Source organism: Panthera uncia (genome assembly GCF_023721935.1).
Source record: "Panthera uncia isolate 11264 chromosome B2 unlocalized genomic scaffold, Puncia_PCG_1.0 HiC_scaffold_25, whole genome shotgun sequence".
Taxonomy (NCBI): Eukaryota; Metazoa; Chordata; class Mammalia; order Carnivora; family Felidae; genus Panthera; species Panthera uncia.
Genome location: NW_026057581.1, coordinates 20,696,004 through 20,830,592, shown reverse-complemented (window position 1 = coordinate 20,830,592; position 134,589 = coordinate 20,696,004). Strand labels below are relative to the sequence as shown.

The 134,589-nt window shown below is 41.6% G+C and overlaps 1 protein-coding gene and 1 long non-coding RNA gene across 3 annotated transcripts; one reads left to right on the top strand and one right to left on the bottom strand.

Moving 5' to 3' along the window:
- Positions 1-35,798: 35,798 nt before the first annotated feature.
- On the top strand, positions 35,799-96,713 carry LY86 (lymphocyte antigen 86). 2 transcript variants are annotated; one of them, XR_007463055.1, is made up of 6 exons: positions 35,799-36,051; positions 69,355-69,441; positions 70,967-71,095; positions 91,820-91,872; positions 95,099-95,233; positions 96,313-96,402. XR_007463055.1 is itself a non-coding variant. In XM_049654894.1 (5 exons), exons 1-5 carry the CDS (start codon positions 35,925-35,927, stop codon positions 96,394-96,396), a joined length of 480 nt encoding a protein of 159 aa, XP_049510851.1. In that variant the 5' UTR covers positions 35,822-35,924; the 3' UTR covers positions 96,397-96,713. The 2 variants fall into 2 exon arrangements, 1 of the variants encoding a protein (XP_049510851.1); XM_049654894.1 differs by lacking the exon at positions 95,099-95,233 and having other exon boundaries at positions 35,822-36,051; positions 96,313-96,713.
- Positions 58,742-71,036, bottom strand: LOC125939449 (uncharacterized). Its single transcript, XR_007463060.1, has 3 exons — positions 70,960-71,036; positions 60,565-60,758; positions 58,742-58,881 (listed from the first exon to the last, which is right to left on the bottom strand). It is a non-coding gene; the product is annotated as an uncharacterized LOC125939449 (long non-coding RNA).
- Positions 96,714-134,589: the final 37,876 nt, after the last annotated feature.

Below are 134,589 nucleotides of genomic sequence, written 5' to 3'. Positions count from 1 at the left end.
TACAAGATGGTGACAGCATCTTGAGTTACTGAGTCACGATGTAGAGGATGGTTGCTCTAAGAGTCACCCATCATTCAGTGGAAGTTGTGTGGTTGAAAAGTAAACCCTTACCGTTTTAAACCTCTGAGATTTTTGGCATATGTGTTAATGAGACATAACCCAACCTATCCTGACACCATGTTCTCTTGTATTGTCTTACTCACTATATAATTTTAAAATGTGCTATTTATAGACATCACTTACTAATCCATCATCATAAATCCATCACAAGATGTATTCAAACCATACATCTAATAGGAGCAATGGACTTATGCTGACTCTCATACACTCCCTTACACAAGGTTTCTAAGATGACTTTCTTTATAGCGATTGTTGGAAAAGGGAAGCACACCAGGTGGGCACATAACAGACCTTTTCTCTGTGTGAAGTTAACTCACCTTTGAGGGAACTGAAGTCACAACTGAAGGGCCATCATGTTCTAGCTAACTGAGGACTCACTAAGAAAACAGAACAAAAGGGGTTAGACTGTAGACTGAGTCAAATGTTTCAATCAATCAGTCAATAACACTAATTCAAAGCCTGCTGAGTTAACTGTGTTGAACCAAGTATAACATGAGACTAAAAATTAATGGGAGACATATTTATTTCCTCAACACAGGAAAGAAAAAACACCATGGGAAAGCAATGTTAAACACTTATATAAAATGGCATCTCAACAAATGCACAATAATATACTTCAAATTGCATGCTCGTGCTGTGGCCAAGGAATAAGGAGATGGGAGAAATCAATCAATGGAGGATGGTGTTTCCAGCTGGGCTTCATAGGAAACAAAGACAAGGATTAGTAGAAAAGTGAAAAGAATATACACCAGATGAAAATATTGGCACATGAGGAAGTGTAGGAAAGAGCAAGGAATGTGCAGAAGACAAGAAGATCAGTGTGGACAGAGGGAGCGTTCCCCTAAAGGGATAAGAAAATGATACGTGGTAAGGAGACATTAGTGAGGGACTTTGAAAGCCAGTGGTGTAAAGCATTAAAAATAATTGTTTGGGGGCTTTATATTAAATGATCTGGAAAAGAGAAACACTATACACTGAGGAGAGAAGACCTGTTAGAATGTAATGCAATGAGTCAACTATGAAATTATGAATTAATGGTTTGGGGTTTGGAAAGAATAGAAAAAATCCCCCCCCCCCCAAAAAAAAAAAACTCAGAAGGATTTGAAGATTAGATGTGAAAGTTAGAGAAACAGGGGCAATATGACTAATCCAAGGTTTCAGGTTTGGGGAAACGGAAGGGTGTCTGCTTTGGGGCAAATAAGGAGCCTCCAAATTCTACACTAGTATTTTCGTATAATCTCAGGGAGAAAAATTAGATCCAAGGGATAGATGGAGAAGAGCAGGTGGGGAGGAAGTGGACCCCAATCTGTTAGCTTTTTGGGGTCAATGATCATGTTTTCTTAGGATCTTCTTTGTGTATTTATTACAAAGGCCAGCACCTGGAACCAAATAAAGACTAGTTATTGAGTGAAAGAATAGATTGGTTTAAAATGATTTAGCTTATCTGTATACCAGACATGTCAGCATGATCTCTAACCTTTCACTACACACTGCAGTGTTGAGGTCTCTATTCAGGAGTTACCAAAGGATTTCTTATGAGAAACTAACTCTCAGTGGGAAATAAGCCAGGTTTACCAAGACTGAGCTCATAACAAAACCTGAGTCATTAAAGGGAAGTTATGATTCAGGGTAGATGGTTAAATTGTTTCTGTACAATTAACTGAGCACAACTCTGAATCCTCCTCAACTTTGAGTTGAGTAGTTTGAGTAGTTGATAAATAAACTCTTACTGTTTCAAACCCATGAGATTTTTGGCAAATGTGTTATTGAAACATAACCCAACTCATCCTGACACGATGTTCTCTTGTATTGTTTCACTTACTATATAATTTTGATATGTGCTATTTATAAAAAATCACTTACTAGGGTCCTGGGTGCCTCGGTTAAGTTCTGACTCCTGATTTTTGTTCAAGTTATGATCTGATAGTTTGTGAGATCGAGCCCTGCATCAGGCCCTGCAATGACAGTGCAAAGCCTGCTTGAGATTTTCTCTATCTTTCTCTCTCTGCCCCTCCCCTACTCATGAGGGCATGCACACTCTCTCTCTTCCAATATAAATAAACATTAAAAAAAATCACTTATTAATCTACCATCATAAATCCATCACCAGACATATAGACTGAAAGGGGCTGTAAGAATGAAAGGGCTGCTTCCCCCCCGCCACAATAGAGCATAAGTACAGCTGTGTGTCCTGGGTTGGCTATCATGAAAGCATGAGAAACTACAGTACCTAGAAGGGCAGCGATGAGTGAAAACATGCTGGTCACTTGGGAGAGCAACATGGAAACCGTGGGAGGATTCATAAGTTCATCTTAAAATTCTCCTGACACCTCCCAGAAGTACTTGAAGAAGTGGGAGATATTGCAGGGAACAGAGGCGCAAGTATCAGTAAACTGAGGCCATATTGACAAAGTCAGGACATAATCAGAGCCTTTGGCCAAAGTTCTTGAGACCGTAAAGGTGTGCAGTGGAAACACTTGAAGGTACATTCCAGACAAGAGGGGCCCCTTCTGACCTGGAAAAGGAGAAGGGACAATCAATAACCACGCGAAGCTTCTGATCGATAAAATGTACCCCGTATGTTACACACCAATCTCTTGCCATAATGAAAGGAAATGTATGAAGAATTGGAAAACAATGGACTGCACCACACAGAAACCATTGTACAGACTTTTACTCCACTCCAGTGTTAACATCGCAACATGTCTTGCCCTTTTCTACCTGTGTCTGCCCACCATCCAGTCTCTGCATCTTCTTTACCAATAGAGCTTCTGGGTGATAGTGTGCACAGCTAGTGCTTCCAGCTTGTGTGGGTGGGTAAGACCACATGAACACATTTCTGGGAGGATGCAGAGGTCTCTGGGTAATGTTTCCTTAGCAGCTTCATGAAAGGGGGCAGACTCCACTGGGACGCGCCTCTGCACTGCACCCTTTCTTGCACTGAATGTAGGTACCCAAGCTGAGCTGGAGTTACCCACCTTGAGACTAATTATATAAGAAAATTAATACTCCAATCAGATTAAGCCACGTGCTGGGTTTCTGCCACACACGGCCAACACCACAGTTCCTAACTGATCACTGCCTTTGCCTCTTTGCTCAAGCGGTTACTCTCTGTACTGCTCTATTTCTTCTTCTTAACTGATGACTCCTTTATATCCCTCCACAAACCCACCTCCCTCCCTGGCCTTCTGTGAAGGAATGATCCCTACCTCATCTCCCTGTGTACCTGTTTGCTGGTTATGGCATATGTGGAGCATTTCCACTTCCCTGTATTTCTAGTTAACTTTTCTTGTGTATGTGATGCATCTTCCCAACTGCATTATAACATTTTGATGACAGAGATTATGTCTTACCCATCGTTTCTTCAGGATATTTTTGGACTTCCACTTTTTGGATTTTTTTTAGACTTTTTTTTTGAACTTTGCACTTAGTAGAACTTGGTTCCTACTGAGTGTTTCCCTTTTTATGAAATTCTGGGTTAGAAAGGCAACTTTATCCTTGTTTAAGCAGTGTGGAGGGTGAGGGCAGGAGTGGGAAGCTTGTTTAAAATCTTGTAAAAATGTAATCCCAGAGGACTTTTGCATTATAGTTCATGGGCTATTTGGTCTCAACTTTAATTTATAGTACACTAATTATGATTCATTCAGCATAATAATGCCAGACACTGGCCCACACACACAGCACTAGACAGCACTACTACCAAAGCTGCTCAAAACACCATCTCGGGGGGGGGGGGGTTCCTTTATTTGAGCACTTCTAACTATTTCTGAGGAAGTGTTAAGTGACTCATCCGCTGCCTTCCAACACCTCCACCTCTCCATCCTGTGCCAGACCCATCTGGCTTCCTACGGTCAAAATAGCATCCTGGGATGAATGCACCAAAATGGGTGGATAGACAGAATGGTGAAGGCTCTTCAGAGGCACTTGGGTGACTTCCTGGAACAGAATCTTTTGTTTGACACCGTGTCCTAAAGTTTCCCTACTGCCCCCGCCATGTCCTTTCCACTTCATTATTTTCCAGTAACAGTAAACTCTATCCAATGTGCACTAAATGTATTGGTCAAGAACTTCAATTTGTCTCTTCAGATGTTCCTCTCTGAGGTTGAATGGATTGCCACAGTGCAGCTTGGTGAAGGTATTAGATACCTCCGCTTGCCTAGGCTACAACACAATTTCATCAATTCTAATTTCCACATGTTGCCTGATTGAGGAAAATTATACTAGAGCCCAGGGTCTGAAAGTGCCAGCCCTGACATGCCACAGCAGCTCCCACTGACCCAGATGCAGAACAGAGCAAGCTCCTGCCTCACAACATCAGCTAAGCCAAGCCAGCCAAACATGCCTCTTGGTTCACCCTGGTTGCCCCACACTACTACATTAAATTTGGACTCAAGTAGGGCCTCCATTAAAAAAAGTCTCTAAATTATTCATTATGTGGCCCTCCAGATATTGGAGTTGCTGCACTTCCAGGAGCCTTGTGAGAAACTGCAGACCAGCCAGATAGCCACTAGGGGGTTCCCGACTAGCATTTGCCAGAGCCAGAGGGCTTGGTCCCCTAGAGTTTTCTGGTATATTAGGCATGATTTATCAAACTGCTATTCTCTTCTTCCATTAAGATTTAGAAAGCAATAATAATGTGCAGATGCCAAGTGGAGAGGAACTTCAATTGTTTTACTTTCATTTGCTTTTGGAAAAAAAAAACCTGAATTTAACTTTGGCCAGCAGTATTAAGCAAGAAAGCCACCAGAATGGCCCTCTAATTGTAGAAGTGTAGGGTACAGGAAATTCTCTGTCTTTGAAGACACAGGGATCTTGTTAGAGCTACCCAAACACAATATTTTAGTAGGGAAGGCTATGTATTCTTTTTTTTTTAATTGAAATTTTTATTGGGATGATTGTAGATTCACATGCAGTTGTGACTTCATGTGTGTTAAGAGACTTAATGCATGTTTTACTCAGTTTCCCCCCCATGACAACATTTTTCAAAACTGTAGTATAATACAACAACCAGTATACTGACATTGATAGAACCCACTGATCTTATTTACATTTCTCCAATTTTACTTGCACTCCTGTGAGTGTGTGTGAATGTGCATGTCAGTGGGATAGCATGTGTTTAATTCCATGCAATTTATCACCTGTAGGTTCATCCATCCACCACCCTAGTCAAGACACTGAGCATTTCCACCACCTCAAGGTTCCCTATTGTTGCCCTTTTATGACCACACCCACATCTCTCCAAGCCCCTGACAACCACTAATCTGCCTCTATTTCTAAAAATTTGTCATTTCAAAAATATTATATGAATGGAATAATACAGTTTGTGATTTTTCAGGATGGATTTTCTTTTTTACCCAGAATAATTCCCTTGGAGATTCATCCAAGCCAGAGTTTGTAAGTACTCCAGGAAGCTTAACCATTCACCTGTTGAAGTGTATCTGGGCTGATCCAAGATTTGGCTGTTAAGTAAAGCTGCTATGAACATTAGTGTTTTTAGCAGAGCATGCTAGCTAATGGTATTGAACATTCTTACTTTTTAAATGCATATCTTCTGCATATCCTTTTCAGTGAAATATCTCTTCATGTCCTAGGACTAATTGGATTGTTCTTTTTCTTACTGTCAGGTTTTGAGAGTTCTTTGTATATATTCTAGATACTAATCATTTGCCAGATATGTTGTTTGCAAATATTTTCTCTCCATCTGTAGTTTGTATTTTCATCCTCTTTATAGAAAATTTTCCATAACAAAAGGTTATTAAGCTCCATAAGGCCCAATTTATCAATATGTCCATGATTTATCAATATGTTCATGATTTGGGCTTTTGACCTCAAGCCTAAAAATTATTTGCCTAGCCCTAGATCCTGAACATTTTATCCAATTTTCTCTACAGGTTTTATCTTTTTTTACCTTTATTTTTTTAATGTTTATTTATTTTGAGAGAGAGTGAACGAACGCACATGGGAGGGGCAGAGGGAGAGGAAGGCAGAGGACTGGAAGCAGGCTCTGCACTTACAGTGACTCAGGGCTTGAACTTTGGTCTGAGCCAAAGTCTGACACTTAACTAACTGAGCCACCTGGTGCCCCGTGGTTATTTTTACCTTTAAATCCATGATCCATTTTGGTTATTTTTTATGATACCAGATTTAGGTCAGTCTGTGTGTGTATTCCTGACTATTGATGTCCGTTTGTTCAATACCACTTGTTGGAAAGCTATCCTTCCTCCATCGAATGGCCATTGTACCTTTTCTAAGACCACTCGGGAGTATTTCTGTGGGTCTGTTTCCAGGCTCTGTACTCTTTTCCTTTGATCTATATGTTTAACTCCCACCCATTCCTCACAAGTCTTGATTAGCATAGCTAGAGAGTAGGACTTACTATCAGAAAGATTGATTCCCGCCTCCCCTCTCTATTCTTTGTCAGGATTGTTTTACCTAGTTTTCTAAGGTCTGTGCCTTTCCATATAAATTTTAGAGTAAACTTCTTTATTTCTATAAAAAATTACATTGTCAGGACCTCTGGGTGTCTCAGTTGGTTAAGCATCTAACTCGATTTTGGCTGTCGGTGCAGAGCCTGCTTGTGATTCTCCTTTCTCCCTCACTCTCTCTGCCCCTCCCTGTATGCACGCATTCCCTCCACCTCTCTCTCTCTCTCTCTCTCTCTCTCTCTCTCTCTCTCTCTCTCTCTCTCAAAATAAATAAATAATTTTTTTAGAGTTGCCTTGCTGATTTTGATAGATATTCTCTTAAAACCATAGGTCAGTTTAGGTAGAATTAACATCTTTGCTATGTTGAGTCTTCCAGTTTATGAACTTCTTCACTTCCTTTTATCAGCATTTAAAAATTTTTCAGTCTACAGGGGCACCTGGGTGGCTCAGCAGTTAAGTATCAGACTTCAGCTCAGGTCATGATCTCATGGTTTGTGAGTTCAAGCCCCGTGTCAGGCTCTGTGCTGACAGCTCAGAGCCTGGAGCCTCTTCAGATTCTGTGTCTCCCTCTCTCTCTACCCCTCCTCCACTTGCAGTCTCTCTCTCTCTCTCAAAAATAAATAAAACATTTAAAAATCTTTTTCAGCCTACAGACTGTATATGTAATTTTTACACTTATTGTTAAGCATTTCATCTTCTTCCAAATGATTGTAAATGATACTATGTTTCTAAGTTCAGTTTATACATGACTCTCTGGGATTTCTTACAGAGACAATTAGGTCATCTGCAAATAGCTTCTTTTTTTCAATCTTTACTCCTCTCCCTTTTTTTCTTGCCTAATTCCAGAGGCTAGAACTCCCAGTACTGTGCTGAATAAGCATAGTAAGAGCAGACATCTTTGCCTTATTTCTGATCTTGGAGGGAGAGCACCCAGTGTTTTACCATTAAGTATGTTTCAGGCCATACGTTTTTTGTAGATGCTCTTTATTAAGTTGCTATAATTCACCTTCATTTTTTATCTTGCTAAAAGGTTTTATCATAAAAGGGGTTTTTTTTTCCTACATCAGTTGATATGATCATATGATTTTTGATTATGGTATGATAGACTCCTTCATTGATTTTCAAATGTTGAACCAGCCTTTGCATAGCTGTACTAAATCCCACTTGGTCCTGATATACAATTACTTTTATACATTATTGGATTCAGTTTGCTAATATTTTGTTGAGGATTTTGTATCTAAGTTCATGAGAAATACTGTTCTATATAGTTTTCTTTCTTTTGTACTATGTCCCTGGTTTTGGTATCAAGATAATACTGGCCTCAAAAAATGAACCAGGAAGTGTTCCCTTCTCTTGTATTTTCTGGAAGAGATGGTGTAAAGTTGGTTTTAATTTTCCTTTAGTTGTTTTTTGGAATTCTCCAGTGTGCAGAAAATAGTTAACATTGCAGACCTAAGGCTGTGATCCTTGTAAGACCTGCTTGCAAGGTTGACCCTTGGCTGGTGTCTGGAAATCTGGGTGGTAAATAGTTTCCCAAAGTTATGTACCCCTTTCCCTAACTGCTAAGAGCACTCCCTAAACAGTGTGGTGTGGTTTGTGTTAAACTACTACTTTCCTTCCAGGCATCTGGAATTTTAGTGACTATGGTCAGTCACACAGGCACTATGTACCTAGATGAGCAACTCTGATAAAAAAAATCCTGGCCATCTAGGCTCAGGTGAACTTCACATGTGGTATCATAACTCTTTGCTGGAAGAATTAAGAACTGTTTGACTCCACTGGGAAGTGACTATTGGAAGCCTATACTTGGTTTCCTTAGAATTCACCCCAACTACTTGTCCCTTTGTTGATTTTACTCTGTATCCTTTTGCTGTAATAAATCTTAACCATGAGTACAATATGCTGGCTCCCATGAGTCCCACTCGTTATCCTCGGTGTGGTCTTGAGGACCCTAAATACATCTGAGCCTAAGGATTTATTTTTCAGGATGCTTTTAATAGCTTTCTTTAAAAGTGAGAGGTATATTCAAATTAGCTGTTTTACCTTAGTTGAATTTTGGTAGTTTGTTATTTTCAAGGAAAGGACATTTATGGAAGGTTTTCAATTTATGAGCACAAAGTGTTCATAGCATTCCCTTGTTATCTTTACCATGGCTGCAGGATTTGTAGTGATGTCTCCCATTTCATTCTTGATATTGGTAATTGATATCTTCACACTTTTTATTTTCATCAATCTTGCTAGAGATTTTTTAAATATTATTGATTTTTTCCAAAGAATCAGTTTTTTATTTCATAGATTTTCTCTATTATTTTCCTATTTTTCATTTCATTGATACCTGTTTTTTATTATTTCCTACACTTTGTTTGTTTTGGCTTTATCTTGCTATTCTTCTAGTTTTTTTATAGTAGGGATGTAGATTATTTTTTCAAGACCTCTTCTCATTTCTTTCTCTTTTTTCTTTGTTTTTAACTTTTTTAATATTTAGCTATTTTTTGAGAGACAGAGAGAGACAGAGCATGAGTGGGGAAGGGACAGAGATAGAGGAAGACACAGAATCTGAAGCAGGCTCCAGACTCTGAGCTGTCAGCACAGAGCTGGACATGGGGATCTAACTCACAAACCATGAGATCATGACCTGAGCCAAAGCCAGTCGCTTAACTGACTGAGCCACCCAGGCACCCCTCTCCTCATTTCTAATGAAAACTTTTAGTGCTATAATTTCCCTCACAGTACTGCTTTAACTGCATTTCACATTTTTTTTTTGTATTTTGTATTTTGTATTTTCATTTCCATTCAATTTTGTGTCTTTAAATTTTTCCTTTGAGACATCTTCTTTGATCTATGGATTATTTAAAAGCATTTTGTTTAATTTCCATTTTCCAATTTTAAGGATTTTCCTGCTGTCGTTATGTTATTGATTTCTAGTTTGATTCCATTATGGTCAGAGAACTGTATAGTTTCTTTTAAATTTGCTGAGTTTTATTTCACGGCCCAGTTTTATGATATATCTTAGTAAATATTCTATGAGAGTTAAAAAAATGTGTATTTTCTATTTGTTGGATGGAATGTTCTATATATGGCAACTAGATTCTGTAGATTAGATAGTGTGGTCCAGATATTTTATATCCATACTGATTTTCTGTCCACTAGTTCTGTCAGTTGCTGAGAAGGTAATGTTGAGGTCTGCAACTATGAATTTTCTATGTCTCTTGTCAGTTTTATCAGTTTTGATTCATGTATTTTGAGACTTTGATTTTGGTGCATATATATTTACTATCATTATGCCTTCTTGGTAGATTATTTTGTAATGTCTTCTTCTCTGGTAATTTTTTTTGCTCTGAAGTCCACTTTATCAAACAGTAATGTAGCCACTCCTGATTTCTATATTAATGTTTTAATGAAATATATTTTTCTGATCCTTTTATTTTCAACTTATGTCATTGAATTTGAAGTGAGTTTCTTGGAATCAACATATAAATTGGTCATTATTTTTTTTTTCGTTAATCTACTCTGCCAATCTCTGTCTTTTAACTGATATATTTAGACCGTTTGTACTTAAAGTAAATGCAGGGACACCTGGGTGGCTCAGTCGGTTGGGCATCCGACTTCAGCTCAGGTCATGATCTTATGGTTTGTGAGTTTGAGCCCTGTGTCAAGCTCTGTGCTGATGGCTCAGAGCCTGGAGCCTGCTTTGGACGCTGTGTCTCCCTCTCTCTCTGTCCCTCCCCTGCTCATGTTCTGTCTCTATCAAAAAAATATACTTAAAGTAAATGCTTATATGTTAGTGTTTAAGTTTGCCATTTAATTATTTGCTTATTTTCTTTGTTTCTCTTTTTTGTTTTGCTTGTTTTCCTATTTCTCTTTTACCTTCTTCCTGTGGGCTACATGGACACTTGTTAGGGTTACATCTTTATTTCTGATGTCTTTGAGTGTATCTCTTTATCTTGTTTTTATAGTGGTGTTTCTCTGAGTGTCATACATATGTGGCTTATAGCAGTCGATTGCTAGTAATATAGACACTTTGAGTGAGATTTAGAAACCTGAGCACTATTTATGCCTCTCTGCCTTCCTCATTTTTAAATATTATTATCTTGAGTATAAGATGGTGTTATAATTTTTGTGTCAATCCTCTACTATGATTTGTGCAGCCAGGAGTCCCCAACTTCTGACACTGACTCCAGATTTGCCGGTTCCTGAGACCACATTTCCTTATTACACTAACTGCTAGTTTGGGCACTTCCAAGACTGTGGGAGACCTGATATTTTGCTAGAAAGACTCACAGAACATACTAAAGACTATTATACTCACAGTTAGTGTTTATTGAAGCAAAATGATACAAATTAAATTCAACCAAGAAAAGAGGTACTTGGGGTGGAGTCCAGGTGTGTCCAGGTGAGTGTGGGATCCAGTTGTTATCTCCCAGTGAAGTCATGGAGAACTCTAACTTCTCCTAGTAATGATGTATGTCAATATTCACAGAGTATTGTCAATCAGGAAGGCTCATCTGAGTTTTAGGGCCCAGAGATTTTATTGAGACTTGGTTATGTAAGCTGGATGGCTGACCTTAGTCTCCAGCTCCTGCAGAAGTTGAGCTGATACCAAGTTCCCAAGGCCCCCTGCCATAAATCACCTTTAGCATAGGCTGTCTGATGTGACCCAAGGTCCCAGGTAAACAAAAGCACTCTTGTCAGGTAGGACATTCCAAAGACTTAGAGATTACCTCCAGGGGCCAAGTACAAAGGCCAGACTTCTCTTTAGGTAAGGTAAAATCTTTACTACACAATTTGCAAAACTCCTGAAGAGAAGAATAATCTATTTCATGTACCTATATTTCTACTTTTTCCTTTGTTTCCTCTTCTGGTGATCCATAATTTTTTTTAAATCATTTCTACATGAAGAATTTCCTTCAACCAGTCTTTAGGGGTGGGTCCAGTAACAACACATTCCTTCAGTCCTCTTTTGTCTCAGAATGTCTTTATTTCTTCTTTATTCCTGAAGGATATTTTTACCAGATAAAGAATTTGTGATTGACATCTTTTCATTTCAGTACTTTAAAAATATTATGCCACTTCCTTCTGGCCTCCAAGGTCTCTGAAGAGAAGTCCACTCTCATTTGAATTGGTGTTCACATACAGATAATGTGTTGCTTGATGTGCTTTCAAGATATTTTCTTTGTCTTTAGTTTTCAAAGGTTTAATTATGGCATGTTGACATGGCTTTCTTTTGGCTTATCCTGTTTGGGGTTTTCTCATCTTCATGGATCTGTTCCTTTGTGCCCTTTGCCCAGTTTGGGAAGTTTTCAGCCATTTTTTCTTCAAATCCTCTTCCAGCCTACTGTCTCAGACTTCTCAGACTCTGATGGTACAAGTGTTGAATCTTTTTTAGAGTCTCATACTCCCTGGTGCTCCGTTCATTTATGCCAGGCTATTTTTCTCTCTGTTGTTCATATTGAGTGAATTGTATTGTTCTGTCTCCAAGTTCATAGATTCTATTCTCTGTCAAGGAAGAATATTTTGCCTGTCTGCTTATTGTTTGTGGGATACCCAATGGCTAGTGGTATTGAGCACACTGAAGGTAGTCAGAGGGACTCCTCTTTAATGTGGGGGAGGAATCAGCTTCCTGGGGCTGCTTTCCATTGGTAGGATGGGAGATGGAAAATGCCAAGTCTGGATGGCTTTCTTTTGTTGGCTGGGGAACTTAAGATACCCTGCCTCTATGTTGTTCCTCCAGTCCTGGGATCCCTAACAAATTCATCTTTTTCTCTCATTCAAAGTTTTTCTTTGGATATCTCTTGCATTATTTCCAGAGCTTGTAATTGTGCTTCAATGAGGAGGAGCAGATAAAAGGGATTCAACCATCTTTGACACCCCCCTTAGAAACCTAAGAAGGGCTAAGCAGGAATGCCCAGAGACCAGATTGAGGGCCTGTTGGTCAGAAGAGTCATTATAATTGTGTTTGTGTACAAAATCATGTCCACACTTGGAAAAAATCTGATTGGGTAGAAAGACAAATTAGATGTGAACCAATAGCCAAATAGCATAGCACGACCTATGGGTTACTGGGATATATTTGTGCATAAAGAGAACAGTGGGGGAAACTTAGTTTAATGAGATAGTAGGGGTATGATATTTTGAGTTAGAAACTTTAAAAGCTATTATTACACTACTTCAACATTTATAACTAGTGAAACTAAGGCTCAGAGAGGTCAGTTAATACCTTCTAAAGAGGCAGAGCTGGGCTTTGAAGCCAGGTCCACCTGTCCCTAAAATGTGTATTCTTCCAATACACCTTCCCACCTCCTATGAATGGGTCTAGACCTCTGTCTTTGGGGTCAGAATTCACTTCCTAGAAATGGAGCTACATGACACTTGGTTCTTACTTCATTATTCTGTCCCTGTTCACACTTGGCAGCAGTGAAACATCTGAGTGAAAACCAGGGAAGGTGTTGACCAAGGACTCCAAGCACAAGAAAACCAATTCTGAATACTTTAGATATTTTCCAATTTTCTTAATTTTCTTATATACTATAAGTAAAAATGTATTAAAATAAGAAAAATATTCATATAAAAAAAGAAGAAAATCCTAAACTTTCTTTTAAAGAGCAGGGCTGAAGTGACCCACCTGAGCAGTAATGGCCAGGGGTCCCCCCCTCTCAGCCAATGCATCCTCCTCTCTTTAGAGCACATGCTGGGTCCAGTCTGGAATTGCATGGGATTCTCTTCCCTCCCCCACTGCCAATCTTCCTTACCCTGATGAGGATGCCTCACCTTTGGTGCAAGCAAATATAGACAACCACAGCTAGAATTGTCAAAATGGTGGATGGGCTGAGGTTTCTGTGAAGAAATGGCTAGATTGGCATGAATACAACCTCGTGGGGAGGAAGGAGGTGACTGATTCTATAGGATCATTTGTTTTATTTATTACAGTTAGGATCTGAAAAAGGCTGAGTGCACTGAAACAAATTCTTCTCTGTTCTCATCTCCACTAAGCCCAAATTGAGATGGGTATTAGAACTGAATTTTTAAAAATTTTGCATCTGTTTCATCCTAGATAGAAATAATCATGTGTAGCTGGTGTGCCCTGTAATAATAGTTATAATTAATCTGTTGAAGGTCTGTGCAATTCAAAAAGCAATAGATGGGAGTGATAGCTGCTCCTTGGTTTTGTAGCCTTTGGCTTCAGAACAAAGACTGCAGGTTTGAGAGGAGATGATACAGCATAAAACCCAAGAGCCACCTTCCATCAGCTCCTCTGCTACATCTTCATCTACAATGTCCTGTGGATGTCAATTGTGGGGGGAAATGTTATGTTTTAAAAATCAACTCTCCCGAGTTTGACTATAAATCTCTTATGGAAATTAAAGATGAAAAACACATTTCTTTTTCACTGGTCTCATTTGTCTAATAAATGCCTTAGGGACTCACAGCTCAATCAATGTTTCCAATCTCCTGAAATTAAATTATCTTCCTTTCGTGAGCTAGATAAAAATGATTTAAGTAGGTGGAATAATTTGGCTCTTATCTTAGTGTTATTGACTGAATGGCAGTATTATCAATGTTTTTCCCATCCTGTGTTATTTATTTCAAGAACAGCCTGGGATTTCTGGGGGGAAAAAAAGAAGATTATTTCACTGAAGAGTGTGTCTCCAAATTAGTCAGACTCAGCAAATAAAGGACATTCCCATTTACCCTTCGAGTAAAAGTGTAAACTTAAGGCCAGTGCCCTTTCTCAAATGAAAGTAGATTTAGTCCTCTCCAAATCAAAGTACTCATAATAAATTTAGAGCTTTCTCATGTAAAATAAGATAGACACACAAATTAGAATTACAGAAGAAACATAGAAAAATGTCTCCATCCTTCCAGAAGAATAGTTTATCTTGGTATATTTCACTTATTTGTTTATTATAAAAACATTTGTTTCGCAATCAGTATGTACTAGACTCCAGGCCAGGCTCTGTGGACATAAAGATGAATAATGCAGAGGCCTGGAACTCACTCACTTTACAGATGGAGAAGTACACACATAAATAAATAATGCTGATACAGTGTGTAAATGCTACAGTTGAGATATACAATGTGCCCTATGTGGGTGGGAGTCAGGATATGAGCAAACCTACATGACGTATAATTTAAAGCAGCACTGTTCAATAGAAGCTTCTGTGATGATGGAAATGTTTGATTTCAGCACTGTCCAATAGTGCTATAAATTTTTAGTTTTATTTAGTTTTTACTGATTTTAATAGCCACATACCTACCATATTAGATATGGCTACCATATCTACCATGGTAATATGGCTACCATATTAGATAGCATAATTCTAAAGCAATGGTTCTCAAGCTTTTAGCCTGCAGCAGAACCACCCAAAGACGTCAATTCTAATTCGGTAGGCCTAGGGTGGAGTGCAAGAATTTGCATTCCTAGAGGCCCAAGTGACTCTGATATTTCTGGTCCATGGATCTCAATCTGAGAAGCACTGTTGTAAAGGACTCAAGTTCCTGGAAGTCAGCAGAGGGCAACACCTATCCTTTGCCAAATAGACTTATCATGAAGTCAGTGAAATGGGCTCTAGGACCCTCACTTTCATGGTCCCTTCCAACACCTAAGAGGGGCTTCCACAGTGTGTGTTGCAGGTAATAATTTGTAAAATTTATCAGCCTGGGATTGGTTAAAACCACTCTGACCAACTCTCCATTACACTTACTTTCCTGATGGGTCATGTGAAGGGGTCAAAGGCATTTGGGGAATGGTGCTAAGGGGAGATTAAATTGAGCATCTATTTTGTTTTTTGTTTTGTTTTTTTTTTTGGCCACGAGCAGGATATTTTTGTGGTTTCCAGTCATGTGCACGTATGGAGTTACTATGGATGGCCCTGGAGTAGGAACTGCATCAAGAATGCTCTCACCACCCACTCTATTGACCTGCTGGCACTGAGTAGAAGGTTCAGGCCTACAGGATGGTGCCTTATGCAGTCTCCCCAGCACCAAATAGAAGTATGTGAGTCATGGGAGAGAAACAAGGTTTGAAATGGAATCTGTGGAAAATGTTTCCAATCATCAGACATTTAAAACTGTGAGTGAAGGGTTCAATTCTTATAGGCACCTAGTCAAAATGGAAGCTCTCTTGGACAGATATATACTGGAGGATTAGACAAATACAATTATAAACAAATCAGTCTCTTTTGTTTTCTTTTTGAAAAGAAAACAATGTTTTGATAAAGCTTGAAGACACTGTTTTACTTGCAAAGTGGCAAGAGGTTTTAAAATATATCAATGAAACAAGTGAAAAACCAAAGTCCAAATTTGGATATAGAAAAGGGATATTTATTTTGGTAATTATTAAATTTATATATTAAAATGTTAAGAGAAAAATCCAACCAAAAATGAATGAAATATGAAAGTTATAAAAATGAGCAATGTATTTAGTGAGGTTTCTTATAATATTGAGAAGCAAGCTGTAGCAAAAAAAAAAAAAATTCTTTATATTAAACCCAAAGTAGTAATTCATTAAGAGAAAGAAATACACTGTGAGTGAAAGTAAGGAATGGGCTCTTTGGGTTGTTTGATATTCCAGTTAAGGAAGAGGAATAAGTCCCATAGAAAAATTGAAAAAGAATGAACTCTTACTGATTTGGCACAAATCATGGATATGACCAACTATAACCTAAAACTTATAAGAAGTCACTGAATGAGAACCGTGGTGACAAAATAGTTTATGAGTGTTGCTAAGTCACAGATATTTTTAGAGATTAATCAGTATATTAAAAACATTGAAAAGTCCTTGAATCTTACAGTATTATATGAAAAAAACTCAGTAGATGCTTTTCCAAATATGACACTAATTCTAAAAATCAGCCAAAAAACAAACTTGGAAACTAATCTTTTCTTTGGTAAACTATCAATAATTAAAAAAAACAAAAAACAAAAAACAACCAACAACGCTAAAGGAAAGACTGAATCATCCTCCTCATCTCTTTATAGGAAAATATTACAAAAGTGCCATCTGAGGAGACTGAAACCAAAAAACTCTAGGAGAAACAAGTACTTAAAGGAGAGTCAGAGAGCTAATTAATTAAAATGTTATTTTTAGGGGCGCCTGGGTGGCGCAGTCGGTTAAGCGTCCGACTTCAGCCAGGTCACGATCTCGCGGTCCGTGAGTTCGAGCCCCGCGTCCGGCTCTGGGCTGATGGCTCAGAGCCTGGAGCCTGTTTCCGATTCTGTGTCTCCCTCTCTCTGCCCCTCCCCCGTTCATGCTCTGTCTGTCTCTCTCTGTCCCAAAAATAAATAAAAAACGTTGAAAAAAAAATTAAAAAAAAATGTTATTTTTATTTTTGCCATGTTTGTGATACTTGTCAACATTTTAATTTAATGATTTTAAATTTAATAATATATTATTTCTTTTATCATTTTAAATCTTTAATTTAAACATGCATTTGTATTTGCAATTTTTTATTACTTCTTCTTCAAGAGGATCCAAAGATGGTAAGGGCTTTTGGCTCTACAAAACTTGAATTTACCCCTGCCCTTCCCCAAATTCTTAAGAAGTGAGTTGAAATCAGGCTTCTATAAGCAAACAGACTTAGGAAAAGCTTTCTTCACAATTGTACCTCCAGTGCTTACCATGGTGCCTAACACTTAGTAGATGCTTAATAAAATAAAAATTTTAAAGAATAAATTAATATTAAAGCTCATGCTCAAATAATGTGAGCAATTATTCAAGACAGAAATACATGAATGGAAAGGGGGCTAAGGGCAGGGGGATCAGGGGAACCTTCTTTCTGTACATCCTATTTTGATGTTCTTCAGAAATTCAGATTTATTGGTCTTGTGAAGAGCACTCTTCTAGATTTCAAAGGTCTAATGTTATATTTGACAGTTCCTCAAGGAGCTCTAAGTCCAGATGAGGAGACAGACCCTATGTAAAATAGAACACACTCTTCAGTAAATGTCATTGGGATGGTGAGATAGTGCAACAGACATCAGAGGAGAGACATCACCCAACACCCAGGTAGTTGAGACAAGTTCATGGAGAAGTATCTTTGAAATAGAGAAAAGGAGATGAAGTCAAAGACTGGGAAGGACAAGGGGTGGAGGTGGGAACCTACGTGGTCTACATGGAAGGGGACAGAAGACAAATGGTTGGCATGAATAGGGAGGTTAGACAGGAAAGTGGAGAAAGGAAAAGTTGGAGCTACTTTGGGAAAATTAACTATAAGAGCCAATAATATTAGACCAATAAACTTGGTACCATCCTGAGGATAGAAAAGGACACACAAAAGTTTCTGTGCATAAGAAGACAAATGTCTAGTGGGGTTCAGAACTCCTTGTCTCCATGACACAGAAGAGGGCTTGGAAAAAGAGACTGTAGGCAGGGACACCAGGTGGGAAGCTATCCCACTATCTCAGGTGGGAGGGGACACAGGCCCCTGGCTAAGGAGTGAGCATAGTAAAGGAGGGATGAGGCTGAGAAATGATGCGAAAAGGGTGAGGGGAGGCTTGGGTTTCTGATTTGGGGTTTTTTTGTTCACACTTACTCAATGTCCAATTTACAGCAGAAGCTTTTTCATGGACTACTTCATTTAATCACCAACACTACAGGAAATAAAAGCCATCATCCCCATGACACATGTGAGGACACTGAGGCTCAGTGAGGTGAAGATACCACAAGGCAGGCAGATCAGGCTGTGTATGCCACGACATGTCCTTTCCAAGCTCATGCTCTTTCCCCATACCACACAGCCAAAGGAGGAAAGAGAGAGATAAGAGTCAAGCACAGGTTCTAAGGGTGCAGCATGAAAACTGGGATGAGTGGAAATAAAGAGGCATAAAGAAGCTCTCCACCGGAGAGTTGGTAGGGTTGGTGGGGAGGAGAGGAATGGCTGGCTTTAAAGGGAATCTTTTGTAGGCAACAATTTTTATGATTTCTATTTGAACAGCTGGAGGACAGTTTCTTTCTCCTTGTTCTCCAGGCCTGACAAGTATTTTGAGCCCTGGGACTTTGAGAGAATCACTCCACAGCTGTCCCTGACATTTGAAAATCTGTTCCCACTTTGAATTAAATGGAGTCTTTAGTCTCAGATATAAAAACTAGTGCAAAAAAAGGCAGTAGAGAGCAGTTTGTTTGAGCTTCTCTTCCTTGTTCCAACTGACCCTCTAAATAAAAATACAGAATACAAACAGGCCTCTCTGTCTCCAGGGAGGGAAAGTCTAGGAGGTAAGATCCAGAGCCAACCAAATTTCAGTAGTTCCGTATCTGTGCCTTTCTTCCTAAAGGGCCACGCCATGGTCACACTTGAGGTTAAGCTAATAAAGTATGAATGTTGCTTCCATGTATGAGTTCTTCCTTTTCTCTGTCTGAAGCTCTGTCCTTGAGGAAAATTCAAATGCTAAGGTATGCTCATGAGAGTTGTATTTCTTCTGTTCAACAGAGGAGTAGATATTTATGTATTTCCACAATTTACATTTTAACAAAGACATGGTGACTTATTCATTTCCTGACAGGTCAGTTTTAACATCTTATGTTCATCTTCCAAAGACAACTCACTATAGAGGCAAAACATCCCCCTCTTAACAAAAATCAAAAGAGATGATCACTTTAGAAGTTCCTCTCGCTACTGAAAGTGTCAAAATCAGAGAAACCCAAAACTGGCGCTCCTACAACAGGAAGCAGACTTTGAAGCCCCTGTAGATATTCTTACAGGTTGAGGAAATGATATTAAAAGTGAAAGTTAACAATCTCAACTTGCACTGACTAGTTGAACACTGTTTTCAAATGTTCTTTTTAAATTGCACCAGTGCTATGGGGCTCACCATAAAACACACAAATGGTATAGAAATATACCTCTTGAATATCCTTCCTTCACTGCCTATCACAGCTGATTACAGTATTGTGAAAATCACATATAAACATTTAAGCATAAAATGTGTATAGTATATATTCCAGGAATAATGTAAAGAATTCAGGTGTTGTACAGGATCACTCTGGCTCTATGCCACTATAAAATCACCCTGGTGTTGTCAACTCAGCTCAAAAACCCTTTTGGAGGTGATGGGCAATGATGCTGATATACCTACCCACAGGCATGAGGAAGTACAAGAAACATTTTTTTTCTAGGCCCAAGCAGAATAAGAATAATGTCAAGTCAGTGTGAGGTCACCAACTGTCTTGATTGTAAAGAACTCTTGTTTTAATCTGAGAATGTGCCTTTCTTTCTTTCTTTCTTTCTTTCTTTCTTTCTTTCTTTTTGGTATTAAAATGTCCTTTCTGTAAAAATAATTTATAGCAAGAATGGATAATTTGAGGTTTTTTTCTTTTTAAAAAAATTTTTTAAATATTTATTTTTGAGAGAGAGAGACAGAGCGCAAATGGGGGAGGGGCAGAGAGAGAGGGAGAAACAGAATCTGAAGCAGGTTCTAGGCTCTGAGCTATCAGTACAGAGCCCAATGCAGGGCTTGAACCCACAAACTATGAGGTCATGACCTGAGCCAAAGTCGGATGCTTAACAGACTGAGCCACCCAGGTGCCTGGGGTTTTTTTCTAATGTCATTTATCACAAAATAAAAACCTATCAACACTAGTTTTTTAAAACCATTTACATCTTTAAGTGTACAATTAAGTGGCATCAAGTACATTTACAATGTTATGCAACCATAACCACTATTCCAGAATTTTTCAGCCCTCCAAACAGACATTCTGTACCCATTAAACAGTAGGTTCCCATTTCTCCCTCCCCAGACCACTGGGAACCTCTGTTCTATGTTCAGTCTCTATGAATTTACCTATCCAGGAGATCCATGTAAGTTAAATCATATATTTGTCCTTTTGTGTCTGGCTTATTTCACTCAGCATGTTTTCAAGGTTCATCCATGTTGTAGCTTGTGTCAGAATTTCCTTTATTTTTAAGGCTGAATCACATTCTATTCCATGTATATGCCTGTTTGTCTAGCTATTCTTTTGTTAATAGACATGTGGGTTGCTTCCACCTTTCCGCTATTGTGAATAATGCTGCTATAAACATTGATATACAACTATTTGTTTCAATCCCTGCCTTCAATTCACTTGGCTGTATACCTATGAGTGGCTTCACTGGATCATATGGTAACTCTATGTTTAACTTTTTGAAGAACTACCAAACTGTTTTCCACAGCAGCTGCATTGTGTTACATTCCCACCAGCATGCATAAGGGTCCAAATTTCTGAATATCTTCACCAACACTTGTTATTTTCCATTGTATCACTTTTTTTTATATATATATAATAGTCATCCTAACATGTGTGAAGTGGTATCTCACTGTAGTTTTGACCTAAATTTTCCTGATGACTAACGATGACGAGCATCTTCTCATGTAGCATAGATCTTCTTTGGAGAAACACCAATTCAAGTCCTTTGTCCTTGTTTAAATTGGTGTGTTTGTTTTGTGTTGAGTTTTTGGAGTTCTTTATATATTTTAGATATTAATCCCTTACCAGATATATGATTTGAAAATATTTTCTCCCATTCTGTGTTGTCTTTTCATTCTATTGTTATTGTACTTTGATACACAATGTTTTTAATTTTGATGAATTCTATTTTTCTAACGTTAATTTTCTTACCCATGTTTTTGGTGGCATATCCAATAAACCATTGCCAAATCCTATGTCATGAAGATTCTCCTCATGTTTTCTTCTAAGAGCTTTATAGTTTCTGTTCTTACATTTAAGTCTTTGATCCACTTTTACTTGATTTTTCTATAGGTTGTAAGGTAAGTGTCCACCTTCATTCTTTTGCATGTAGATATCTGTTTTTTTCCAGCACCACAGGTTGAAAACCCTGCCATTTCCCTATGACCAATCTGGGCACTCCTGTCAAAATTCACTATGTATGAGGTGTTATTTCTGTGCTCTCTATCCTATTCCATTGGTCTATATGTCTGTCTTTATGCTAGTATCACATTGCTTTGATTACTGTAGCTTCAAAGTAAATTTTAAAACCAGAAAATATGACTCCTTTAGCTTTGTTCTTCCTTTTCAAGATTGTTTGGGCTATTTAGATCTCTTGAGATTCCATATGAATTTTAGGATGGGCCTTCTATTTCTGCCAAACGTGTCATTGGGATTTTTATAGGGATTGCATGAAATCTGTAACTCCCTTTGGGTTGTACTGGCATTTTAGCAATATTAAGTCTTTTAATACATGAACATAAGATGTCTTTCCATTTATTTAATTTCTTTCCATTTTCTTTAATTTCTTTTGAAAATGTTATGAAGTTTTCCGCATACAAGTCTTTCATTTCCTTGGTCAAATTTATTCCTAAGTATTTCATTCTTTTTATACTGCTGTAAATGCAATTAATTTTTAATTTACTTTTCAGATCATTTACTGTTAGTGTCTAGAAATGCAACTGATATTTGTGTGTTGATTTGTATCCTGTAACTTTGCTGAATTCATTTATTAGCTGTATCAATTTGAAGGGGATATTTTTGTGTGGAATTTTTAGAGTTTTATAGATATAAGAATATCACCTGTGAACAGAGATAATTTTACTCCAACCTTTTGAATTTAAATGACTTTTATCATTTAGCCTAATTACTATAGCTAGAAGTTCTGGTACTTGGTTGAATAGAAGTGTTTAAAAGTGGGAATCCATGTCTTGTTCCTCATCTTCAGTAAAAAGCTGTCTTCCACCTCTGAGTATGATGTTACCTGTGGAATTTTCATATATTGGCCCCTGGTTTTTAAAAATTTACTAAGATATGGAACCTACCATCCTGGAGCTACTATATAGGGGAAAGTGCAACAGCTTGGATGTCAGGTAGACTCAGATATAAATAAACCAACCTTCCAAAGTTTCTAGGGACTTTTTGCATGGAGGGAATAATAAGCATAAAATTTACCCACTTCCCTAAACAACTGTAAAGCTAGATAAAATATATGAAACAATTATCTTCAGGAATAGGACAGTAGGCACCATGAGGTTATGGTGCTTGAAACAAGGGAAACACAGATATGATCCCATTGCCTTAGTTTTCTGTTGGGGAGGAAGCAGAGTACTTTCTAAACTGTGGCACAAGACAGCAATACTCAGAACAGCAGAAATCAGGGGATGCTGAGGTAACTAGATTTTCATGGGGTCCTCTTAACTTTTTGCCCGAATGCTATTGTACACATACAGGGCAAAATTTTACAAAGCCTGACAAAGAAAAACTAAGAAGAGTTTGAGAACTGATAGAGATTCTGGAGGTCTCAGTGTGTTGGGAAATAATAGAGTTTCACCTGCCAGCATGGAGATACTATTGGAATCCAACTGAAATCCTAAAAGAAGACACGTACCAGAGATAGAACCTCTCTAGCCACCCAAGCCCACCCTAAAAAAGTCTAAAATCAGATTTTGACTTGATCAAGCTGAGCTTCAGTGGGTTACTTGCTCAATAATTTTTTGTTAGCAGCTTCAATATTATTTGAAGGAAGTCAATGTAATTCAAACTCTCAACATATAGTATCTACAATGTCCAGCATAGATTGGAAAGTAACTTAAAACTGTAAAGGAGCAGGAAAATGTAACTCATTATCAGTTAACAGAAACACTTAGAAATGACTCCTATACTAAAAGTAGCTCAGAAGGACTTAAAAACAGCTATTATAAATATAATTAAGGACTTTAAGGAGAAGATTAACATAATGAGAGTAACAAGGTAGTCTCAGCTGAGAAATGGAACTGAGAAGCCACATGGAAATTTTAGAACTGGAAAATATATTATTGAAAATAAAAAATAGTAGATTTTGAACTTCAAGTAGAAACTTTCTTAACTGAAACAGAGATAAATAAGATGGAAAAAATGAATAGAGCCTCACTGATCTGTGTGATAATACCAAACGGTCTAACATGTAAGTGATCAAAGTCCCAAAAAGACAGGAGAGAAGAAAACAAATTTAAAGAACTAATGCCCTAACTTTTTCCAAATTTTAAGTAATCTAACTTGAAGCTCCAAGAGGCTCAAAGAACTCCAACCAGGATAAACATAGATAAAACCATAACAAGTCAAATTGGTGAGAATCAAAGATAGGAAACCTTAAGTGCATTCAGAGTAAAAGAAACATTACAGGGGCATCTGGATGGCTCAGTTGGTAGAGAATACAACTCTTGGTCTCGGGGTTGTGGGTTTGAGCCCCATGTTGTATGCAGAGATTACTTAAAAATAAAATCTTAAAAGAAAAAGGATGAAATAAAGACATTTACAGATAAATAAAAGCTGAGAGAATTCATTACCAGAAAAGATCTGCATTTCAGGAAATACTAAAAGTTCTTCAGTTTGAAAGGAAATAATAATAGATGGAATGTAGGATTTTCACAAAAGAAAGAACAACTAAAATGTCAAATATGTGGATAAATAGGAAAGATTTGTTTTCTCATTTCTTCATTTCTTTCAAAGACAATTGACTGTTATTGGAAGAGGCAATCTGTGGTAGGCTGTGAGAGTCTGTGAAAGTTCCTGCTGCATATACCAGATTTCAAGGCTTATCTGTCTAATAATATCTAATAATACCTAATATCTAATATCTAATAAGGAATAACTAATGTTGCTAAGCAAAACAGCCAGTAAGTAGGTCACGGCTATAGCCATGGATACTGGAGAACTGCTCATTTACCAGCAGTAGGAAGACTGGCTTTTGTTTTCTGTTTTTTATGTTTTTTAGAATGTTTACCTCTTGTCCCAAAAGTTCCAGGCCCTTGACCATGGGTTCCCTGGCTGCATCACAAACCCTTTATATGTATTGCATCCATCTCGGCCCACCACACTGCCCATGTGAGACTTGGGAGTGGGAGGAATCAATGTAAATATGCTGATTTTCATACTGCTCATTATACTGTGAGTAATAAAGCCCTGTATCTCTGACCCAGAAGTTTCATGTCTTCTGCCAGCTTTCATGAAATAATAACAGGTTAATTTATTAGCTTGCAAGGAGGGTGATATCTCTGAAACTTCACAGGTCTTAATATATGTTTAAGCAAAAAATTATGACAATGTATTATGAGGTTTATAACATATGTAGATTTTAAATGCATATTGTAGAATAAAGAATGGAAGGGATTAAATGGACATGTACTAGTGCAAGCTTCTTACAGATGCATGCTATAATCCCTAGAGCAGCATACTGTCTAATAGAAACAGAATACAAACAAGCACAAGACACCTATGTCATTTTAAATTTTCAGGAAGCCACATTAAAACCATATGATAAATAGAATGTTTATTTTGATATTTTATTTAAGTCAATATCTTCAAAATACTATCATTTCAACATGTAGTCACATAAAAATTATTAGTGAGATATTTTACATCCTTTGCTTATACTAATTTTTGAGAAGTTAGTGTGTATTTTATTTTTTAATGTTTATTTATTTTTGAGAGAGACAGAGAGACAGAGAGAGAGGAAGGGGCAGAGAGAAAAGGAAAGAGAATCACAAGCAGGCTCCATGGCTGTCAGCTCAGAGCCTTATGTGGAACTCAAGCCCACATACCACAAGATCATGACCTGAGCCAAAATCAAGAATTGGACACTCAACTGACTGAACCATGCAGGCACCCCATAGTGTATATTTTAAACAATGAGCACATCTCAGTTATTGTAGCCACATTTCAGGTGCTAATGGAGCTAATGGCTAGCCTGTTGGATGACACACCTCTAGAGCAACCACTAACAACATAAAAAAGAAGGGATAGCTGAAAAGCCAACAGAGGAGATAAAATGGAATACCAAAGAAATACTGTTTTAAGCCAGAAAAAGGCATAAAATAAAAAAAAGTCAAAGAATAGGTAGAACAAAAATGATTTCTAGGTATGGCAGTTCAGTCTGTCCTCACCACCAGACAGAATAGAGCACAGGAAAGGTAGGCAAGAAAGCTCAAGTAGTCCTAACATATTTAGTCCCAAACCCACCCATAAAAAGCTCTGTGAATTTATTCCTTTATTATAGAGCTTTTTTATCTGTTTGCTGGAGCAGTAGAGTGCTGTAGTTAAGAAGATGGATTTGGATATTAGCCCTAGATTTGAGTTTTGGCTCTGCCATTACGTGAACCTTGGACAAATTCCCTCATTGCTCCAAGCTTCAGTTTCTTTATCTGCATAACTGATATTATAACTACCTTAAATCCATGTCAAAAGTGCCTGCCATCTTGGAAACCCTCAAAAATATTACTTGTTTATTATTATCATTATCCAGCCATCTAACTCTAAGGACCATGAACGATGGGCTAGACACCATTCAAGGCAGCAAAGACTCAAGGGTGAATGGCAAAATTCTTTTATTCGATACAGAAGTGTGACACATAATATCTGACTGTCTACTTACATGGCCATCATTAGGTGGAAGTAAGAGGTAGAGAGAAGCAGTAGAGTAAATATATAAACGTTACTATGTCAGTGTTCACAGGAGGATGTGTAATCTGTTTTCCTTGACAAAACTCAGTAACCAAGGAGCCTGGAAAAACCATGAGTATCATGAGTATAGCTCTGTTCCAATCATTCTTTCCAAAAATTAGCAAGATCTATTCTACTAGTGAATGGAAAATAAATTATTCACGTTTAAGTTAAAAGAAGAGTTTCTATTTGTTCACCAAAAAGTTTGAATCTTTTTAATCTTAGTACTGTTAGGAACCAATTAGTATTTTATTGATAGTCTTCTCCATTAGCTTCTTTTTGCAAAAGTATTGTGTTTGTTGGCATATATAACCCAACCCAACCCCTAATTCACAGAGAGTTATTCTTTAATGAGGACTACCAGGTTTTTTAATGCCAAATGTATAACAAGCACTTTCCATACATATTTAATCTAGTTTTGTGTCCAAGCCTGAAACATGGCATCAGAAAGCTTCTTTTGACAGATGAGAGTCTGTGATCTGCCAGGGTCATATAGTGGTCAGTGCTGAGGCCAGAATGCAGAAGATCAATCTGACTCCACCCACATCATGCAAACCCTCCCTTATATAGTTTCCTCTTCCGGTGGGTACTTAGGAGAGAGCAATTGCTAAGCAACGGTATTTCCAATCTGTTCATAGTGTAAGGAATTGGTCACACCTCTTCCATTTTCACACAACATTCAGAGGCTCTCCAGAGAGACCATATACTTCAAGCAGGAGTGCCGACCTGGAGTCACACATTCACTGTCAAGAGTGGCAGCCAAGCAAGGTAGCTGAGAATTCCCCTTTTCCCACACGACTTCTAAGTTAATCATCCACAAATATAAAGAAATTATCTGAGCTAATATAATGTCTTATATCAAAACTCCTCTTTATTTGTATTTCTGTATTATAAGCACTGTATATTTTATTGATAATCTGCCTCATCCTCTGAGTAAATTTAAGTCTCAAACAAATCTCATGGCAGGATCTTCTTTACTGGTACCATCTCCTGACACAGTTTATCCAAGAATAAAGAGCACCATGCAAAAAGGTGACGATAAATGTTTGTTGATTGGATTTTCATGAAGGTCTAAATTCGGCCATCGCTCACTTTCAATTTCTTCTATTTAAATTTGAAATCATGATAGAAAAATAGGCAATAGTCATTTGCAGGCATTAACAAAAGAAGAAATACAAATTACCAATAATAATAAAATACATAATAAATGAAATACATAATAAAATAATACATAATGAAATACAAATACATAATAAAATAAAATAAATAATAAAATAAAATACAAATGACCAATAATAATAATGTGAAATATAAATGACCAAAAAAATAGCTCAACTGTATGAACTATAAGAAAGAAATATAAATAAAGACAAGGAGAAACCAATATTTATCTACTCAGTTGACGGAAACAATTTTGAAATAATAATGCCTAGCTGCTGTTATATTGTTCAAAGTATCTGGAAAACAATATGGTAGCATGTACCAAAAGCCTTAAAAATTTGGTAATTCTTTTCACCAAGCATTTCACTTTTAGGAATTTATGTTAGGGAAATAATTATGGATGCACAAAAATATAACAATAAGGAAATTCACTAAGGAAATAGCATTATCTCCTATTATTTAGTGATTAATAGTCTAAATGTCTAAAGCTTAAATTGACTAAATAAATCATGGTCAATCCATATGACCATGGATTAGAAAATGATACAGTTATTAAGGATTATGTCTTAGAAGAATTCTAAATGACCAGTGTAAATACTGTAGTATGTTACAGTATGTATGGTTTGTACAATATGACCATGTATGTGTGCATGTGTGTGTGTGTGTGTGTGTTTGTGGACTCAAAGAAGATTTCACAAAATTTCAGGAGGGGTTATCTCTGGGTATTGAGATTATGGATGATTATTTTTCCTTTCTCCCTAGCTTCCCTGCCCTACCTCCCTACAACAGAGGGTTATTCTAAATATCTCCAAATCCTTCAATTAGAATATATTCCTTTAAGAATGAGAAGCAAAAAGAGAGAAAAGGAAATTGTGATATACTTTTGGAAAAAGATGACATCACACTTTGCTAACTTCTTTGAGCATCATAGACTCTCAGAGGAGGGACAAATCTCCTTTGTTTTACTTGTAAGGGCCCATGAAATACAGAAGCCCAGTCACCAAGGCCAAAAAGACAAGCTTTCTGGGTCATCTTCATTCTCTGTGTCATCCATTAAGTCTAAAATATTTTACTGAGTACCAATTATGTGCTAGGCACTGGGCATATTAGAGTCAGGGGGAAACAGAGAAAAAAAAATAGAAGGAAGGATGGGAAGGAGGGAAGAAGGAAGAAAGCTTTCCTGATACATTATGAGGGAATCTGATCTCAATCGAATGATGGCTTATGAGCAGTGCTGTGAAGAGGTGAGGTCCACCGGCTGCATAAGCCTACTTAGGGGACTTGCCAGGGTCAGAGCAGCTTTCTCCAGGAAGCCAACATTAAGCTAAGCTCTGAAGGAAACATAGGCATTAAGACAAGGAAGGGGATAACAGAATTCCAGGGCAAAGTAATAGCGTGTGCTGGAGATGCTGGGCAGGAAAGAGCCGGGTTGCTATAGGAACTGAGGGCTGGCAGGGATTGGAGTAGGGAAAACCAAATCAGACAAGGTCTTGTGGACACACACAAGGGGCACCACTGAAGGGCCTTGGTCAGGGTGGGGAGGGTCCTTCACAGATTTGCATCTCAGCAGGAAGACTGGGTGCCAATTGGAGCGTGGATTTCAGAGAGGCCTGGGGTGGATCCTGGGAGACCATGAGGAACCTGTCTAGGGTGGCAGCAGTAGGGACAGACAGACACAGATGGGATGAAAGACTCTCATGCAATCAAATGGAAAGCCCTTGGTGACGGACAGACTATTTTTAAGTGACTTCATCTTTGACTCCCTGATGGGGAGTCTCCAATCTTATAGTTCAAAAGCTTGAGCAAAGGAAAGATCAGCTTTTTGAACAAAAAGTGACAACTCAGGGCCATGACTTTTTAACACAATTAAATTCCAGGTGAGCAGAGGCCACAGCCATGGAAAGCACTGTTTTGCCTGAAAAGTACAAAGTGCCTTTTCCCTTGCTTTATTCATCAATAAACTTACAATTGGAGCTGACATATCCAGGCTTCAAAGAAATAGAAAAGACCTCAATTTCTGAATATTAAGCAGCTTGCCATGAAATTGTCTGACCCTTTGTTTCAACAGTGTCCAGTGGAGATAGGAGACGTGCCATTCATTAGACTCCTGTAGGGGCTCGCCATTTTACTGGCTGCCTTCCATGGCCTCTCTCTTCTGGACTTTGAAGGTCCTGTTCTTCTATTGTCACTTCACATTTCTAACGGGAAGATATTCTTCTAATAAGATATTTATGTCCCACATAGGTCCATCCATTTTGTCACTGGCCTTGTTGTATAGGCCTGGCTTTGGCTGAAGAGCAAAGTCTACAAGCAATTTCCAAGTAGTGGGGTCATTTGCTTTGACATCACTGAGGGGAAGATAAGGAAGCATAAAGGCACCGTAATAAAGACACCTTTTTCTCAGGAGTCAAGAACTTGGGTCTGAAGCCTAACTGTCTGCTTTTCAACTTGGCCCTACCACCTGTGATTTTGAACTTGTTACTAACTATGCCTCAGTTTCTTCTTTAGAGAACAAGGACCATCATAGAACAAGCCCAGAATCTCTAAACTAAAATCTTTGAGTACAGATGTATTTAAAAATTTTTAAGTTTATTTATTTTGAGAGAGAGAGAGAGAGAGAGAGAGAGACAGAGTGAGCAGGGGAAGGGCAGAAAGAGAGGGAGAGAGAGAATCCCAAGCAGTCTCCATACTGTCACCGCAGAGCCTGATGTAGGGCTCGAACTCATGAATCATGAGATCATGACCTGAGCCAAAACCAAGAGTTAGATGCTCAACCAACTGAGCCACCCAGGCGTCCCAGTACAGATGTATTTTAAAATTCAGAATTTCTTGGGGTGCCTGGGTGGCTCAGTTGGTTGAGTGTCCAACTCTTGATTTCAGGGCAGGTCATGATCCCAGGGTCATGGGATCAAGCCCTGTGTCAGGCTCTGCACTGAGCATGGAACCTGTTGAAGATTCTCCCTCTCTCTCCCTCTGCCCCTCTCCCCCACTGGTTCTCTGTCTCTCAAACAACAACAACAAAAATTAATAATAAAATAAATAAATTGTTCAAATTTCTTGACTTTAGAAAAATAATAAGTTTTATATTTTATAACCACTTTCAGTGGGGTCTGGTGCAAGACCCATTACCCACTAATCAATCGCATTAATATTTCTGCAATGAAACCTAGGTGGGTTAAATTAAGACTATATAATAGACTAAACAGACTATTAAACTGAGTAGACTATGAACTCTCAGTTTAGATCAGACTTTTTTTTACTAAAAGAGTTTCAAAAAAAAGTCTTCCTTTTTCAAGACTTTGGTATTTCCACATTGTAGATGGGGGATCATGGAGATACAGCTACCCCATAAAGCTGTTATAAGGATGAAATAAGTGAGGGAATATATATCGAGGTGCTTAGAAGAGTATCTGGCACATAGTAGGTATCCACTTGGCTATTTTTTTTATTGCAGAGGAGAAAAAAAGATCTCAAAGATCATTATTTGTGATTATTTATTTATATGTTGACGTTACTGCTGAGGAAGCTTACTACATCAGGGACTAGAAAGCTCTCCATGATAACCTCTCCAGAAGAATTATAGGTGTATTCAGCAACCACTGCCAGGAGAAAGAAGAAAATCTCCAGGGATCTGATGCAAAGACAGACACATTTTTTTTTATTCCAGCTGCCACCTGCCAGTCCATCAAAATGGGCTCTCAAAGAATTTGGCTTGAATGTGATGAGTGCAAATCCCATAATGGCCAGCAGAAAGTTCAGGAACCAACCACAGTTGGATGTACCTATGGAAGCCTGAGCCTAGGGCTTTGCTCATGATAGGAGCAAATCAGGTAAAAGAACTCTCTTCATTCTTCACCCCACTTTTGGTTTCCTCTCTAATGCTTTTCCTTCAGTCTATTAAAATCACTTCAATCTTAGGGGCGCCTGAGTGGCTCAGTTGGTTAAGCGTCTGACTTCAGCTCAGGTCATGATGTCATGGTTTGTGAGCTTGAGCCCCGCGTTGGGCTCTGGGCTGACAGCTCAGAGGCTGGAGCCTGCTTCAGATTCTTTGTCTCCCTCTGTCTGCCCCTCCACTGCCTGCACTCTGTCTCTCGCATTGTCTCAAAAATAAATAAACATTTAAAAAATTCTTAAAAATCACTTCAATCTTAGTCAGATGAAGTCTTGAGAGCATTCTCAATTTGAGGAGAGTTATAGCTACAAGTTGGTCATTGATACCATGCTATAGAGAATTTTGCGGCGATGTGCATCAGTGATTTCAGACTAGACCTGCATCTTGGACCACGATATTCTGCCTTAATCAGAAAATGCCATTTGTTGCCCTTTCATTATTGGAAATTGATCAGATTGACCTGGAGAACCCACGTCTTCCCAGGCCAAGGTACAGATTCCTCAGACAAATAAAAACCATTTCTGTTTGTACTTTGTCATAGAACTTACAGACCCATTTATTTTTTTTATTTTTTTTTAAGAAGGCTTTTTTTTTTAACGTTTATTTATTTTTGAGACAGGGAGAGACAGAGCATGAACAGGGGAGGGTCAGAGAGAGGGAGACACAGAATATGAAGCAGGCTCCAGGCTCTGAGCTGTCAGCACAGAGCCCGACGCGGGGCTAGAACTCACGGACCGCAAGATCATGACCTGAGCCGAAGTCGGCCGCCCAACCGACTGAGCCACCCAGGCGCCCCCAGACCCATTTAGAAACCAAGTACTTTGCATATTAAGCCCCCCAGAATAATGATAATGAATATTAATATGATACTACATGAGGCAATAATAAGGAAATGGGGGGTAAGAGTGTTAGGGTTTTTTTCAGATAGTCCTGCTACAGTTTATCTGTTGAAACAAACAGTTATTGGAAAGCCCTGATGAGCTGCCTCATTTGTCTGGGGCGAGTAAAACAAAGTTTAGTATACATATGTAATAGTCAGTTGAAAATATTTCAGAAAACTCAATCCCATTTTCTACGTGAAACCCAAGCAATTTTTCAAGGAGCAAAGTCTCTTTTATTAAACGATAGTACTAAACAAATTAGTTGATCGTCATCTCCTTCCACTAGAAAGCAAGCTCACTGATAATAGGGACTTTGCTGCATTCCCAGTGCTTGAGACCATATCTGGTGTGCTAGAGTGCTTAATAAATACTTGCTGAATAAATAAGTGAATGAATCTGAAGCAAGTAGACAAATAGTTGGATTTTTCCTTGTTTTCTGTAGAAAGCAGGCTGTTTCTATACTTTTCTATCAGGTACATACACATAATGTAATGGTAATAAAAATCCAAGGGGTTTCTTAGATCTCACATTTTCCCTGGGATGAGTCTTCCAAAAGTCTGGGAGATACTATGGAAAAACTCAGTAGTTGGCACATGTAGCCCATATAACAGTGGCATGAAAATAGTTAAATAGTGAAACCTCAGCAGGCAGCTCAGGGGGCTGCTGAATGATGTAACACAGGAAGTGGCATGACTTCCTGACTGCTACACACTGGGGAGTCATTTTTAGTTTGCACTCAATCTGGAAGCCAAAAGCATGAAGAGATCAAACCTCACTCATCCAGCTGTAGTGTGGCAGAAACACAGACACAGACCAAAGTGGCAGTGCAATACAACAGGAAATTGTTGCTAATAGAATAAATATCTGAGGGTCATTGAAGGAAGAGTGGCCATAGTTGAAGACAAGGGTTGATGAAGACACATTTGCCATTGGAGACAGTGCCACATCATCAGCCCTCAGTGATAAAGGAGAGTTAGGGCTATCTGCCACCTGCTGGCACATGAGATGTAGGTAAAATTGGCCTGAAGCCCTTTCCATGTACGCAGAAGTGCAGTGCCCACACCAAGATTGAATCACTTTCCCAAGGGAATTGTATTCCCATGTCCTCAGAGTCTCACCTTTTATTCTGAAAATCTCTGCTTAAGCATCAAGAGTTTTCTTCTTAAGAACACTTCCAGGGCCACCTGGGTGGTTCAGTCAGGAAAGCATCCATCTGTTGATTTTGGCTCAGGTCATGATCTCATGGTTTGCATCAGGTTCTGCGCTGACAGAGTGGAGCCTGCTTGGGACTCTCTCTCTTCCTCTCTCTCTGTTTCAAAAATAAATAAATAAACATTTAAAAAAGGACACTTTCGGGGCGCCTGGGTGGCGCAGTCGGTTAAGCGTCCGACTTCAGCCAGGTCACGATCTCGCGGTCGTGAGTTCGAGCCCCGCGTCAGGCTCTGGGCTGATGGCTCGGAGCCTGGAGCCTGTTTCCGATTCTGTGTCTCCCTCTCTCTCTGCCCCTCCCCCGTTCATGCTCTGTCTCTCTCTGTCCCAAAAATAAATAAAAAACGTTGAAAAAAAAATTTAAAAAAATAAATAAATAAAAAAGGACACTTTCAGTGATGGCCATCCTGATAATAACATCTTACCCTGCAAGAAAATAAAGGCACCATCCATAAGCAAACCCCTATGAAAAGAAAGCAGCTTGAAACGCAGAAGAAGGGGATTACAAAAAAAAAAAAAAGCAAAATAAAAAGTACAGCTTCTTTGGCTAAGATTGGTAAGGTGTTGGAAGTCAATATGAGAGCCTGATGGTATATTTAGTTACCATTTACATCTATAAAAGCATATTTTACATAACTATAATAAATGAATTCTAATTCTATTTTATAGTTCAGAAATAGGACATTGTTAATGAATTCTTTTGTTGTCTTTATAAAGCTTCTAGTTAAAGAACTCCTCAAGACATTTTGGATTGCTTGAACTTGAGCCATAGCTGATGATTTCAAGCAAATCCTCATCCTCAGTAAGCAGAACTCTGTAGAACAAGTGGCTCACTCTGTATTCCTATGTGGGTCTACTGTGTGTTATATAAAATGTCTATCATTTAGCACAAGAATGTTTGGGAAAAACTAAGATGATTTAAAAACAAAACAAAACTGAATGCCACGGACCAAATCTTATAGAGTAGCAGAGGTTCTCGGACTGTGGCCCCAGACCAGCAGCAATGGAATCACCTGGGAACTTGTTAGAAATGCAGGCTCTCAGGGCCCACCCCAGGTTTCCTGAATCTACAACCTAGAAACTCTGGGTTTAGGGCCTGGCAATCTATGTATTAACAAACCCTACACCTGAAGCTGATGCCCACTCAAGTCCAACCCCCACTGCCATTTCCAAATGTCAGAACAATTCCTGAGTTATGCTTCTTTTCATCACTAGGTCCTTTGCTTCACAATCTATAGCTGGATCCTCAGATGGCATGTTGGCAGCCACTTATAGCTCTCTGTCGGGATACCTGCTCCCTGCTCTGCCATCCCGGAACCTTCCACTGGTGTGTTGGCTATGCAGTGCTATGCATGAGTGGAAGGGCTTAGCCTCAATTGCTCTCCTCATTCACTGGTCAGAGTTCTCTCAACACCTTCTAGAGCACTCAAAGGTCCCTAGGGACAGCCTCCATGTTCCCATCCTAGAAATACCAGCGGGCTTATTAAAACACAGTGCCCACCCCCATTGCAGAGTTTCTGATTCACCTGGTCTTGCATATAGCCCAAAGAATTTTCATTTCTAACAAGTTCCCAGTTGAAGTTGATGCTGTTGTCTGGGGACCACATTTTGGTAATCACTGTTGAAACCCAACATCTCTAAACTTATTTACAGATGAGTACCTAAAAAACAAAACAAAACAAAACAAAAAAATCAACCCAGACCTCCCCCTTCCCCAAATGGCTACTTTGTGATGTCTCCCATGAAATCCTAAATACCCATCAATTAAGTCAGTGTATTTGTTTTCACTGGTAATTAAGTTCCACTTACTTCAAAAGAAGTTTGAGGTAACTAAAGTTACCTATCAGCAGAAACAGTCAATTTATCTAGTGAGCTCAGAGAAATGCTTTTCCTCCCAGGGGAAATAGTGTACTCTGTTACTTCTCCAATCTGCTTGCCTTGGCCTTACTCCGGTTCTCTTAAACTAAGTTGAGGTGGGAGGCGGGGAACCAGGGTTGATAAATTTTGCTGTTGTGATGCAGAACAACAGAGGTAGTGGAAGAGGGGGACAGACTCTTGGCTTTGAAGAGAAAGTGGGATGTGACATTAATCATCCCTCCAATGACCAAAGAAATTAACCTTCCTCCACACCATCTTAAAAAGGAGGCCCTCACTTCCCCCTCCTTCGCCACCCCTTTCGCGAAGCCAAACCTAGAAATAGAACACAGCTCAGCTCTCAGGGCCATTCCCTCCACCACACCTCCAGAGGCCACATCTGCTGCTCCCAGAACAAACTCTGCTCTCACAGCTGCACAATTCACTGCTGAAACCCTAATCCTGAGAGTGGGCTGGAGCCAAATGGGAGAAAATGCCAACAGGGCAAAAACCTCATTCCAGATTCCAAATGTTATTCTGTAGCCCTCCAAAAGCCAAATGCTGCCTGCTGGCACCCCCGCCAGGCCCCTGGTCCACAGCCCACATAGGAGCCTATGGAGACATGGGGGTACTGTGGTGTTGCTTTCCTGAGTTCACCAGTCCACCTGGGGGTGCAGGACTCTAAGGGGGCTGTTTGGAGGGGGACCATGGCATAAGGTCATGCATCACTTGCTGGCTCCTTCCCATGAAAGTGGAACATCAACATCCAGGCTACCTTAGACACAAGCTATCCTCACCGTGCTCATTCAAGTGTCAAAGGTCCTGGGGGAACAGTATTCAAATGCATCTCACAGTGGTTCCTTGGGAGAATAAAATATGAGAAGTGAAACTGAACATTCACTCCTGTAGTGAAAGGACAGAGAGGACCCGGAAGACCCTTTGCGTTGGGACTGCTAGTTTTCTGTGGGTCACACGCAAGGTCTCTCATGGAGGGTGTCACGGTGGTCCTCCTCCTTATCTGGACTCTGATATCTCCCAGCAGCAACGGCAAAGCCTGGCCCCCACACACGGTCTGCCGGGATGGAAACTTGGAAGTGTTCTACCAGAGTTGTGGTAAGGTCTTTCAAAACATCATTGTTTGTGTTTATGGGAAAATGAAGGCCCATGGAGGGGGCCACTGAAGTGCTTAGTTGGGGTGGAGAAAGGATGAGGGGCCCAGGGGCTAAACACTTTCTCCACTTGAAGTAGGTCTGCAAGGTGATTCGAGAGCCCTTGGGGGAAGGAGGGGTGGGAGGTGTGAGTAGGAAACAGCCCAAAGAGAGCCACGAAAAGGACATGAAAAAGGCCTTGAGTCTAAATGGAGCAGTTCATTAATACTGCAGAGCCAGAAAACAACGAAAATGACTAAGGAGTCTACCAAATCCTGACACCCCATCAGCTCAAAATTAAGAAAAGATGTTTTCAGGGCACCTGGGTGGCTCAGTTGGTTAAGTGTGCCACTTTGGTTCAGGTCATAATCTCACAGTTGGTGGGTTCAAGCCCCACATTGGGCTTTGTGCTGTTAGCTCAGAGCCTGGAGACTGCTTCGGATTCTGTGTGTGTGTGTCTCTCTCTCTGCCCCTCCCCAACTTGTGCTCCCTTTCTCTCTCTCTCTCTCTCTCTCTCTCTCTCCCTCCCTCCCTCTCTCAAAAATAAATACACATTAAAGATTTTTTTTTAATATAAAAAAATAAAAAGTCCTTCCAATAGTCACCACCACCCCAAACTGTATACCTGGGCTATCTTTCCAGTTTATTTAGTTTGCAAATTGAGTGAAAAGATCGCATATGCCCAAAGAGTAGATTCCTGCCCTTTGTATGACACTCCAGAGCAGTGTTGCTCATGAATTCAACACTTACCTGATCTCTCAATGCCAGGGTTTTGTCCAGAGCCAGACATAACCAATGAGAATGAGCCATGGTTATTACCCCAGTGGGACATATGTCTTTGCTAACAAAAAACACAATCTAATCAATAGAATGCAGGGAGCTGCTGCAGTCAGAGTCAGAACCAACACTTTGGAGCAGAGTACCACAGACTGGGTCTTAAACAACAGATATTTATTTTCTCACAGCTCTTTGGCTGGAAGTCCCAGGTCAAGGTGTCAACATGGTCGGTTTCTCCTGAGGCTTCTCTCTTTGGCTGGCAGATGGTCATCTTCTCCCAATGTCCTCACGTGGTCTTTCCTCTGTACCTTCTTGTCTTATAAAGACACCAATCCTATTGGATTGGGGCCCACCCACAGGACTTCATTTAACCTTAATCACCTCTTTAAAGACCCCATCTTCAAATAAAATCGCATTCTAAGGTACCAAGAGTTAGGATTTCAACATATGAATTGGCAGGTGGGGAGCAGGGAACAATTCAGTCCACAAAGGGGGCCTGAGTGGGAAAAATGAACTCAGCCTCAGGATCACACCTTGAATGAACATTAGAGGGACAGGTTCATGGAAAAGTATGCCAGTATGAAATATGACACTTTGGAGGTAGACAGGAAGCAAAAGGCAGTTCTGATTGGAGGAGTTAGAAAAAAGATGCCCTTTAAGTATTTAAATTGGCCCCATGATAAGCTGGGGAGTAGTGGAGATGTTGCATTTGAGCAGATAGCTGATCCTACAATTGCCACCTCAGGAGTTTCCTTGGAGAGGCTGGGATGGTCAGGCTGGCCTCCAGGACCATTTGTCCAACTTGACTTCACTCTTTTAAAAGGAAGGAACATTGAACATTGAAATACACAAAAACATTTCTTTTTTCTAATGTAAAAGACAATGAATGGCTCAATGCTATAGGACTTGATCTCATTACTCTTGCTCTTCCCATGGGAATGAGATGCTTTCTGCTGGCATGTATGCATTGTAGGTGCAGGATAAGAAGAGAGCCTTGAGATGAATGGGCTGCTCGGAATTTGTTTTTCTAATTCATCCTCCCATAAAAGGTTGCCATGGCTGATCCCTCCCCCAGACCAGCCTGCAGCCGGCAGCCAAGCCTGGCACAGCCTTTCAAGTCATTGCCAAGAAAGGCAAGAGAAGTGGATGCACCAGGAAAAGAAAAAAAAGCATATCACCCGCCTCTGGGGATAACTCCTCCCTATGGGTAGCTACTCAATGGAGTCAACAAATGTCGGCACAAGTCTTGCTCTGGTCACTCAGGGAAAAAGAATGAAAGAGACACAGTTCTCATAAAAGGGTAGTGAGAAGATCAGACAACTAAACAATAGGGGAAATGCTCTATGGGAAGCGCCAGAATAGAGGCGTGCGTCATGCACCGGGGTCATGGTAGTTGGAGAGGGTGAGGTTGAGGATCTTAACCTACCAGGGAAAGGGTCATCAAGCTTGACCTCAGCCTCAAAGAATGATAAAAATGGCAATTATAACACCTTATGTCCTTGGAAGGTTTACACGTGCCAGGCACCATGCTAAGTTCTTCCTACACATTAATATTTTACAGATGTGTAAGTGAGAGTTAGAAATGCCAGGTGACTCTTCCAAGGACACACAGGTAATAGTGGCAGAATTACATCTTGGGGGCACAGAGAAGGCATGAAGTCAATATCTGTGGAATTAAAATGAGTTGATCCCAGGCCTGGCTGACTCTGGTATGCTTTAATCTCCTGCTATCTGAAGGCAGGCGGGGTAGAGGTAAGGGGTAGGAAGGATAACTCTGGCACGTGTGTGACAGCAGGGAGATGCCAGCAGGCAGAGTTCAGGGGACTGCAGAAGGACTGGAACACAAGAGAGGATGAGAAATGAGGTAGGGAATGTGGGCAGAGCCCAAGAGTGATGGTGAATTTCATGTGTCACCTTGCCTGGGCCATAGGACACCCAGGGAACTGATTAAACACTTTCAGGGTATGACTGTGAGAGTATGTCTAGGGGAGATTAGCACCAGAATCAGTGGCCTGAGAAAAGCAGATCACCCTCCCCAGCATGAGTGGGCACTGTCCAGTCTGTTGAAGGCCTGAACAGAAACAAAAGGTGGAGGAAGGAAGGACTCACTCTCTCAGCCTGACTGTCAGCTGGGACTTGGACCTCCTGCATGTAGCTCTTCTGGCTTTCTGCCTCTCTCTCAGGCCTTCAGACACCACCAGCCTTCCTGGGTCTCTGGTTTGCAAATGGCAGATCATGGGGCTTCTCAGCCTCCATAATCATGTGAGTCAACACCTTATGATAATTCTTTTTCTATTTTATAGATATAGATATAGATGATATAGATATAGATATAGATGATATAGATGATATAGATGATATAGATAGATATAGATATTTCTCCAGAGAAACAGGAGAACCCTAATACAAGAGACATGGTGGAGCTGCATCCCTTCGGCAATGAGGAGATTGCATTTTGGAAAGATTTCCTTGGGGAATGGGTTGGAGCATGGATGTTAGATTGAAAGCTGTTTGAGGCCACAGCCAGGATATGTAGGCTATAGAATCAATAACCCAGGAAAGAAATGATAAAAGTCTAAACTAGTATCATATCAACAGCCTCGACTTCAGAAAGATTCTTGGTATACTTTAGGATCAGCAGAAAAGAAAGCAATGCCCTGGGGGCTTCTCCAAAGGTGGGTCCTGCCTCATCTCTTGAGAGCCATTGAGCTCTCAGGCACTGAATGGTCACATACCCCTCCCAGATGGAAATATTCCTCCCTTTAGCTGCTAGATTCATAACAGGGCAGCCCCCTCACCCCCAAGACGTTCACATTGTTAACATAGAGCAAAGGCCACGTGTTGTGACCCTGTATCCAACCCTGGTATCCAGACATCCTCAGTGCACATCAGGGCTTCTAGAATCCCTACATTCACACAGATGTGGGGATGTCATCCTACAAAAATAAAGGATATACTGTTTTCTGAGTTTAGTGCTTCATTATTTTCCTTCTTGTTTTGTTTTATAATTTTAGTGGGAGGGAGAGCTTTTAGGCTGGACACTGTTCTAAATAAGACAAAAATCCTTTGGGAGAAAGAAAGAAGCTCACAAGCAGTTACTGGGCTCTGAATACTGATTAGGAAGTGAGCACGATTTTCTGAAAAAGCAGAAGTCCTGCTCTGTCCAACTGTTTATGCTATAGTAAAGAAAAGAGTGGCAGTCTTTACAAAAGCAGAAGGAGGAAGAGAAGCAGCTGGGGACCTTTCTTTTGTTAAATCATAAGACAATCTCCACAGCTAGCAAAAGCCCAGGGACTTCACTCCATTCACATGCCACAAATGTCCACTGATGTATTTATTTATATGCTGCTTCTATCACACCATGGCATCAGGTGGATTGCAAAAGTCCACAGGATTGGAGGATGGAGGTAGTGGGAGAATCAGGAGGGGGGCAGGAGGGGAATAATAAATCCAGGAGAGGTCAGGACACATACAACAGACGAGGCAATGTCCAAGATAAAATATGGGGGTCTGAGATCAGGAAACCTCATTCCACCCCTTGGGCAATACTCTCTGCCTCCTGTCCTTGATTGCAAAGTGGAGTACGAGTTTCCTATGGATGCACTAATGGTTACCACTTTCTGGCTCAAAATGACATACATATATTCTTTTAGTGTTCCAGAGGTTAGAAGTCCAAAGCCAACTTCACTTAGTCAAGGGCCACGCTCCTTTGGAAACTCCAGGGGAGATCTCTTTCTTTGTCTTTTCCAGCTTCTACAGCTGCATTCCTTGAATCATATCCCCTTCCTCCATCTTCAAAGCCAACAGTGTCGCATCTTGCTGTAACATCTTGTTGTCACATTGCTTTCATCTATGCAAGATTTCCCTCTGCCTCCTTTTTAGGACACTGGGATTAGCATTATCTTCCTGTCTCAAGGAGATTTAATCACACCTGTAAATTCCTTTTTGCCACATTAGGCAGCATTTGCATGTTCTGGGGATTAGGACATGGGTATCTTTGGGAGCCATCATTCAGCCCATGACAATAGGGATAATAATTTTACCTACCTCTCAAAGGCTATGTGAGGATTAAGTAAAAAGCACCACATACAAAGTGCTTAGTACATACTATGTGCTTCAATAAATCTTTGCTGCTGATGGCTTGTAAGATATTTTACAGTCAGTATAGGTATATTTGACTATGAGCTTCCTTGAAGCCAAATCAAATGAGGAGATTACATTGTTTGCAAAATAAAACCAGTTTTTAAGGAGCTGTCTACATTTTCCTGATACTGGGATGAGCTCTGAAAGGAATCTCTCCCTGGACAGATGTGACTCCCATCCACTGTTTCTCATGGTGCGCTTCAGTGGGAAACAAGGGCTCATCACAAAAATGCAAATCAGGGTTAATTTTGCAAAGGGCTGCAGTAGAAACTTCCATAAATGTAAGCACTTGCAGGTCTGAATTGCTCAAGGGAAAGTTAGACTACCTAGAGGAATGGATGAGCCACATGTGCTCCAGGCAGCCACCCATAAATAGTGTTGCCATTGTTGTTGCTGCTATTTTGGGTTTTTTGATAAGGGTTGGCAAGCAGAGGTCTAGGTTGTATCTTTTGGCAAGGGCCTTGAGTGTGAACCTCGGGGTTGTCCTTTAACAGACTTTAACATGCTGTAAGATGCTTTGACATCAAACAGGCAGAGAAGAGGATCATAAAAAGTAAGAGACCTATGATACATTGCCTAAATGACTTCATGTCTCCCTTTTGATATGTTTGATACTCACAGTCAACCTGGCCATGCAAGTGGCTCCTGGGATGAGTCTAGGGCAGCAGTTGGCAAGTGAAGTCTACACACTAAATCCTACATGCTGCCTGGTTTTTTGTTTTTGTTTTTTTAATTTTTTTAATCTTTATTTATTTTTGAGAGAGAGAGAGAGCGTGTGAGCAGGGAAGGAGCAGAGAGAGAGAGACGCACACAGAATGCAAAGCAGGCTCCAGGCTCTGAGCTGTCAGCACAGAGCCTGATGTGGGGCTCACACTCACAAACTTTAAGATCATGACCTGAGCTGAAGTGGGATGCTCAACCCACTGAAGCCACCCAGGCACCCCTACATGCTGCCTGGTTTTATATGGCCTGTGAACGAAGAATTGTTTTTACATTTTCAGATGGCTAGAAGATTCAAAAGAATAATATTTGTGACATGTGAAAATTATATGAAATTCAAATTTCTGTCTCCATAAAGTTTTATTAGAACACAGTCATGCTCATGTGTTTACGCCTTGTCTATGGCTTCTCCCATAAGTAGTGTGATAGTGACTGTATGGGCACAGATCCTGAAATATTAACTGTTTGGCTCTTTATAGAAAAACGTTCCTGTTCCCTGGTCAAGGTTAGGAAAGAATCTTTCAAACTCTTCACCAGTTCAGAGCCTCAAGTTCTGCATCTTCTGGATAATTTTAGCCATAGAGAGGCTATGTGGCCAAGTAATCTTGACACAAAACCACCATGAATGCAGGAAGTCATGATACCTTTGAGAGAATCATCATTTCCATAATAATCTGATTTTCCATAGTGTTTTATAATCTATAAAGTCCCTCCATTTATAAGGTCTCATTCAATCCTTATGAAGAGTCCTATGAGGTATATAAGATGTTCGTCTCCATTTTCCAGGTAGAGAAATTGAAGCACCTACATATTAACTATCTTATCTAGTAACATACTGAGTCATGATACAACCCTAAGTGTCTGACTCCATGCCCAGTGATTCAAAGCCTTATCATGGAATTCCAATATGGCACAACCTATGCCATCTGATCCCAAAGATGTAGGATAGGGACAGGGAGAAGAGGCAGCTCAAAGACCAAGTCTTTGGGTGAGGAGGTTAAAACCTTACACTAGCAAAAGAAGGAGGAAGAGTATGAGGAGGAAGGGAGGAGGAAGTGAACGAGAAAGGAAGGAGGAAGAGGAAGAGGAGAAAGACTTGTCTTCTGATTCAAGGATTGTTCCATCTCTACCTACACCAGCCTCCCCCTCTCTGCATGCATTCAGAGCTGGACTAGTTTGGCTCTTCCCAAGTATCCATCAGAGACCCGTAAGAGTCGTAGAAGAGAAGGAACACTCACATCTACATTTTTCAGCCACGTGTATCAAGTTCTTTTTTGTTGCAAGGTGTTTGGAAATAACATCTACCAAATTTTTAAGACAAGCAAATGGAAGGCCATTCTCTTGTCAGTAAGAATAGCAAATTTTTTGATCATAGCCCTCCTTGCAGTTGGCTTGCTTATTTTATAGGGAAACCCTATTTCCTCTGCACCTGACAGCAGTTTTCAGTGTGGAGAAGTTGGTGAGTGGGGAGAGCAGGGCAGGGGGAACCTCATCTACAGCAGTAAGTTAAGGGTGTGGGTGGCCCCTAGGGGATCTGGGCCAGTCACCTGGGAGGTTCTAGGGTGACTGGTCACCATGCTTCACACTTAATCAACACATACTCTTCTCTCCTTGAAGGCAATCAGCTTTGTCCATTTCTGCCTAAATAGGTTTTGCATGCTGCTGGAGTTTACAGTAGGGCAGGCACTTTATCTGACCTCCAAAAAAATCTTTAATTTCAAAGTCAAAATCAGGTCACATGCATCTGAATAATCCATCAAGATAGTCAAAGAGGACAATTAATCAGATTTTAAAAATGCGAAGCAATGCTGGCGACATCTTCTCCAAGATAAAGGGTAAACTCCAAATGACCTGGCTGCAGAGGAGGGCATGTTGGTAAAGTGTTTGTAGAAAAATTATTTTAAAACTGCCCTGGAAGGAAAGGGAGTGGGGGGAAAAATCTGCTTTCCTCAAAGCCTAATAATTCTGAAATAAATGAAGCATAAAACAACACAAAAGAAGGAACACAATTAAAAGAATAATAATATTGGAAAATATCACAGGCTCATAGTCACTTAACAGTACTTTAAAATATTGCACACAGAAAGCCATTTCTCCCATAGTTTATGTTCCTAGATTAATAGGGATATAAATATTGTACAATTAGAGAAAAGTAGACAAACAGCCAGGGAGACAATGATGCCATTTTAAAGGGATAAGTGGGCATGCAAGATTAAACAGCTAGCTTCTGGGAGCATAGCGAGGCCTTACTGCTCAAATTTAAAGGCAGAAAGCTGATTTTAAAATATACAATTATTTGGGGTGCCTGGGTGGCTCAGTCGGTTAAGCGTCTGACTTCAGCCCTGGTCATGATCTTGCAGTTTGTGAGTTTGAGCCATGCGTCAGGCTCTGTGCTGACAGCTCGGAGCCTGGAGCCTGCTTCAAATTCTGTGTCTCCCTCTCTCTCTCTACCCCTCCCCAGCTCATGCTCACACTCTCTGTCAAAAATAAATAAACTTAAAAAAATTTTTTAAATATGCAATTATTTTTAAAATGTATATATTTGTAATATATTATATATATTAAAATAATATATATAAATAATATATAATATATCATAAATTAAAATGAATATATAAATTTATAAATATATATAATATATATTATGTAAATAAATATATGTACTAGAATATGCATATTAAGTTAAAATAAAATATATATGTTATATATTATGTTATATATATTAATATATATTATTAAACATGGGAACAAGAAAAAGTTTACTGTGAACAGGAGCTGGACCAGAGCAAACTGTGTAGGTGGGTTCCGGCTACCAAGCCACTGAGCTCCTCCCCATTTCTGTGAGGTTGTTAGAGCCAGACTTCCAAGGCAGTGTTAATTCTCCCAAGCACTTTTCAAAAGAGATCCTGAGTCCATTAGTGAATGAGGACTTAAAGAGGGGAAAAGGCCAAGAGCCTGTGAGTCTAAGAGGCTCTTCTGCACAGGCAGGAAATGTCTTCTAGGGTGCTGTTCACTGCTCTTCCCATTCTCAAGCAAAATAGTGATAAGCAGCCTTGTTCATGTTTTGAAGGAGAATCTTTGAAGGGGCAGAGATGGGGGGAAGGATGTTGTTGAGCTCTGTGGCTATTTTTGTGCAAACAACAACATAAACCATGTATTCCCCCAAGCCGCCCCCAGTGCAAGGTCCCGGGCAAGGCTTCAAACTCAGGACTACGGGTAGAGGGAGCACAGGGGACCAAAGCAGCTTGCTTGCTCCAGGCCAAAGAAGGTGAAGGTGAAAGAGCCCCTTTCCAGCCCCAAATTATGCAGCTGCAGAACCTGGCAGAGGCTGACAGGCACCAGGCTCCCAATGATGAAGGAGTACCGAGCCCAAAAGAGTCCTCTGCAATGCTGATAAGAACAAGCTGGAAGGCGCAATGCAGGAGCAATGTTGGTCACACATATGCGGGGGCAGATGCTTCCTTCTAAAACCCAAACAACAGGGCTGGTATTTTAATGGAAAGGGAAAGATGATCCACCCAGGAACTCTGTGTCATGTGAGTTGGTGTTTGGTATCTTTCTGGGATACCTTGTAAAGTGATATACCAGGCCCCTGTACAGTAGCTCTGTTCTGGGACCCTAGAGGAGCCAACCAAGCATTGGAAGGGGTTCTCTGGGGTCCACCAGAAACAATTATTTGACCATCCATCTGGGTGCAGTCAAGGGATGATTCATGCACAGCAGGCAGTGTGCAAGTCACATCTGCCAGCCTCCTTGTGGGATCCAAGAAGGCATCATTGTGTGTCCCTTCTTGAAATTCTGTACCAGTTCCCTCCATGCCTCTCCGCCTTCAGGACAGAAGTGAGTGGTGACCAACCCAACGGCTAGGAGGAGGAAGAAAATATCCTCAGCCTGGAAAATGCTGCTTCCAAGCACAATTAACAGTCGAAGAAGAGCTGCCAATGGGCACCACTATTTGAAGCCTGGTGTATCCCCTTATGGCCAGGTGGGAACTGTGCCAGATCCTGCTGTGGAGAAATCCACAACAGAATGATCAGGGTTCCCTCTGCCTGTTAGCTATTAGAATCTTTTCCCATAGCTGGGATCTTTCCTATTCAAGGGTCCTCCGTATGTTTCCATGCTCAATTCAATCTTCCTACACCATATAATAAAATCCCTTAAGCAATTAAATACTACTTGGACAATTAAGTCAGAATTTTGTAAGTTAAACACTAATTTTATTGCAGACATACATACATTGGTCACCCATTTATTAATAGAATTATCTTGAACATTTAACCTAATACAACAGATTTCCTTAAATGCTTTAAAATCTTTAAAAACAGGCAAAGCAGATACAAATTACCACAATGATGTTTCCACTTACTACCCTTTTTTCTTAAACTACAGTATTTTTCAAATATTGGTAACATGGGTTTACATTTATGTCTCTAATATGGTTACACTGATATTTATTCGTACCTGTATTCTTACACCTTCCTGGGGTTATAGCCATACTTAGTTCAGTATCTTCCTAGGTGTCTGGGATGTCCCAGACCAAAGATAAAGACTATGACCTCAGACTAGCCAAGGACACAGGTTCTGAGTTACCAGTCAATTGATTCTGGGTTTGATGGCTGGTCAGCAAGCTCTCTTTACTTAAACTTGACCTATTGTGTCCTGAAGACCCTAAGGCCTTTCTTTGCACAAAGTTCCCTGTATCCTAGTGCTTTTTCCTCAAATGGTACGTGTTTCGCAGGGTCATTGTGCTGTTACTGTCCTAGCATTATTATACATTAACCTGGGCTGTCAGCATTGCAGGAAACTTCGTGGTAATGTCAAATGTACAATTAGAAGGGTTGTATAGAAGAAATAATGGGTTCTGTCTGTACAGGTGAGACTAATCTGCACAGCAGTTAGCTGACACATCATCTCAGAACATACACTGAATTGTCTTTCTACTTCTATCTTCTGTGTGAATGCTGGTGCCAATTTGATTGCTGTTGTTGTCTGGCTCTCTATCCAAATTTTATATGAGACCCCTCAAGTTCATCAATCCTACTGTCCCATTTTTTTTTCTGGCTCAGTCATAACTCTTGGTCCTTACTCTTACCTACTTCCAAAGGGAGAGAAAAGTGTTTTGTTCTCTGTGGTCTGTCCATAGGGGTAGAAACATTCTGCACCTCCAAATAACTAAGAATGAGGCTACGTGCACATCTAGTCCTTGGGATGTGACCCGACTTCCTTCCTGCTATTGTTAGGGCTGCAGCTCCCAGACATGCTTGTTAAGTCATTCTCAAAGATAGAGTCATGAGAGATGAGGTCTTCAAGAGCTCAAAACGATAGTCACTGTCTTTGCTGCCTCTTTCCAGCTACTGTCTGGAATTGCTGATTGTGGTTCCCCAACCAGCAGGGAGGAAGTTCCCAGTGGTGTCCTCCCACCCTAATGCCTCTCAGTCAGGGATGAGAAGGACAGGCCACACTAGCACTTCCTTGCCATCTGTTTATAGTTCTGTGGCCAATGTAGCCATTGTAGTTCACAGTGGTAGGATAGCAACAAATTGAGGAGAAAGATGCATAGGGTAAGGTTCCTGGTGCAGCTCTACTGCTCTGTGGGGCCAAGGATCAGTTTCTGACATATTGCCTCATGGCACCTGTTATGGTCATGGATGTCACATGACCATCTATTTCTCCACAAGAATGGAGAGAACGACACATAGAGAGGAGTCAGAATTCTACCACCCCTTTCCACAGGCTCAGGGTAGACTGGAACCTCACACAGAATTGTAAATATTCTGGCCAGAAAGGACCTCAGGGCTTCAATACCAAGTGCCTCCTTGTTCAGAGCAACTTGAGCCAGAGAGGCAATGTGTCCTAACCACAGCCACAAAACTGCATGGCAGTTGAACCCAACGGGACCTCCCAGGTCAGCTCTGCTTCCTCTTTTAGCCTGAAAACCATGATGGGTGAGCTCATCCAACTTCAGGTCAAAGATACCACATACAGGGGTGCCTGGGTGGCTCAGTCAGTTAAGCGTCCCACCCTGGATTTCAGCTCAGGTCATGATCTCACAGTTCGTGGGTTTGAGCCCTGCACTGGGCTCTAGGCTGCCAGTGCAGAGACAGCTTGGGATTCTGTCTCTCTCCCTCTGTCTCTGCCCCTCCCCTGCTCACACCCTCTGTCTCTTTCTCTCAAAATAAATAAATAAACTTATAAAAAAAAAGATGCCACACGCAACAAGATCAGAACCTCTCTTTTATACCAATAACCTCAAAGTGCAAAACATCCTCTTCCTATGCAGCCCTTCTCTTAATGCAATTTGTCCATATCTTTTCTTGTCCAAGCTCCTATAAAACAAGAGCCTTTGTATGTACAGAAAACCTATGGGGGCTCATTTATAATATCGAGAAGACCAACGGCTCCATAAATGTACTCTGATTGCAGACCTTACCTAGAAATGACATGGTTTCATAAAGCAGTAAAAGCAAGAACATGTTTCTAATAGAGATGCCTTGCACTGTGATGTGAACCTTGTTAGGTAATCTAATCACAGTTAGTAAACAAATAACCAGGACAGGGGACACCTGATGAAAATATGACAGGTCACTTGGGACCCTAAAGCCCTAATGCTTCATGCCAAGCTGCCTGCTTCTTCTGTTCTTTTCTCCACATGTAGAAAAGCTTCCTCAGTGCAGCCAACTTCAGCCATTAGGCAAATTCCCAAATGCCTAAATCCTTCTGCCCCCACTCCACTGGGGTTGACTGGCTTGGGTCCAAATCTGAGGTGGAGGTTATTCCAAAAGGGAAGTACGAGGAGCCTCAGTTTCCCCAGACACTCTAATTTCTAGCCTGACTTACACCGAGTTGTTTGGGATACAAGTAGTGTGGAGAGTGGGCAGGAATATAATTTTTCCACGGTGAACAATAGCCTTCTGCCTCACATTTGGCTTTGGTTTTTGCTAAATTGAAGAGCAATTCTCATGTGAATATATTCATTAAAAAACAAACAAAAAAAGACCTGAAGAAAAATCGCCAGTGGCTCTTGGTTTATTTGAGCCAGTGGTTGAACAAAGCACAGGATTATAAGCAAGTATCAAGTGTCCTGATTTTTAATGCATAACTGATCTTACAAGAAAATAGAGGAGGTCTTTAGGAACTAAAACAAAGAGAAAGCCTAAAAGCAGAGGAAAGCCAACACTGAAGCCATATCCGCCCTCAGAAAATTTGTCTCCAGGAACTAGAACTCAGGCTTCAGTAGCTGTGTGGGAGTCTGGCAACACAGTCCTATGCTGTACAAGATGGAAAATTGACCCCTCCATGAAGCTCAGTCTTTCAAAAAATTACATCCACAATCTTAAAAGTGGATAAGAAAAAAAATGATTTGGCAAATATGGAAGACAAGGAAACTTATCTAACTTACCTGGCCTCTGGAATAATAAGTGTTCCCTTAGAATTAGTAGCTACAGACCAGAGAGCCTATAGGCCTGGGTCCAAATGTATATTACCTTCATGATCCAGGAAACCCCAAGTCTAGAAATTAAATTTCAGATGTTTTTTGAACAAACAAAATCTAGAATTTCCCCCAAAAGACTCAGTAAAGGAACTTTCCAAGGGATACTTCAGAAAGAAACACAATGATCTCTCAGAAGTAAGTTTGGAGGGGCACCTAGGTGGCTCAGTCAGTTAAGTGTGTAACATTTGGTTTCAGCTCAGGTCATCTCAGTTCGTGGGTATGAGCCCCATATTGGGATCTCTGCTGGTGGCACAGAGCCTGCTTGGGATTCTTTCTCTCCCTCTCTCTCTCTGCCCCTCCTCCTCTCACACTGTCTCTGTCTCTCTCAAAATAAATAAATAAACTTAAAAAAAAAAGAAATACTAAAAATACTTTTAAAAAAAGAAGTAAGTTCAGATATGCAAGATGGACTAGCAAGAAAAGAGTTGGCAAATTCAAATAAGTGATGAGTATATAAGGATGATAATTATGTCTAGTTTGAAAAGGGAATATATTTGTTTTCCATTGTTGCATCACAAATTAGTCTAAAACTTAGCAGCTTTGAACAACAGACATTACTGTCTCAGGTTTTCTCTGCAGGAGTTTAGGCATGGTTTCACTGGGTGTCTCTGACACAGGGTGTCTTAAAAGGCTGATCAAGGTGTTGGTCTGGACTGCAGCCATCTCAAGGCTTGACTGAGAGAAGATCTGTTCCCAAACTCATATGAGTGTGGCTAGAGTCAGGCCCCAGAAGGTCACTCCAAGCTCACTCACATGGCTGTTAGCTGGATTCAGGTCCTCAGTGGCTGTTGGCCAGAGGCATCAGTTGCTTGCCACACGGGCATCTCACAACATGGCGCTGTGCTCCCACAGAGCAAGGGCTCCAAGCAAGAGAGTAAGAGAGGGCAAGAGAGGCAGATTTTTTTGTAGCCTAATTTCAGAAGCAACTTCCCAACACATTCGCGATGCTCTACTGCTTAGAAGCAAGTCACTGGGTCTCTCAGGGGAGAGCTTCACACAAGGGCTTGAATTAGGAGCAGGGTCCACTGGGGGGCGGTATTAGAGGCTGCCTACAACAAAGCCATAATTCAGCACAAATAATAGCACATGGAGGAGGGGGCTGGTGATGCCATAAAGCATTCTGATGTCCTTATCCTTGTATTTATCAGGCAGAGAGTAAAGACCACGTTTACTTTTGCAAAATGAAAAAGTTCTGTTGTCCTATGGTAGTACAACAATGTGAATATACTTAACACTACTGAACTGTGTGCTTGAAGATGATTAAATGTAATAAATCTAAATGATAAATGATAAATCTAATATCATGTGGTTTTCACCACAATAAAATAAATAAATAATGCCAAGAGTAAAAGTAAAAAGGAAAAAAAGCTAATATTTAATTTTAAGCTTTATTAAGTGAAATGTTCATGTTAGAAATTCAAGGGCAACTATTTAAAAACTAGCCATATAGTATATTACTTTCAAACTTGTAAAAGAAAAAAAAAACACTCCAATCAATCCAAAAGAATGTCAGAATGAAGGAGACAAAGTAGCATGGAAGGATCAGGGCATTAAGAAAATCCACATGTAAATGAGAAATAATTACAAATATATCAGAGGTCCTAATATATATAAATTGACTAAGGTAAGCGGATTTGTTTTACAAAAAAGAACACTAGCTTGAACTTTAAGAATCAGCTATCTGAATTTTACACCTACACTACAATCCTAAAGCACACCTAAAACACAGACCTACAGTGAACATCACATTTAATGGTGAAACATTGGAAGCATTTCCTTTAAATATAAAAATGAGGCAAGCATGCCTACCATCATTATTTCTATTCCACATTGCACTGAAGGCAGTGAGACAAGAAAAATAAAACATTTAAGCATTTGAAAAGAAGAAACAAAGATGTTATTATATGCATACAATAGGACTGTCCAAGCAGAAAAACCTAATCTAAAAATCATTGGAATTAATAAGAGCATTGCTTGAACAATTTCTTTGGGGACCTATGCATGACATTTATTCCAGGAGATAGCTAGCATGCATAGCTTTGGTTAATTCATTTTCACAGCTGTAGAGTATATAATTATTTGTGTAGACTGCAATTGTATCCACTCTCCTTTTGATTAATCTTTTGGTGGCTTCCAATTTTTTATAATTATAAACTGTTGGCAGCATCTATGATTTATGTCTCCTTGTATCAGAAAAGGTTTCCCAGCCCAGGACTTTTTTTTTTCCTACCTCTCAGGTTTAAGGCCAGGCAAAGGTATTTAGAATTGCTCTAGGGTTCTTATCTATAAATGTTTCCCCACAATAACATCTTTCAAATGTTATGTTCTGAAAACATATGAACAGATGCAAGAAAAGGCTGAATAATATCTAAGTGGTTACAGCAATGATGTGAAAGAGAAAGGTGAAGTGTTGAGTCAGGGGTCTACTTAAAACTTTGCTACCATCAGGGAAACCTGGGTGACTCAGTGAGTTAAGCCCCTGACTTTGGCTCAGATCATGATCTCACCTGTTTGTGAGTTCAAGCCCTGCGTTGGGCTCTGTGCTGACAGCTTGGAGCCTGGAGCCTGCTTTGGATTCTGTGACTCCCTCTGTCTCTGCCTCTCCCCTGCTCTCTTTCTCTCTCTCTCTCTTTCTCTCTCTCTCTCTCTCTTTCTCTCTCTCTCTCTTTCAAAAATAAACATTAAAAACAACAACAACAAAAACTTCTCTGTGATCAACGTGCTGCATTTAACTTGAGTGTGGGTGGGGGGCAGGAAGGCTGTGGGTATACAGCAGGTACTCTATGCTCATTGATTAATCTGAAGTGAGGTTTCCCATCTTATTTTTCCTGTTAGTTTGCTATCTTCCAATATAATTCTTTTATTTTATTTTTAGCAAATGTATTTTTAATCCTTTAACCAGGAGGGAAGTCGTAGGATTGTGTTGATTTGGGAAGCAGAGAGATAAGCCCTTTGTTTGCTTAGGAGTTAATTTTGTTGGCAGAAGGGTCAAGCCAAAGGCAGCTGGTTCTTTTCTCCTCCAGCATCGACCTGTGAGTGATCGTAGTCCTATATCATTCATGCCATGGGATCTTATTCCTAGGGTGGTCTGTGTAACACAAGTGACAAAGTGCTGGAGAAGTGTGGGTTTTCCCACAGAAACATCTCCATCCTTCCCATCAGGGAGAGCTCAATTGCAGAGCTGGGACATCCAGCAGACCTATTCTGGCTCTGTCTCCCAATGTGGGGGACACAGGAAGGAATGGTGAACTGGTTTGGGGAATGAGGAATCCTACTTCCTTGATTTCACTACAAGACCCTCTGGAAGAAACTCTGGTTGGGTACCCACTTCATCTTCTCAGGAAATCTCCAAGGCATCTTGAGAAAATGTTGATTCCATGCCCTAGAGATACTGTGCCTCTTATTCTCTGAAGAAGGAGCCAGTGATCCTCCTTGAACATGTCTTCTTCCTTCAAATGCCTTTCTTTGAGTGAGCCCTTCTCTTCATTCTCAATCAAGGTGGTCACATTTGGAGACAGTGTCACTGAGTGACCCCTTTACCAACCCGCTAACAGTGAAGAGGAGGGTCTTTACACATATTATATACTGAATGTTTGTGTCCACCACAAAATTCTTATGTTGAAGCCCTAAACCACAATGTGAAGGTAGTAGGAGGTGGAGCCTGTGGGAAGGTTGGATGAGATTATGTGAAGGGGGTTCCATGATAGGACTAGTGTCCTTATAAGAGGAAGAGACCAAAGAGAGCTTGCCGTCTCCCTCTCTGCCATGCAAGCATACATTGAGAAGGTGGCCATCCGTAATCCAGGAAGAGGGCCCTCACCACAAACCACATCAGCCAGCACCTAGATCTCGGACTTCCAGCCTCCAGAGCTGTGAGAAACAAATGTCTGCTGTTTAAGCCACCCGAGCTGTGGGATTTTGTTATGGCAGCCTGGCAAACTAAGACAACACGTCAGCTCTGTCAATAGAATTGCTTCCTTGAAAAAGTGTAAATTGATTTTTTCCTCTTGTGGGACTGATTGGAGGCAGCATGGACAATTCATTACCACATGTGGGGAGAGCAGTACCCAAGGGGGACAAAAAATATATCAAGTTGATCTCATACCAGACAGCATTAGGGAAACAGATCTCAAGAATGAACACTTGCCCTGCAGGCCTCTATAGGACGGAGTGTGGCCAAAATTGCTTCAGGGGCCCCGAGGGCAGCATCGGGAAGGAAGGCGGGTGGCAAAGTAAGGAAGCTCCCTGCCACAAGTATCTAAGCCTCCCAACCCACACGTTATTACCAACCATTACCACGGCTACCCCCTGCACTTCATGGCTCCTAGTACAGTAAAACCTTGGATTGCGAGTAACTTGTTCTGTGAGTGTTCTGCAACATAAGCACATTTTTCTAACAAATTTTAACTTGATAAACAAGTGCGTGTGATGTCTTGCAATACGAGTAGTACGAGACGCCAAACATCACATGGTCACAACAGAGAAAATGGCTCTTCTTCCCCAACCCCCCTCTTGCTATGGAATTGTGGGTGATTGTCTCCCATGCTCTGATGCTCAGTCTCAGGCTGCGGTGTTTGGCAGAAATCAGTGATTTTTCAGAATGTTGGAAGGTGCCCACAACTGGCACTAGTGTATTTTTTGTCACTTCAAAGCACCTATGGACAGTCCTTTGCTTTTTCATACAAGAGGAAGCTTAGGAATGCTTTGCTTCATTCTAGGTCAGGCTGCCTGCAGATAGAGATGCTTTCCTCTGCTGCCTTATTGCCAGTTACATTAAATACAGTAGATGACAAGAGTTTATTCATACTGTACTGTAGTCAACATCTGTGCGAGTGTATACAATGGCCCCATGCAGAAAAAGATTCCATTGAGCCAATAGACAGCAGTGATTCTGTTAGTGATAGTGAAAGTTGTCCTACACAATCACCCTCCTCTCTCTTGTGTCCCTCACACCAGCCATGAAAGTTTTCAAAGCTAAGTGCAGGTTAATTTATTTTTCTTTATATTTTGTATTTTTTGCATTATATTACAGTATTGTAATCATTTTTATATGAATATTTTGGTGTTGTAGGACGAACCATCTGAGTTTCCATTATTTCTCATGGGGAAATATCAATATACAGGTGCTTTGGATTACAAGCATGTTTCTGGAACGAATTATGCTTGCAAACCAAGGTTTTACTGTATTTGAATCATTTCTGAGAAATTCTTCTCACGTCACAGAGGGAGTCTTGTCACAATCTCCAAGGCTGAGCAGGTATAGAAGCTATCAACCCCATATTGGACCACAAGCTCCTTCTCTGATTTCTCCCTGGGGAACAAGCTTCTCTAGCAAGAATTTTCCTTTAACAAGACCTGCTTACATTGCTGAAGAGAATGTAAAATGTACAGCCCGTACGGAAAACAGCAAAGCTGTTTCTTAGGAAACTAAATATACATTTACCGTATTACTCAGCCATCTCAGTTCCTGGTACATATCCCAGAGAAATGAAAACTATGTCCATATAAACCTGTATGTGACAGATCATAATAGCTTTATCTGTCATAGCCTCAAATTGGCCAAATGTCCTTCAGTAGGTAAATGGTTAACAAACCATAGTGCATCCATACTGTAGAATAGAGCTCAGCAATAAACACGAATTAGCTGTTGGTACACACCACAACCTAGATGGATCTCAAGGATGCTATGCCAAGTGAAAACAACCAATCTCAAAAGGTTACACACCATATGCATCCATTTGTATGACATTCTCAAGATGACAAAATTATATTGATGGAGAGCAGATTGGTGGTTGCTAAGGGTAAGGAAGGGGATAATTATCAAAGGGAGCCTGAGGAATATCCTTTGTATCTATGTCTTGATTGGGGTGGTGGTTACACGCGATAAAATTACGTAAAACTGCACATGCACATGTGTTCACATGTGTATGCACGAGTGCATGTAAAAACTGGTTAAATTCAATTATGTAAAATGTTAGCATGGAGGGAGCCAGGTGAAGGATATACAGGACCTCCCTGTACTCTTCTTGCAACTTCCTGTAAATCTATCATTATTGCAAAATAAAAAGTCAAAAAAAAAAAAAAAGGCCCAGCTCTAGGTTTGAGCCTAAGTCCCTGCATCTCACTTTCAGCAGTTCTGTCGACAGCACAGGCTCTGAGCCCCACGTGCAGGCTCCACGGCCTTGGCCTCTAGGGCATCTGAGAAATTGGCACCAGAAGGAAGTGTAAAGCTTAAAGCATGGGCACCTGGGTGGCTCAGTCCGTTAAGTGTCCGATTCTTGGTTTCAGCTCAGGTCATGATCTCATAGCTCATGGGTTTCAGCCCCGCATCAGGCTCAGTGCTGACAACGCTGAGCCTGCTTGGGATTCTCTGTCTCTCTGTCTCTCCTTCTCTCTCTGCTCCTCCCCCACTGGCGTTCTCTCTCTCTCTCTCCCTCTCAAAATAAATAAATAAACTTAAAAATGTTTTAAAAAGAAAGCTTTAAGTGGTGCCAAGTTTTTCCTTCTACAGATGAGGAAAGAGAGGCTCAGTAAGGTAGGGTGATGGCTGGCTGTCGCCTTGACTTAAATTCTGAGTTAAGTAGAAGTAGCTATTCCTATTACTTCTAGAAAGAGCCCCCTAAAATGGTTAGCCTAGAAGACCACAGTGACACACAGTTGTGGTTTTTGTTCTTGTGGAGTGTGGGATGGTGGGAGGAGAGTATTTAAGGACTGCAAAGGACAAACTGGTTTTGGGTCAAACTGAACATCAGCAGTACAGTTATTCAATTCCACATGATGGGAAGATGTTTGGCAAAGTCTGAGAAAGGGTGAGAACTCAGAGCTTACATGAAAGATGCAGGCCAGTGATGACAGTGCAGTCTTCTTAACCCCAACAACCACAGAAGCATGTGCTTCACTGGGGCGCTTGAGTGGCTCAGTTAGTTAAGTGTCTAACTCTTGATTTTGTCTCAGGTCATGATCTCATGGTCTTGTGCTGACAGTGTAGAGCCTGCTTGGGATTCTCTCTCTCCTTCTCTCTCTGCCCCTCCCTGGCTCATGCTCTCTCTCTCCCAAAATTAAAAAAAACAAAAAACAAAAAAACAGAAATGTGTGCTTCACTAAGGGTGGCACCTTCTTGGGAAATACATAGGAAGAAAGCAGAAATCTACCTTTCCAGTGCCTTTCTAAACAAGAGAAGAAAGAAAGTTAAGTATTCTGGCCTTTTCAGGATCCTTCCTGAGGTGACTCTAGGATCTTTAAGATCTGTGTATGTTCCTACAAACACCACCCACCTCTGACCTCAAGTCTTCGAAGAATCTGAACTGACTGCATATATAACATTCAAGGTGAACGCGACAAATGAAGAACTTCCCTGATTTCACAAAGGGCTTTGTTGGCAAATGTGAAGCTCCCAGAAATTACATGCTCTTGAGGCCTTCAGAGTTTTTGTATGTGTTGTTCTCTCTGCCCAAGTTTCTTGGAAAAGAGTACCTGTGTATAGACAGTCTCTCTGGGTTCATACTGCAGCCCCTTTCAGGTGTGTGACCCTAGACACTTTCCTTAAGCCCTCCTTGCCTCAGTTTCCTAGACTCTAAAATGCAGATAATAATACTATTTCTCTCTTAAGGCTTTTGAAAGTATTCAAGCTAATACACACATAGTGCTTCGAATAGCACCTTTCTGTGGTCAGAGCTACAAAAGTGACCATTGATTTCATTCTCCTGCGTCCCCTGCAGCTGGCAAGTCTGAGTGCTGACATCATCTCCATTTGGTGGCCATCTCTGACCACTCATACTGGATCACGCACACCCCCCTTGTTCTTTGTTGCACCTTGTAGCTATGCTGTGTGGAGATTGTCTATTCACCTTTCCTTTCTCCTTCTACACTCTGTGTTCCAGAAAGTCACGGGTTATGCCTAAAACTAACTCATCTTTGTATCTTGCACAGTGTTCAGCCCATGGTAGGAGCTTCAAACATGTTTGGGATTTGATCAATAGACTGGTATTAGAGTCTTGTCTCCCCTGTTGATGTAGCATCTCCTACTCTATTTTCTGGTCACCCACAAAAAATAGGAAGAGTCCAAATGCTGGCAGGCTCTGATTGGTTGGTCTGACTTCAAGTGTGTGTCCCAAACACAATCTCACCAGAAGAACGTTGACCGCCCCCCTCCCTCCCCAGTCTGAGTACTGAGAACTATAGGGGGAAGTGATCTTTATGTCCACTTGTATTAGGAGAAGACAAATTAAGATTGAGACTTATTAAAACAGAAATGTTTTAGCAAAACATCTGAGGAGATAAAGGAGCAGGCAGACCATTTCCAAAATCACTTCAATCCCTTACTTACCCCTGTCTGATTGTTTTTCAACGTTCCTTTATTCACTCAACAATTATCCAGTACCTATTACATAGTGCAAATCAGACAAACAAGATATTGTCGGAGTGTGGAATTCAGAAATAGTAAAGGGACTGTATGTTGTTGTTGTTGTTGTTGTTGTTTTTCATTCTCAAATTCTTATGGAAATATTTTCTGGAGAGTTTATAGCTTAAACCTTACCTCTCTTCTGAAAATGAAAAAGTTTTTATTTCTTGGTAGCCTGTACTTGTGCCTGTGTTCAGGAACAGAGGCAGCCTCTTAAAAAGAAAAAAAAATCAATAAAAAGTAGATGGACCCAGGAACTTTGGTGGCTCAGTCAGTTAAGTGTCTGACTCTTGACTTCAGCTCAGGTCATGGATCTCATGGTTAGCGGGTTCGAGCCCTGCATTGGGCTCTGCACTGGCAGAGCAGAGCCTGCTTGGGATTCTCTCTCTCTCACTCTGCCCCTCCCCCACTCATACTCACCCTGCTCTCTCTCTCTCTCTCTCTCTCTCTCCCTCTCCCTCTCTCTTTCTCTCTCAAAATAGATAAATAAACTTAAAAAAAAAAGTAGATGGACATGTTGACATTCCATCCCCAAAGGTCATGGAGGTTTATGGAGAGATACCAAACACATACAACATGACACATTCTGCCGACAATGACACCCAAAGGTTCTGAGCCCCACCATGGTGGACCTTGGTCACCTTTGTGGACACAAAGGGTATAGGAAAGTAAAGCCAATTAGGCCACAAAAGACACAACTAATCGTTTAATTATATACTTAATTAAGGCCAGAATGTCTTTTATTTTCAATCACAAAGTTTTAGTATTTTTAAGTTTATTTACTTATTTATTTTGAGAGGGTGTGGGGTGCTTATGGGAAGAGCAGAGAGAGAGACAAAGAGAGGATCCCAAGCAGGCTCTGAGCTGTCAATGCAGAGCTTGATGTAGGGCTCAAACCCACAAACCATGAGATCATGACCTGAGCAGAAATGAAGAGTTGGACTCTTAAACGACTGAGCCATCCAGACACCCCAAGTTTTTAGTATTTTTTAATTTCAGGGATTGCTTGGATCCCTACACAAAAGTGATTGCTCCCCCCTCAGCACAGAGGTCTGAGTGAGCCCTGTAGGCAGCCCACTGGTCCTGGATGGCCAGCTTCTCTGAGCCCACACTTTCTCTTCCCCTCACATGCCCCCCACCCTATGCCCACTCTCTCCCAACAGCCCTCAATGTCCACATTTTTACCTCTATCCTCTTGGTCCCTGGACCCCATCTCAAACCTTTTCATGCCTGGGTTAGTGTTTGGCATTGAGTCCATGTTCCTGAAATGAAGCAGAAAAAAATTCTCTTAAGGGGCTGTTCCAAGAATTCTAACTAAGCCTTTCTTGAACGAATTCCTTTACAAGCCACTGGGGTGGCTACTGAAGCCCTGGAGCGCCTGGTGTGCTTCCAGATCCTCAGCATGGAGACAATGGGAAATATTTTGTCTAGAGAAAGAAGTTAGAGAGAGGAAGACAGGTAGGGGGGAGCCAGGAATATGGTGAAACACCCTCCCCCTCCCCCCCGTTTCTTCATACAATCTATAAATTTGTGAAAAGTTTTGTGAGGAGATTTCTTAGGAAATCTGTGAAGTGATTAAATTTTCAGCCTGGAATAATAGCACAATAGATCTAGAAGCCCACCCATGCCAACCCAAGCTCAGGGAATGAGCACACAACTTAGTGTGGCTTATGACCATGGTTTTCACAAGTCGCTGAACAATAGAATCACCTGCGGAGTATATACGAATCTTGAGGCCCAGACAGTATCCAGAACATCTGAGGCAGGACCCAGGCATCAGTAATTTTACAGAGCTCCCCAGGTGACTCCAATGTGCAGCCACGTTTAAGAACAAGGGACAAAGAACATCTCCAACCTCTAACCGTGTTCAGTGTGATCCTATTTATATCTCAACGGCTGAGAGGCTCTAGCTGACATCTAGGTTTTGTTTCAGAAATATCTATTGAACTTTACTAAATTATTTTAAACCCTAGAGTGCTCTTAATGTGACAAAGAAAATTTTAAAAAGAAGTTAGTTTCATTTTGAATGGTCACAAGAAGTATAGTCAATGTTGCCCTAACAGAATCCATCCTTTTTTGCCCAATGATTGAAAATCTACTATGTAGTTACCACTGGCCTAGATGCTTTACATGAATTATTTTTAGTTTTTTAAATGTTTATTTATTTATTTTGAGAGAGAGAGAGAGAGAGAGATCAGGAGAAGGGCAGAGAGAGAGGGAGACAGAATCCCAAGCAGACTCTATGCTGTCAACACAGAGCCTGACTTGGGGCTTGAACCCATGAACCATGAGATTATGACCTGAGGTGAAGGTGGACCTTCAACCAACTGAGCCATCAAGGCACCCCTTGGATTGCTTAATTCCTACAAAAACCGTCTAACACCTCTGTTTTTTCATCTGTGCTTTCCCAGAGTCCTTTGGGTTGGGAAACAGCCACCCAGCTTTGCAGAGTAACAGTGAGCTAGGCAATCCTAGCAAACAATCCTTGCAAGGAAGTCTAGCCAGCAAGCCTAGCAAAACTGAGGACTCAGGTCTGCCTTGCCTTGTCCCTCCTCATGATCAACCTGAGACACAAGAGGAACAGTCTTGGTGCATGTATCTGGGTTCATTCCACTTCTGTCCAGAGCTCTGTTTCCTTCTCTGAGTCAGTTGACCTCTCTTGCTGTTTGTCTATCACACACAGCTGTGTGAGAGCAGAGCCACAGCAGGCTGAGTCTGGAGACTGGAGTCCATCACTTTGCTGCCCTAGATCTCAGCCTCTTCATCACAAAATGGAGATATTAATACCTGATGTCCTGGCCACCCACAAGACAGGGGCCAGAGTCAATGATTCATATATATCTTAGAACCTCCTGGTACTTTGGGTGCAAGTCCAGTTCTATAAATAAGCAGACAGGGATGATGTCAGATGTTCCCTCTCACCCAGTTTACTGGCCCCTACTCACTTATGCTTCATATTCCACAGCATCAGATGCCAAGGACAAAGTCCTTAGCTTTTTCCCAGTTCATGATTTCCAGAAGCAGGAGGGAATTCCTTTTCAGCGTGCCCAGCATTTGAAGAATAGTCCCAGAGTTTATCTTCAAAGCCACACACACCATCAAGTACACCACCTGTACATCATAACCCAGTCCTTGTGCCCTGTCAGAAAATAGAAAGATTTGCAGGAAATGCAGAAGTGAAATATGACAGGTATATCCTGATTGTGTCTCAGTGTCACCAAACACTGCCATGGTTTCTGACATACCTAAGCCAAAGAGTATGAAACCACATGTGTGCTCCTTCCTGGGAAAGAAGTTTACCTGCTGGCGAAATGTAAATCCCCACCCTCAAAGTGTAGTGGAGACTCATGCTCTGAAGTCTAATTTTCCATTAAAAGGAAAAAAAGACATTTTAGCTTTTCTCCATTTTTCTATCCCGTATGGATTAACTACAGATTAGCAACAGAAAGTTAAATAATTTTAAATACTAAACAGAATAGGCAAGTTCCTTGGATGCTTCTAGACTTGGGGGAGCCTACTCAATCAACATCAACAGTAGGGCTCTGGGTAAACTGTCCTAGTCAAACACAGTTTGAATACACCATCTGCCTATCCAAGATAAAACGAGAAGTCAGACCATACATCTGACTTTGGCTGTGTGAGTCAATTCCCAAGGAAATACCTCCAAAGAGACTGGAACATGGTGGGACTGCTATTATTTGAATTAATGGCCCATTGGGGGGCATCCCTGCGCTGTCCTAGAGTAACAAGATTTGAAAGGCAGAAATAAAAAGATATCAGGAAATAACAGAGCAACATAGGTAAAATACGTTTGCCACATTATAAGTCACTTCTCTATCTTCAAAGGCAGAGAGGGAGTCTGAGGGAAGGGGTAGAAGGAACGTACCACAATGGCATCAAGGACGAAAAGAGGAAAGTTAATTTTATGTTGCCATGGTAATGAATTTCCAGCAAAGACATCTCACTTACACATGAAACCTTACACACCATCCTCTTTTTAGGGATCCACAGTGACCCTTGACAGTTGTCCTGCGAATCACACAAACAAATTAAAATACCCCAATCAAAAAAGGCAGACTTCCAGATCCATGCACAATTAGGCCTGTATAAGATACAGAATACAAATTTGCAGAATTGGTAATCATGTAACTTAAAGGAAGAAGTCAAAAGCAAGGCCTATTTGTTGTTTGGAGTTTTGGGGGGGAAAGAATTCTGGAAGATGGCAGAGGAATGAGTATCTTCTACTATTTGGCCTGGGATTAGATTTTTGACCACACTCTGAAACTCCATCCTAAGTGCCAAAGCAAAATTCTTATTATGATGATGATAAAGTTAATGTACTAACACCTTCCAAGAGAAACTTCCAGGTATGGGGAGAGGTTTGATATCACTGGCCTTCCAACTCAGTCTTCCCCGGTAATTGCTGGCACCCACCAAGCCTGGAAATAAATGCTCAACTTCCCTTCTGTTATCATCAGACTAACTGACTTTCTGTCCTTCCCATCTATTTATCCAACCAACTGATATTCTGAGATATGCCTACTAGACTAGATTCTGGTTATGTGGTGATGAGTAAACAAAGCCTAGCTCCTGACCACTCACAGCTTATACCCTAGTGCAATCTACTAGAGTGCAAACTAGTAATAATTCCCACACTCACGATGATAAAAATATACACAGGGTACCATGAGAGACCAGGGGAAGGACAGGTGAGAAAACCCCAGTTGGAATCCTGGGGAGGGGGTAGTTGAGCCGGACTGTGAAGGTGTAGAAAACAAAACAAAACAAAACAAAAAGTAGGGGAGGCAATCAAAGTTTTCCTATGTGGGGTCTAAACTTCTCACAAGACATTTACTGGAAATTGGCCAAATTGATTTTTACACTGCAGATAGAGGGAAACATGCTTTCAGAAACCAGAGAATAAAAGTAAGACTGATTTATCAGCAAAAACTGACTTAGCACCTGCCATTGGAGGTGCATATCAGATATGACGGGAAGGGGAGGAGTAATCAAAATACAAGGGAGGCGAATATGATACAATAATATACAATAGAAAGGTCCTGCCCTCGAAGATCTGACATTGGTTGAGGAAGCAAGACATTATCATATAAAGCATTGAGTAACTATGCAATGTAACCCATGTTACATGCTAAATAATCAGCATAGATCATAAATTCATAGGAATAAAAAGAAAGAAGCTGGTGGAATGAGGTAATATATTTCCCAAAGAGGTCAGGGTTTGGATAGAAGGGAGAGAAACCATTGCAGGTAAGGAAAGCACGGATCATATCATGTCACCCTCTCCTTCTACAATCATCAATGGCTCCCCAAACATAGTTACTGGCTCACTCTTTGGGCTTCCATGGGCCAGGACATCCCTACTCATATACTCCTGAAAACTAAGATGGCTTCTTTGAATCTCTATATCCCAAGCATCAAGCACACAGTGCCTGCCACTGGTAGGGAGTTCAATATACCCACCCCAGAAACATATGGAGCCAGTCAGAGATATTTGAATCCCAAGTTACTTTGGACCATATAAGAACAAGAAGGATTGTGAAGGCACAATTTGAAGAGCTATTGAGGGTTCCAGCAATACAACACAAAAGGCCCCCCATGATGATGAATTCTATGCATCCACTTGGCTAGGATCTGGTGCCCATTTGTTTGGTCAAGGTGTTGCAGTGAAGATCGGGGCACCTGGGTGGCTCAGTCGGTTAAGCATCCGAATCTTGATATCGGCTCAGGCCGTGATCTCATGGTTGTGAGATCGAGCCCCACATCAGGCTCTGCACTGAGCATGGAGCCTGCTTGGGATTCTCTCTCCCTCTCCCTCTGCCCCTCCCTCTGTTTGTTCATGTGTGTGTGCAAGTGCTCTCTCTCTAAATAAAAAAATAAACTTAAAAAATAAAAGATGCTCCCTTGAAGGTATTTATGGATGTGATTAACATTTATAATCAATAAGCTTTGAGTAACGCTGGTTATCCTCGCTAATGTGGGTGAGACTCATCCAATCCTTTGATGGCCTTAAGAGAAAATTCTGAAGTTTCCAGAAGAAGCAGCAATTCAGTTGCAAGGCTGCCACCACAGAAATGCAACCTGAGTTTCTAGCCTGCTGTCCTGCCCTGCAGATTTCAGACTTGTTAGCCCACATCCACTCATAGTCACACAAGGAAGAGAGAGACAGAGAGAGACAGAGAGAGAGATTACCTTCGTGCAGCAGGAAGAACATGGATAAGCCTAGAGATCGACTTGGCAGAGACATGGGAAGGCCAGTGGAGGTGAGGCTTGAGCTGGCACTGCCATAAGAGCAGAAGAGCCAGTGTTTCACCCAGTTTTTTAAAAATGTTTATTCATTCTTTTTGAGAGAGAGCATTAGTGGGGTAGGGACAGAGAGACAGACACAGAATCTGAAGCAGGCTCCAGCCTCTCTGAGCTGTCAGCCCAGAGCCTGACATGGGGCTTGAACTCACAAACCACAAGATCATGACCTGAGCCCAAGTCTGATGCTCAGCCGACTGAGCCACCCAGACGCCCCAGTGCTTCACCCATCTTGCAACAGTTTGTAAAACCTAAGCAATCAAAATGTAAAGGCATCCATGTGCACGTGTGCATACACATACACACATGCACACACACACACACACACACGCACACACACACACACACACACACAAACACACGCACATAAATGTGTATAAAACTGGTACAGTCTGAATAAACTCTGTTCATGGTACCAGTGTCAGAGTCCTGGTTCTGATGTTGTACTCTATTATATGTAAGATGTTGTGATGGGGGAAAGCAGAATGAAGGGTGAGTGAAACTTCTCAGTATCTTTTTGCAACATCTTGTGAGAATATAATTATTCAAAATATAAAGTAAAAAGTAACCCTCAAGCAGAGCTATGAGATATTTAAAAAATAGTAGCATGAGATTTGGCCCCTCTGGTAACCCTCAAAGCACCCAGCAATACGGCTGCTGCCTGCCAGGTGACACCCATGGACTCCAGGACTCAGCAACCGATGCCTGAGAACAAAGCAGCAAGGAACCCAGCAGAGGGCACTACCCGCCCCCAGACCCATCAAGCTTGCATCCCCACCACCCTCCAGTAAGGAACTACATTTCCAGAGCCTGTGCTGTTGGGTTTAGTGTTCTATCCTGATTCTAGCTGAGGCTTGGCACTGACGAGAAACTACCAAGGCGAGCTTGTCCTCTCCTGGACCATCCAATTCTGGCCCAGACCAGGCGAATGCAGGCCACCAACAGAGATTAAGGCACAAAAATTGTTCTGGAGCTGAGATTTGTTAAGACCCTGCTCACACTTAGTCCCACCTGTTTATCTAATTCTATTCTACTCTATGGATGAGCAGGAAAACAGCTCCAGGACCACTGCCCTTAATATGCAAGGCAGATGCAGCCAGCTGCTTTCCCAAAGCCTCTTCCTCACCCCCAGCACCATTTGCTTTCAGCTGTTTAGAGGAGCCTGCCTTCCATATGCACACGTGTCCCAGAGGCCAGGAACAGCAGAGGCAGTTTGGGGCATCCCGGGCTCACTCCCTGAAACTTGGGCAGAACCCATAGATGTCAACAGAACAGACAGAAGGGGGTTATAACACAGAGGCTAAGGAAAAAAATATTCAAAATGAAAAGATTGTATATTTCACGATGAAGCTTTGGCTTTTTCCTCAGCTCATTTGCCATTCTACAATGAAGTGTCTAGAAGAAACATTTATCTCTGCCCTCATAGCCCGGGAACACCAACTCTCATTAACTTTCCAATTTCATTCTTTCAGAAGATCCAAGTTCAGATAATCCAATTTATATGTATTAAAAATTACTTGAGGCAAGTGTCCAAGGGACTCTCTCCTCTCACCACCACCACCCCGCTCCCAGCAGTTTTCAAATTACATAAGAAGAACTACTTAAAAAATGCAATCCGCCATCTTTTATTTTGGTAGGCGATTCCGAGCCACTTGCCTGGTAAGCGACAAAGAAGTCCTTGAAAATAGAGGTTCTCCACCACAGGCGGATTTGTCCTCCAGGACACATTTTGGCAATGTCTGGAGACATCTTTGGATGTCACAATTGGATTTAGGGGTAGGGGGTGCTGCTGGTATCTGGGGGGTCAAGGCCAAAGATGTGGCTAACATCCTACAATGCACGGGACAACTCCCACAAAAAAGGGTTACCTGACCCAAAAAGTCAGTAGTGCCAAGGTTGAGAAAACCTGTCTTAGAGTTCTCTACAAGTTTACTATATACAACATTTATCATTCAATTCATCAAACAATCACTTGGAACTTAGCATAATCTTAAAGCATTGTGCTAGACCCTGAGGCTGGAAGCCTGCCTTACAGCATCTAGTAGAGGGATGGCAAAGGTATAAAGAAAATACAAGGCAATATAGAGCCTGAGTGAAAACACAAATCTGCAGAGGGAAGGCTAGCCTCTGAGGATGAGACTGGGGGACAGGAGGAATTGATGTCACTTTTCCCAAGACAACTACAAACTGCATGTTCACGCTCAAATATAAAATTTGATCACAAATATAGGATAAAAATAACCACTAGGAAAGATCACCAAACCCTTAAGAGATTTTGAAGCAATCTGTCTTTTTTTTTTTTAAGTTTATTTATTTTGAAAGAGAGAGAGAGAGCTGAAGGGGCAGAGAGTGAAGGAGAGAGAATCCCAAGCAGGCTCTGCACCATCAGCACATAGCCGGATGTAGGGCTTGAACCCATAAATCAGGAGAACATGACCTGAGCTGAAAGAGTCAAAAGCTTAACCAACTGAGCCATCCAGGTGCCCCTAAAGCAATCTATTTTAATGTTTTTGTGTATCCAGCCTCAGAGAGAAGCAATCTACTGCTTTCTTTGTGACTTTGTTCCCTATTAAGATTATTCTCCTGGGCATGTCTAGATAGCTAAGTCAGTGAAGTTGTTCAACTCTTGATTTCAGCTTAGATCATGATCTCACAGTTCGTGGGATGGATCCCCATGGCCCTGGCCCCTAGGGCATCTGAGAAACTGGCACCAGAAGGAAGTGTAAAGCTTAAAGCGAGGGTGCCTGGGTGCCTTAGTTGGTTAAGCGTCATGATCTTGGTTTTGACTCAGGTCATGATCTCACAGTTCGTGGGTTTGAGCCTGGCATCAGGCTCTGTGGTTACAATGCTGAATCTGCTTGGGCCTCTCTCTCTCTCTCTCTCTCTCTCTCTCTCTGCCCCTCACCCCCCAAAGAAATACAATTTTTTAAGATTATTTTTCTAACAATATTTTTCCAGTATCAAGATGTTTTATTTCCTTCTCCTGCCCTTTGTTTATTTTTTCTATCTAAACTTTTAAAACATCAGTAAACATTCAGGTGCACTTTCCTAAATGTCTGTTCATTGGCCACTTTTTGTCAATACTGAGTGCCAAATACTGAGCAGGGACGATTGTCTCCATACCTCCTTCTCCCATTCCCCAAGCTGAAAGAATCCCAGGACCACACAAAGGTGCTTATGAAGGAGTAAAATGAGCAAGACAGAATGTCCTTTCCTCAGGAAAATGAGTGGCCAGATCAAAGAGGGTTTGATCAAACAGAAGTGCACCTTAGATTAGATTTGCAAGGCAAAATAGCCTAGTGATCATTTCCACAGCAGATACCACAGACAATCACATATCTTCCAGGTCAGCAGTGTGGATGATAAAACTGTCTGGAACACCATCATTGACAAATGTGAGCTCATAGCTAAGCTGAAATTAAAACCAGTTATGAAACAGAATTATCACATGCCATATGCCTGCGCACAAAATATTCCAGGCCATCTTACAAATTAAATCATTAACATACATCTTTGAGGCTCTACTTCATGAATACTTCTGCACAATACTGGGCTGTAATTTTTTGTTTGTTGTTAAGTCTGGGCTTGAATCTTGACTCTACCCACATGATAGAGTGGGACCTGGATAAGTTCATAGAACCTCTCTGAGTCTATATTTTCCCATCTGTGAAATGAGGAAAATCATAGTTCTCTCTCAAGATTGTTGTTTATTCAATTGGTCTAAGTCCTATCAGGAAAATACAGATCATGTCAGTAATTTTCACTGGGACAGCGAGGAAGCAGCAACCACCAGGAGGGTTGGGAGAGCAGGGGGCAGAAGTTGGAGTTACCAGAACCTGGAAGCTTCAAAGAAGGATGCTGTGAAGTTGAGGCACAGATTGCTGGGGAAAGGGAGACAGTTTCTGCAGCAGAAACTATTGTAGCAGAAGCTTAGGAGCCCACAGAGATGAGCCTCAGCTCATTCTGGGAAGGTGTAGAAGAGAGCTGGACACTGGAAACTATTGCCACTGCCAGGGTGACAGGCCATTTCCAGGTGACACTCTTAGGAACTAACAAGTATGCAAGAAGGAGCAGATTCCTTCCCTCACTCAGCCTCAGTCTTCCTCTGGCACTTCTGCTGGTGGGTGGCAAAGGAAAAGCATAATTGCGGAGAGCCCTGGTTTACACAGCACAGTTTGGAAGACTGGATCTGGAGCTGAGGAAGAACAGCTTAACTCATGGCCCATTCAATCCATTTGTTCCCTATAGGTACAGGGTGTTTTCCATACAGCCGACTGCAGGGCTCTGCTCTACACACTAGGGAGTCGGGAGGATGAAACAGAAAACTCTTATAAAGTGCACAACTCATTGACCATTACAACTTAGACTCTCAGTTAAAATCAGTTCTCTCTCTCGGGCCCAGTGGGAAACAAAAAGAAAGGACATAGAAACCAAAACAAAACAAAAACCCAGCTCCTTTCTTTCAGGAGCTTCCAAGTTTAGATTGAGTGTTGTAGGATGAATCCAAGAGCAGATTACAAAGTAATATGTGTTGGTACATTTTGAAATAATATTTCAGACAACTGTTTTAAGAATTTGGAGAAGCCAAAAAATATTTGGGGGATAGTCAGGGAAACGCTCACAAAAAAGATGGGAATGAGCAAGTCCTCAGTATTAGACAACAGCCAAAAGGGTGAGACCATTACATGTTAGAGAAAGCACCTTAGCAGGTAACTTGGCAGGAATTTGCTGGGTGATTACCTGATCTCAAAACATGGAGGATGAACTAACGATATGGAGTATGGAAGGTGGGGCCAGTAGGACATTTCCTGACTTTATTCTGAGGCATAAATGAACTTCTGGAGATTTCTGATGAGCAGAAGTGTAAAAGATATTATCTTTGCAGTCCCTATCATATCTAGCACAATACCTCACATATAATGGAATATTTGGGAAAAAAATATTACATTGAATGATATGAGATGGCATGAAATTACAAAGGCAGGTCTTAACTTTGAAAATTTGTATAGATTTCCCTCTGTTTTAATTATAATAATGCTTTGTGAAATGTTTAGAATAACCAATAAGCAATTTTAAGGCCAAAGGTTCAGGAACTAAAAGAATTCAAGTAACAATAAAAATGTCAAGTCGGATTGTCACCCACCCATCAAGACACCTTGCTCATTTCAGATTGACAGCCTTCCATTGGTGAACATCGCGTTGACCAATATTGGCTTTGGAGAGACTTGGAGGGATTATTGAAGACATTGTGAATTTATGCAAAAAAAAAAAAAAAGTGCTGGGCAACATGGTGTTGAATCCATTTTAGTGATTCACGTAGGAGAAAAAAAAAATATCATTCGTGTGAATTCTTAATGTGAGTTTGCAGAGTATACAATGTACTCACACCTAATCTGTTGTGTTCTTCTTGGCAGATCCACTACAAGATTTTGGCTTTTCTGTTGACCAGTGTTCTAAACACTTGAAGTCAAATCTCAACATTAGGCTTGGAATCGTTCTGAGTAAGTGAAGATTATTGACATGAAATGAAACATTGCACCATCTCTTCCTGCTCCACACACCCCCATTTCTTACATTAACTCTAGTGGCTAGCTAAGCCACTGTTGCCCACCATTCTGTGGGATTAACTCTATTTCCATCTCCATTTTCACTTCTCTTCCTGAGTGATATCCAGACACAGTAGAACTCTCACTGAATGCTGTGATTTTGTACTGAAAAGACTCTAAGCATTCATTTGGATGATATAAGCACCTGGAATCAGTATATCCAACAGCAACAAAAGATAACATGTCAAGCCTAAATATTGATGTCTATGCAGGAAAGAGCTTTTGCTTTGTTATCCCAGCAGCAAACAAGTCAACCTCCAGCAGCATAGCTTATAATTTGCTTTATTTCATTTCCCAAAGAGTTAATGTGATTCCTGAAACTTGTGACAAAGGTAAATACCTTCTCCCTCCACCCCAATCAATGAGCTAGGTAGCTGTCTGATTGTTTGTTTTTATTTAGCTATGCCTTTAACAGTTAATCATTATATTGCTATAGCTACTAGAGTATCTCCTTTCTAAAGTGGTTTTATCAAAGCCAGAACAGAAGGATTCAATAAACTTCATGTGTGGAACCATTCCAGAGAAATGGAGGGAACATTGCTAGGGACCAAGAACTCTCATGCATTTTGCATTTCTGGAAACTTGCACAATATCTGGATTCTATAGCAGCAGCTGAGTAAAAGAGAAATGGAATGAGAAGTAGGTGCAACATAGAAGGGGAAAATGGAGGAAAAGGCACAGAGAATTAGAAGCCAGCACTGAGAAGCACCCTAAAGCTTCCTATATAACTGTGATATAGTATTTACCTAGCAACTGTGGGGGGTGACCAAACCCCACCGCCCTCAGGGGAGGCACACAATACTATGCAGCTGAGAAGTTGTAGAAGCCAGAGCATCAGGGCTGGGGAGCACAGAGAGTGACTACCTTGCTCCAAAAAGAGAACGTTCATAAAAGGGTCACAGTTCATACCGAGGGCTTCTGCCATTATCCCCCGTAGCTTTGCCTAAGTGTTGTTTTACAAATAAATGAATAAATAAATAAATAAATAAATGGAAGGAGAGAAAGAAGGAAGGAAAGAAGGAAGGAAGGAAAGAAGGAAGGAGAGAAGAAAGAAAGAAAGAAAGAAAAGAAAAAGAAAGAAAGGGGGGAAGGAAAGAAGGAAGGAAAAAAGAAAGAAAGAAAGAGAAAGAAAGAAAGAAAAGAAAGAAATAGAAAGAAAGGGAGGAAGGAAGGAAAGAAGAAAGAAAAAAGAAAGAAAGAAAGAAAGAAAGAAAGGCAAAGAAAGCAAGAAAAAGGAAGTTAGGAAGGAAGGAAAAATGGAAGGAGGGAAGAAAACTTTCCCCATACAGAGCAGACTTCTGGAAATAAAGGCCCTCTGCTCATTCTGGAAATAAAGGCTCATGCTTCTATAAACGTTGAATGCTTTGATACACAGTGAAACCCACACTAACAATAAAGCTGGTCTTCTCTTACCTTTAAGGAGAGGACATCAAAGAGCTGTTTCTTGACATAGCTCTCTTCACTAAAGGATCGTCCATTTTGAATTTCTCCTATCCCATCTGTGAAGAGGACCTACCCAAGTTTTCCTTCTGTGGGAGAAGGAAAGGGGGTAAGCTGTGTGTCTTGCTGACTGCTTGCTTGGGGTCTAGAGAGGGATGAACAATGGCTTCCAGTTGAGGCTGGGGCCCTGGTTCCACCCCTCACTTTTGGACCAGCTTAACCTTGCTTAACAGCATGTGTTATATGAAAACAGCCCTAAAGCCCATTTCACAGGACCTACCATATGCAGTGTATGTGAAAATCAAATGCAACATGCTTCTGAGGCACTTTACAAACAGAAAAGCGTTGCTGTTAGTGGTGGCACCTTATCAAAAAAGGGCTGGCAACAGAAAGAGCCAATAGCTTTGCCAAATCCACTGAGATTCAAAGTATCTCCAGGTTTCTGCTCAGTGATCTCCCAGTAAACAGGGTCTACTCAATAGGTCAATGGACTCCGAGAAAAAGAAAAAAAAAACGAAGCTTTCTAAATGTCACTATTTTATTGCGGTCTTGCCCACTCGAGTCATTGACTGATAGGGCTATTCGGTAGCTAGGCTTAAAGTACAAAGTGTAAAACCATTACATCATCCCCTCCTTCCTTTTTCAATTCACTAGCTGCCTACCCCCGTGCCATATGTACCTAAGGAACACAAAAACTCTACTCCAGCCTGTCCTCACCTCGCTCTGAGTCTTGTCCTCACCCAGCATCTTCACCAAGGCCTTGAGATGCCTCTGTTTATTTAACTAAAACTTAGGTCTGATCTGTGAGTGTCCTCTCCAGAACCACTCTCCTCCTCCTTCCCAGTCCCAAGGGGGAGCGCACACCTAACTCCTTATGCCAGAAGCATCCGCTTATTTATTTATTTCCTCATTCAGATAGGGCAGGGTGAGATCACCCAATTATGCTTTCTAAACAAAGGATCTAGGAGAAACTGGGGTCCCCTTCCCACAGTAAAGGGTGCTGACAGAGGAAGTTTGTGCAGGAAAAGGAAACAGGGGATTAAGGGGAGTGTAGGCCCACTGAAGCCCAGTGGGCTTTGCTGTGACGAGTAGGTGGCAGGCCTCAGCTCAGCCTTCCCTCATCATCCTCCTCTCTGTTCTCCAAAGTATGGGGTGCTTACTCCTATTGTAGCACTTGCCATATTGGCCTACAATCATTTATTCCCACTTATCATCCCCAATAGACTATGGGCTTCTTGAGGTTGGAGTAGGAGCGTCTTAGTCTCTAAAGCCAGGACTTCAAATGCACCTGCTACAATGGGAGTGCTCAGTACAGTGTGCGTGCAGATAGAAGGAACCCACATCAGTTAAGCATTCTGTGCTGGGCACTGTTCTAGGAGCTTCACATCCAGTAAGACATGTACTTACTACCCCAACCTTTTGAGCACAACCTTAGTACTATTAATACGCCAATGCACAGAGAGTTTCAGCAACTTGTGCCAAGTCACAGAGCCGGTGTGAGAGCCATGGCTCAAATCCAGGTGAGCTGGCTCTGAGACCCATAATCTTAGTGAATAAACAAAAGAAGAAACAAGGAATTGTGCCTTTTGGCCAGGAGTTTATTTAAAATCATCATTTAAGAACTCATTCTGGCCAGTGATCTGACTTTGTTTTAAATGGGGACATTTTTTTTTCCCTCCTGGCTAACTTACCATAGACTGGCCAGTCAGCTTTCCTCTCTGAACTTGCTGGAAATATTTCTGATTGATCGGATGCATTCGTGTACTTCTTCTTCACTAGCTGATACCTATTTAACCTTTTCCATAGGCAGCATCTACAATTTTATTGCCTGTATTTTGCTTATCTTCCCAATTTTTCCCCAAAATAAGTGTTCTTGAACCCACATGTGGAAACAAGTACACTCGGAAGCACTATGAGCTTAGTAAGAAAGAGCACATACTGGGCCAACCTTCACTCATACTTCTTTCTATTCCCTGAACCAAGACTCCCTCACTCCCTCCTGAATGATGGAAATGGTGTCCTACCTGGTTTCCCTCCTCCCTACTGCAGCCAGGGCAGTCTTTTCTCAAATAGAAGGTCTGATGGGGCTTGAGAGGCAGGCTAGAACCAGCCGGATGAATTACTCCCTCTGGATGTTCCTGGAGCATCACACTCTACTTACCTCAGCTAGAATCGTATCCCATAGCATGTGTGTGTGTATCTCCCTCCATAAACCATGAACTCCTTGAAGGCAGGAATATTTCTTGCTCCTCTCTCTGGAGATTTGGCAAAGAGAGCCTGGCACAGAATAAAGATGCGATAAATACTTGTTTTATTGAATTTTTATATGACAGATTGAATGTAAGTTTACCAGCTCCCCTTAAAAGTGACTCTCTAATAATGCTTATATGTGCCACAAAGATACAGGTGCACCATATCCTAGCTAAGGGTGAATTATCTTGATCCTCCAAGTTTAATAAAACCTGGTTTTTCCTCCTATGAATAGTTTTAATAGAATTAATAAAATAGAAAAGATATTGTTCTCCCAAACTGAGGTGTCCAATTCAGTATAAGAGCTCAAAAGGCTGGTGTTTACCTTATCTGAATGCCGGGCAGTCCTGCAGTCATTTATTTGCTTTATTGCCATGGGCTGAAACCTGCATACTCAGTCTGAGAAGCTGGCATTTGGGGAATTGCCAGGAAATTTCACATCGTATAAAGCAATCAGAGAAGTGATATACAAATGCGGCATGAACAAATAATTATGTAAATTATATAAGCCAGAAAAACTAACACCTTAAATTTTGAGGCTTCTTGGGTTATTACTTTTTTTTTCAACCCGCCCACAAACCTATTGCAGGAATGATTCTATTGAAAGAAGTGATTAATTCTAAGACCAGAGAGAAGCCAATTCAAATCCAAGCACAAGCTGCTGTTGACATATTAAGAGGCAGCAGAGTCCCTCTGGGGTTTGCAGGTCCTTCTGAGCAGAGCAGTGAGAAAACTTGGTGTCTGCTGAAGGTGGCACAATGGTGTTCAGTATCATTTGATGTCATTATTTCCACGGCATTACTATGCATTCCTCTGCACCCTGCACCCTGCTGGCTGTTCTCTGAGCCAGAAAAACTACAAAATGGGGGAGGGGCGCCTGGGTGGCTCAGTTGGTTAAGTGTCTGACTTTAGCTCAGGTCATGATCTTGCAGTTCCTGAGTTCGAGCCCGGCATCAGGCTCCATGCTAATAGTGCAGAGCCTGCTTGGGATTTTGGGGCACTTGGGTGGCTCAGTCAGTTAAGTGTACAACTCTTGATGTTGGCTCAGTTGGTGAGTTTGAGACCCACATCGGGCTCTGCACTGACAATGCTAGAGCCTGCTTAGGATTCTCTCTCTCCCTCTCTCTCTCTCTCTGCCCTCCCCACACCCTTCCTTTCTTGCAAAAAATAAATAAACTGAAAAAAAGTGTTTCTTAATGTGTTAGGCTTAGTGAGACCGTGTGGATAAAACAGTGTGTCCTTTTCTTCTGCATCTGCCCAGCTAGCTCTAAGGCAAGAGGATGTCAGATTTAAAGACCAAGGGATGGGTGCCTGGGTGGCTCAGTCTTCGGGTGGTATCAGACTTCAGCTCAGGTCATGATCTCACAGTTCATGGGTTCGAGCCCCACAACAGGCTATGCACCTGGAAACAGCTCGGAGCCTGGAGTGTGCTTCTGATTCTGTCTCTCTCTCTTTCTCTGTCCCTCCCCTGCTTGTGCATGCTTTTTCTCTCAAATATAAATAAATAAACATTTACAATAAATAAATAAATAAATAAATACCAAGGGATGTTCTTCTTTTGGCATTAGCATTTGTGGTGTGATTAGCAGTTTGAGGGAAACAGCCTATATATACAGTTATAGGGGATTGATTAAGTAGATCGTTGTCCAGCCAAACACAGGTTCAATATGCTGTTGCAGGAGATTATTAAATTACTTGAAAATATAAAAATGTTGTTAAGTGACAAAGAATCTTGCTATAAAAGAGTGCTAACTCTTGGACACTGTTTTTATTAAAATATGTGTAAGTGGATGCACCAAAAAGCTCTGAAATAGTACACACTTGGGTGCTAATAGTGGTTATCTCTAAGTGGTAGAACTACAGATCTTTGTTCTTATCTTTTTGGAAATATCTTTTGCTTTTACAATAAATTTACAAGGTTATTCTTTTTGAAGGTTAGTTGAGCACTGTAGGAAAGAACGGAGAGGGTGAATTCTCTTCTTCTTCCTCTTCCTCTTTTCAAAAGCATCTTGACCTACTTAATATTCAGTGATATTTGGAGTCAGAAAGTTCTGAGTCAAAATGTGGCATAGAATGTCAAGGGATTGCTTAATATCTGCTTCGTATTTTTTTTTCTGGGATACTCAACACCCCTTCCCCCTTTACCCAGCTATGGGTTCATTGAGAAGGAACCAAAACAGATCACTGTTTTACTTTGTCCTCTGTTAATGTTCCCATAGTGTCTTTCTCGCCTCTGGTGGCATCAGGTCATATAGATTCATTTGCTTTACTTGATCTTGCTGCTTTCAAATTGACATCAGTTTTTAAGACTAAACTTGGATTAAATTGAATGTCCTAATGGCCACACCTGATTACTAACCATAGAGAGAGAAGCTGCAGTAAACTTTATACTCAAGTTAAGAACAGTAATGTCAGAAGAAGCTCCATGGCTTTGGGCTGGTCCGCAAGGGCCCTTACCCCAGTGGATCTCAATCTTGGTTGTACATTAGCTACACCCACGCTGTTCTATGCAGTGGCCACAAGCCACAAGCCGTGCCTACCCAGCCACGGAAATGTAGCCAGGCTAATTGAGATGTGCTATAAATGTAAAGTACACACTTAATTTCAAAGACATAATACGAAAACAAAGAAAGTGAAATATCTCAATCATTGTGATATTGGTTATGTGTTGAAATAATAATATTTGAGACATACTACGTTAAATAAAATATATAATTACTATTTTATTTATTATTTATCAACAATAAAACATTGTTATTGACATTATTAAAATTAATTTCACCTTCTTAAACATGACTACTAAAAAATGTAAAATTACACATGCAACTGCCATTATATTTTTATTGGGCAGTGCTCCATTTTAATTTACCTTTACAATTTTGAAGATCCCAACACCCCACACCACAGACTAGTTAAATCAGAATCTCTAGAGGTACAACCCAAAGCAGGTGGTTTCAACACTCTGCCAAGGTTGAGGAGTACTACCTTAGCCCCAGGCAGGGATGACTCCATAACATCTGGCATTATCACAGCATTTAATACATGCCAGGGACCTTTGCAGATGTGTTATGTATATTAACCAATTTACTGTTTGTATCAACCTTGTGAGATATAGAAGCTATTATTGTTATTATCTTCATATTAAGAGAAAAGGAAACTGAGTCCCAGAGAGGTTAAGAAACTTACCCAAGGTCACAAAGCCAGAAAGTGGTAGAGCTGGGCTTCTCTCCAAGAAGCTGGGCTCCAGGGACTCGCTCTAAACCTGTCTGCTACATAGTCTTTTTGAACATCAAGAAAACTCTGCTAGAGAAGTATGACTCATTTCAGCCCTCCACTAGAATTGGAAACAAGATTTAAAAGGCACAACAAAATTATAGGAATCAAATAATCATTTTGGGCATAACCAGTCATTATATACAGTGGTGGTTCCCAAAGTGTGGTCCCTAGACCAGAAACATCAGCATCAGGTAGGAAATTATCAGAAACACACATTTTTGGCCTCACCCAGACTTATTGAATTAGAAACTCCAGGGTCGGGGCTTAGCACTCTGTATTTTAAAAATCCCTTTGGGTCACAGGTCAGCAAAGTTTTTCTGTCAAGGGTGAGGTAGTAATTACCCTTTCTGTAAAGGGTAATATTTTAGGTTTTGCAGGCTATATGTTCGTCTGGCTTCTGCAGGATAAAAGTATTGACAATATGGAAATGAGTGGACATGGCTGTGTGCCAATAAAACTTTATTTATGGACACTGAAATGTAAATTTCATGTAACTTTCCTGTGTTGTTAAATATTATTCTTCTTTTGATTTTTTTTCTATCATTTAAAAATATAAAAACAATCCTAGCTCATGTCTGCTGAAAAACAGGCCATTAGGGGTATTTGGCCCACAGACTATAGCTTGCCAGTCCTGCTCTAGATGGTTCTGTTGCATGCTAAGTCTTGAGAATGACAGCTGTAAGGAAAATAAGGATTCAAGGCTCTTAGCCAGAATTGCCGAGCACAGGTATTCTCTAGCTTTCACTGTGGTGAACACTCACCTAAGGTTCAGGATAAATTAAGATTAGGTTACTTTCGAAAATGTAACAACTTTGCTTTAAACTATGCTTTTCCAGTGCCAACAAATTAGATTTGGGGCAAAGAAAGGGGCATAACAGGAAGACAAATGAGAGAGGCCAATTGCGGAGAAGAAAGAGAACTGTTTAAAAAGCCAAAGGAGCACCTGGCTGGCTCAGTCAATGGAGCATGTAACTCTTTATCTTGGGGTTGTGACCTCAAGCCCCACATTGGGTATAGAGATTACTTAAAAATAAAATCTTTAAAACAAAAAAAGAGAGGAAAGAAGGAAAGAAGAATGGAAGGAAGGAAAGGAGGAAAGAAAAGTCATAGAGTAGGACTGATAGTCTCCTCCTCTCTCCACAGCTGCCATTTATAGGCTGGGGATAGAAGCCACTTCTTTCTGGAGAATCATTTGATCTCTCTAGTTCTCAGTTACTTCATCTATGCAATGGGAGTAACCATAATTCTTTTTCAGGTAATAGTGCATATTAAAAAAAAGAACATGTCTGGCACATTGGAAAGCAATAAACATGGCAATGACATGTCTCTCTGCCTCCTCCTCTACCTGAGGGACCTCGAGGCAGGGGTGGAGCAGCTTGAGGGACCCATGGCTGGTTTACCCAGGCTAGGGTTTCCCACAGGAATGAACCTAGTAAGGATCCTGACTCAAATCAGCTCACCAGAAGCTGGGAGCAATTGACCTAACACTCTGCCACCTGCTCAGGATCCCAGGACTTCCTGTGGAGTAAATGAAGAAGTCTCTTCTTGTGTCTCTGTTTTTTGTTTTGTCTTGTTTTGTTTTTTCTTGTGTCAGTCTAAAGTCAGTCTCTAAAGTTCTTATTTTATGCCCCTGACTTGACTTCTTTCCAGAATGAGTGGTGGTGGAAATGTCTGCTTCCTTCCTGGAAACATGACATCTACCCACAGAGGTATGGTTTGTCCCCAAGGCCCCAACAAGACTATCCCACAATGGTCTCACATATAAAATTTTTCCAAAATTTGGATTTGTCAGCACTGATCTCCACCATGAACAAGACCCCACAGCTTTGTCTAGCTTGGAAATGAGTTGAGCTCATCTCAGTCCCTTTCATCCCCTTCTGATTTATCATGAGGTCAACATACTTTGATATCCATTCTCAACAAACTGGGGTTCACTTTGTTCAGCAACTTTCCTGTAATATCCTGTCTCAGGAAGATGAGCATAAAATGAAAAGAAGAGAATAAAACTTATTGTAGGACTTACTGTTGAACATGAAACTGAAATACCAATCTGGGAAGTGGGAAGGATCCCCTGCCGGACACACTCCACCCAGAATGTGAGGTGGGGATACTCAAAGGAACAGAGTGGCTTGTGCTTTGGCTGTCCAGAATATAGTGTGCAGGGCTATGTAGAAACAAGATTCTCAACTGATAATGAACCTGGAGCTTTGGCAAAAACTTATATTAAGACCATAAAGTAAATAGAGTGAACACAGGATTTTCATTCTTGATGACAAAGACACATCAACTGTCAGACTTGACTCTGGCCAAACTTCTATGAGTTCTGGTCAGGGTGGGTCAACCCAGGTAAAGGGTATTGGTTTCACAGCGCTAAGTACTAACTGGCCTTCAAAACTAATTTGTTTATTGTTTCATGGATTAACTTGTGAATATCAGTTGCACCCAAGCTCTTGCCAAAACCAACTGAAATTAAGATAGAGGTTTGGGGCACCCGGGTGGCCCAGTCAGTTTTGGCTCAGGTCATGATCTCACGGTTCGTGAGATTGGGCCCTATGTCAGGCTCTGCTCTGACAGCGAGGAGTCTGCTTAGGATTCTCTCTCTACCTCTCTCACTCTGCCCCTCCCTTGCTCTCTCTCTCCCTCTCTCTCAAGATAGATAGATAAGTAGATAGATAGATAAATAAATAAATAAATAAATAAAAGCTTGAAGAAGTTAAATAACAACATGTGTGTGTGCACACACTCATGTGTGTATACCGGGTATATATGATTATAAAGTAGGACACCTTAGGTCAAGGGGAAGGACACCTTGGCAGCTGTGATTGACATGGCTGAAACACAATGAAAAGCTGAGAGGACTTGATGTCACATGCATGTCAGAATCCCAGAGAGGGGCAGAACTCAACAGTCTTCAGAAGATCTGCACAGTGCACTCGTCTCTCTATGTGGAGGCTAGCACCTTCCAGGAAGAGCAAATCTATTAAATAAATACATACAACAAGGAATCTACCCCAAAAACCAAGAGCACACTTTACACACTGTATGTTAACCAATTTGACAATAAGTTATATTTAAAAAAAAGAAATACACACAACAAATATTGATATACTTCATGCAATATGTGAGAGACAGATAAAAAAAAGTAGTTGTGGGATTAATTTCAAATGCATTTGGAAAGCTTGTAATTAAAACAAATATTACAGGGACACCTTTTATAAGCTGAAGAACCCTTTAGTCAAGGAAATAATTGCTCCCTGGTTTATCTTTTATGTAAATCTGAAGGTTCCTGCTTTAAGTATTTGTCCAAAGTGAGGAATGCATTGTAATTAGATGAATTTCAATAAACACAGAGTAGGTCCCCTGAGTACTGTATATAAAGTCTGACATGACATTTCCCACAAGGTAGATATTATCTCTGACAGCAGCTAAGGGATTCTGTTATAATAGTCCCTGATTTTACTTGTACGAATAAGACAAAGCCAGAAGCATAGGGGATGCTTAAGTTGGCTACCTGCCCTCCTTCCTTTTGGTTAGTTGGGGTGTCTTTCATCTGTCCTGGTTTATGCCAAATGAGTGCACTTGGCCATCCTCTGAGCATCATTAATATTAATTACAGAATCTTCTCAATCTCACTGTCTGTAACAATGCAAAACTCGGTCTGAACATTCTATCTAGATCAGCAATTCTGATTCCATCCATCAGATTTCTATTGCCCTAGCCCTCTATGTGTGCCTTTTCACAGGTCTATGAAATGGAGGAAATTCGGAAATTAACTAGATTTGGAAAAAGTCCCACAAATGCTTCCTGCAAAATGCCTTATGTCTTGCATTGCTGTAGCAGAAGACGCAAAAGCACCTTCCAGGCAAGTGCTTCCATGGTTAATCTACACCAATGGTCTCGACAATCTCTATAAAGCATGCTCCCAACCAGGCCCCCCTACCATGAGCCTCACTTCTCAAGCATTTGGGGTTCTCTGCACATGGATTAATGAATGTGAGCCCCAGGAGCACGGTCATTGATTTCTGCTATAAGAGAAGGGGAACAAGCAATTTTATCTGAGGCTTCACTTTTAAGATATGTCTTCTCTAGGTCATCTGTCCCACCTATTTGCTTACCCCTGATATGTGGGTCATTTTAGGCCACCTGCTTCAGGCTTTCTGCTCTGCTGTCCCTGTACCTCCTTCTCAAACTCTCATGATCCCAGGTTTTTGTCCTCTTTCCCTCGATGACAAAGTGGCTTAGATGGGAACTCATGTGTCTTGGTTCCACTTCACTTGGATAAATCAATAGACCCATGGAGGGGTGATACTTCTTGGCCACCAGGGACAGTACCAGGTGGGGAGCCTGTCATTGCCGTCCCTACTGTCATTCTTTCGCTGCAGGAGCACACTACCAAACCTGATATTATTCTCCAGGAATTTACTGCTGCCTACCTTATCTCACTGCAGAGCCAGCTTGGAGGGGGGCAGGGGGGCATAGCCCAGGACAGTGGTCCTCAAGCTAACACATACATCACATCACCTGGAGGACTTTTCAACCACAGATTATTGGACATGTCCACCCCATTTTCGATTCAGTATATCTAGAGAGGAGGTTTAACATTTGCATTTCTTACAAGTCCCCAGGGGAGGCTGCTGATGCTGGTCCAGGGACTACACTTTGAGAACCACTAGCCTAGATAGGGATAAGCCCAGAGTTTGAAGCTAAACCTGCACGGAGTTGGACCACCACTGCCACTTGCCTGTATACAACTTCAGGCAAATTACACAACCTCTCAGATCCTCACTCTGCTCATGTGTACAATAAGGAAAATACGAGACACCTCATGGGATTCTTACAAGGATAAGATGGGGTGATCCACACAAAGCCCTTAGAACGGAGTTTGGAGTGATAAATGGAAGTTACTTCATGCAGCTGATAAGGGGTTTCTCAAGCCAGGGCTCTGGGCCCCTGAGGTCATCCATCTCAGAATGGAAGTCTGCGTTTTAGCAAGGCAGGCAGAGGCAGTAGAGCTTTCGAGGGTTGGAAGTTTAAGACCCTTTCTCTCTGAGGTGGCAAGAACATGACTGAGCTGTGTACTCTCTGGTGGCTGACAGAGCCGAGTCTCCGTGGCCCCTGTGTGCCCCTGGGGAGACAGACCCATTTGCATTTCTCATGGAACTGGACATTTGGAGCATCATCTCCTCAGCCTTCGGCCTTTCTTCTCTTCATGTTGTATTCCTCATCTGCACCCTTCAAGCAGCTGTGGATTTGCTGGGCAGCCACCACTGCTGCAGACTGGTGGGGAGTCTGCAGAAGCTGGAGTGTGCTACTGTGATAGCAAAAAACCCCCCTCTTAACACCGCAAAAACCAAAGTGGAAACAATGATCACCCTGGAGAGGGCACCAGCAAAAACCAAGCAAAAGAGGACTTTTTCATGAAGGAGGAGGAGGAGGAGAAGAAGAAGAAGAAGAAGAAGAAGAAGAAAGAGAAAGAAAAGAAAAGAAAAGAAAAGAAAAAAGAAAAGAAAGGAAAAAAGAAAAAAGAAAAGAAAGGAAACCTACGGCCTATTAAGGAATCCCATAGGCCTGGGAGATTTCCCTCTATCCACAAATTCAAGCCCATTTGTAAGAGCCAAGAATGTTTTGAAACTCTCCTATGACATCACATTTTCCCTTCAGTTGAGCCCAGCATATTTAGACTAATGATGACCCAGGACCAAAGCATTTTTAATTTTCTAAGGCAATACAAGCTCCTTTACAAATTCTCAGCCTGTTGTAGATTTTGCATAAACCTGGCTCAATGACTCCCACACTTTCATGTAATAATCATTTAAGAACCCAATTAAGAAGGCCTTCTCCCAGCTCCCCGGACTGCTCCAAAACTCTGATCCCACAGGTGGCTGACATTTGCATATTAGCAAACATCCTGAGAGCTCCAATCTGTGTGGACCCCGGAGACCCCCAGTCTGAGAGAGGCCACCCTCTGTAATGTCTATTTCATTATTTCCCATCACACTGCTGTTTCCTGAGTCTGCCCCAGGTTCCTGGAGATCAATTCAATTTCTTCTCTTTCTCCCCAGCACCGTCTTCTTCATTTCCATTTCTGGAAATCCAATCAGCCCGCCAATTCACAGGCTATATTTTGAGAGTTACATTAAGTATTTATCTGCAGGAATTCAGAAATAAGTTGGTAGGGACAAAAACTTAAACTTTCTTTCCTTTCTGATTGTCAGAAGTTATGTATCTCTTGGAGGGAAGCTGAGCAGCCAAGACCAAAAGGTCTTACAGGAGAAATAAACTTGGAAGCAAATCATTTCACCTTTTGGGCCCCAATTCCTCATCAGTGACTTAATATTGGCATTGTTTGCTGCAGTAGCCACTAGCCACATGTGGCTATTGAACACCAGAAATGTGGCCAGTCCAGAGTGAGATGTGGGCTTTGTTTTTAACTTTTGTTTATTTTTGAGAGACAAAGAGACAGAGAATGAGCAGGGGAGTGGCAGACAGAGAGGGAGACACAGAATCTGAAGGAGGCTTCAGGCTCTGAGCTGTCAGCACAGAGCCCAATGTGGGGCTTGAACCCACGAACCATGAGGTCATGACCTGAGCCAAAGTCGGACACTTAATCAACTGAACCACCAAAGCACCCCTGGAATGAGATGTGTTTTATGTGTGGAATACACACTAAATTTGAAGACTTTGTAAAAAAAAAAAAAAGTATGAAAAAAGGAATTCTAAATATCTCATTAATACTTTTTATATTGGTTACATATTGAAATTACATGTTTAAGGTGTGGGTTAAAATATATATACATTACTAAATTAGTTTCATTTGCTTCTTTTTCCTTTTTGTCAAATGCGGCTACTAGAAAATTTTGAATTATGTATGTGGCTCACGTTATATTTCTATTAGACGGTGCTGACCTAAAGCTATCCAATATGATCACCACTTGTCACATGTCTGTATTTAAATCATTTACATTTAAATTAAATTAAAAATTCAGGTCATCAGTCACACTAGCCACATTTAGCTAGAGGCCACCATATTTGATGATGCATATGTAGAACATTCCCATCTTTGCAGAACATCATTAGACATCACTGATCTAGTAGTTTCTACATTGCTTTAATTTTTTTTAACAGTCTATCCTGAATTCAAGTGTGTGAATTTGTGTTGGAAATTTCACTCTCTAGCCCAAGACATAAGCCCAACCAAGTACCTTCTCTTTTGCTGAAATCCTGGGTTATGCTGGTGCCATGGTTCTGAAGGGCCCTTTGTCGGGGACCCAAATCCAAACAAGCCATCACTCTTGACCCCTTCTCAAGTTGATCACCTGGAGCCTCTTTTCTTTATCCAAGACCACTGTGTAAGTTTCCTACTACTGTAACAAATGACCACAAATTTAGTAATTTACAACACAAATTTATTCTCTTACACTACTGGATGTCAGAAGTCTAAACTCAAAGTGTCACTAGGGCCATGTTTCTTCTGGAGGCTTTAGGGGAGAATCCATTTCCTTGACTTTTTCAGTTTCTAGAGGATGCTGGCATTCCTTGGTATTTATCCATCTTTGTGATCTCACTGAACTCATCCAGGTAATCCAGGTTAATCTCCCCATTTCAAAATCCTTAATGTAATTGCATCTAGAAAGTCCCTTTTGCCATGGAAGGTAACATACATATTCTGGGGATTAGGATAGGGACATCTTGAGAGTCGGCACTCCTAGCCTGCACAACTCCAAGTGGAAAACCAATCCATCCTGTCTGACCTCTGCATACCATGTGAAAAGGTCAAATAATTGGGGTGCCTGGGAGGCTCAGGTGGTTGAGTGTCCGGCTTGGCTCAGGTTATGATCTCACGGTTTGTGAGTTGGAGCCCCGCACTGGGCTCACTGCTGTCAGCACAGAGCCTACTTTGGATCCTCTGCCTCCCTCTCTCTCTCTGCCCCTCCCCTGCTCATTCTCTCTCTCTCTCTCTCTCTCTCTCTCTCTCTCTCTCAAAAATAAACATCTTAAAAAACCTTACTTTTTATTTTTTAAAAAAAGCCAAATAATTGTGTATAATCCAAGGAAAACTCAAACTCTATATGTTTTCAATGAAAATACCCTCACAGAAGTCAAACAGTTTGGAGACTTCACAGATGATACAGTCACTGATTTACCTGAGGAGAGATAACGAGTTTTTCTGTTAGGGGACCATATCATTGCTAAGAAAAGGTTTGCCTTGTTGGGCCATTATTGTCACCCTATCCAAGACCCCATAAAGCCCCCACCTGTCATAGGACCCTACTCACAACAGAAGCTATTTGGCTAGAAGTCAATTCCATGACCCATTTGCTGGAATCATTCTGGCAGAGGAAGAAGATAAGATGGCAATGAGACATTTATAAAAATGTATTATTAAGAGGAAGCCAGTGTGCTATTAGGAAAAAAAAAAAAAAAAGAATAGGGATAACAACAGGCACATCTCTGAATCACCAGAGAAGCGTAAATCACAGGACCATGAACGAGTAAACCTTGGAAGGCTTCTCACTTCATAGTTTTATAAGTGATCCATTGCAAGTACACAGTGAATGTTTTCAAGTTGTAAATAATAATAAGTTTCTCTAGTGGAAAAGGCCAAACGGAAGTTCTCATAAGCCCATTTGAAGGAACAGGTAAAGATATCAAAGTAGCATAAGCAAAGCTAAGATGTAGTAATCCAAACTCTAATCAGATACTTATGAGCTCCAAAGTACAGCTGTTAATTCTGAAAAAAACCACAGCTATGATGCCCAGAGCTTTATGGGGTCTCAGACAGAGTGACAATAATGGGCCAAAGGGGCCAAATGACATGCTGGACATCTCAAGATACGTTTGGAAATAAAATTGAACATGTTCGAACTACTGAGCTCCTAGTAGCAACAGAAAAAATTCTCCCAATAAAAGGGTCATGTGATATGCCAGGGAATCCCAAAAGTTCGAATCAGTGAATGGAAGACACTTTGTTTATTACAATGCTCCACTGCTCAGCGACAGGAAGTGTCCATGTGACTGAATGAAGAAACCAGAAACTAAGAGGCTAGCTGTGCACCTCTCCCTCTCCTTCTCTGCTCCCTCTTCCCTGAGCTTGTCGGCTCCCTCACCTCCACACACCCAAGGAGGTCTTCACCTCCTTGTCCCTTTCTCCCAACTCCCATCCTCTCCAAAGCACGAGGCTCCGAGCCGTCTCAGGGACAACCAAGGCATTCATTCTTCTTCCTGCTCTTTGGCGTAGAAGCCAGTCAGAAAGCAGCTTTCAGGGTGTTCACATTGTTCCTAGGCTGGGTGGCTCCAACATTAGACTCAGACCCAAATATATCAGCAGCCAGCTTTCTAGGACTAGCTTTTATGGGGCCTCAATAAAAGGTTCACCTTCTGCCAGGAAGCGTTCCTAGTTTGGGGTCCCCCCGCAAAGTCAGAGACAAGGACTTGGGGGTGAGTAGTTATGCCAGAGAGGAGGAAAAGCCGGGAAGGGATAAATGGGAAGCTGATTTCCAGTGTGAGAACTGGGGCTCAGTCCCACTGGGATCCTTCGGGAACCACGGTGTGCATCTCAGAATTGCCCCTCTGAAAGTCAGGAGGCTGCGGAATACATCCCCAGATTCCAGTCCTTGTGGGTTGAAGGCCTGCAGAGGATAACGTCCCTGCACTTCCTGGTTGTCCTACATGGGCTGCTGTGCAGTGGGAAAGTGTAGAGAGGTGTGAGCTCTTGACCTGGGATAATGTCAGAGGCATGGCTGATGCCACCAAGGCTGCCATGATTTCAAAACTGGCTAGGGGATGTGGCCGGGACACCAGAAGTATCTGCAGGTGGGGCCCAGCCCAGCCCCAGCCTGCAGAGTCTGGCCCCGTGGGGTAGGAGCTGTGTTTCTGCTTCCAATCACCCACCCCCTCGGCCAGGGCTGCCTGTGCAACTATACTCAGAGACTGAGATCACTTGTGAGGTGATACAGGCATGCTTACCTGGTGGCAAGCCCTCAGGAGGGACGTAAGAACTGCAGAGGCTCTAGAGACTAATAGGTGAAATGGCCCAGGAGATGGAGAAGCTGACAAAGTACCACACCACACACACACACACACACACACACACACTAAATAAATAAATAAATTAATAATAATAATAATGATGATGATGATAGTAAATAAAAATTGGGCCTGGGCCTGAGCCTAGCCTGGGGCTATCTGCCCAAACTATCTGGAATCCATCCCTTGAAACCTGGATGAAACCTCCAGGCTTTCAGGCCCCCAGGGAGTCTATCTGCAGCCACACTCAACCTGGAGGCAGGGGACCCTGTTCCAGATCCCCACGCAGGCAGGCTCATTATCGATTTAAATGAGTGCCCTAACCAGCAGCTAGTGCCCTGTGGGACCAAGAAACACGTTCCACACCCTGCAAGGTCAGAGACTGAAAAAAGCAGAGCTAAAACCAGGGAAGAGATGAGGACTGGTGCCTGGGCCTGTGCCACCTACAGACTTGGGCCTCTTTAAAGAAATGCCCAGAGGCAGAGAGAGGAAAGAACAATATATTTAGAGCTCACCAAAATGAAGTAATATACTCGCTCCCTCTCATTCCTGAGATGAGGCTTTTGGTCTGTTTGAAATGTTCTCTTCACTGTGGGACCACTGCCCACAGGAGCCTTTGTATGGGGCCTTCCCAGGTCCTGAGGTGCTCCCACTCCTGGAGGACAGGGTGAGGGCTGTGCCCTCCTAGTTCAACACAACCCCCCAAAGATTCCCCCGACTGGGCCTGGCAGGTGAGAAAGGCTCAAAGCTGAGCAAATAAATAAATGATCATTTTTTTTAAGTCTTTGTCAGAATATACTAATGGGCCGACTTATCATAAATTATAACTCTAAGCAGTTTTACACTGTCGAGCACCCTAATAATGCTGAAATATTGATGACATTTTTGTAATAAATTTGGAAGACTGGAGGCAATTGCAAGAAGGCACTAGCAAGGGCCAGGAAACGGGGAGGACTTCTCCCACAGAACCCACGCCTGCAGGGAGCACTTCCAGGCCAGCACCCGCACTGGTGGCTGAGGACAAAAGGCTATAGAGTGGGAGGCAGCCCTGAGCCCCTCATCCATCTGATCCAAAACCCTTTGGGAACTTTTATTTCCACAATTTAAAAATCAATTTCCTTTCTGAAAAAGACACTCTGTGCCAACCACACAAAGATTTGGGTCAAAAACAAAGCCAATTCGCAGAAATGACTTCATGGGCTCAGAACCGGGGAGGTGGATTTCTTTAATCCACAGCACACTAAAAACTGATAAAGATTTCAAATGGAGGAAAGGAAGGAGTGGGTACAGATATACTGGGGCTCTTTTTATAGAACGGGAGTGTGAGAATGTTAATTAAAGGAATCTCAGAATCAGGGAGGATCTGAGAATGGAAGGGGCGAGAATTTAATTTTAGGTGTTGTTTCATTAGGTTAAAAAAAGAAGACAGTTTCATGAGCTACCTGCAGCCATGCTCCGGAACTTCATGGATCCCCCAAAAAGCTCTAACTGAAACCGTAAAGTGTAAGAGACAGATTTAATGAAAACCCCCTTGGCCCAGTAAAGAACCCCTTTATTTGAAACATAAATTCGCAAATCTTGGAGCATTAAATAAGCATAATAGAATGTTAGATGTCATTCTAATGTTATCCTTCAAAGAGTTGTCCTCATGCATTTCTTTAAAACAAAGGCACCCACAGAATTTACTGGTTGTTAGCTCTGCCAAAAGGTTCCAAAACCTAGGCCTGGTGTGTTCCTCAGCATCCAAGTGAGTTTTCATTACGTCACCCTTCTTCACATCCAGTGAATAATAATACAACTAATAACAGTAACAATAACTAGTGATTCTGCCCTTACTGGGGACCCCACCCTTCTCATCAAGTTTATACACAAGTTCTCTGGTCCTCTCAATGCCCTGCAGGAGAGTCAGTCCCATTTCTATCTTGCAAGTGCAGAAATTGAGTTCCAGAATGGATGTTCAGCTGAGGAATGGGAGAGCTGGGTCCTAAACCCAGGTCTGTCTGCTTCCAAGGTCAAGTAATTTGCACTATGCCACCTTAGAACAATCAGTAGAAGCACAAAGCAGGGGTAAAATGTTTCCAGGGGAACCCAACCAGACCAGACACAGACAGGCACACTCCCTCTCTCCATTCTTGGGCTCTGCTCCTGGGCTGCACTGCATTCCCATACCTTGATGGCCAGCATGAATGATTTTGACTGGTTCATGCCCACAGCATTCACAGTCCTTGAATTGTGGGTAGCAGAAACAAAAGCAGACAACAAAAGCAAAGGGATTTTCTGAAAGGCTATCTAGGAGCCACAGACGCAGTAAGAAGGCTGCAACCCCAGGCAGACAGTGAACAGCTCTAGATACCAGTGAGTCGAAATCGACCATCTTTTGACAGAATAGATTGGTCCTGGGTCTCATTGTCTTCTTGCTCAGATTATTCTGGCTTGGGTAAAATAACATCCCCTGGGGAAGAAAGAATTTCCTAAAAAGGAACAGTGTACTGGTAGTTGGGCCACTGCATTGCACAACTCCAGGGGACACCACTCACATAAATTATAATGTGAATGGTACGCCCTCAGGTTGTACAGTATGCCAGCACTACAATCCAATCCTAGGCAGCCTGAGCTCTCTGCACTTGTGAGATACACCACCCACATAGGTATTCAGCTCTCCTCACACAGTTAACTCACTCCTCACACAGTTAACATTCAGTGTAGCTAGTCATTGTATCTTTCTCAGTTGCACCGGAAGATTCTCAAGGATAAGATCCAGAAGTTCAATATCTCTATTTCCAAAATCATCTTGTATGGAAAAGTAGTTTCCAATTAAAGTTTTGCTTATATCCACAACCAAGTATCAGTTTCCTTTCAAAAGTAAATGGATCACTTCGTTTAGTGCAATGAAATAGGAAGGCTGTCCATCTGGCATCCACCATGTTTGTGCGTTCTCCTTGTGAGGTACAAGAAATTGACCAAGGGAAGGAAGGATGGATGTGTTGGGGGCACGAGCATTTAACAGAAGCCAAAGTCTATGCAAAGAATGGGTCTCCTGGTAGAAGTTGAGGTTCAGATCGCCTGGAGAGGCCTTTTTCAAAAAAGGATTACCCTCATGCCCCTGATAGTATTCTGTGTGGGCAGCTGTTCACACACCAACCATGCTGCCCTTGGCCCAAAACCTCATTTCATGGAGATTTTGTTCTGTCTCCAAATATTTACTGAGCAGTGGTTAGGCACCAGGGGATATATGAGACAGAAGTCACTGTGCCATTAAAAGAGCTGAATACCTAATGCCACCAATAAGGGTCACCTGGGTGGCTCAGTCAGTTAAGCGTTTGACTTTGACTTCTATCATGATCTCATGGTTCATGAGTTCAAACCCTGCATGGGGCTCTCTGCTGTCAGCACTGAGCCAGTTTCAGATCCTCTGTCCCCCTTTCTCTCTCCCGTCCCCCACACATTCTCTCTCTCTCTCAAAATAAATAAGTAAACTTTTAAAGAATATATTTAAAAAACACATAATGCCATCAATAAACTAATAAGCATTTTTTTCTCCTCCATTCTCCTCTACCATCCCTCCACCCTCACCACCATATTGGCTGCTCTGCTGGCTCATTCCCTAATCCGGTCTCTCATGTAAACAGCCCAGGTCCAGAGCCCTCCAGCAGGGAGAGGATTACAATAGCAGGAGCAAGAATGAAGTTGCTTGACAAACCCATGTCCTGGCTCTGTATCTGCTCATTCAACAACCTCTACAACAACCCTATATTGCACCCTGCTGTGTGTTAGATTCTGCAATGTACCAGGAGCTATGCAAACAAGAAGGCACGGGCTACTGCAGGAAACAGCCTGTAAACAAACGATTACAATTCTGGGTGGCCAATGATTCAAATGTTTCACATAATATTCTTGTCTCCTGTTGTATCTAGCACCTGGCACAGTGCCTGGCCTGTATTGGGCGGATGCCCTGTAGAGTGGATTGGTGAGTGAGTATATTAATGGCAAATACTTACTGACTGCTCCCCATGCGCCAGATCTATTAAAAGAGTTTTACTTGTATTAACTCATTTGATTCTCACAACAACTCTGAGGTGAATATTATTATAACCTGCCCATGTTTCCTGATGAGGACACTGAGGCCCAGAAAGATTAGGTGACTTGGCCAATTAGTAATAAGAAAAGACAAAATTCAAACCCAGCACAGACAATCTGACCCCAGAGCCTGTGCTCTTAGGCACCGCTTATAATGTGTTAAGTGCATGGGGCTGGGGAGTCACAGAGGAGGCAGTCACAGCCCATCACCACCATAATGTCTCAGCTGATTCACCTCCACTACCATTTTCCAACTACCGTTTCCATCATTCCACCTCAACCCCTGACTCCCACGTCAATGCTGTGTGTTGTCATCATCAGAAAATGCACCACTTCTGAAATCTCATTGTGAAGCCTTCTGCCATCTGCCTTCACCATGTCCTTCCAGCTCACCCATTCTAGGACCTTGACAGCCATGATGGAAACTCCATTCAACGAACTCTACCACTGTTTCTACTATCAACCCCCACCCCCACCTCCATTTTCTTCCTTACCTTCCTTAGATTCCATGGTCTGTTATTATAAGCTTTCCCCAATCTATTCCCAACAGTCTTGACTTTCTCTCCTTACCATTCTTGCTCGGTAAAACTACCCAACCATCTACCCTCTCCATTATTGCATCAGAGCTACTGAATGTTGTCTCATTCCCTTCCCCCAGGGCTTAGCTCAAATATCATCTCCTTAGAGATAACCAGCCATCCAACCAAACTTGGCGTCTCCTAGTTTGTTATTTTAGCAAATTACTTATTGAGTGCTTTCCAGACACCGGTATTAGAGCTTTACATTGATTAATCCTTTGGTTCCTCAGAGCTCAGGGAAGTGGACACTGTTATTATCATTATTATACCCATTCTGAAAACAAGGAAACTGAGCCCACAGAGATAATGACTGTCCAAGATGAAACAGTTATCACAGGTGGTCTCACCTGGCAGCCCAGCTCCAGCCTGGCCTCCTAACCATCTCACCATCTGCATCTCTTACACCACCTACATGTCTCCTTCTAGCACTTTCAACAATCCAGACACTGCCTTGTTTAGTTATTTACATGTTGTCGATGTTCTTCCTAGAATATGAGCAACTGTGTGAACAGAGACCTTCTTTCCCAATCTTAGATCCCTATTGAATAGCGAGCACAGATAATAGGAGCAAATCATTTTTGTTTAATATGACTGAGTAACATTTGTCTGTTTTGTATATGTTTCAGAGCAGATTTATTATGCTGGCCCCATCAATAATCCTGGATTTGAAATTCTCGAGGTAAGGTTTTGGTTTTCTGCTCTGTTCTGTTACTTAATTATTGTATCGAGCAGTTTCTTGAGTTTAAATTTCAATAGTTTAAACATTTTCCACTGACCCCTACCAAGAAAACCGTTCTTCAGTAAAGTTGATACCTCATGATGGGTACTCACAAACGCTTAACACACTGGTTTTACCTTTTTGGTTATAACATTTTATGTCTGTTGGACCCTCTGGGATCCCCTGGGCAGACAGCTCCCACGGAGAGGGAGGCCCTCATCCTGTCCTGCAGGATGGTTGGTATCTGAGGGTACTGCATGGGCTAGAGCTGCTGGGGCGTGAGCTGTCTGTGAGGCTGGCTGTTCAGAGAGAGGAAGACACACACACACACACACACACACACACACACACAAGCGTGAAGGGTAAAGGCCCACAGGTACCAGCCTTACACTATTATTAGTGGGCTGTCACCAGGTGAATAAAATGCCCCCGCCCTGAGCATTCACCGGCAGGGCTCACAGCTAAGGGTCCAGTTTTCCACAAATTCCTTTCCGCAAAATAATGTGACCTTCTTAAATGGCTGAACTCAAGCAGCTCTGACATGAGCAATACATTTTCAATATGCTACTCCTGAGAGAATCTTATGGGACATCATAAAAGGAATCACAAGGTTGTAATAACTTTCTTTTTTTGTTTGTTTGTTTGTTTCAACTTTAACCTCTCTGCTTTCCAGATGCCAAAACCCATCTATGGCTCTGGGAAAGGGTTTCCTTCTGCGTAAAGAATCTGTTTAACTTTTCATTTATCTTGTGTGTGTTTCCTTTCTGTCCCAGGCTCTGGGTTCCTAAGGTGCAAGCCGTACTGTCTCTAGAACATTCTCTAGCTGTTGCTCCCACAGATCGGAAGTCTGCGGCTTCACCTTCCCCTCTGGGGTTCTCCAGAGTCTTCTCTGCTGGCATTTCATTGAAATATTAGAGTCTTGCAAACTCTCTTCACTTCTAGGATGTGGAACCAAAATTCTCCCAGTTAGTTTTTTCTTTAAGTCTTTGCTACTTGAATTCTTTTTTCTTCCCCGATTTCCTCCTGAACCCCTCCCTTCCCCCTTCCCCTGGCAATTGGCTTAAAATTTGCAAACAATTGATTTTCATCTGGCATTACTGGCTTTTTAATTTTATATTATTTCAATTTATTTATTTATTTTGAGAGAAAGAGCATGAGCAGGGGAGGGGCAGAGAGAGAGGGAGAGACAGAATCCCAAGCAGGCTCTGCATTGTCAGCACAAAACCCGATGCGGGGCTTGAACTCACGAAACGTGAGCCGAAATCAAGACTGGGACACGTAATCGACTGAGCCACCCAGGTGCACCTGCATTATTGACTTTAAAAAAAAAAAAAAAAAAGCAGCTCCCCTCGGGAGTTGCTATGACCTGGAGGAGGGGAAAAGAACTTCCTAGAGGCACAGAATCCTTTTGAAAGAAAAATCTGGCAGAGATGTAAAAAAGCTTTACTGCATTCCCCTAGGACGCTTGGGTGAGCTCAGGATCTGCATTCCTCAACCAATAAGGGGTGCTCAGGCATGTCACCTGGTGTGAGGACAAAGCCAGGCTCAGGTGTCCTGGCCATGGGCATGGCTGCTTAAGCATCTACTGGTCCCCTTTGGCTGGTCCTCCCACCTCTTCCTCATCTTTGGGGCCTAGGAAGCAGAAGCCTGGCCAGCCCTGACTGTGCCCCAGCCTGCTGACACCTGGCCAGAATCAACAGGGGACATCACCCAAGTGGGACACATGCAACCTGTCACGTATGCAGCAGAGGCAGCTGGAGGCCTTAATCTCAACATGAGCTCCCACGCTGGCGGGGGACCAGCTGCAGCCAGCCCAGGCTTCCTTGGCAGCCAGCCAGCCAGCAAGGCTCAGAGACTTTGCTTCCTAATATGGGACAGAGACAGTGTGAAGCCTTCTGGTTTTAAAAGACCTGCCCCGGATCCCCTCCTCCCACCAAATCCCCCAGAGATGGGCCTCTGTGCTAATTCTATCCCTGTTCGGCTGAAAACTTTTCCACTCAGCAGTCAATCTGCAGTGTCTTGGTATTATTTGCTTTTCAACACAGCCAGTCCTTTGGCCCAGACTGAGGTCCTGCCTGGAACCCTGCATCTCCAGGACTGCTGTTTTCTGAATTAGAATTTAGAGGCCTTTTGGGGTTCCAAAGTACGTGGACAGCTTACAGGGATGGTCTAATTTGCGTAAGTGCTAAGGATATAACTATAAATTCCTGACTCGCAAATTTAGTGCTCTCAACAGCACAGATGCTGCTGCTCTCTGTCCCTTGTCCCCCCCTACTCTGCCCCTCCTGTCCTCCTAGCATGTCTCTCCACCTGCCTGAGGATGAGCACAGTTGCCTAAATACCCTTACCTCCTAAACCAGACTATGCATATCTTGGAGGTAGGTATGCACGTATGTAATGTAAGCAGTAATTCATCATCTAGAACCTTCCTGCAAACACTACATCTTTTCTTAGGCTTATAAAGCAATAATGAAAAATTCATTTGGTTTTCAATAATTATGTAGGGTGTGTACCTGAAGGCACAGGGACTCTAAAAGAAAAGTGGACAGGAATGATGGCAATGATGGTGGCACAAACAGATGCAGGTTCCCATTGCTCTTTACTCAGAATTAATTCTCTAACTTTTACACTGCTTTGGTGAAATTCCTAAACTGCTTCTGAAATCACAGCTGCTCCTGTTTGGGTGATCAGCCTCAGGGAGCCCTGCTGTCGCTGTCGCTGTCGCAGGATCCTCCAGCTGAATGGTGCCCTGCGGGACGGCTGTAAGCAGCCTTCCCCCCTCAGCCACCATCCAGTGCACAGCCTGGCTCTGCCCAACGCAATTTTCATTGTTGGGGAATCCACTCGCTCCTGGACCTTTGCTCATTGCTAGATAGTTGTTCTTTTCTTTTCTTTTCTTTTTATTTTTTTTAATGTTTATTTATTTTTGAGAGAGAGAGAGAGAGAGAATGAGTGGGGGAGGGGCAGAGAGAGAAGGAGACAAGAGCATCTGAAGCGGGCTGTGCTCTGACAGCCTAACTTGGAGCTGGAACTCACAAACCCTGATATCATGAACTGAGCCGAAGTCAGACGTTTAACTGAATGAGCCACCCAGGCGCCCCAAAAGTTGTTCTTTTCTAACAAAAACTACCTCTCATGCAAACTCCATCCAGTGTTCTGATTTCTTCCTTCCCTCTGGCTTCTACAGATTAAACCCCTTTCCTTCTCTGGATGACAGGCACTTCAAAGATGTGCCAGGAATCTCTTGAGATCCTTCCCTCTTGGGCCCTTTGCCCTGCTTCCCACTAAGTCGTGCCACCCAGAGTGCCTCTTCTCCAGACGGGTGAGTCTGCAGACCTGCCACCACCGTGTGGCCTCTGGGGGCTTGGGGCGGGGCTTAGCCACTGAGCAAACACATGGGTTTTTCTGCGATTCCATATATAGCCCAGCTGCTAACCACAGACGAAGGGAGTCCTCTGTGGAGTGTGGTTGCCAGAAAGGAACCCTAAAAGGTGGTAGTACTTTTTCTGATAGAGCACTGTGGTTTCGTGCGGGTGAATCTTGTGTCTGGAGGTCTTCTCTGTCTTCCCTGGATCTTCCAATTGCTCAGGCCAGAGTCTTCAGAATCACCCACAGCTCCTCTCTTTCTCTGCCACCCACATGGGTTTCCTCAGTAAATCATATGAGCTCTTCTTTCAAAATCTATGCAGAATCCAATCTCTCTTCTCACCTCCCCCATCCACTACAGGCCCGAGTGGTCTCCTACCTGGTCTTAACTGCTTATACTCTCTGTCCCTACAGTCTTTTCTCAGAGGGCGGCCAGAAGGATCTTCTTAACATGTACACATGATCAGGCCACTCCTCTGGGGAGGAGGCTCTCATGACCTGCGACCCTTTCCAAGTGAAAGCCAGTGTCTCCCTACCATGGCCTGTGAGGCCATCCCCGATTCATGTCCTTCCCCCACTTCCTGTGGTTCTGTCTCCCTACAGCCCCTTGGGCTACCTCGCAGTTTCTGGAATGTGGGGCCCAGCCCTCAAAGTAGCTCTCCATCTACTTCAGGTCTTTGCCCAAAGGTCACCTTTGCAGCAAGGCCTGCCTTGACTACCCTACTTAAAACTGCCAACTGGCACAAGCCCAGCCCCACCCGGCCCGGCCCTGCTGTCCATCCCCTTCCCCGCCTGCATTCTCTCTGTGGCATCAGCACACACAATGCATGCACAGTGAAGTATCTCATGCATTGTCTGCCTGTCCTGGTGAGGCCCATAAGCTCCACAACGTGAGTTCGGTTTCCTTGGTTCTACTTCATCCCCAGCGTCTAACACACTGCCTGCACATAGAAGGTGCTCAGTGACTACCTGTCGAATGATTGACTGATTGCTCTGGGAGTCACACATGTCATGCTTTCCCTGTGTCCCTTCCAGGGAGAATACCAGGTCTTGCTGGAACTGTATAATGAGAAGCGCTCCACCGTGGCCTGCGCCAATGCTACGGTCATTTGCTCCTGAGAAGCTAAGACGCGGAGCACACTCTGTCTCGTGGGAACTGCAGGCTGCCCACACTGAACCTGCTCTGGAAGAAACACCAGTCAACGACAGAGAGGCTCACCAGAGGTGCAGGTGCAGATTTTAGCCCCGGGGGTCAGACGTCCCCAGACTCCACAGGTGTACGTGCCTCTAAAGGAGCCTCCTGATGGTCGCCAGCCCGTGGGTCCACCCTCCTCCAAACGGCCAGGCTCTCCTGCTTCTCAGCTCCTCGGGAGCACTTCTTCAGTTACCCAGAATAAAGAAATCTGGCCCACAGTCGCTCCTGATGGTCTGTTCAAAGGATCTTAGTGCCATACTTGAGTTACAATGTAATTTCCTCCAGACAGGGTGCCAGGTGCTGGCGCAGCATAAGTAGTTCTGAGATTCAGGAAGCTGACGTCCTGAGGATATTGGGAAAATATGCCCCTTCTCCTCCTCCTTCTCCCAGGCAAGTCCCAGGCCCTTTGGCCGCGAGGGCCGAGGAGCCGATGAAACCCTACAGAGTGACATCAAAGTCCCACCTACCAAACCTCATTACATCTTCACCCCAAAAGCCTTGGCTACCCCTGGCCTCAGCACACCATGGCTCTCAGTAATGCATTCATTCATTCTCCATGTGTAACTACTGAACACTTAAGTACCAGGCCCTGTGCTCAGCACTTAGGATTCTCCAGGGAGCAAAACAGACACTGTCCCTGCCTCGTCAAGTGTGCGGTCCCTTGAAATATTAAAAAGTCATGTTGATCGGTGTGGACACATCCATTCACGCACAGAAACCTCTCCTTCAATGCCCTCTGCAAAGGAGCCGGTTGCTGTCTGCTGTTAGAGCCGTTTTGGCAGCCCTGTGTTTTTCTGTCCCAGGATGTGCAGAACCGCACGGTGGGCTCCACATCCCTGACACCATCCTGTGCCCTCCTCCCCTACCCCAATCCTTCCAGTGTCCCTCAGCCCAGCATCTGGCCCTCTTGCTCCTACTGGGGAACTGGCATAGGGTGACTGGGTGACTTTGTAGGTCTTTGATATCCACACAAATGCCACTATGTTAGAGATTAAGACAGGAAAACTACAGAGTTTAAAAATGTTCATTGCTATTAATTACCATCCGCACATAATTAAACTACCCAGGATAGCAGGCTGTAAATGCCTGGGGAATTAAAACTTTAAAACCAGCATCTGAGGTTTTTTTGGCTATGGAGAAACAAAATTATAGCAGTGTCCTCACCTACACCCATAAATGCTCGGGAGAAAAGACATACTGTGGTTATGCCCCGCTGGGGAGCAAACCTCTGAATCCACACACGGGGGTGATCCTGTTATGTACACAGATGGCATTCCCTCAAGAGAGACATGCCCCTGTTTCCTTTCCCATAACACGCAGTAAAAGTCGTGTGGAGATTCTGGGCACTCACATGTTCCAACAGCTCAGGACAGTGGTCACAGCCTTCCAGAGGCAGGGACAAGTAGAAACAATCTCACTTCTTATTTTTCTGCAATTTCCCTTCCTATTCTTTTGTCCTCTTAAAATTCATTGACAATGCGTGTGTACATGCACGCGCACACGTACGCGTGAGCATGAGACAGAGAGAGAAAGAGAGAGAGGTTCAGATCTCTGGGTTTGGGTTAAACAGGGGTTTCCGTGTACGGGGCTGGCCCTAGCCATGACTGAGTACACATGAATACACAGAGGCTGCACTAAAGGATTGACTTGAGAGGAAACCAAAATGTTTCTGTGTCCTGTCACGGGCCTTAAATTTCACCATGAGTTTCATTCCTGCAAGCTGAGAAAGTTTTTCACTGGTTCCGCGTCTCCTATTAAAATACAAACTGGGGCGGCCTGGGTGGCTCAAATCAGTTAAGCATCCAACTTCGGCTCAGGTCATGATCTCGCAGTTTGTGAATTTGAGCCCCACGTCGGGCTCTGTGCTGACAGAGTGGAACCTGCTTGGGATTCTCTGTCTTTCCTTCTCTCTCCACCCCTCCCCACCCTCTCTCTCTCAAAAATAAATAAGTAAATGAACATTTAAAAAAATAGTAAAATAAAATACAAACCATCTTGGTCAGAGAAATGCCAGAATAATTACCACTATTAAACACTCTGGCAGAAAATTAATAACTAAGATGAAGTTTGGAACTGCCCCTGCAGGAAGCAAGAGTTATTCAGGGAGGGGGCTGGGCAATACCAAGGCAAGCTCTCTTGGGGTAACCCCCCCCACGTGTGGGGAGGGGGGTACACTGACAAAGAACTTAAGTTGTGTCTCATCTTCTCACAGAGTTTGCTGCTGTTTCAAAATCACTATAAAACATCCTAAATAAACTTCTCAATAAAATTCCCTGAAAAAAAAAAATCAGTTTGATTCAAGATGATGCTATGTTTCCAAAGAACTCTTGTGGAAACAAGACAGTTCTAGGCATTTTGGTGCCCACAGGCCTCTCCTTATATTTTAAATCTCTGTGTTTACATATACAATTAACCCTTGAACAACATGGGGATTAGAGGCACCAACGCCTCATGCAAGTAAAAACCCACATATAACTTTTGACTCTCCAAAAACTCAACTACGAAGAGCCTACTGTTGATCAGAAGCCTTACCACACAATAAGTTAATACATATTTTGTATGTTATATGTATTAAATGTTGTATTCATACAACAGAGTAAGCTAGAGAAAAGAAAATGTTAAGAAAACATAAGGAAAAAAAAATACACTTACAATACTGCACTCTATTGAAAAAAAATCAGCAAAGACATGGGCACTGGCAGTTCAAACCCATGTTCCGTTTTCAATTACACATATGCATGCTGTTCCAGGGTGTGTATCTATATATTTGGTGGGAAGGGCCCAAGGCCAGCACTCAAGCACAAAGCTGAAGATCCATTTGGGCAGTGTGACCAGGTCACTTAGAATGTTTGAGCATAAGGAACAGAGACTCAACTCAGTCTTAGACATACAGGGGCCTCCTTGGCCCCTTGATTGCTGAGCCCCCACGTGTTTCTGGCACCAGCTTTGATTTGCCGCAGACACTAACACTTCTCATGGTGCTTCACCTCTATTTCTCCATGGTTCTTGCACCTCTGGCCCTCTGAATACTGCTTTCACTCTCAGTCTTTCCTATAACAGCAAATAGTTTCACACTATTTTGTCCAGTGTACAAAAGGAAAGAGACACCCTTCTCCCAAAGCCCTGCATTCCTTCTACGTGCAAAGGCTTGGGTCACATGACCTCTCCGGGCCCTTTGCTTTGGCCCTGCACTGATTGGCTTAACCTAGGTCATGTGACCCGGTACTGTGCGGGATCAGCCTCAACCCGGCTGGAACCACACTTGTCCCTAAGTGTAAACTGGGGGAGTTGGACAGGGGTAAAAGGAGAAAGGGGGGAAAGATGCCAGGAGGCCCTAGCATGTCTGGAATTAGATCAGCACTGCAGTCCTAACCCTCCCCTAGCTGCTAACCGAGTGACTTAATTCTCTAACCTTGGCTTGCTCACCTGCAAGTGTCAGCGGTGACACCTGCCTTATAGAAGTACTGAGACTTAAGAAAGAATGCATGGCAGACACTTAGAGCTTGGCAGGTGACTCAATAAAAGGGAGTTATTATTATGTCAAGGTGGTGCCTCGTCCCTTTGGGCTGCTATGACAAGAGTCCCTTAACCCGAATGTTTTGTAAACAATAGACATTTATTTCTTACAGAATTTTGGAGATTGGGAAGCCCAAGATCAAGGTGCTGGCAGATTCAGTGTGTGATGAGATGCTGTTTCCCGGTTTATAGGAGCTGTGTTCTTGAACATGGAGGAAGTGCAAGGTAGCTCTCTGGAACTTTTTTCTTAAGGGCACTAAGCCTATTCATGAGGGTTAGACCCTCATCACCTAATCTCCTCCCAAAGGCCCCACCTCCAGATACCATCTCCTTGGGAGTTAGGATTTCAACATGTGACTTAGGAAGGACACAAACCATTTGTTAATAAGAGGTAGGAAGGAGCTAAAGCCCCTTTCCCTAATTTACTTCTCCTGTCCCTCCTACGTGATTGAGGCAGTCTTCCAGCCCTGCCCTTGCCCATAAGCCCACATTCCTTTTGAAGTATTCAGATGATTCCTTGGCATCTAGATATCTTTCTTCTAAGTGCAGCTAGTTTTATCAGACCTGGCATGGGGCATGTCCACTGAGCCTCGTCCTGGAACCATGAACTCCAAAGAGGATTGAAGAGAAATATCCAGGTCCAAATTTCCCCCAAACAAAAACATTCTTTTTTTTTCTTTTTTTACATTTATTTACTTTTGAGAGACAGAGAGAGACAGAGCATAAGTGGGGGAGGGGCAGAGAGAGAGGGAGACACAGAATCCAGAATCTGAAGCAGGTTCCAGGCTCCAAGCTGTCAGCACAGAGCCAATGTGGGGCTTGAACCCACAAATTGTGAGATGGTGACCTGAATCTAAATCGGAAGCTTAAAGGACTGAGCCACCCAGGCACCCCTTCCCTAAACAGAAACATTCTAACCAGGCCAAACAGGCCCAGGAAAGAAAATGTGCATAATTCTTAATTAAATTTGTTTCTTGTAAAAGGAAAAAAGCAAAGAAAGGATACACATGCAAAAAGGAGGAACTAAATGTAACATCTGCACATTTAACAATTACATCTGCCTTCAGCGAAAATAACCCAAAATAGCTAGCAAGAGAAGGGAAAGGGCCACATCCTGATTTTAACCCGAATTGTGAGGGAGGCAGTTCATCGGGTCTCAGCAGTTCAAGTTCAGATTTGAATCAGCTGCATTTTTTGTCAGTCAGCAAAACAAGTTCCTCTAATTTCCTGATCATTTTCTCTGGCAGGCAGGGGCTCCAGGAGAATTGGGAAAGAGTTAGTTTACATCCAGTTTGTAAATAACTTCAGTGGCTCCATTTGGAACTGAAGGCTTCAGCTACCTTCAGATGCACGAGACTGAACTTTCTTCCCCCCCCCCCTCCGCTCTCCTCTCACCCAGCTTTCCTTTAAAATGTGTGACAAAACCAAATTCTTTCCCCCAGTATCTTGGTCTCCTCACTCCTGTGGAAAAGAATTTATGCATGGATGTTATTTCAGCTGAAAACAATGATTTCTTCCCTTAGCTGATATTTTCATGGATTCCCTGAAACCCAAGCAAGGTCTAGAAAAAAAGAAAACATCCATGCCGCAGAAGGCTGTACCATTTTATTGTGGCTTTCCCTTCTTCTATTCAGAAATGGAAGAGAATTTGAGAAGGGGCCAGAGAATATTATAGAAATGATCAAAGGGATACGACCAGGCTTCAGCATAAAGAGAAATTAAAAGGATTTTAAATGAGCGGGCTTAGAAAGATAGCATCTGAGAAGTCAGAACAACAACAATAATAAAAATAATAATACCATGGCTTGAAAGCTAACCATTATTTGAGCATTTGCTATGTGCCAGACATTGATACATATACACATATTTTTCCTATCTCAATAACAGCCGGTGCGCAGGTGATAAGGTAATTCAAGTTGTAGAAGAGAAAGCTGGTGTTACAGAAGGGAGGTAACCACCCGCCCCCCTCCCGCCCTCCCGCTTCCCATGAGCCCAGCAGGCTGGGATTTAAATCCGTCTGACTGCAAACTCAGGCTCTTGCTGTCTGATGCTGCCCCTGGTTGCTTGGTTGGAGGTCATATAGTAGGGAGCACTTTATGGGTTTAGCTGTGGGCTTGCAGAATTTAAGTCAAGAAGCAACCAGGCTATAAACAAAGGTGGGCTAATAAAGAGTTCTATTAACCCATTGATGAGAGCAGAAAAGAAAAAAAGAAAAAAAAAAAGACCATGAATGTTTAAGGAATATACTGAACTACTGAGTTTCATGATTTGAAAGAGCTACACTCTTCAACAACAACCAACACACAAAACAAAACAAAAATCTCTTGGTCATTCATGTCAAACCTGCCTGGATGAATTGGATGAATAGTCCAGGAGAGCCTTGCTTTTTCACTTTCTCCCTTCCTCCCTCCATCCCTCCCTTCCTGCCTCCCTTCCCTTCCTTCCTTCTTGTTTTCTTTCTTCCCTTCTTTTCTTCAGTAAATTTTTTATCCAGCACCACCTACTTGCTGACCACTGTATTAAAGATAGTACACAGAATATAGAAATGAATAATATATAATTCCTGTCTTATATTTTAGGCAAAGGAAAGAAGCAAAGTATCAAAAATCTTATAGGATGGGTAGTCCATGGTAGGTAGCAAGAAAGAGGAACAGAACACTCTGGCTTCATGGGGAGGGTGTACAGGGTTGGCTTCATGCTGGCCCTTGAAGGATGGATGACATTAGAGAGCCTGGTGCCCATGATGGAAGCAGTCCCAGCTCTCGCTTCCTGGCTATCAATCTGGTGTTTCATTCCCAGTGACTGGCACATACTATATTTCTGCTATCATTAGGCAATGAATTTGATTTTAGATGAAATGAAGTATATAATAAAACACTCTCACCCAAGCACAGGCTTTTCTGTTAATGCTTAGTTACAATCCCCAGAACTAAAAGAATCAGCAAGCGTTTCTTGAAGCTTATTGTGAACCCACATCTCAGTCTGAGCCCATCTCCCCATCAAAGGGTGCCCTTGCCTCCCTCTCGAGGAACTCCTTTCCATCCCTCCCTGGTGAGAAGGTATTCTCTTCACCAAGTGTACCCTCACCCCTGTCATGTTTAACTCATGTTGTCTTCATCCCTGAGTGTTGAGAGGTGTGGGTCTGACCCAGTAAGTGAGGGTCCTGTGTAGGTTCCCTGAGGATGGGATGGATGAAGGAGAGAGAGGGGATCCCAGCCTGAGAAGCACCTGGAAAACAGCATGGTAACCTGAACAAATGCAGTGAGAGGGGACCAGAGACTGGAGATGCAGGGGGGCAGGGAGTAGAGAGCAGCTGTTTTGAGGGTAATAAGCAGCAGGTGTGAGGAAATTCAGGGCAGACATAGTACCCACAGAAGCCAGGAGGCCTGGATGGGCAGACCCATAGCACCTGGCCCTGTGCCCGTCAACCTTCTTCCCACATTTGTTTTCCAGAGCCCACGTAGTCATACTCATGTACCACGATATTCACTGGAGCCAAGATCATGGTCTTTGTAAGTTCTCCCCTGGGTCCCATCCCTTTGGACTGCTGTAACAAAAATACCATAGAATAAGGAGCGTATAAACAACAGAAATGTATCGCTTATAGTTCTGGAGGCTGGGAATTCCAAGATCAAGGTGCCGGCATATTCAGTGTCTGCTGAGAACCTGCTTCCTGGATCGTTGGTAGCTGTCTTCTCAGTGTATCCTCACTGAGGTGGCGGGGGCGGGTGAGGGCATTCTCTGGGATCTCTTTTTTACGGGCACTAATCCCACTCCTGAGACTTACACCTTCATGACCTAATTATCTCCCAAGTGCCTGCCTCCAAATACCATCATCCTGGGAGGTAGATTTCAACATATGAATTGGGGGGGGGGGGAGGCGGGGCACAGACACTCAGACCACAGCACTTCTTTCCTTTCCTCATCTCATTTTTGGTAACAAAACAGAAATACAGTAAAACCTTGGTTTGCGAGCATAAATCGTTCCGGAAACATGCTTATAATCCAAAGCACTTGTCTATCAAAGCGAATTTTCCCATAAGAAATAATGGAAACTTAGATGATTTGTTCCACAACCCAAAAATATATATATAAAAATAATTATAATACTGTAATATAATACAAAGTCACAAAGAAAATACAAAAAATAAAGAAAGACAAATTGCACTTACCTTTTGAAAAACTTCATGGCTGGTGTGAAGGAGTCAAGAAAGGAAGGGTTATTGTGTAGGACAACTTTCACCATCACTAACGGAATCACTGTTATCTATTGGCTTAATGGAATCTTTTTCTTTTTGAGCAACTTTAACAAGGAACCTATCCATTGACACTTGCTTTTGCCTCCTGAGGATTTCATGGAAATGCAACACTGCATTCTCTTTAAACATATTCATCGCTCGCACTGCTATAGCCTTATTTGGGTGGTGCTTTTCTACAAAATTTTGCACTGCTTCCCATATTTGACATATCTTCCTAATCTCATTTAAAGTGAGGGATTCCTCTGCTTTTTTCCTCCTCCTCCTCTGCAGATGAGATGCAGATGTAGACTTCTTATAAAATCTTGCAATTTCCACCACACACATACCTTGTTCATACTTCTCGATGACTTCCTTCTTAACTTCCACCATAATCATAATCTCATAGCCATGTTCAGTGCACTCAGAGTCTTAGAATCAGAAACAAGCCACTAAAGTCATCCACTGAGAGCTCCATCACACCTGTTCTCGCCCTCGAGGAGTTGTTCCCAGAGGACTTTCAAGGCTGGGGAAGCAGCTCTAAAAAAAATAAAATAAAATAATAAAATAAAATAAAATAAAATAATAGTGGGGCCCCCAGGTGGCTCAGTTGTTTAAAGGTCCAGCTTCGGCTCAGGTCATGATCTTGCAGTTCGTATGCTTGGGCCCTTCATTGGGCTCTGTGCTGACAGCTCAGAGCCTGGAGCCTACTTCAGATTCTGGGTCTCTCTCTCTCTCTCTCTGCCCCTCATCCCCCGTCTCTCAAAAATAAATATTTAAAAATTTTTAAAGTAATTAAAAATCAACACAACTTTGGAAAGAAATAAATTCTCACCTTAGCAAAGGACACCATGTCATCTCTGCTGGATATCTTCAGGGTGGAAACCATGAGGTTGGCATCATGTTGTAGCTGAGCTCATGAGCGCAAAGGTACAGTCAAAAGGCATCCCATCTCCCCACCCAGCCCCTTGGATTTGTGGCAAAGCCTCAAGGAGAGAGAAGCTGAGCCAGAAGCTGACTTTATAATGTCAGGGATCCCGTGGCATTTTGTAGGGTCCAATAACCATGTGGCACCTGGGCAAGTGGGTAGAACACAGCATGGCTTGTTCCACAAACTTGGAAGAACCCAGCACAAAGTGGGGGAGGAGAGAATCAGGCCTGGCACAGGCTCCATGCTTCTCCAAAACACACAACAGTAGCTTTAAGAGCTTGGACAACAGCACCAGGGGAGGGTGGTGAAGAATGAAACAGGAAAGAGCTGCTCTTGAGCTGGCACGAGGTGCCCAGAAGTAACCAGCCTCAAATAAGAAGAGAGTCTGGAAAGATTCTGTAACATGCATGTGGAATGATAAGTCAGTGATATTTATTTAAGTTGTGATTGTTAGAGCATCTTCATATGAATCCACAGACTAACACAGAAATTCCAATTTTACTAGTGGGCAGGATTTCCCTTCCCCAGAGCCACATGGGAATAGGGAATCCCATTACCTTATCGTGTGATCCCACCTCAGCTCCTTCTGTTTCCCCACTTACATCTGGAACTGCATGTGGACCTACTTATAACTTTTGCACCATCCCCATACTATTGTTTTTCCCTCTGCTGGAAGAAAGACAGGTGTATTGTTTCTATTGTGAGTAAAGTTCCTTCTTCACCATCCTCCTGACAATAGCATCAGAACCTATAGTCTGTTTATATTCTGGCCTGGAGCACACTCCTCAACCCCCACAGCACTCATTTACTTTACTTCTAAAGAAAATACGTGGTAGGGTCTGCAGGAGAATAAACTCCGAAGTCAGGGAAATTTGCAAAGTGCTAGACAGATATGTACATGACAAGAATGGAATTTGTGGAGAACATTGTCCTAATTGCACAGATAATATTTATAATGAACATCTATTAGCCAACGGCTTAGGGCTTTATTATGTCCCTTCCCCTCTAGACTCCACAAAAACCAGATATGGTCTCAAAGTCAGGAACATGAGCCAGAATCCATATAATAAAGGTTCAGACTTCAGCTAATTCAGCTAATGAGAAGGGAATACAGTTAGTTGTCGTGGATCCAGTCTCTAACTGTGTCACAAGGACTCCTTGGGCAGACTTCCACCATGTAAAATAGGCTTTGTTTCAAAGGAGCAGCTGCCTTGTCATGCGGCAAGATCAAATTCCATGCTTGGGACTACCACTGGGATAGATAACATCAATTATATGTGATTATAAAACATTATATGTGATTATAAAAAGGTACCCCTGGTGAAGCCAGAATCAGTGTCATATGACTTGGCAAGAAGATGACACTTTTGTGCCAAGCAGAAGAGTACTTGTCTTGTAGACAGACATGGGCCTATGCCCAGATACATGGCTTTGTAAGTGGGCACACACTGGATTTCAGTCCTCTGTCTCTGTTTGTGCAGTCCACAACCTATACAACCTAACCTAGTTGTCCATATCTAGCTTTGGAATTGTCTCCCACCACATAGCACATGTTCAAGAAAAAGAGCCAAATAAAGGGAATATTCTGACTCAAAGAGACATCATTTTGTGCCTATTGATTAAAGGTCCCTGATATCATCAATTACTCTACCCTACCCCAGTCCCCACTCACCACTACCAATAACCAACCTTAAAAATGAGCCACCCTAGCTAAAAAGTTATTCTGGAGGTAAAACTGCTAAATGAAACAAATACATAGGCTTCCCTCTAATCTTGCTTGTTCCTGTCATTTTCCATTCCAACTCAGAACTGAGCTTGTTCTATTATAACAACAAAAAAGTTGTTAACATCCTTGTTCCATGACAGCCTTGTCCTTATCGAAAATACTGCTACTTCACCATTTTTAGAGTATCACTCCCTCCAAGAAGCTTTCCATCTCTGATACCCAGGCTGGGTTACAGGGGCTCCTGTAGTGCCCTCCCCTTGCCTTGACCATGGGGTTGCACTAACCACATTCTCCTGTAATTACGTGTTTACTTTCTGTCTGCCATACTGAGGCATAAGCAACCTGAGAGTAGAAACAAGGACTTACTCACCTTTGAACAAATCTCTCACACTTGGCTTAAAATGTCTGATCAATGAATGGTCTAAGGAAGAAAAGTAATCTGGATTGCACACTGTATTAGTTTGCCAGGCTTGCTGTAACAAAAGTACCACAAATTGAATGACTTAGAGCAACAGAAATTTATTGTCTCACAGTTCTGGAGGGCAGAAGTCTGAAATCAAGGTACCAGCAGGGCCATACTCCCTCTGAAGGTGCTAAGGAAGAACCATTCCGTGCTTCTCCTAGCTTCTGGTAGTCTGGTAGCCCCAGGCATTCTTTGGCTTATTAACACCTCCTCAATCCTATCTTCACATGGCCCTCTCCCTGTGTATCTTTCCATCACCTTCCCTCCATACATGTCTGTCTCTATGTCCAAATTCCCCTTCTTATAAGAACACAAATCATACTGGATTTGGGCCCCCTCTAATGATCTCATTTTAATTTGGTTGTCCATATAAACACCTTATTTCCAAATAAGGTTATCCTAAGCTTCTGTGGTTAGGATTTCAACATATCGTTTGGGAGGATACAATTCAATCTGTAACATGTGCCTATTATTTGGCCAACTTTAACATGTAGGTAATTTTACTTAATACTCATAGCAATCCCCTGTAGTAGGTAGTATAATTCCCGCTATTCATAATATTGCAAACTGAGACTCCATGGGAGAGCACAGGGTAGTAATTAGTGCAGCCAGGTTTTGTGCCCATGTGTATGTGGCCTTAACACTGGACAGAATGTCATGGTGAAGACAAGCATGGACTTGGGGTACAGATGGTCCTTAGCAGAAATTCTGCCCCTGGACCTCTGGGCCATGTGGCCTCCATGTCCCCACTTGTTAAATAGAGGCACTAATAGAACCAAAGTGTTCACGTCATTTGGAGATGCGGGGCAAGTAAAACAATCACCATATATTGTCTAGCACAGAAACTGACAAAAAAATTAGCTAATATTGTATCATGATGTCACTCTAACTGCATCTTCCAGAAAAGCAGCCTCAGAGACAGCACCAGATTTCAGTTAGAAATGAAGCATGAGTCTCCGGTTCATCTGTGAAGGGTGAGACTTTTCTAGCAAAGTCCACCCATCCTGTATTCACGGAGAAGCCATCTGTTTCCTTTCCAGCACCTCCTCCTCCAGCTCAGATATGGTATTCTGAGCAAAACAGGAATGTCCAGGAACAGCAGCCCAGCCCAGACATCCTCCCCTCTGACACAGCTTGCTGTGCCACTAGCCTTCTAATCTGCTCCTTGCTTATCTTTGTCCCTACTGTCACCACTTCACAATGACTTGTAACAATGGGGTACTTTAATGCAACCACGGGGATCCTCCAGAGAATCTTTCAGTCAAAGGATACAGGAGGCAGGAGAAGACCTGAGTCCTGAGCCCTGAGTCCTTAAAAATCTCCAACAAAGCAAAACCTATACTTTTCTAAAAGGTTTTTTCATTAACCAGCAGCTTAACAGTCCTAATGTCTTCATCTCACCCAAATTCCTTTCCTTCTTTTCTTTGCGCTTAATGTGGTCTAAACTTGAGAGCGTGGTGCCATTGAAAACAGATCAGGGGTGAGCATGAGCTACATCACTTCCGGGTTATGTGACCCCTGGGCAAGCTACTTAATTTTTCTATGCCTCGGTTTCTGTAAAATGGGATAACAGTTTCTGCTTCACAGATCCTTGTGTGGAATATGTAATATGTAGGGCTTAGTGGGCACTCAATATATATTTTCTCTTCTCTTTCCTTCCTCCTTTGAGCCATCTATAATTGCTCATATGCAAACGCATGATATTTATATAGAACATCAGAACAATTCTAAATACTGACTGGAAGATAATATAGACTCTAAATCTACTGATGCAACTTGTATCTTAAAATACAAAGGTTAGTTTGGTGAAAAAATTTGAAGATAGCAGTGATGGTTAAACAACCAAGTGAATGTACTTAATGCCACTGCAAACTTAAAAAATGGCTAAAAGTGCACATTATGTATAGTTTACCAAAAATTTTTTTTAATTTGGAAAAAATTAAAATGAGTTCATTCTGAGTCTATTCCTTACTGGGCCAGAAAAAGAAAATGGAACCATAAGTGTTTAATACTTGACATGGCCTCCCCATTAATCTAACATTTTTCACAAAGTGTTGACTATTGTATAAATCTTTTCAGATTTCTTTGATCCTGAAATTTTGGCAGACATTAACGCTATAATAAAAACTTGTTCAAAGGCATTGTTTAGATTTTTCTTAAAATGCTTTGTTCTTTGTAAGGGTAGTAATCCCTTCAACTGAAGCTGGGAACAGATTCAAACTCTCTTAAAGGAACAGGAAAATATCTCTTATCAGGGAAGTGCAGAGAGGGAAGATCTTGGCCCTATTGAGTTCCATATTCTCAAGAAGCTTCTCCCCTGCCCCCATGCTCCCCCCCCCTTTTTCCAAAGGAAAGAAAAGAAAGGAAGGTCTCTGATGCAAACAAACAATTCTGTTTAAATATCCCAGAAAGAGTGAAAAAGGGAGAAAACTTCATTCAGAATCAGTTGCCTTGAACACTTTGACCTTGGATTTACCTGCAATGTTTTTTTTTCAGTCCTTATTATGGGCTTGCTTTGAAGAGCACTGTGCTAGATACTTTCTCACAAGTGAGGTAGTTTAAAAGTCACCACTATCCTGTAAACCAATATCCCCATTTAAAAGATTTTTTAATGAGGTTCAAAGAGGTTAAAATCAATTATCCAATTATCATGACTGAAACTAGTACGGTCAGTAATTAAAGTAGAACTATTCTTACAGAACTACATTTTTGATAAAGTATGGAAACCAAGCATATGGAGTTGTGCAGAGTATCAGCCCCCAACCAGGACTGTTGTCCAAACTCTTGAAGCTATGCGAGGGTAGAGCCTCCTGCTTTAGGGCAGCACGGAGCCCTGCCTGGTGCTGGCTTGCCCTTCCTCATCATTTTGCTGACATACTTGCAACCTAGTCATCCATGTCTCTTCACAGAGTGTTCATCGTGTCTATCCCACCAGGCCCTGGGATAGAGGCCAGGTCACCATGTGAACGAGGTGGACACAGCACTTGCTCTTAGGGCACTTCTGATTTGATGGGCAATAGCAACAGGGGAAGTACAAACTGTGAACACAGGACCCTACGGTCCCCACCTGTGTGAATCTCCTGCCATTGCTGTGTTAAATCACCACTAACTTGGTTTGCACAAGTGTATTATCTTTCAGCCTGGAGGTCTGAGGCCTGAAATAGGCCTCTAGGTCTAATACCAAGGTGAAGACAAGACTGTGTTCCTTCTTCAGGTCCTGGGGAAAAATCTTTTCCCTTGCTTTTCAGCCACCCACATTTCCTGACTCCTGATCTCTTTCCCTGTCTTCAAAATGTTGCCTCTGTGTCTTTCTTCCAGAGTCACACCTTCATGGAGTGTCTTCCCCTGACCACCTTAGAGACCCTTGTGATTACATTGGACCCACCTGGATAATCCAGGAGGCTTTCTACATCTCAAGGTCCCTAATCACACCTGCAAAGTTTTTATTTTTTCCATATAACATAACAGGTTCTAGGGATTGAGACAGAGACGTCTTGGAGAGCCTGGGTGGCTCAGTTGGTTGAGCATCCGATTCTTGCTTTTGGCTCAGGTCATGATCTCACAGTTCGTGAGCTCGAGCCCTGCATCTGGCTCTGTGCTTACAGTGCAAAGCCTGCTTGGGATTCTCTCACTCTCTCTCTCCCTCTCTGCCCCTCCCCTGCTCTCTCTCTGTGTCTCTCATTCAAAAATAAATAAATAAACTTTAAAAAAAAAGACAGAGACACCTTTGGGGGCTCATATTCTGTCTTCCTCAACAAACCAGACTGAGGGACATACCTAGGCTCCCAAAGGAGAGGATGATTTCAGAAAGACCCTTTCCATTTTTTTAACAAATGAAATAAACCCCTTGTTAAATTATATTCAATCCCAGTGCTACCAAGTAACAGCAAAACCCTGATAATCTTGAATCATTCATAGTTATGGAGAGATAATGGGTTTGTCTGAACTGCCAGAATCAATGTAAAACTATTTGTGCATGGTAGAGCAGTTTCTCAAAAAATTAAAAACAGAACTACCACATGATCAAGCAATTTCCTTCCTAAATAACTGGAAAAAAATTGAAAGAAGTGACTGGAACAGATACTTGTATGGTCATGTTCATAGCAGCAGTATTCACAATAGCCAAAAGGTGGAAAAAACTTAAGTGTCCATTGATGGATGAATGGATCTAAAATGTGGTCTGTACATACAATGGAATATTATTCAGCCTTAAAAAGAAGGAAATTCTGACACGAGTTACAACACTGATGAACCTTGAAGGTGTGCTAATTGAAACAAGCCAGTCATAAAAGGGATGAATACTGTATGATTCCACTTCTATCCAGTACTTAGAGTCATCAAATTCATAGAGAAAGAAAGTGGAGTGGGGGTTGCCATGGGCTGGCAGTGGGTGAAATGGGGAGTTAGTGTCTAATGGGGACAGTTTCAGTTTGGGAAGATGAAAAAGTTTTGGGGACAGATTGTGGTGATGGTTGCACAACAGTATAAAGGTACTTAAGGCCATTGAACAAGTGGTTAAGATGATAAATTTTATGTTATGTATATTTTACCACAATATAAAACAAAGGTCTTTGTGGATTTTTAATAGAGTTTTGATCATTAAAAAATGAAATAGAAATACCAAACAGAGGGGAACCTGGGTGGCTCAGTCAATTAAGCATCCAACTTTTTATCTCAGCCCAGGTCTTGATCTCAGGGTGGTGAGTTCAAGCCCTGCATTCAACTCCACACTGGGTGTGAAGCCTACTTAAGAAAAGAGAGAGAGAAAGAAAGAAATATGAGGCAGAGAAGCTTTGATGAAGTGTACATACAGCCTTTTGCTCAATTCTTTGTATTTTTCAGACCTTCTACTCCCAAAGTTTACATTGATCTAAAGGGTCAGACCAGGTAGAGACGGCAAAGGGGCCAGGCTGTCCCCAGAATGCTGTCCTCTGCCTTGGAGTCCAACCTAGGATGTCCTTCTTTTTTATTTTGCCACACCCCCACCCCACATCCCCCATTTCAGTCCGTTTTTTCAGGAACTCTTTGACAGCCAGCTATTCCACAAGTACCTGAGAAGTAATAGCTTTTCCACACCACCCACCTGCCTGCCTCAGAGTCCAGGGGAACACGAGGGGATTTGCCTACCATTTGTCCTTGCAAAGGGACCCACAGAACTCCAAATCTTGAGGTGTAGACCATAAATCTCAACTATTTATGTGCACTTCTCTGTATTATGTTTGTTTCTCTGGGAGATTACGTTTCTCTTAAATGTTTCCAATTTTCATTCAGTACCTTTATTCTTCCTTTCTTGTTGAAAACATAACACAAGTCTGTCTCAAGAAGCTCACCAGCCTTGCACATAACCCAACACGGAGTTTCGAACCCATGTAAGAGAGAAAGTGTGTGCCTGACAGAGCCTGGGTTGGCCCCAAGAATTCCCAGGACTCTCAGAGCCCTCCAAGACACAGGCATGTGGGATCCCTGTGGGGTGAGAGAGAAGAGTTGGCATATTGAGAAAGCTGCATGAAACATGGCTGCTGATGTGACCCATAAGACACGCTATTCCACACAGGCCATGGAGGCCCACAGGTGTGGAGAAAAAAAACACGTTCTGAGGTAGAAAATAGTAGACCCTTAGGGATATTTTGTAAGTCTGTCAATAAAAAAGTAATACATGTAAAGTACTCAACACTAATACCTGACATATATACAGCAAATGCCCAATATGGGGACCTATCACTACTAGCTATTACTACATGACTTGGGACACATTTTGATCCAATCAAAACTGTGTTGGGCTTATCATGCCACTCAGAGATAATATGCCCTAAGCATTTATGGCCTCAGGAGAGACCCAGTGGTCTTTCTTCATGGAATTTAGAAAAAAAAAAGAAAAAAGAAGCAGAGAATCAGCAACTGTGTATCTGAAAAATGGGCCCATGGGAGATTCCCATGTGTTTGGCAAGTGGAATGAAGTTCTTGTTCTAACTGCATGATTGTTAAGCTGCCTTCCAACTGTGACATGGTTCCTCACATAGACTCTTCTGCAAATGTAGCAGTGGGGTAGAATCCTAGAGTTCTCACTAAAATGGGAGTGGGGCCAGAGTCTGAGTTCCAATCCTGCCATGGACAATGAGTTGCCTAACTTTGAGTATGTGTTTTTGCCTCCTCAGTTCTCAGTCAATGGGCTAACTTATCTCAGCTATCTTTTTGGCCCTAACATCCTACATCTTTGAGCATTCTAGTCCACTGGCAATTATATTTTTCATAGCAACTAAATAAACTCAGTATTCTTTATCAAGTCACCTCTTCTGAGTTCAAAATGAACCACTTCCTCTGATCCTGGTTATTCCAGGGATAAATGATAAAAATTTAGTTTCTGGAATTACCAGTCTGACAGCAAAGCCTTAATCATGGAGAGGCACCCAAGATGTAGTCTTTCTGTCTTCCACTGCAATAGCCCCAGCTTCTTTTCCATCTGCAAAATAAAGGTGAGGTCAAACCTTGATTTGCAAAGTATGATTGAGCTTTAAAAAAAAAAAACAAAACTCTAGGGAATGCAAGCTGGTGCAGCCACTCTGGAAAACAGTATGGAGGTTCCTCAAAAAATTAAAAATAGAACTACCCTACGATTAGTTAGGAATTGTACTAGCAATTGCACTACTAGGTATTTATCCAAGGGATACAAGTGTGCTGTTTCAAAGGGGCACATTCACCCCAATTTTTATAGCAGCACTATCAACAATAGCCAAAGTATGGAAAGAGCCCAAATGTCCATCGATGGATGAATGGATAAAGAAGATGTGCTGCATATATTCAAAGGAGTATTACTCAGCAATCAAAAAGAATGAAATCTTGCCATTTGCAACTACATGGCTGGAACCGGAGGGTATTATGCTAAGCAAAATTAGTCAGTCAGAGAAAGACAAATATCATGTGACTTCACTCATATGAGGACTTTGGGAGACAAAACAGATGAACATAAGGGAAGGGAAACAAAAATAATATAAAAACAGAGAGGGGGACAAAACATAAGAGACTCTTAAATATGGAGAACCAACTGAGGGTTACTGGAGGGTTCGTGGGAGGGGGGATGGGCTAAATGTGTAAGGGTCATTAAGGAATCTACTCCTGAAATCATTGTTGCACTATATGTTAACTAACTTGGATGTAAATTAAATAAATAAATAAATAAATAAATAAATAAGTAAAATGTAACCAAAGAAAAGACTACCTAGAAAATTACTTTGGAAATACAGTGTATTCTGAAATAAAGTCTCAAGATATTAAAAAATAATAATAAATAAATAATAAAATAAAATAAAATAACCTATATTTAAAAATAAAAATTAAAAAAAATTAAAAACTCATGAATTATAAATTGTACATTTAAATAAACACAAGCTATGCTCTTCATTTACTTTACAAGTGTTGCTGGGTGACAAATTTACACTACCAGCCAGATAGGAAGAAAGAATGTGGTCTGTTTTGTTTGGACCTGTACCTGATTCTGTTTTCCTCTTGATCTCCCACCTATCAGGTAGCAGAGGAAAGATAATTAATTATAGACTGATTTCTGACCTTAGTTAGATGCAGTAACTTAAACAATCCCTTTGATACTCATTCTTGGGAAAATTATATCCCAGTGCCCTCACTTCCATGTCCATCCCTTCTAAGATGTACTGGGTATATGGGGGTAGAGGCCTCCTATGACCTCATGGTGGTGGAATAAAGGGGTCTGGGGATCCAGGAACTATCCTCAGCCCCATTTTGTCCTGGTCAATCTGGCACAAAGGTGGCCTGATTTTGTCTGTTGGATCTGCCAGTCTGCTGATGACATTTGTGCCTCATGACCCTGAGGCCCGTTCCTTTCCGGTGGATCCTCCCACTGACTTAGCCTTCTTTCAGCTCTTACTGGTTGACAGCTGAGTCTGAGTTCCCTGACCAGGCTCTGTCGTGGGGTTCCCCACCTTACCACAGCAGACCATAGCTTTCAGCCCAACATTTACACTATGTGAGAAACTAGGTAAGGTTGAGAATGTTAACCAAATTTGCTTTCTGTCCAACTATGTCATACCACCATGCTGGATCACACCATGCTAGTGTGGTCCCTGCATAGCATTGCCCTTCAGGGTGCCAAATGGTAAAGAGGGGAAGCATATCCCACCCTCTGTTCCCCATGTTCCCTTTGATCCATCTGTCACCAGTACTGTGCTGATAATTTAGCAATAGACTCTCCAAGAGTTTGAAATGTTTGCAATTATCATGGTGCAAATATCCCCACCATGTCAAATTTTAAGAGTTTGTACAAGCCAGCTCCAACACACTTCTGATACTCAGACACTCTCAATCCTCCTCAGCATAAAAACAGAAAATTGCAACACACTTCCAACCAACCTCTCCTACCTCTTTTTCACTATTTTTTTCTCTCATCATCTCCTAGGATGGAAAGGGATAGATTTTCCCTCTTTCTCCTACCCAGAGCAGCAAGCTGCACAACTAAAGCATCTTCTCTACGCTATGGAATGAATAGAACCCCTCCACCCAAGATACTAAATAAGAGATAAAAATATTAGAAAATGGTTTCCTTTACCAAAACATGTTGTCAGGCTGGAACAATCAATTTTGAATGTCAGAAGCTGAACATCCAGTTATTCATATTAGATTGTTTCTATCAATCATCAAGTTCATTGATTCTTTTCTCTATCATTTCCATGAAGCCCACTTAGGTTTTAAAATGTTGGTTACTGTATTTTTCATTTCTAAAGTTCCTGTTTGGTTCTTTTCACCATTTAGTATCTTTTGTTTGTTCACTGAGACTTTCTATCCTCCCACTGTTTTCAAGAGGGTTTGCCATTACTTCTTGAAGCATTGTTATATTACCGCTTTAAAGTCTGCCAGATAATTCCAACATCTGTGACATCATGACTTTGGCATCTGTTGGTTATTCTTCCATGCAAATTAAAATTTTCCTGGTTCTTAGAATGCTAAGTAATTTTGGATTATTTCCAGGATATTTTGGATATTATGCTATAATACTCCAGGTCTTATTTCAAACCTATGGGGAATGCTGATGGTTTTGTTTAGGCAGGGAAACTGCTTTGTTTAACAGACTCTGTTGGGTTCAGCTGCAAGTTGTGAACAGCCTTCTGTCCGTGTGGTTTAAATATCAATACCATTTTCAAAGCTTTTGCAGAGTTATTCAGATGTGTCTCCCATGTGTGTCACCCAGTGGGCAGTCTGGGTGCTGGGCTGTGGTGTATCTAATGGGTCAGTGCTCAAAGTCTGTGTCTCAAAGTCTCAAAGTCCGTTCTGTTTAGGGTCAGATCCATGCATTTGCAGCCCAGTGGTGAGCCCAGCAATTCATAAACAATTTTACAAGATTGCTTTTCTGAGTTCCTTTTTCTCTGTGATCTCCCCAATACTTTCTGGTCTTTTCAGTCTCCAGCCAGAATGTTGGAGCTTATTTACTCACTATGACACACACTTGGTGCAACTGAGTCCATGCTTGGGACCAAGCAATGAAAAAAAGTTTAAAAAACATTAACAAGTGTTCAGTGCACCTTCTTGGACCACAGCTCTTCTGACTGGGGTTCTTCCTCCCTCAGAGTTTTGGGGCCCCCATTGCTGCCACTATTCCTGCTGCCACCAAAGAATTGCTTAGGGGCTGAGATGCAAGAGAATGGAGAAATGGGGGAAAACATGGGGAATTTCCCACTTTCTATTAGCATTAGGAGATCCCTTATCCACTCCTCAAGTCAGACCCAGAGAGTTTCTCCTAGATCTTTCTCTGTGCTGGTGCCACTTTCCAGGTTGCAGGTTGTGCTGAGTCCAGGAAACATTGGAAGGGAAAAAAACTCACAACTGGCTTAGTGGCAATTCAAATGCTAGTCTTCTTCCCTGATTCACTTGCTACTATTTACCTCCAGAGTCCTTAAATAGCTGTCCAATTTTTATACTGATTTAAGGGGAGAAACTGGATGAGCTATGTTTAATTCATCTTATCTAGAACTGGAACCATCACAATGTAGTCAGAGAAATCTTTCTAAAGCACAAATATGCCCAGGTCACTCCTGTGCTGAATGTTCTGTAAAGTTCCCTCAAAGCCCTCCATCTGTGGTACCATCCACTCTATAATCTGGGTTTTCCTCCTCTCTCCAGCTTCCAGCGACTCCCACCTTTCAATCTACACTGAAGCAACACTGAGCACTTGAAGCTCCTGGAGTACACAGTACTCTCTTGACCACCTAAGCTTTTGCCCATGCTGCTCCCTTACCTAGAATGTGCTTACCCTTTCTTTCTTGGCTACTTCCTCAGAGATCTTAGTTGAGAATTGCTTTCTCTAGAAAAATGTTCCTTACCTACAAAATGGATTAGTTTTCCCTATAATGAGCTCCCATTGTAGTTTATCATAGCACTTCATCACTCTGTGCTAGAGTGTGAGCACTTTGAAGGCAGGCACAGTGCTTTCATGAGTTTCCAATAAAGGATCTGGAGAATAGTATGTTCTAATCAGTACCTGTGGAATTGAATTGTATCCATATCAACAGTGCCCCTGAGAAATTGATTTTCCACCCTTGAGCTGCTGCCTCCCTTGCCATTTGGTTCTGTGCCAACAATATGCCCTACCCTGGATCTTAGACTCCACCCCAGATCTTGGTCTGCACCTCTCCAAACTTCCATTGTCAGAACCCCCAGATTTTTGGTCCCATCTTTAGACTCAGGTGACTGAGTGCTGCTCCCTCAGATGTCCACCCCTTGACCTCAGTCACTATCTGTAGAATTGAACAATATAAGTATTCACCATGCCCTAGGAAGAAGATTTCCTCCCCCAGACCTTTGTCCAAGCCCCTGGTAACCACCAGATAGTAATCACATGGAACATGATTTGGGGGTTCACTTTACCATCCCACCCCATCTGCCTGCCTAGACCTGCAGAGTACAAAAGAAATCCGATGCGCAAGCCATAGGTATAATTTAAAATTTTCTAGTAGTCACATTTTTAAAGCAAGAAAAAGAAACAGGTGAAATTACCTTTAATAATATATTTTATTTAACACAATACATCCAAAATGTATCATTTCAACAAAATAATATTTTAAAAATTATCCAAGAAATATTTGACATTCCTGTGTTCATACCAAGACTTCAAAATCCGGTTTGTATTTTATATTCACACACTTCTCAATTTGGGCTAGCCTCATTTCAAGTGCTCAAAGGCTACATGTGACCAATGGATGCTATATTGAACAACCTGTGACTGGAGACTGGGTATTAAATTGTTAGCAATAGCTAATGTTACCCACAAGAATGTGTACTTACAACATGACCAGCACTCCATACTGAGCCTCTAAGACTTTTTTTATGCATTATCAAATTTAATTCCCACAGCAATCCCACAAGCTAGGGACTGTCACAAATGAGGAATGATCTCAGAAATTAAGCTCTTGACACAAGTGGTTCAGTGACAGAGCCAAAGCTAGAACCAGACTGGAGTATCTCCAGGCTCATGTACTTACTCCTCTTCTACTGCCTTCTAACCTGTGGGGCACTTAATAAACATGGAATTTGCTAACCCTCAGATGCCATTCATTGAAAATACACATAAGGGTTAAAAATTCTATGGATAGCATAGCCAGAAAGTTTAGATGGGTAAATTCATGTTTTGAAAGTCATCAGAGACAACAGTCATATACTTCTAGAAAATAGCTCATGTGCCTGGTCAAAGAATAGTTGAATCAATGACAAGTCCAGTGAAAGGTAGTGTTTATTATGTTCTAAAGCTTTGAAAGCTTCAAAAGGAATTAGTTTAGAAAAAGTTAATTTTCAACAGATTTGACAGACAATTAAAATCAAGCTGGTTTTCTTCTTGGTCCCCTCATGCAACAAACTGTTAGCCTCTGGGGCCAATGTTTTTAGCCTGGTACACAGTGGGGTGGTTTAAGCTGCTTTCTCACATGCTGTTTTCAAAGACCTCTCCATGATGAACATCAGTGGTTTCCTTCTCTTGTCCTTGCTAACTAAGAGGGACGCTGTCCTAGAAACAGGAATGTGAGATCTACTAGTACTCTCAGCCTATGGAATAAATATCATCTCCCAGTAATAGTCCTGGGTGATTAAGCTTTTCTTTTTGCCATCATTCATTACATGGGAATTATTTACTTCTTTAACCTTCAGGATTTATATACAAAATGTATATCTTTTTCAATCAGGATTAAGTTCTGTTTTGAAGAACAGAAAATCAAGCAGTGAGTTACACAAGTTGGAAGTTTATTTTTCTCTCCCATGAACCTAGGCTGTCTAAAATCAGTGGTGCTTGGGTTTGTTTTATTGTGTGGCTTCATATCCTCCACAAAGGGCTTCTGACTCATGGTCCAAAATGGCTGTTTAGAGCCAGTCATCTCATCATAATCCAGCCAGCAAGAGAGGAGAAAGGGCAGAGAAAGAGTGCACAGTCCCCTTCATTTAAGAGCCATTTCTGAAAGTTGTTTATGCATCTTATACATATACCATATGAACCAGAATTCAACACAAGACCATCCAAATTTCAAGAGAGGACAAGAAGTGTAATCTTTGCTCTGGGTGTCCGCAGCAGCAATGAGAATGTGCCTCTTGGATCTGTAATGGCAGGAAGCATAATTTTCCGAGGGCCCCAGCTCCTGTGCTCTGAAATCCATCACCACATTTGCAGTGAGGCCGTGCTTCCCACAGGTTGCTCCAAGCCAATGACTGAGTGCATCAGAGATACCAAGGCAGGCTTATGTGTAGGAGTCGTTAAGATTCTCTATTGGCAACAGTGGCTTGAGAACTGTATTGATTATCTGTTGCTGCACAACAAATTACTCCAAAACATAGTGGATCCAAACAACACATATTTATCTCACAGCTTCTGTGAGCCAGGAATTCAAATGTAGTTCAGCTAGACACTCTGCTTCAAGAAGTCTCACAAGAATGAAGTCCAAGTGTCAGCCAGGGCTGTGGTCTCATCTGAGGCCTGGCTGAAGAAGATCTGCTCCCAAACTCACTTAGCAGTTGTGGTCAGAATTCAGCATCTCATCCGTTGTTGGACTGAGGGCCTCAGCTCTTTCCTAGCTGTTACTTGTTACATGGGACTTTCCAACATGGCAGTTTGCTTCATCAAAATCAGCAAGAGAGTCCAGTAGGATGGAAATCAAAGTCTTTTGTAACAGCATCATGGAAGTGACATCCCATCACTTTGCCATATTTTCTTCATTAGAAACTAGTCACTAGGTCCAGTCCACCCTCAAAGGGAAAGGATTTCACAAGGGCATATGTACCAGGAGACAGAGGTCATTGGGGTTCTGGAATCATTTCTGGAATCTGCCTATCACAAGGATCCCCTACAGCTTTGCCTAACTTTCCTTAGAATTGCGCTGTAGTCTAATATGCTTCCATCCAGCCTGCTTCCTTCCTTCCCCTTCCTCCTTTCCATCTCTCCTGCACTTCGGGTCAGACCTGCATTGCAGTCCGGTGGTCCTTCCAGACTTCCTCTAGCTCCCTTCCCATCTTCTTTAACAGATATTCCCCTTAATAAATCCCCTCTTGGCATCTGCTTCTCAAAACACCCAGAATAACAAAGTGGCCATGAGCCAGATAGGATTCTGCTGTTCCTGTTGTTGAGGAAGAAGGGGAGAAAAGATTATGAGAAGTCTTTTCCAGCATACTTAATGTATTTATGGACCTGTGGACCTCAGCACATACTATGTTAAAGGTAAAATACAACCTCCCCCCTCCCCAAAATAAAATTTAAATAACCAGAAAAATTTATTTCTACCTTTGACAATATATATGTATTGTGTGTGCTATGATAAGCCTTTACCTAACACAGAACTTAAATTTCTAAAGAGTAAGATCCTAATAATAAAACCACTATGAAATAATGATAAAGACTGATATCAGATTTGGTATTTGTTATTGCATAGCGAGAGGGGAAGATGGTAGCAGAGTAGGAGAACCCTAGGCTTGCCTTTCCCATGAACATAAGTAGATAACTATCAAATTATCCTAAAGACCCCAGAAATCAATCTGAAGACTGGCAGAACAAACTCCACAACTAAAGGTAGAGAAGAGGACACACTGAAGAAGGTAGGAAGTGCAGAGAGAGGGCTTGGAGAGAAATGGATGATGGCTGCTATAGCAGTGAGGGAGCTGCAGTTGTGTAGAAGGGTCAGAGACAGACTAACACCTGGGAGCACACAGAGAAAATGAATCTCCATGGCAATTGGCTTGGAAAAAGAGAATGCCTAAATTTCATGAGTTCTTGCAACTAGCAGAGTTTAAGCCTAGAGTTTAAAAGGTCAGCATGCTTGGCTCTGGGAGAACTTGGAGGACATTGGGGCTGCTCTTGGAGAAAAAGCAGGGAGACACCCCTGAGACATAAAATGTGGAAACAGCAACGTGAAGAGCATGTGGGGCACACAGTGGAGAAGGTAGTTGTTCATCTCAGAGCATGGCTCAAAGAGGCAGCATTCACAGAGAGACCCCTCTGGCAAAAAAAGAAGTGGGAGGTGCCATTTCCCTCCCCCAGCCTTCAGTATAAGTACTGGGCCACCTGTGGGAACCAGCACAACACCAACACTCACTACCTAACTTGACAACATGAAGCCTTGCACTCCCACACTTCAGTGGAACCACTCTTCTCAGTCATGTTTGCCTCAGTCCCATTGTGGTGGGCCCCTTCCTCCAGAGGACCTGCCCAAACCCCTGCCAACACTGTGTCTCCCAAACCAGCCTCAGTTTCAGTGTGCAGCATTTCACAAGCAAATCAGACACAAGGTCTCATTTCACAAGCAGATCAGACCATATCTAGTTAAAACATGCCACATTCGGGCCAGAGACCAAATACTACCCACAACAGGCAAAGAGAGCCTCTACAGAAGACTGGCCTAAAGGACAAAGTATCCAGTACACAACAGCAGATATTGGATACACTCCCAGAGTCACCAGGCCCTGGGGAGCAGGGGACACTACACAGTAAGATACTACAGGACCTCTTCTTCATAAAGCCGTTACCCTTGAGAACAGGAGATGTAGCTGACTTTTCTAACACAGAGAAACAGGCACAGATAATTAGACAAAATAAGAAGACAGAGGATTTGTCCCAAAAGGACGAACAGGGCAAGACCATGGCCAGAAACCTAAGCAAAAAAGATCTAAGTAACATGTCTGATGAAGAATTTAAAGCAATGATCATAAGGATACTCACTGGATTTGAAAAAAGAGTGGAAGACGTCAATGAGACCATTAACACAGAGATTAGGAATAACATAGCAGAGATAAAAGACTCAGTAAACAAAATGAGAAAGACACTTGATGTAATGAACAGCAGACTGGAAGAAGCAGAGGAACAAATGAATGACCTAGAAAACAGAGTAATGGAAAGTAATCAAACTAACAAAAGAGAGAAAAAAGAACTATGTAAAATAAGAATAGATTTAAGGAACTCAGTGACTCCATCAAATGTAATAATATTTAGATCATAGGAGCCCAGAAGAGAAGAGAGAGAAACAAGGGCAGAGAATTTTTTGAGGAAATAATAGCTGAAAATTTCCCTAATCAGGGGAAGGAAACAGATACCCAGATCCAGGAGGCACAGAGAACCCCCAATAAAATCAACAAAAGGAGATCAACACCAAGGTATACTGTAATTAAAATGGCAAAATATAGTAATGAAGAAAAATATTAAAAGCAATAAAAGAAGACAGTAACATACAAAGGAAAAACCATAAGGCTATCAGGGAATTTTTCAGCAGAAACTTTCCATTCCAGAAAAGAGGGGCATGTTATATTCAAAGTGCTAAATGGGAAATATCTGTAGCCAAGAATACTGTACACAGCAAGGCTATCATTCAGAATAGAAGAAGAGATAAAGAGTTTCCCAGACAAACAAAAACTAAACGACTTCATGACCATTCATCAGCCCTACAAGAAATATTAAAGGGGACTCTTTAAGTGGAACAGAAGACTAAAAATGACAGTATGAAGTAGGAAACACAAAATCAGGAAAAATGAATATTTCTGTAAAAAAAACCAGTCAAGAAACTCACACACACAAAAAGGGATGTAAATAAAATATGACACCATATACATAAATGTGGAGAGGAGAGGAGTTAAGAATAGGTTCAAACTTAAATGACCATCAACTTAATATAGCTGTTATATGCACAAGAGGTTATATACAAACCTAATGATAACCACAAATCAAAAAACCACTAATAAATATGCAAAGAAAAAAGAGAAATAATTCCAAATAGATCACTAAAAAAACAGCAAACCATGAAAGAGAGGATGACAAGAAAAGCTCAGAGACATCCACAAAACAGGTCATGAAATGGCAGTAAATACATATCTATTGATAATTACTTTGAATGTAAATGGACTAAATACTCCTTTCAAAAGACATAGGGTGACAGGCTGGATAAAAAAACAAGACCCATCTAGATGCTGCCTACAAGAGATTCATTTTAGACCTAAAATCACCTGCAGATTGAAAATGAGGGCATGGAGAAACAAGTATCATACAAATCAATGTCAAAAGAAAGCTGGAGTAGCAATACTTATATTGGACAGAATACATTTTAAAACAAAGACTATAACAAAAGACAAATAAAGACACAATATAATAGTAAAGACATCAATCCAACAAGAAGATATAACAGTTGTAAATATTTATTTATCCAACATGAAGCACCCAAATACATAAAACAGTTAATAACAAACATAAAGGAACAAATTGATAATAATACAATAATAGTAGGGGACTTTAACATCCCACTTATAGCAATGGACAGATCTTCTAAACATAAAATCAACAAGGAAACAAAGGCTGTGAATGACACACTGGACCAGATGGACTGAACAGATATATTAAGAACATTCTACCCTAAAACAGCAGAATGCACATTCTTTTCAAGTGCACATGGAACATTCTCCAGAATAGATCACATTTTAGGCCACAAAACAAGCCTCAGAAAATAAAAAAAAAGATCAAAATCATACCATGCTTCTTTTTTTATCACAATGCTGTGAAACTAGAAATCAGCTACAAGAACAAAATATGGAAAGACCACAAATAAATGGAGGTTTAAAAACATGCTACTAAACAATAAATGGGTCAACCAAGAAATAAAAGAAGAAATTAAAAAGTACATGGAAACAAATGCAAATTAAAACACAATGATTCAAAACCTTTGGGATGCAGCAAAAGCAGTTCTAACAGGGAAGTTTATAGCAATACAGTTCTGCCTCAAGAAGCAAGAAAAATCTCAAATAAACAACTTAACTTTACACTAGAAAAAGAAAACAAACAAATCCTAAAACCAGAAGAAGGAAGGAATAATAAAGATTAGAGCAGAAATAAATGATATAGAAACAAACAACAACAACAACAAAAAGAACATATCAATGAAACCAGAAGCTAGGTATTTGAAAAAATTAACAAAATTGATAAACTCCTAGCCAGATTTATCAAAACGAAAAGAGAAAGGACCCAAATAAATAAAATAAAAAATTAGAGAGTAAAACTAACAACCAACACCACAGAAATACAAACAATTGTAAGAGAATATTATGAAAACTATATGACAACAAATTGGACAACCTGAAAGAAGTGGATAAATCCCCAGAAACATTTAAACTACAAAAGTAAAATAGAAAGAAATATGAAATTTGGGCAGCTGATTACCAGCAAAGAAATTGAATCAGCAATCAAAAAACTCCCAAGAAACAAAAGTCCAGGACAAGATGGTTTCATAGGCAAATTCTACCAAACATTTGAAGAAGAGTTAATATCTATTCTTCTCAAACTATTCCAAAAAAATAGAAGAGGAAGGAAAACTTCCAGATTCATTCAATGAAGCCAGCATTATCCCGATATCAAAACCACAACAATACATTTTTTAAAAATCATTCACCACACTCAATTCACACACAACAGGGAATTATTCCTGGGTTTCAAAGGTAGTTCAATATTTATAAATCAATCAATGTGATATATCACATCAATAAAAATAGGATAAGAACCATATGATCATTTCAATAGACACAAAAAAAGCATTTCACAAAGTACAACATCTATTCATGATTTAAAAAAAAAACACCTTAACAAAGTAGGTTTAGAGGGAACATACTTCAACATAATAAAGCCCATATATGAAAAACTCATATCTAATATCATCTTCAATTGGAAAAAAAACCTGAAAGTCTTTCCCCCAATGTCAAGAACAAGACAAGGATGTCCACTCTCACCACTTTTATTCAACATAGTACTGGAAGTCCTAGCCACAGCAATCAGGCAACAGAAAGAAATAAAGGGCATCCAAACTGGTAAAGAAGTAAAACTTTCATTATTTGAAGATGACATGATTTTATATAGGGAGAACCCAAAAGACTCCACCAAAAACTGCTAGAACTGATAAACAAATCAGTGAAGTCACAGGATATAAAATCAATGTACAGAAATATGTTGCATTTCTATATGCCAATAATGAAGCAGTAGAAAGAGAAATTAAGAAAACAATCTCATTTACAATTGCACTAAATAATAATAATAATAATAATATACCTTGGAATGAACTCGAAGAGGTGAAAGACCTCTGTTCTCAAAACTATAAAACACAGATGAAAGATACTGAAGATGACACAAAGAAGTGGAAAGATGTTCCATGCTCATGGATTGGAAGAACAAATACTGTTAAAATATCTATACTACCCAAAGCAATCTACACATTTAATGCAATTACTATCAAAATAGCAACAGCACTTCTCACAGAACTAGAACAAACAATCCTAAAATTTGTATGGAACCAAAAAGACCCTGAATAGCCAAAGAAATCCTGAAAAAGATAAGTAAAGCTGAAGGTATCACAATTCCAGACTTCAAGTTATATTACAAAGCTGTAGTAATCAAAACAGTATGGAACTGGCACCAAAAAAAAAAAAAAAAAAGACACATATATCAATATAACAGAATGGAAAACCCAGAAATACACTCATAATTACATGGTAACTTAATCTTTTACAAGGTAGGAAAGAATATCCAATGGGAAAAAAGGCAGTCTCTTCAACAAACAGTGTTGGGAAAACTGGACAGGAACATGCAAAATAATGAAACTGAATCACTTTTTAATGCCATACACAAAAATAAATTCAAAATGGGTTAAAGACCTAAATACGAGACCTGAATCCAGAAAAATTTTTAAAAAGAGCACAGGCAGTAATTTCTCTGACATGGGCCATAGCAACTTTCTAGATAGGTCCCCTGAGGCAAGTGAAACAAAAGCAAAAATAAACTATTGGGACTACATCAAAAGCTTCTTCACCGTGAAGGAAACAATCAACAAAACTAAAAGACAACAACTGAATGGGAAAAGGTATTTGCAAATAATACATCTGTTAAAGGGTTAGTATCCAAAATAGATAAAGAACCTATACAAATCAACACCCATAAAACAAATAATCCAATTTTAAAATGGGTGGAAGAAATGAACAAACATTTCTCTAAAGACATACAAATGGCTAACAGACACATGCAAAAGATGTTCAACATCACTGATCATCAGGGAAATGCAAATCAAAACTACAATAAGATATTATCTCACACCTGTCAAGATAGCTAAGATCAAAAACACAAGCAACAACAGGTGCTGGAGAGGATGTGGAGTAAAATGAGCCCTCTTGCACTGTTGGTGGGAATGAAAACTGATGCAGCCACTCTGGAAAACAGTACAGAGGTGCTTCAAAAAGCTAAAAATAGAGCCTCCCTGTGAACCAGCAATTGCATTGCTGAGTATTTACCCAAAGAATACATAAACACTAATTCAAAGGGATACATGCACTGCTATGTTTATAGCAGCTTTATTTACAATAGCCAAATTGTGGAAGCAGTCCAAGTGCCCATCGCCTGATGAATGGAGAGAGAAGAGGTGGTATATATATTCAATAAAATATTACTCAGCCACAAAAAAGAATGAAATCTTGACATTTGCAATAACATGGATGGAGCTAGAGAGTAAACGCTAAATGAAGTAAGTCAGAGAAAGACAAATGCCATATGATTTCACTCAGATGTGGATTCAAGAAACAAAACAAATAACCAAGGCGGCGGGGGGGTGGGGGGGGTGGAGGGAGGTGCACGGAGAGACAAACCAAGAAACAGATTCTTAACTAGAGAGAACAAACTGATAGTTAACAGAAAGAAGGTGGGTAGGGGATAGGTTAAATAGGTGATGGGGATTAAGGAGTGCACTTGTCATGATGAGCACTGGGTAATTAAAATAAAAAATTTTTAGGGGTGGCTCAGTCAGTTAAGCATCTGACTTTGGCTCAGATCATGATCTCGTGGTCGGTGAGTTCAAGCCCCGCGTTGGGCTCTGTGCTGACAGCTCAGAGCCTGGAGCCTGCTTCGGATTCTGTGTCTCCCTCTCTCTCTGCACCTCCTCTGCTCTCTGTCTCTGTCTCTTTCTCAAAAAATAAATAAATATTAAAAAAATAATAAATAATAAATTTTTAAAAAATTTTATGTTTGTTATTGCATAATTTAAAGAAGTGTCTTACACCCAATAATTTTTTTTAGGTAACAGTTTTCACTTAAGTCTCTAATTTTGTACTGATTTTCCAAAATGATTGATAGATTAACCTAAATTTGCTAAGAAATCAGCTTTAAAGAGTGGGAAGGAGGTCTTAGAAACTCAGATAATGAACAAACACCTATTTTGGGCAAAGCTAATGAATGCTGAGTCACTAGGGAATCTTTTCCCTATTGCCTCAAATGCAAACTGTCCACTATATTTTTATTTTTATATAATTAATCTCTCTGCTTTAGCATTGTTGCTAATGTGAAATATACCAATAAATACTCTATTTAAAGAATAATTCTTCTATTTCCTTTTTGCACCACAAAGAGATTATAAAAATGGGGATAGTTAAGTAAGCTTTCCTAATACTGTTTCCCTAAGAGCCTACTGTGTCGTTTACAAGATCAACCAGAAGGTGGCAGTAGTGGCCAATGAGAAAATCTTGACGCTGGCCCTCTATCAGCTTTTCATTGTCCCGTGGATGCTTCCTGGATCTAATCTGATGCTTTTGAAAGCGATTTCCTTCTTACAAAACACCAGGCCCAAAAGAAACTAACCTCATCCTGCAGATAAAGAATGTTTGTGCCTTATAAGTTGTCAAACTCTCTCAGCTACAGCCAGATCCTCAATAAATATTTTCCCAGCAGCAAAAGTTAGCTGTGCATTTTAGGAAGCAGGATGGGAGGCTGGTAGCACTGAAGCCCCAGCCCTTACCAGATCGGTCCCTCAGGGTGGTGGGAAGGTGTATAAAGAGGAGGACCCAGCCAAGCAGCCAGACTTATCCCAGCTCCAGGAAGGCTGAGCATGCTGAAAGATTCTGCAGGAAATAACCAGAAGCTAAATAACTATTCTGTTGAGGTAAGAGTGCCATTCCCAAGTTCTGAGTCACTCACACAGAGGGTTTTCCCACCAACAATATCCAAGTGTCTTCCTTGTGCAAACCTGGATCTCATAGTTTTCCTGAGAGATGTTTAATTGAAATGGCCTTATTGCTACCTTGTAAGGTACAGACCATAGTATGCCTGCTCAGACGATGATGGGTTCCAGGGGATTTGGGAAGCCACTTAAGGGCTTGAGATCTGACCCCAAGGGAAACCAGGTGCCTTTCAAAGTTCTTAAGCAGGGCAGTAAGGTGGCTAACTGAATTTAGAAGTAGCAATGAAAAGAAGCCAGTATGAAGGTCTCAAGGTAAAGAGGTTTTCTGCCCTTGAATCTCAGCATCCAGCCATTTTTATTGTATTTCTGATGATATATTTTGAAGAATGTTGAGGAAAAGTCTGGCAATGTGCTCATACTGTCCTATCTCTGCTGCATCCTTGGGGGCCAAGCAGTCCCCATTTCCATATATTCAGTCCCCAAGGAGACAAAAGATGGCAGAATATCTCATCAGCCGTGGCATCAGAGGGACCCAGCTTCAGGATTCGGAAGAATGGTTGTAGGGTCTCCAGCTTGTTTCCTCATGTGTTACATAGGGATAATGATACTGCCAGTATCATTATGAGGATTGAATAAGATCATATATGCAAATCCTTAGGACAGGGCTTGAGCTGTAGTAAATTCTCGATAAACAGTAGTCATCATGGACAGACTTGACCTGGGGCATGGTCATCAAATAGAGCAAGCCTGCTGACCAGCAGATGCCAGCAAGGTCTGAGGTTCACCATACCCCACAATCTATTAGGATCCTTGCACACATGCACGCGCACATGCACACACACACCAGGCCTGCTTAGAGTCATTGCTTTCTTCAGCCAAGATCCCACATCTTGAAGGAAGGTTTTCCTTCCTCCAGCTGCATGAAAATGTTTCCAGAGGGTCCTTTCTGCAGCTCAGCCCCCACAGATTCTGCATCCCTGCAGTGGCCCTGGCTCTGGCCCACTGTACAGGGCTTACCTGAGCAGCCCTCTGTTTCCAATGTCTCCAGAGAAAAGTCACCTGCTGATTTTGATAAGAGTAACAAATGTTTGCTTATGTGGCGTCAGAAACCTTGACACCAAGACAAAGCTCTAACACATATTTGAACTATAGGGAAGGAAAAGCATCCCTTCTGAGGTTAGAAAGAAGATGAGTACTCACAGAAGCCACACAGTAAAACACCACTGCAATAAATACCGATTTCGCACCTATTAACCCCTGAGAATGAGCTTGCAACAGCGTAGGTAGTTTTTGCAAGTATGTTTGCCACTAGGAATGCCACTTCCCGTTGTGGTGAGGCCAATGGATGTTGGATGTACTAGCCCAGCAGTCCCCTGAGAACCTGGAGTATTTACCAGGGCTGCCTTGGTGGTCAGCATTCTGTCCTAGCCAGTTGTATTCCAAATGCCCTTACGTGCCACACAGGGCAGGCATGGAATGGGTCAGCCTTCTGAGTAGAAGCTTCCAAAGCTCTTAAAAGGGCTTCTTACTGGATGAAGGAGTTAGCCCCCAGACCTCTCTCTTGCAATGTAATATGATTGGTTAACAAAACCTGTGCAGCCCTGGGTTTGAAAGTTGGTTTGAAATATGTTTTCCCACTAAAACAGGGAGGTTCATGGCAGTGCATTTACAGGACTCCCTAAAACCAGCCAAACCCACTGTAGGCCTTGTGAAGAGATCAGGGAGCCAGGGAAAGTATGGCAAGCTGGGGGGGTGGGGGCTAGAGGAAGGTCGGAGTTGGGGAGAAAACTGTATGGGGAGCAAAAGTACGGCAAGCTGGGGAGTTTGGGTTGGAGGGCCAGGAATGGAAAGCAACACAGTGAAAGGTGCCCTGAAGCCCAGGAGATGATCAAGGATTTGGGAAGCCACTTTAGGAGTTTAGATTTTATCCTGAAGGCAATGGGGCACCATCAAATGTTGTTAAGTGGGGATCCACCTGATCAGAACAGATGAAACCCATTTCCCCCTCAGGATATTGGGAACGTGGGAGCAAACTCTGACCCCAGAGCTGGAGCTGCAGAGGCTCCGGGACCACAGGGAGGAGAGCATATGTGGAAGGAACAACTTGGGCCCTCACATCGGGGGGTAAGCAGGGGGACACTGAAGAGCTTGGCTTCAGTGTTGAGGGACTGGGAGATGGAGAAGGACCGTTTATTTGAAAGGCCAACAGGGCACCAAATCCCAAACCAAGGGGCTCATTTTAGGTGGGGGCTCTGTTTAATGCAGATGTACATAAACCACAGGATGTCTGCGTTCTACTTTCTTGGAAATGCAATTTCCTCCGAGCATGGAAACTGCTATCAGCCCAGACATGACTGCACGGCAGCACCAGAACTGAAAGAATGGTACAAATTGGGAAGACTGGGCCTACTTTATGTGAAGCATTTTTTATCTGAAAGTGTGACAAGTACCAAAGTCCACTGCCCTTTGAGCCAGAGTGTATTGATTTCTTTTCATGCCCTGATAGGAACCGCATGAAACCTGAGACAGGTGGGAAGTAATTTAAGGTTAAAATATTTTACTATATAATAGCGTTTTTCTAAAAGCAAGATAATATAAATAAATACACCTGCAACACCAATGATAAGGTGAATTTTTTCTATTTAAATACACCAATAAATAAATTCATGGGCCACAACCAAGAAAGCTCAAGGACACACATATCCCTAATCATAGTGAACCAAGGCAGGAGCAAATAAGCAAGACTTTCAGACTGAAATGTTTATACAATCTGCAGCAACTTTGCATGACTGACTTTGTGTTCTCCAGATGGCACATTTTTCCTAACAAAAGCATTTTTATTTTTGCTCATATTCATTTATTATTACTGTTGTTTTTTGGGGGGGGTTGTTTTTTATTCTTTAGAAAAATGTCAGGATTGGGGCGTCTGGGTGGCTCAGTCAGTTAAATGTGTGACTCTTGATTTTGGCTCAGGTAATGATCTCATGGTTCGTGGGATCAAACCCCATGTCAGGCTCTACATTGACAGTGTGGAGTCTTGCTTGGATTCTCTCTCCCCCTCTCTCTGCCCCTCTCCTGCTTGTGGGCTTTCTCTCTCTCAAAATAAATAAATAAACATTTTTTTAAAAAAGAAAGAAAAATGCCAGGATTGACAAAAAACCTAACCAAAAATATACCTAGAAACATAGCCCTACACTATTGGCCCTTTCCCTTCCAAAAGCAAAAGAGTTTCTTAGCTAAGTTAAAAAAACATTGGCAGGTTTCCACAAGATTTCGAAAATAGTTTAATGGCAATATGGCTCACATATTTCTCCACAGATACATTAGAAACAGATTGATGAGTATTGAAATATAAAACATAAATACTGTATAATATGGAATCTAAAACTCCATTGGTATAAGACACACTTATTAAATGAAGCACTAAAGAAGAAATGCTCATATCTAATTATAACGTGTCACAGTGCTTTCTTAGCGCTCAGTTTTTATTTCAAACGAATTTTTAAAAACATTTTTAGACCTCTTTGAACATAGAATTTTTTAAATCATGTATCACTCTCCTGCAAATGCAAAAAGGGAAATATAAGCTCAATAAACTGGTTAAGTTATGCCTAAAACTTTGTGACAAGCAGAATCTACCTCTTTGGAATCACGTTTTGATGCAGGTCCTTTGATATCCCTGTTTTCCCATACATGGTTGTCTTATGAGCCATCCAGAGCTTTCAGGAGAGGTCTGGTAAGGCTGTATTTCTTCTAAAAGTGCCCCATGATTGTCCAGGATTTTCCTCCAAGACTCTGACACCTGCTGTCTGAGCTTTGATGGTCAGATGGTGGTGATGACAAGTATGCCACACACTGCCTCCCCAACAGTGACTACTAGGCACGGAGCTTTCAGAGTGGCTGAAGCAGGCGAAGGTGCTCCTCTTAAAATCAATGAAATGGGGTGGCTATGTTCCCCCCACAATTCATATGTGAAATCTAATCTCCAAGGGGATGGTATTAGGAGGTGGGCCTTTGGGAGGTAACTAGGTTACGAGGGCAGAGCCCTATGAATCGGATCAGTGCCCTTATAATAAGGACCCCAGAAAGTACCCTCACCCCTCTCACTAGCTGAGGACTCAGCAATAAGATGGCTGGATAAGCCTGGTCAGGAAGTGGACTCTCACCAGACACCAAATCTGCTGGTGCCTTGATCCCTTGACCAGTTTCCAGAACTGCGAGAAAGAAATATCTGATGTTTATAAGCCACCCAGTTTGTGGTACTTTGTTGTGGAAGCCCTAACTGACTAAGACATACTCACTCAAAGTTAATGTGTACTTTTGCTGTCTCCCATCGACCCCCCCCCCACCCAGATACAGGGTGTGTGTGTGTGTGTGTGTGTGTGTGTGTGTGTGTGTAAAGATAACTTTTAGGGAAGGAGGAAGGTGTGACATCCATAATAAAGAGCAGAAAAAAACCACAGTTGAGAAAAACATGGCAAACCCATGGTTTGGGTCATGGCAGTGGACTCCCCAGAATGCCTCCAGCTCATCCACAGTGCGAATCCACAGTGCAGGAAGCTAGGCTGTGTAAGGTACACATAGCACAGGCTTTGGGGTCAGGCACAGCTGGGCTTGGATGTCAGTTTTCTCACTAAACCTGCCCAGTGATGCTCATGGCACGGGGCCCCTCTAAGTTCCAGGTTACTCATCTGTAAAAAAAAAGGATAATAATAGTATATTTCTTGCAGGGCTGTCATAAGAAATAAATAGAGTAACTTAAGTGAATGTCATTAATAAATGCCAAATATGTTTTGCTCCCCCTCATGTATCCCTTCCCTAATAAACAGATCCAGGAATCACCCCAAAAGCTGAAAATAAATCAGAACCACCATTTAAAAAAACAAAGTTGAGAGGCACCTGGGTGGCTCAGTTGGTTAAGCGTCTGACTCTTGATTTCAGCTCAGGTCATAATCTCACGGTTTGTCAGATAGAGCCCCATAGTAGGGCTCTGTGCTGACAGCTTGGAGCCTGCTTGGGATTCTCTCTCTTCCTCTCTCTCTCTCTGCCTTTCACCACCCCACCCCCAAAATAAACAAGTAAACTTTTTTTAAAGAAATTTTTAAATGAAGTTGAAATATGTTTTTGTCTGTATTTCAACTGAGAAATACAGTAGAGAGAACTTCTCCTGAAAATCACAGATTTTCACCGGCGCATAAAAATAACTAAACATTGGAGGCATTTTTTTTTTTTTGCATTCAACTAAAAATGGTGATCTTTCAAAGAATACCTGTTGGCATGAGTCAAGTCTGTAGAGAAATGAGTTCTGTTCTGTCCTTTGGTGACCATGGATGGAGTCAGAGAGACTCTTCTCCGGCTCTGGCAAGTCCAGTCTTGAGCAGATTGTTAGTGATGACATAGCCCAATCCCAAGGTTGGCTTGCTCAGAATCCTTTTTCTCCACTCCCTTTCCTTAGGCACACCAACTGCAACATTCTCCTGGCTGTGCCCAGTCAAAAGCCTCAGCACAGGGCATGCAACTGCAAACCTCTGCCTTCCAGGAAACCCGGCAAACCTTCTTCCCTGGGGTTGGTTCCAGTAAAAGGTGGGGCTCAACTGCAAAGGGCAGGAAACCCAAAACATAATCCCAAACTCAGCAGTGACTTTCTTTTATGGCTTTGGGTGATAATTAATCACTTTGCCTTGGTTTCCCATCTGTGTAATAATAGTCTTATCTCCTCTACAAGTATGTTCTGATAACTAAGAATTTGGGAAACGTGGCTGTTTCGTATCTTCTAATGGGGAAAACATAGAAG

What these genes read in the sequence shown, in the direction of transcription:
- LY86 (XM_049654894.1), top strand. Translation starts at nt 35,925, where the DNA reads ATGGAGGGTGTCACGGTGGTCCTCCTCCTTATCTGGACTCTGATATCT. An exon ending in AGTGTTCTACCAGAGTTGTG is followed by an intron (nt 36,052 to 69,354) that starts GTAAGGTCTTTC and finishes TCTTCTTGGCAG; the next exon opens with ATCCACTACAAGATTTTGGC. An exon ending in CTGGATTTGAAATTCTCGAG is followed by an intron (nt 91,873 to 96,312) that starts GTAAGGTTTTGG and finishes TGTCCCTTCCAG; the next exon opens with GGAGAATACCAGGTCTTGCT.